General features: G+C 42.2%; 1 protein-coding gene and 1 long non-coding RNA gene across 4 annotated transcripts; one reads left to right on the top strand and one right to left on the bottom strand.

Annotated features, from left to right (window-relative positions):
* Positions 1-11,375: 11,375 nt before the first annotated feature.
* On the bottom strand, positions 11,376-11,961 carry LOC149450049 (uncharacterized). The gene is made up of 2 exons (XR_016315319.1): positions 11,900-11,961; positions 11,376-11,728 (listed from the first exon to the last, which is right to left on the bottom strand). It is a non-coding gene; the product is annotated as an uncharacterized LOC149450049 (long non-coding RNA).
* A 40,573-nt stretch (positions 11,962-52,534) lies between these two features.
* ENTPD4 (ectonucleoside triphosphate diphosphohydrolase 4) lies at positions 52,535-143,882 on the top strand. 3 transcript variants are annotated; one of them, XM_089692482.1, is made up of 14 exons: positions 52,536-52,726; positions 59,703-59,747; positions 62,405-62,526; positions 67,502-67,699; positions 70,509-70,714; positions 99,251-99,401; positions 102,958-103,061; positions 103,451-103,510; positions 106,102-106,256; positions 127,449-127,615; positions 128,928-129,252; positions 129,334-129,419; positions 138,061-138,222; positions 139,353-143,882. In XM_089692482.1, the coding sequence occupies exons 3-14, from the start codon at positions 62,519-62,521 to the stop codon at positions 139,579-139,581; spliced, it is 1,851 nt and encodes a 616-aa protein (XP_089548608.1). In that variant the 5' UTR covers positions 52,536-52,726; positions 59,703-59,747; positions 62,405-62,518; the 3' UTR covers positions 139,582-143,882. The 3 variants fall into 3 exon arrangements, with proteins under 3 accessions (XP_089548609.1, XP_089548608.1, XP_089548607.1); XM_089692483.1 differs by lacking the exon at positions 59,703-59,747 and having other exon boundaries at positions 52,535-52,726; positions 106,102-106,232; XM_089692481.1 differs by lacking the exon at positions 59,703-59,747.
* The last annotated feature ends 297 nt before the right edge of the window (positions 143,883-144,179 follow it).

The following is a 144,179-nucleotide window of genomic DNA, read 5'->3' as shown; positions in this document are numbered from 1 at the left end:
AGTGCATTTTTGTAGTTTGAACTGGCCCTTAAAGAGTGATTTTAGTTATTACTATGGTACTATGTTTTGGTTATTTTTATTTACCCCACCTTTCCATTTTTAGATTATATAACCCAGGGTTTCATAGATGGGGTTATGTGACAGATCATGATTGAAAAAAAATAAACCTAATTTTTTACATTTTGCAAAACACCCCATGCTAATTGGTATTGGTCAGTGACCAACCAGTCCTACACAGCAGGGCACAGTAGAAGAGATGTTAACCTGGGAAAAACATTCATAGGGTAATCCCACTCGCTTTGGGAATATCTCATAGACACATGTGGGCCACCTTTCTCCTGGAGCTCATTGCATGTTCATTGTGAGGCTGGTGGTAAATCATTCGTAGACAACTTAATTCAAGGTCAGGGTTTCATGCATAGCAGAGCAGTGACCTCACTGCCATCTATTGAGCTGAAAATGATTTAACCACTTGCTGACAGCATTCAATAATTTTGATGCGTTAGCAGCGTCATCTGGATTCAGGACATCCACGCACTTCCCCACCCCCACTCCCAGCCGACTCCCACTGTGATTAGGCACAGCAAAATTTTGTCAACAAGTTTTAGTCAACGATTCATGGCTGAGACCTGTTGATAGGCTGTGTCCAATCACAGCCCAAAGCCTTCTGTTTCAGGGGATGATGTGGGGATGGTATTCTTGTCACTATAGATCTTGTTGACCCCTTTCCAAACATAACTCTAATGGTTATGACCAGGACTCAAAATTTCCACTCGCCTGCTTGCGTTGGCGAGTGAAAATATGGTGGGGGCGAGTGTGTCCAGACTGCAGCAGGTGAAATTGACTGTCAGGGGTGATTGGTGCAGCAGTGGGGACAATTACAAGCACTGATCTCCATGTATGGCTTTTAGTGAAGTAGCTGAAAACTGCAGGAGGCAGAGGAGGAGATGCGGCTTCCAGCTGCTTCACTGAAAGCCATACAAGGAGATCAGTGCTTGTAACTGTCCCCACCACTGCATTGATCACCCCCAACTGGAGGAAATTCAATCAGATTTTACTTTCTGGGCCCCCCTGTGTGCTCCTCAGTGCCCAGCCCCTCCCCCCATCCTCCGCATCAATAGGAGAGAGAGAGGCTGGATCTGCTCTACCTCCCCCTGTGCCCACCCACCCTCCAGTCGCTGCAGCTTCTAAGGGGATGTGTGGGTGGGAAACTGTATAAAAAGCAGCCAACAGCTCTGTAATGCTTCTGACTGAGCCAGGGGCCATCCATGTGAGTCCAACCTTTCACCCTTCCTTCCTTCCTCCCTCTCATCCTTCCTTCCTCCCTCCCATCCTTCCTTCCATTCCTCCCTCCCATTCTTCCTTCCTTCCTTCCTTCTTTCCTCCCTTCCTTCCCTCCCTTCCTTTCCTTCCACCCTCCCATCCTTCTTTCCATCCCTCCCTTCCTCCAGCCACTCCCTCCCCTTCCTTCCCTCCTTCATTCCCTCCCTTCCTTTCTTGCTTCCTCCATCCATTCTCTCCTTCTTTCCTTCCAAATCTCTCTCCCTCCCCTGCCCCCTCTTTCCTATTTTGTCCTCCAGCAATAGCTTTCATGAGTGCAGCCAAAAGAGTTTAGTCTTGTGTGGTAGTAGTTGGTCCCATGTGGGGACATCTGATGTAAAGGGAACTGTGATAAAGACACCTAATTGTAAAGGGTGACTATGAAGGGACACCTGATGTAAAGGACACCTGATGTGTGTTTATTTAATATTTATTTTTGTAACTTTATTCTGCATAAAACATTTAATAGTGTCAATTCATGAGATAGTTTAGGGGTGGAATTAGGGGCAGGGCAGGGTAGGGGTTGGGTGGGGCAACTGGTGGCGAGTAACTCTTAAGGCCTGGCTAGTAAGCTCAGCACTTGAAATTTTGAGCCCTGGTTGTGACCCTAAAGCTCTATTTTGGTCTTGTCACTCCAGATTGCAGTGTTCCAGAAGCTGTGAGGCTTGTTAAGGTGTTGTCAGGCATATTGTAACCAGGCTTTTTTGTGGCACTGGCACAGTAAAGGCTTCTTTCTGGCAACATTTTGTTCAAGTATCCTCGTATTGTGCTCCTTGAAACAACCACACCATCTTTTTCCAGACCAGCCTGTATTTATCCTGAGGTCACCTGTGGGGGTTTCTTTGTATCCTGAACAATTCTTCTGGCATTTGCGGCTGCAATCTTTCTTGGTCTACTTGACCTTGGCTTGGTATCAAGAGATCCCTGAATTTTCCACTTCTTAATAAGTGTTTGAACACTATTGACTGGCATATTCAAAGCATTGGATATCTTTTTATATCCTTTTCCATCTTTATAAAGCTCCATTACCTGGTTACGCAGGTCTTTTGACAGTTCTTTTCTGCTTCCCATGGCTCAGTATCTAGCCTGTACAGTGCATACATGTGAGAGCTAGCAAACTCATTGACTATTTATACACAGACACTAATTGCAATTTTAGTTTCATACAAGCAAAGCTGGTCACCCACAAACATGAAACTCTGTAGCATGCTTAATCCACATTAGATTCTCAATTATTGCAAATAAAATTTTTATTCCAGAAAAGGAATTTTTATTGCAAAAAAGTTCACTAAAGCAGTTCCAAAGTTCAATTGCTACACATATCATTAGTAATCCAATGGTAATGAAAACCTACACCAGATGAAGGTAAGTCAGACATAAAGACACGACATACATCTACTTTAACAGCTTCCCATCCACCCACAGCCTATAAAGGGGGATGAGAACAGCACCAATGTGGGTGTCCAATCACAGCAATCACATAATACCCAATGGGAACCAGATGTTAACATCAGTTCTCCTTGCTCTCACACAAATCAGCTGTGAAAGTAGAGAGAACCGATGTAGCAGTCTGTGAGTCTACAGCAGCCTCTCAGGTTGCATGTTCATTCACAGACTGCATTGCCAGCCTGCCCTAGTGTTCCTGATTACTGCCCCTAGTAAAAGAGTAATACAAAGTGCAGCCAGCCCCTGTCACCTGTCCCAGTGTCACCACTGATCAAAGTAACACCGCTATACACCATACCAGTGCCCTGATCACCTCCATACACCATACCAGCATGTTGATTACCACAAGATGCCATACAAGCATCATGATCACCGACATTTGCCATATCAGTGCCCTGATCACCACCATACACCACACTAGCGCCCTGATCACCTCCATGCACCATACCAGCATCCTGATTACCACCAAGTCATACTAGCATCCTGAGCACCACCGTATGCCATACCAACCTCCTGACCATCACCATATGCCATACCAGCATACTGATTACCATCATATGCCATACCAGTGTCCTGACCACCACCATACCCCATACCAGCATCCTGATCACCGCCATACACCTTACCAGCGTCCTGATAACCACTATTTGCCATACCAACATCCTGATCACCGCCATACCCCATAACAGCATCCTGATCAACACCATACCAGCATCCTGATCACCGTCATACACCATACCAGCATCCTGATTGCCGCCAATTCCATACCTGCATCCTAATCACAGCCATACCTCATATCAGCATCCTGATCACTGCCATACCCCAAACCAGCATCCTGATCATTGCCATACCAGTGTCCTGTTCACCGCCATATCAGTACCAGTGTCAGCAGAGTCAGTGTCCCCAATTGTTTTCACTGTCCTGGTTCTTCAGGGCCTCAAAAATGTGATAGATAGTCATGAAATTAGGTGCCTAATTTATGCCCCTAGAACAGCTTAACCGCATCCTGCCCAGCAAATACTGGTATTATGTAAAAGTAATCCGAGCAGCTAAAGAGCCATTTGGATTTCTTTTATAGGCAGTGAAGGGGGCCCCCCTTTCCACCATCAACTTTACTGGGCTCTCCTGAGCGATTGGGGAGCCCCATAAGGAAACAACTGTCGGCATCTGGCTCTGGGCACACAGTGAGAGGAACTGCTGTTGCTGCTCCCACTGTGTGATGTCAGAAATTGACCTAGTGCCTCTGCTTAAAAACAATTTAATGTTTGGGGGTTCTAAGTAGTTTTCTAGCAAAATATTATGTTTTATACATGTAGGAAAGGAATATAAGAATTGTATAAGAATATAAGAATTGGCCCGGACTGGAAGTGGTTAAGGTGCTTCTTGAATATCGGGCCCCTCTGTTGTGGTTAGGCTGTGAAAAAATCTCACACATGTGGTACATAGGAGGAGAAGCAGAATGTGTTTTGAGGATGTAATTCTAAGTATACCCACGCTATGTGTGAGAAACATCTTATTAAATTGACAACTTTGTGTAAAAAAAAAAACCTTTTTATTTTCTTTCCGCATTTTCCAAAAACTTGTGGCAAAAAAATACATTTTCAAAATACTCAGTATGCCAATCAGAAAATACCTAGATGTGTTTGCTTTGCAAAATGGGCTCATTTTGAGGGTGTTTCAGGGATTCCAAAAGTGTGATAGGTATTCAGGCATATAGATGCCTAATTTACGCCCCTGGAATGCCTGAAGGTGCTCCTTGGATTTCGGACCCTGCTATGCATCTAGGCTGTGAAAAAGTCTCACACATGTGATATCCCCTAACTTGGGAGGAGAAGCAGAATGTGTTTTGGGGATGTAATTCTAAGTATACCCACGCTATGTGTGAGAAATATCTTATTAAACTGACAACTTTGTGTAAAGAAAAATATTTTCATTTTCTTTCCGCATTTTCCAAAATCTTGTGGTAAAAAAAGAAGTCTTCAAAAGATTCAGAATGCCTCTTAAAAATACTTTGCGGTGTTGACTCTCCAAAATGGGGTCATTTTGTGGGTGTTTCTTCTGTCCTGGTGCTCCAAGAGCAACAAAAATGCGATAGGTAGCCAGGAAATTAAATGTGTAATTTATATCCCTAGAAAGCCTGAAGGTACTCCTTGGATTTTGAGGCCCTCTCTGTGCACAGGCTGTGAAAAAGTCTCACACATGTGGTATTGCCACACAGGTGAAGTTCAGAATGTGTTTTGGGGTCTATTTCCAAGTATGTTCATGCTTTTTGTTAAAAATATCTTTGTATAAAATAATTGCTTATCATTTTCTTTCTACATTTTACAAAAACTTGTGGCAAAAAAATTAATTTTCAAAATATTCATTAAGCCATTCAGAAAATACCTTGGAGTGTTCTCTTTGCAAAGTTGGCTCATTTTGTGGGTGTTTCAGGGCTTCCAAAATGTGATAGGTAGTCAGGAAAATAGATCTATGCCCCTGGAATGCCTGAAGGTGCACCTTGGATTTCAGACCCTGCTATGCATCTAGGCTGTGAAAAAGTCTCACACGTGGTATCTCCATATTCAGGTGGCATAGCAGAATGTGTGTTTGGGTGTTTTTGCAAGTATGCCTATGCTGTATTTGAGAATAGCTTGTTAAAATCACAACTTTATGAAAAATGTATTTAACTTAAAAAAAACCTCACTTTTCCTTATATATGCCTAAATATCTTGGACTGTCTACTTTCCAAAAAGAGGTAATTTTAGGGGTATTTGTACTGTCTGGGCATTATAGGGTCTCAAGAAATGAGATAGGCAGTCAGTACAGGACTGATCAATTTTCAAATATACTGTATGTATCATAGTTTGTAGACTCTATAACTTTCACACAGACTAAATAATGTATACCGTTTGGGGGTATTTGTTACTAAAAACAAAATGTAGCAGAATACATTTTGGCCTAATTTTACTATGAAAGATTTTTTACAGTTGATGCACAAAAAAAAGTGGGGTTTTTTTTCAGAATTTGCAGTATTTTTTTATTTTATATATCAAAAAATAAAAATCCAGTGGTGATTAAATAAAATAAATAAATAAAGCACTATCTGTCTCAAAAAATAAGATAAAAATGTATTTTGGGTGCAGTATTTCTTGCCCGAATTATGTCAAAGTGTGAGAGCTCTGAAAGCTGAAAATTGGCCTGGACTGGAAGGGGGTAAAAGTGTCCAGACTTAAAAGTGGTTAAAAAGAGAAGTATGGAGTTTTGAGGGAAAACAAAAACATCGATCTACCTCTGCGCCCCCTCCCTCCACTGCTTCCATCTTCTCCACCCCCCACCTCAACCCCCTTAAGTCTCCACTATCTTCCACGTCTTACTTTTATTGCTGTATTAAGCTAAAGCATCTAGCTGGCTTTAGTACCTCACCGCATTCTGTAGTTGACTCCTCCTCTCTCACTTGCAGGGAGATCATCCAGTGGGGGTGTCGACATCCACACCGTACCCCAGACACCTGCATCTCTCTTGTCTCCACTCAGTGGGAGCTGCTCAGGAGATCAGATGTGACTATTGTATGTATATGATTGACGGTGACTCCCTTACTCTATCTGATGGCAAAACTGTGAAATGTAGAAGATATGCCAGCTGCAACACATCGGGTGTTACTTATGCTCTAACATGCGTATGTGGGGCATACTACATAGGGAAGACAATTTGCGGAGGAGACTTTAGAATCATACATTTTTACCTACCATTTAAAAACACATATAGCAAGACATGTGTGCCTTAATAATGATAGGGACAGTAAATCATTGAATAGTTGGGTGTTGGAGGATGTAAAACCCAGCCCCAGAGGAGATAACCTGGATCAAATCATCCTACAAAGGGAAACAAAATAGATCTGTGAGTTAGGGGCAACTAGCCCTCTGGGCTTGAATGGTAGCCTGCCCTTTGTACCCTTCCTCAGTTAACACTAGATCAAGTTTTGGTTGGGGTTGTCTAAATCTTTCTCTTTCCTGTGTGCCTATGTGTTGGATTATACTGTATATTAACTTTTTTCTGTTTGGGTTTCCAGGAAACTGCTTGACATATTGTATGATATTATTTATACAATATATAACAATTTGTATGTATACATAGTAATTTTCTGCTTTATTGTTAAGTTTGATTTCCAATATGTTCAATTATGGAATTTGCGGACACCCATTGCTATTATACTCTACAATTTCCACTGGGGACTATCATTACCACTGTATACACTGTGCATGTGCGGTTATGTCACTGCGTGCGTTGTGACGTTCATTTACATGATGACATATATTTACAGTCATGGCCGAAATTGTTGGCACCCTTGATATTTTTCCTGAAAATCAAGTATTTCACACAAAAAAGGTATTGCATTAACACATGTTTTGCTATACACATGTTTATTCCCTTTGTATGTATTGGAACAAATATAAAACAGAGGCAGAAAAGCAAATATGACATAATGTCACACAAAACCCCAAAAATGGGCTGGACAAAAGTATTGGCACCCTTAACTTAATATTTGGTTGCACACCCTTTGGAAAACATAACTGAAATCAGTCGCTTCCTATAACCATCAATAAGCTTCTGACACCTCTCACCCGGAATTTTGGACCACTCTTCCTTTGCAAACAGCTCCAGGTCTCTCTTATTGGAAGGACACCTTTTCCCAACAGCAATTTTAAGATCTCTCCACAGGTGTTCAATGGGATTTAGATCTGGGCTCATTGCTGGCCACTTCAGAACTCTCCAGCGCTTCTTTGCCATCCATTTCTGAGTGCTTTTTGACGTATGTTTGGGGTCATTGTCCTGCTGGAAGACCCAGGATCTTGGACGCAAACCCAGCTTTCTGACACTGGGCCCTACAGTGCGACCCAAAATCCTTTGGTAATCCTCAGATTTCATGATGCCTTGCACACAGTCAAGGCACCCAGTGCCAGAGGCAGCAAAACAACCCCAAAACATCATTGAACCTCCACCATATTTTACCGTAGGTACTGTGTTTTGTTCTTTGTAGGCCTCATTCCGTTTTCGGTAAACAGTAGAATGATGTGCTTTACCGAAAAGCTCTATCTTGGTCTCATCTGTCCACAAGACGTTTTCCCAGAAGGCTTTTGGCTTACTCAAGTACATTTTGGCAAACTGTAGTCTTGCTTTTTTATGTCTCTGTGTCAGCAGTGGGGTCCTCCTGGGTCTCCTGCCATAGCGTTTCATTTCATTTAAATGTCGACGGATAGTTCGCGCTGACACTGATGCTCCCTGAGCCTGCAGGACAGCTTGAATGTCTTTGGAACATGTTTGGGGCTGCTTATCCACCATCCGGACTATTCTGCGTTGCAATCTTTCATCAATTTTCCTCATCCGTCCACGACCAGGGAGATTAGCTACAGTGCCATGGGTTGCAAACTTCTTGATAATGTTGCGCACTGTGGACAAAGGCAAATCTAGTTCTCTGGAGATGGACTTGTAACCTTGAGATTGTTGATATTTTGCCACAATTTTGGTTCTCAGGTCCTCAGACAGTTCTCGTCTCCTCTTTCTGTTGTCCATGCTTAGTGTGGCACAGACAGACACACAATGCAAAGGTTAAGTGAACGTCTCTCCTTTTTATCTGCTTTCAGGTGTGATTTCTATATTGCCCACACCTGTTACTTGCCCCAGGTGAGTTTACAGGAGCATCACATGCTTGTAACATTCTTATTTATCCGCAGTTGTGAAAGGGTGCCAATACTTTTGTCCAGCCCATTTTTGGAGGTTTGTGTGACATTATGTCGAATTTGCTTTCTTTCCTCCCTTTTTTTGTTTTGTCCCAATACACACAAAGGGAATAAACATGTGTATAGCAAAACATGTGTTAATGCAATACGTTTCGTGAGAAATACATGATTTCCTGGAGAAATATCAAGGGTGCCAACAATTTCGGCCATGACTGTATGTCACGTATGTGACGCTACAACACATGTTGGTGTCATGATGTTTTACCAATTTAGCGCTAATGGTGGCCATTTTAAGGACTTGGACAAACATTTGCCTCTAAAGGAGCCGGTGTGACTGGCAAAACTGGTCAGGTTTCCAGCCTCCCTCCCATAGTGCCAGCTTCCGGGATTCTTCTCCCCTTATCTCCTCCACTCCCAGAAGAGATCAAGGCCTCTCTGGATACACACTTATAGACCACAATACCTTTGGAAACCACAGGGATTTCTCAAGACCCACATGGATGGCCAAGTATCTCTTCATTATTTGAGCATTATATGGCTTGGAACATTCATTGATATAGCTGGTGGCTCCCTTAGTATGGAAATAACAAGCCATGCATTATACAGTTTGAAAATCCTTCATATGAAGGTGAATTGCCAATAGGGAAATACTCAATGTGCTACATTATCAACCATATATAGTATAAGGATACATGTTCGGATATGGACATTCTTTCCCTTGAAGTCTTCCATTGATCTTTTAAATAACTGCCATAAGTTAGTCTGTCTTCATATTGCCTATGTGCGGTCTGACTTTACAACATAATAACTTCCATAAGTTGCTCTGGCTGTATATTGCCTTTGCGTGGTCTGGCATTACAATATATTCCATCTTATGAATCCCGATGGACTCCAAGCAGCCATTTGATTATATGGAGAGGTCTAATTGTGGATAGTACCCACTTGCCCTCCAGAGGATTTACCCCCCTCTTGACCAGACCATTTTTAGTGGTATGGCACTGCGTTACTTTAACTGACAATTGTGCGGTTATGCAACGCTGCACCAGTGATCAGTGCTAATAAAAAGCACTGACACTGTACTAATGACACTGGGCAGGAAGGGGTTAACATCTGGGGTGATCAATGAGTTAACTGTGTGCTGTTTTATTATTTTGTCTGTGTGTGCTTTACAGTGTAAGCATGCTGCTCTGTATTGCTCTGCTATGTAGAGCAATACAAAGCAGCATGCTGGTGCTGACAGGGGAGAGATGTGTATTGTTTACATACAGAACTCTGACACCAGGTGCCAGCAGGGAATCTCTGGCTGAGACCCGGTGATCATCAGCTGTAGCCACCAATGGCGGGTGGGTAAGGCGGCGCGCACCCCCTACGCGGAAATACAAATCCACGTATATATACGTGATTTTGTGCAGCCCTGCCGCCCTGTAGCAGTAGTGCTGCTATAGGGTGGTCAGGAAGTGGTTAATATGGAGGAGAGGTCCGTTTACCTTATATAAACACACAGTACAAGTGTACGATGCCCCTCATTGGGGTATAATTATCTGCTTATTTATATATGTTTTATTTTTTCTTCTTGGGGATGAAATTTACAATATTTTTCCCTCAGCTGCTTGGTTGGGATTTTTAATAATCAGCCAATTATGGTTTTACAAGTTAGACAGTAGGTTTTTGTATGTTCTAGGTTTTCAATAAAGGATATATATTTTATCTATGCATGTGTAAAGTAGCTTGTTGGGTTTCCTATATGCATAATTATCTTAGGGATATAATATAGACTTTATATATTGAGGTTGAGCATCAGTCTGTTTTTTATTTTCCTTTTTCTTCCTTCAAGCATATATACCGACGGTTCCCTTATGTCAATAACAATAATTTTCTTTTTCTTTTTCTCTAGGTCTTGAGGGCAAATGTTATCTTAATTTACATTTTATATCACATTATGATTAGTCTACATGACAAATCCAGTCCAGTAGGCGCAGTTTGTACAAGTAGGCAAAATGGTAAAAACAGAACAAGCGAGCGCACGGTTGGACTTAAAGCAGCTAGCATAAAAGGATGAACCCCTATATCCTCAAACATATAAAAAAAACATGAATTGCAGCTCTATAAAATATGATAAAAACAAGGCACTAAAGCATAAATGAATTTATACATATATTAATAAAATGACAATAGTGGCAGGTGCAAAGTGAGGCGCTTAAATTAAGCGCTAACATGAATGGTATTCAATGGTATTCAATCAGTGTCTCACAATTTAGCAGCGAGAAAGTGATATTAATAAATATAAAGTGACAATGGTGAACAGTCCAGTATAAAATATGATCATTTAGGAAAAAATGGCAAGAAGCAGTAAAAACTGTCCAAATAATCTCTGTGATGAATAGGTGAAAGTGACTCGGTGAGGGTAGGGGTGTTGTTGGTCAATATCAGCAATGTCAGGCTTTCTCTGTGGGAGGAGAAAGGGGGGGATGTTAGTTGGTGTCCGTGGGGGCAGATGATTTTTGTGTTGCCTAGGGCAGCACAAAACCTAAATACACCACTGCCTACAGGGCAAAGCTGAATCCTGAACCAGATAAGAGGAATTTTTGTCCCTAACTCAAAGTGCTAGGAAATGCTGTATGAATGCACTCACCAGAAGTGCATATTAAATGCGCATAATAATATATCCAGCTCTTCCACAGGTAGGGAAAACTTCTATCAGTAGGATCATGGTATGGAGACAGGAAAGAACCCCACTGGCTTCTCACAGTATTACAGGGAAGACTTCAAACACCACCACTGGCCTCGAGCTGCATTACAGGGATGGCTCAGGGTCCCTCTCCACCATGGAAAGAGCCAGCAGAAACGGTATATTCCACCTTAGGGAAAATAGCTCACACACAACAGAAGTGCTGATAGTGTAGTAGTTTTATTATTCCATAAGATAAAAGAACATCTACGTGGGTACAGAGTAAAACACAAGCTGGCAGCAAACACTCACAAAAATGGCCGCCGGACCTCTGTGAGGACGCGGCAACGTGACGTCAGTACGGAGGCTTTAACCCAGTTGATGTAACATTCCTTGACAGGTCTTCATTGTAAAACAAGGCATCACCCTGTGGTTTTTTATCCTTTTATAGTAAGTAATATGCATATATGCTGTCCTATTAACGGTTAGCCGACAGCTAGCTAACAAAACTGACAGAAGCAGCATTGTGTTTCATTCCAAAACTGAGTTTACTTCTGTGAATAGTTCTGTAAAACTGCAATGCAATCACATAAACTGAAGTTACAATATGTTTGTACACATGTCTCTTACAAATGCAAACAATGAACACATTTTTTACAAACAGCTACTTACAAATCACCTTAAATATATTGAACTTCAATCTAGCTATGTATGTGACTTGAACAAACACAATGAATAAACTTACAGGCATATGTGTATCAAAAGGAGGAAGGAGGCCTTTACTGGTGTGTTCTTCTGGAAGCTAAACAAGAACTGCAGTGGTAGATAGAAAATCTTTATTTTTAATGAACACTTCCTCTTCCTGTTCTTTATTGATAAGAATAAAAAAGGATGCAATTGCAGTGAATGCCCATTAGATGGCCCCCCATTCAACACAATGATGTGATACAGAACAGCATATTTTTTTTACAAAAAAGGTATCTCTATTAGTTCTATATACTAATTGTTACAAATAATCTCCTGCTGTATCTATCCATCTATCAAAAAATAAAATTAGTAGATACCATGCTTTTCCTTACATTTCATGTCATATGGCTCCTTAGCTTGCTCCAGATCTCTAAGACAGCAAGGCAACTATTATGTCAAGAATTAAATCACCAAATAGCCAAATTAAATCACCAATAGCTGCTTTTATATGTCTCTCAAAACAGTCCACAAAATCAGTTTCTTTGGTGTGTGACAAGTTTCATTTCAAGCTGTCTATGATCTTGTAAAGATAAAGAGGACATGACAAAGTGGCATTAGCTTGTGGTTTATTGAATCATTTCTGATGATAATGAAACAATTGCTAACATCACATCTTCTTTCATGGATGTTACAAGGCAGGAAGTCAGAGAAAGTCTCACCAACAGTAATGATCCTTTCACACGGGACAGACCTATTTAGCAAATCTGCTTGCTGGGCAGGGGATCTCTCCGCTGATCCCCAATGAGCAAGCAGATGACAGCTCTTTGTCTGCTATTCTGCTGCAGAGCACACACAGACCTGCTCGCTCTCCTCAATGGGCGGTCCGATGAAAACGGACCGCCTGTCTGTTTTCATCTGACCCGATCTGACAGACGGAAGGGGAATTGGATCCCCATCAGTCCCTTTTTGGCGGATCAGATGGGATCGGATGTCGACGGGTGTAAACGAACAAACGTCCGTTTACACCTGCCGCTCCATAGAGGAGAATGGAGGTTCTGATCGGGTCCACCTGAAAAACGGGTAGGCAGACCAAATCGGAACATCCGTGTGAAAGAGCCCTATCACGTACAGTACAGAAAAAAGAAACCGAAGAGGGCTTTAACTGTTTCCCACTCCACCCAAAACAAAAGGTTACAATCACACGGGTGGCCAAGGGAGGATATTTTGCTGCGATCAAAGGTCGCTAAACACCTTATTTGGACACAGCAACACTCTGCGCTATGGCAAATAAAAAAAGTTTGATTGGTTGCGGCCAAAACTCCACAGAAATGCTTAACTTGAACTCACACTGGCTGCATCCAGGGTCATTCAAACATTCTATTCGCTTGTAACCACTTAGGTGAGCAGCTGCATGCAAACTTGATATTTATAGAGTACAAATCTGACAGCTGCGGCTATTTACACACATTGGAGTAGATTTATTAAAACTGAATCTGGTGCAGCTGTACATGATAGCCAATCAGCTTCTAACCTCAGCTTGTTCAATAGAGCTTTGACAATAAAACCTGGAGGCTGATTGGTTTCTATGCAGAGTTGCACCAGATTTCGCACTCTCCACTTTTAATAAATAAACTGGGCAGGCAGACTGTACAACTGGAACAAATCTACTGTCCAGTGCCTGACTAAACTCTGTGGAGGCCCCTAGGCTGTGGAAACCTTGGGGCTCCCCCTCGCAAGTTTCTGGAGGTTTCTTGTGCATGCGTTCTGGTGGGATAACATTGAAAGAAATAGTGTTCACGTCGCCTGTTAGGTGGAGATGACCATCACCACTTTACGTTACACATGCACCAACATTGTTTACAACTGACAGCTGAAAGAAAATGGGTTTTTAACCACTTGCCCTCCAGAGGATTTACCTCCCTTCCTGACCAGGCCATTTTTTGCGATACGGCGCTGCCTTACTTTAACCGTTTCTATACCGTGCAATTTTACACCTTCCTGCCCAGGCCATTTTTCAGGTTTCAACGCTCTCACACTTTGAATGACAATTGCGCGGTCATACAACATTGTACCCAAACTAAAATTTTATCATTTTCTTCACACAACTAGAGCTTTCTTTTGGTGGTATTTAATCACCGCTGGGGTTTTTATTTTTTGCTAAATTAACAAAAAAAGACCAAAAATTTTGAAAAAAAAACACATTTTTCTTTGTTTCTGTTATAAAAGTTTACAAATAAATAATTGTTCTTCATAAATTTAGGCCGAGATGTATTCTGAAGTACTGACAGCCAATCTAATTTCTTGAGGTCCAAGAATGTCAGAATAGTACAGATATCCCCAAATGACCCCTTTTTGCAGAGTAGACAGTCCGACGTACTTCATAAGAGGCATGGCGAGTTTTTTGAAGTTGTATTTTTTTTGTCATAATTTTTCGGAAAATTAAAAAATTAAAAAAATTATTTTCACTATTTTTTTTTTTTACATACTGTCACCAGTGCAGTACAGCGTCATCATATAACTGGCATGGCGGTGAACAGGGACACTGACTGGTGACAGTATGAAAAAAAAAAATATATATTTTTTTAATTTTTTTTATTTTTTTATTATTTTTAAATTTTTATTACTTTTTTTATTTTTTTTAAGATTTTTTTTTTCATATTTTACTATGACCAAAGTAGTACAATGTTACCATAGTAACATTGTACTACTTTGGGGAAGTGATCAGTATTTTTTTTTTTTTTTTACACAATTTGCTTATAGCAAAGAATTACTTTGCTATAAGCAAGCATTTACCTGAATGAAATCGATTCATTCAGCTTTTTTTTTTTTTTTTTGTGCTTAGCTGTGATTTAGTCACAGCTAATCACATGACATGTGCATGTGATTAGCTGTGACCATTCACAGCTAGGCACTAGTATACAATGGATGGCATGAATGAAGCCATCCATTGTATACAACTGTCATGTGACCTGCTGTGATTGGTCACAGCAGGTCACATGGTACCAGCAACGGGAGCCGGTACTCGGATCTGTCAACGGCCGTGTCCGAGGTGCACGGCCGGTGACAGATCGCGCTGCTGCGCCGCTCTGCATTAGCGCAAACTGCGCATGTGCGGGAGCACGCCAAATGGCGTGCACCCGGAATGCAGCAACACATTTGAAGCCGCCAAACGGCCATTGGCCGGGTGGCTAATGGTTAAGAATTGTGCGGTAATGCAACGCTCTACATAAATTATATTTATGTCCTTTTTTCCCACAAATAGAGCTTTCTTTTGGTGGTATTTGGTCACCTGTGCGTTTTTTCTTTTTTTGCACTATAAACAAAAGAAGACCAACAATGTTGAAAAAAAAACAATATTTTTGACTTTTTGCTACAAAACATGTCCAGTAAAAATTTAAAAAAATCTAATTTAGGCCAAAACATATTCTGCTACTTGTCTTTGCTAAAAAAATTCCAATACGTGTAAATTAATTGGTTTATGTGAAAGTTATAGTGTCTACAAATGGCGGTATATCTACTAGTATTTTTTTTTACATTTTATACAGGTAATGGCGGTGATTAGCGACTTATAGCGGGACTGCAGCGGGCATTTTGACACCTGGGGGGAACTGACTTGGTGTCACTGACATCCCAATGACACTACTACAGTGATCAGTGCTAATAAAAAGCAGTGACACTGTACTAATGACACTGAGCAGGAAGGGGTTAACATCTGGGGCGATCAAAGGGTTAACTGTGTGCTATTTTACTTGGGAAACATGCTGCTGTGTATTTCTCTGCTGTGCAGAGAAATACACAGCAGCATGTTCCTGTTGGCAGGAGAGAGACCTGTGTTGTTTACACACAGGTCTCTCCCCTGTCACTGTTTCATGTCAATCACCGGGTGCCGGCAGGAAATCTCCGGCCGGGATCCGGTGATCGACATCTGTAGCTGCCAATGGTGGCGTGGGCAGGGCAGGGCGGAGCTCGTGCACGTGATTTTGCGAAGCCCTGCTGCCCTGTAGCAGTATTTCTGCTATAGGGCAGCAGGGAAGCGGTTAAGAGTTAAACCGTAAATGTGAAACTGATTGTAGGCAGGTGTAGTCTGTACTCACTGTAGGTGGCGCTCAACTGAAGGTGCAATGCAGTAAGGGAAGGAAGTTGCAAGTCACTAGGGACATAGCTGTCCAATTGGACGCTGGCACCGCACATGACCCCAGCAGCCATCTTGAGTCAGAGCAGAGTCTATTTAAGACTCTGGTTCCCGAGTTTGGCACACTTTTGTACAAGTGGCTAGTGTAAGGACAGGTTCCTCCTCTGGCAGGAACAGTGCATGGTGATAGGGAGAAGTACTAGAGGAGTGGGGAAAGTGCAGAGACCACACTATCTGCACTCAGGAAGCCTCTCATTTGGGTGCGGATCAGCCAGGCAGCATTCCCGCTCCTTGTACTGTTGGCATCACCTCAGGATCCACTCCGTAAGTGGCTCCAGTTAGTCGTGCCTACCCCCTGGACTAGGTTGCGCATTGTTGGAACTGTTTTAATACATTGATCAATCTCATCCCGGCCTCTGCATGTTATCTGCTTGCCGACACAGCACGCTGCATTTAGCCCACATGAGGTCTATTGTTTATGTACTGTAAGTTGTTATTGGGTACATTACATCAATACAGTATTTTCTCTATAGAGTCTTTAAAGTAAAGTTTTTGTTTCTTTATTATTAATATTATACAGGATTTATATAGCGCCAACAGTTTGCTCAGCGCTTTACAATATAACGGGAGACAATACAGCAGAGTAGAAGATTCCATTATTAGCTGAGTGCAGAATAGGCTTCCCTGAAGAGATAGGTTTTCAGGGATCACCTAAAAGTGAGCAGAGTAGGCGATAGTCTGATAAATTGGGGTAGAGAGTTCCAGAGGATGGGATAACCTCTGGAGAAGTCCTGGAGATGAGTATGGGAGGAGGAGACAAGGGAGCTAGAGAGCAGGAGGTCATGCGAGGAGTGGAGAGTACAGTTTGGGGGATATTTGGAGACAAGATTGGTGATGTAATTTGGGGCAGATTTATAAATGGCTTTATACGTTATTGTTAATGTTTTGAATGTTATCTGTTGGGCAATTGAAAGCCAGTGGAGGGATTGGCAGAGAGGGATGGCAGATATGGAACGGTTAGTAAGGTGGATGAGTCTGGCAGCAGCATTCATGATAGACTGAAGAGGGGATAGCCTGTGACAAGGTAGGCCAATGAGGAGGGATTTCTTTGGGTTGATTAATTTTTTTCTATCTTTTGCAACCAATTTATGATAGCTTCAATGTAATTTATTTTCTTTCAAGATCAAATCAATATTATTTTTATCCATTGTGGTGGGACCCTTAAATGGCGTGGGGCCCATAGGCTGATCTCTACACTGTCTATTTGGTAATCCGGCACTGTAGCTACCCCTGACTGCTGATATTGGGCCATGTCAATGTAGCCTAAATGTTTTGCATGAAATTCTACTTTAGCATACAACGTTTTTTCCCTATGTTCAGGCTCCATGCACATGGGGCGTTTTGATAACGCTGGTAATGTTAGCTGTGTAAATTCACGTTAAAAACAGGAGTTTTTCAGCTTTTATTAGTTTTTTTGCATTAGTGGTTAGCGGTGTCTTACCATGTTTTTCAGCTAAAAAACTCCTCTAGAAACCCACTAGTCCTGGTTTTTTTTTCCAGCCAAAAAACGTCCCAGTCAAAAAACATTGATTACAGTCTATGTGTGCATGGACACATAGGATAACATGCTGGGGGGTTTACTGGCTGTAGAAAAAAACGTCAAAAGCCAAAAACAGCAGCTATAAAAACGTCAAGTGTGCATGAGGACTAAGTGTGGTTTTTCAAACATGACACATCTACCTGCATGATGTAATATTTGGATGAAATGTATAAACATACAATATTCAGGGACATATACTGGTTTCTAAGTGGCCGCTGTAGATGTCTCCCTCCAGCAGGTTTTTCCGGGCTTGAGGTGCATGAGTTTATCTTTGTGTACTGTAAATTATTATTTACTTTTCTTAAGCTATTTTGTTCTGTGGATCATTTTTCTGGTCGATAACAAGGTGCGGCCTTCTGTACTATGCAACGTCACATGCCACCATGACCAACATCTCATAGTATTTCTGAGCTTTAACTGTCCTCCACATTTTCTAAAAATGGCCAAGTGTTCCCATGAGGGTATGTGACATTGCATGTGCTCTCAATTAGGCACATATGTTCTAATAGGAGGGTAACAGTAGATCGTATTGCACATGTCACATTGTTCGTTCATGAAAAGCGAATATGGCTGCAGCTGCTCTGAGCAAGTTCTATATTTTGCTTCACATTTGCAGGCCTGGACTGACAATCTGGAATCCCTAAAAAATATCAAAAGGGCCAGCATATCTGACAATAACTGCGGACCTATATAAGCTTGTACACCTCTCCATAAATCTTGATCAAATAAAATATAAACCAACACTGTGGTTTGGGAATGTGAATATTCCTATCTACTAGGCAGTGCATGGTAAGCCTACCTTCTATACTTAGTACAGCAATGCATGTTGGGCCATTTTGCCACCAGCAGTCTGAAACTTTTGCACCACATAGATATAAAAGTAACATACATTAACCTGCCCTTGTGCCCTCCCTCAATTATATCTTCATCATGTTATTATTTTATTTATTAACCTCCCTGGAGGTATTCCCGAGTGTAGCTCGAGGTAAAGTTTCAGCACCACAAGCAGTAACCCCAAGCTACACTCGGGAATAGTAAAGAGGTAATATGCAAGCGCTATCTAAAACTATATAAAAGATAGCTGCTAGAACACCGAAAAAGGTAACCAAGAATGAGCCTTCCAACAGAATACATATACATATAAAGGTGCAGCGCTAAAATAACATAAATACGGACAGCATATTATAGCATAAAATTAAGTGCAGAGTATCGGATCACACTGAGGTGAACTTGAGTGAATAAAAAGTCCCAAGATAAATGAGGGCCCACGTGGGGATCCGGTGGATCCTAATGAGTGCGTGGGGCAGGGTTCCAGTGTACCACACGGTGAATCTAGGGTAAAAGAGTGCGCACTCACCAGAAGTGCTTCAAAAATACGCATGTGAAGTTATCCTGTTTCATCAGGTAGTGGTCATCTACTGCCAAGGTAAGGTCAGGGTCATGCACCTTCCAATCGCAACTCAGGGTGGGTACTCCAAGAGTCTCAAACGTGTCTCAAACATGTCACCATCTGGGGTCCCTTTGAACAGGTTCTGCAAGTGGGGACTCTCAATGAAGAGAGCCCAATAAGGGACACCACATAGCGTGATACCGTTGACACTGAGTTTATTGTATCAAAGGGTAACACAACAATGAATGGTGGAGATAAAAAATGATGGTAAACACTGACCAGATACCATTCAGGATGGCCACCAGCAGTGGTCAGACGTCCGGATACTGTAGCCCCGCTGACACGTTTCGTGCGATGCACATTATCAAAGGGTGCTGGCCGCTGGTGGCCATCCTGAACGGTATCTGGTCAGTGTTTACCTTCATTTTTTATTTCCACCATTCATTGTTGTGTTACCCTTTGATACAATAAACTCAGTGTCAACGGTATCACGCTATGTGGTGTCCCTTATTGGGCTCTCTTCTTTGAGAGTCCCCACTTGCAGAACCTGTTCAAAGGGACCCCTGATGGTGACACGTTTGAGACTCTTGGAGTACCCACCCTGAGTTGCGATTGGAAGGTGTATGACCCTGACCTTACCTTGGCAGTAGATGACCACTACCTGATGAAACAGGATAAATTCACATGCGTATTTTTGACGCACTTCTGGTGAGTGCGCACTCTTTTACCCTAGATTCACCGTGTGGTACACTGGAACCCTGTCCCACGCACTCATTAGGATCCACCGGATCCCCACGTGGGCCCTCCTTTATCTTGGGACTTTTTATTCACTCAAGTTCACCTCAGTGTGATCCGATACTCTGCACTTAATTTTATGCTATAATATGCTGTCCGTATTTATGTTATTTTAGCGCTGCACCTTTATATGTATATGTACACTCGGGAATACCTTGCAGCGTTGCTTCGGGATCTCTTCTTCACTTACCTTGTATTGCGCTCCCACGATGTCCCCTCTGCAGCGTCCCCGGCAATGTCCTCCGGCTGATGCCAGCATCTGTCTTCTAGGTTCCGTTCCCTGCGACGTCAGGACGTACGTGGACGGAATGGCAGGAAATTTAAAAATGTGAAAAAGTGACATTCACTAAATTCTCTAAAATCACATAATAAAACATTACTGTATCAAAGCATTTCACATACATTTTATCCCTAGTGCTTTGCCCTGTGCCCTGCCTGCATTTTTACTGTTCTTTCTGCCTGGAAACTGAGAAATGTCCATGGCATCCATAAAGTGTCCCTTTAGGTCAAAAGCGGGTTTAGATCAGCTAGAGAACAGCGATAGTAAATTAGAACCACTTGCAGAATTGAGTGATAATGATTTGTGGGGAAATTTGTCATCAGACACTGAAAACGATCTTGCGACTTTGCTCAGTGATGTGCGAACTTGGCGCTCTATTTCAAATTTCAGTGTTTTTGGTTTGATTATATTATTGAATTACATTTTTTATTATTATATTATTATTTTTTATGATTATTTATTAAATTATAATTTATGATTTTGTGTTTCAAATTTTATCCTACCCGGGATGTTTAATAGACTCTTGTTCAGACAGATTTCAGTGAGTTATTCCTAAAAATTACAGGCCTACGATAAAAAAAATGCATATTTCCATGCAAAAAAAGTACCACTTTGAGCACAGAAATACTGACATAATCAGACCGCTAGGGAGGCTACAAAACAAATCAGTACTGAATAGCACATTTTCGTGCATAGAGATGCCTACAACTGCCTAAAAGTCTCATTTATTTATCTGAGGATAAGTGCACTGCCAAAGTGCAACTATCCTTTTTGCCCCTGACCGAAAGTACCCCAATCATCCCCTCGCCAGATGCATCTGATGAATGGGAAGGTGGGATAATTCAGGGTCAAAAAGGATAAGTGCCTGGATGTATGTTCTTTTTCTGTGCAACTTGTTTATATTGTCGCCAAAAATAAAGAAGTTGTAAAAAAAACAGATACTGTACATTCACATCAGTGCATGCCCCCAAGAAGCCTAAAGTGTTATTAAACCCACAACAGCAAAATCAGTCTGTATATGCAGTAAAGCATGCTTGCTATACTGACTGTGGAACCTAAGGGGTTAATCCTCCGCATTAAGTAAAGAGACTGTTTGAACCTGTCCTTTCTGATCCTCCCCTTCTTCTACAGCCCCCGATCTATCTGCTGATAGTACTGTACAGAGCTCTGCACATGCTCAGTTTAGTGTGTATTGCTAGAAAGTTTTTTTCTTCTTTGAGAGGGTGCATGTGATCAACACAGGGCCAATCAGCACTGCCCAGACAGATGGTCAGGGGTTATGCATCCTCATAGGATAATCAGAGCAGAATGAAAACTCCTACAAGCTTTAACCAGTGCTCAGCTGGACACTGATAGAAGTCACAAGACATTTATTTACTGCTGATGAGAAAAGGTATTTGGCAGTTTATAATGTATACAGTTATTGCATTTCCATGTTCTGTGTACTGTGGGAGACCAGATATAGTGAATGCAGGGTCCTGGATTTAGTAACACTTTAAACCAGGGGTGTCAAACACAATATCATCATGGGCCACATCAGCATTATGGTTGCCCTCAAAGGGCCAGTTGTATCTGTAAGACTAGATGTTCAGAGTCAAGAGTACCCCCCCCCCCTTACATCACAATGCAACCCCCTCACCATGTGCTGCTGCCAGGAAGAAGCTGGGGTAGAGCTGGGAAAAAGAAAGTGCAGGGTCTGGAGGAGGACTTGAGCCAGCTGCCAGAGTCTGCTGAATGCTGAGACCAGGGGAGTTGGACACGAGGGGGTGCTGCAACTTCACAGAGAGGTGCAGTTCTGTAGTTCTGTCCTTCTCTCTTCTGCTGACTGCTGAGACTGAAGGGCAGAGACAAGCCTCTCCTTGGCTACACAGAGAAGTGCAGGATCTGGTGGAGGAGTTCTGTCCTCCTTTCTGCTGCTGACTGCTGAAACAAGGTGGGTGGGAAGGGGGTGCTGCAGCTGCAGGACAGGTGTGAGGGCCACATGGTGGGCCGGATGCGTCCCACGGGCCTTGTGTTTGACACATGCTTTATACCCTAGAGTCTCTATCTCACATATATACTAGGGCCAATTTAGAAAGAAGACAATTAACTTACCAGTGTGTCTTTAGAGTGTAGGAGGAAGCCAGAAGAACCCCACATCAACACAGGGAGAGCATGCAAACTCTATACAGATAGTGCCCTTCCTTGATTCATACTGAGGACTCCAGTGCTGTAAGGCAGAAGTGCAAAGTGTTATTAGGCCTAAAGGAGACAAAGCAATACAATCTTACAGATACTTTAACCCCACTCTGTGAAGAACAAAAAAATTCTGACATTTGCTTTCTGCTTCAAAGAACAGGAAATTAGGGTAAATCACCATTGCAGGAACACTGACAGCAATAGGAACTAAAGTTTCTAACTATTACCAAATCAAAAAAGAAATTTAAAAAAATGTCTGTAGTTCCTAGGAGTACCTTGGAGCCAAACTAGTATTTGAAATGAAGTAGCACAGCCATTTACAGTGTTATGCTAACATAAAGGCTGAATAATTTATACCAGTGGAAAATAAAGCGAGCGCTAAAGATAGGATGAAAAATGGCTTGCAGGGTCTCCTTCTTAATGCGTTTCAAACTCAGCGTTCATTCTCAAAAGGGGTACAGGCATACACCACAGGATTATCCCTAATTTTGCTCTGTATCGAGCACCTTAATCCCCTAGCAAAATCTCCAGTGAATGTCCCAGCGTCCGGAAGAGGCTGAACTATTTCTATTGGCCACCATATCCTGGCACTTAAGGGAGACCATCCACCCCCAGGCTACATCCTGGATTACCCCTAAGGGACCGTTGAAAGACCAGGATTATATGATACAACGCGCTTTTTATTAGCGCATCTGGTGAGTCTATTGGTACACCCACCTAAGGAGAATAAGCACACTGGGATTTTACTGAAATCACTTGGAGACCATATCTGATTTTAAGAATTTATGGACTTTTTATGATTTTCATGCATGTCATGATTATGCGTTTTTTGTGGACACTTGCACTTTTATTTATCTACATATTTTTCAGAGCATAATTACTGTTTTGATATATTTTATGAACAAAATGCATTTATCACCCATGTGCGTTTATGTCACTGAGATTGGTTATTTCTATACATTTTCTTAGCTCTGCACCAATATATATTTTATGAATAATTTATATCGTTTGGGTACAATTAATTATAAAGATTTATATATGAGACCTAAAATTAAATAATTATAGAAGGACACAGGAAAGAAGGAATTCAGCTGGAAACTAATTGTGAAAGAGACATTTGAACTATGAGAGTGACATCTATCACCCCAAACTATACAGGAAAGCACAGCTAGGGACACATCATAGGAGGTGTTCTCGTAGGGATGAACTACAATGACATCTTCTGGTTAGAATTGGGAACTGCATGATAAGCAAATATTAAAAAACAGCAAAACGCTTATATAATTGTATATTGCTTTATGTTCAACACAGCTTAGAGCACCTTATACAAAAACCTTATAGAGAATAATAATGAAAATAATGCAGTTATAAGCCATGTTTTGAAACTGCACATAAGCCATGATAAAGAGACACATTGCTATGTTTATTCAGTATCCTTCTGAGACTGTAATTTCCTGGTGACGAGCCAGAGTAAATAGGCTGTTTATAGACATACCTTCCCAGGCTTCTCCATAACAACATTAAATAAATAAATTCTGATTTAATGTGGTAAATACACTACTGTTTTACCAAGTACAATTAGTATGGACTTTTGTGGGGAAATTTCTGAATAGATCACATGAAGAAAGAAATATTTCCTTCTCAGTCCACAAAACACCTTTTTAACCTCCCTGGCAGTCTATCAATATTTTTGAATGTCAAAGCGGTACATTGTTTTGCATGGCAATTTTTTGTTTTATATTGAAGGCCTGTAATCCTTAGGAATAACTCATTTAAATCTGTCCAAACAAGAGTCTAGTAAACATCCTGAGTATGATAAAGTTTGAAATCATAAATTATTATATAATAAATAATTATAAAAAATATTAATATAATAATAATAAATTTAATTCAGTAATGTAATCAAACCAAAAACACTGAAATTTCAAATTCAGCACCAAGTTTGCACATCATTGAGCTCAGTCGCAGAATCGTTTTCAGTGTCTGATGATGAATTTCCCCACAAATCATTATCACTCAATTCTGCAAGTGTGCTAATGTACTTTTGCTGTTCTCTAGCTGATCTAAAACTGCTTTTGACCTAAAGGGACGCTTTTTGGACGCCATGGACGTTCTCAAGTTTCCAGGCAGAAAGAATGGTAAAAGTGCAGGCAGGGCACAGGACAAAGCAGTAGGGACAAAATGTATGTGACATGGTTTGATACAGTAATGTAATCCTAACAGATTACAATGTATTGTGTGAATGTCATATTTTTACTTTTTTGAATCTCCCACCGGTTCCGCCCCCCTGTGTACCAATGCTCGCAGGGAACGGAACCTGGAATACAGATGCCAGCATCGGCCAGAGGACACGGCTATAGGACACAGCAGGAGAAGATCACGGGATCGCAGGACAAGGTAAGGATCAGGGGATTGCAGGAGAAGCACTATAGAGTAATCCCGAGTGTGGCTCGGGGTTACCGCTTTTGGTACTGTAAATTAACCTGGAGCCACACTCGGTATTACCGTTAGGAAGGTTAAAGGAAACCCAGACTTACAGCAGTAGTAAACATAGCAGAACAAAAGTGTAATATTGCAGCTTGTCATCCCTTAGATGTGGCGATCACCTGGTGATCGAGCCAGTCTTTTGACAGACCAAGCTGTCCAGCAAAATTGTCAGTTAGAGGGTTGAAACAAACCATTTAGACACTGACATGGGTGTTTACAATTATTAGATTTTTTTCATTTATGTAAAACCTGTATTCCAAAAGAAAAAAAAATGGTTGCTATAACTCTGTTAATATTTTAGCTGGCTTTCACCTTTAATTTGTTAGTCAAGTCCATCAAGTGAATCTAACACTACCACCTCCACAGACTGACAATGCTGCTGAGGTGGCTCATTTTCTCCTCCATCCAGAACAGAGACACCCTAAGACAGGAAGTGTGTTACTGACCAGATCACCAGGTGAAAATAATGGGAAAAAAAATGTCTAAATGTAGAGATGTGCTGGTTGCTTTAAATCTTAAACAGCAGTTGCAAAGCATTTTTTTTTCTTTTCCCTCTTTGTGAGTGACAGACAGGCAAAGCAGGACTGTGCTCTGATTGGTTGTTGCTATGGCTGAGAAGGATCCATCCATAGCAGCACTGTTGCAGCTGAACTTATGATTGGCTGTGGAGTAAAGGCAAGAGGAAAAAGGAAGAAGAAGCACATGTGGGGAAGGAGACATTTTCAGGGGACCGCATGGAGCAAGGGTTCCTGGTGTAAAGTCACAGAGTACCACTCTCTGTGCTGCTAGAGCCCATGAGCTGGGCTGGGAGTTTGTAGCAGAGGAATTGTTGCAGGAGGAGAGTGTGCAAATCAAGGATTGTCCTGCCTGACACTCAGGATTACAGCCACTTAAGTGCTTGTGTCTCTCAAAGTTTGGAGCTGCTGAAAGAGAGAGGATTTCTACTACTGTCTAATGCTATCTAGAGGACAATCCAGAAACAGTGAGTACTCTGTGATGAAAGGGGATTTTGATATTGCTGCATTTGCTGTTCATCTCTGGAGAATGGTCATGAGAAAGCCTGCTCTCTAATTCTCAGAGTGACACAGATCTTGGAAAGCCCAAGCTGCTCAGAATTAGCTATTCCTGTTGCTGATTGATGAGAGAACTCTGTCTCTGTATATTACTGGTTTGTCTCCTCAAGACTTGTGCTGTGGCTGAAGAGTGTGTTTAGTTCCAAGTCCCCACAGAAGCTTGCTGCTCTGAATATACTGAGCAAGTGTCAGTATATCAAGATTTCACCTGTATGGTAAAGATTTTGTTGAAGTGTTGTTCTCTTCCATTGTAATGTTCACTGGAAGATTCTGCTTAAAGGAGACTGTGCTATCCTGCTACCCCTGGATTACAAATACTCTAACATGCAGAGAGTGAGCGCTCTTCCATTGATTAAAGTGCCCCAACGTTGAGAAACTTTAAGTTTCATCCCACTGGCCAGTGGTTAGGTAGGACATTTCTACTCTAGAAAGTACTGCTATAGCAAATGTCAATAAGCTGCTAAACCTCATTAACAGTCATTGTTTCATGTGTCAATGTCACTCTCATATGTCACCCTAGTCAGTGTGATAATGTATATTGTATAGAGTGCGCTTGTTGGAGCCCAACCTCTGTAGCTGTAAGAAAAATGTGCCAGATGGATATCAGGGATGGATGGATGGATGGGAGCAGTAACACTTAGGCAGCTCTTCTTAGAGTGGAAGCAAGGCTCTAATGCAGTAACAAGAAAAAGAGAGGAAGGTGCCTCTAAGTGCAGTATTGACAATTTATTCAGTATACAATGGAAAATTTGCACTTACAAGATAAACAGTTAAAAAGGCTCATCATGTGGTAATTAGATCCAGGGGGGACATCCAGCCGTCTAGCAGCATACTATGTCTATAGGATCAGGAAGTAGAGTCCAGGATGTGCCTGTGCATCAAAAATGAAGCTTGGAGAGCAGAGTCAGATGTAGCAGGTGAAGGGGGCGGTAATGAAGAAGGAGCCTATTGAGCATGCTCCGAAATTACCATCCCCTTCACCTGCTACATCTGACTCTGCTCTCCAAGCTTCATTTTTGATGCACAGGCACAGCCTGGACTCTACTTCCTGATCCTATAGGCATAGTTTGCTGCTGGACGGCTGGATGTCCCACCTGGATCTAATTAGCACACGATGAGCCTTTTTAACCGTTTATCCTGTAAGTGCAAATTTTCCATTGTATACTGAATAAATTGTCAATACTGCACTTAGAGGCGCCTTCCTCTCTTTTTCTAGTCAGTGTGATACTAGTCAGTTTTTGGAGTCATTGGCGAGTGAATTGTGACTTCTTACTAACTGTGTTATGCAAAGTGGTATCTGTGTTTTATGTACATTACCTGTGTTAAATCAGCTGGTTCTTTTTCAGGGTTTGTCTTCTTCAATAAAACCCATAAAAAATATTCTCAGAGTGTCGAAGTGTTCTGGGTATAATTGGAGGTGTAACCAGATTCAGGTGGGAGCTAAACCTATATATCTAGCCAAGCATCACCCAAGGGTATGCTACATAAAAAAAAAGAAAACGAATGCAGCCACCATATTTAAGAATTGTTAAGCTGCAATATAATAAATTTGTATTTGTTTTGGGGTTTAATACCACTTTAAAATAGTTTGTAGGCTGCAGCTGCTGACATCCTTTTAAGTAATGATGGCTGCCTGGCTGTCTTGAATCTTAAAATGTTACATAGTTACATAGTTAATCTGGCTGAAAAAAAGGCAAAAGTCCTTCCAGTTCAACCATAAAAAAAGAAAAAAAAGTTATAATCCTACACCCACAATTGATCCAGAGGAAGGCAAAAAATCCAGCAAAGCATGATCCAATTTTCTCCTGCAGGGGAAAAAATTCCTTCCTGATCCCACAAGAGGCAATCAGATATTCCCTGGATCAATTTTACCTATAAATGTTAGCGTCCAGTTATATTCTGCATGTATCTAGCAAAGAAATCAGGCCTTTTTCTTATTCTTTGACACAGAAAAAGCATTTAGCTAGTTAATGCAGGCCATACATGGGTCGAATTCCAAACGATTTTTCGTCCGAAAATCAAAAACGTTGTTAGCTCGGTAATCCGATCATGCCATCAATGATGTAAAAAATCAGCCGACCAAGTCATAAAGTTCACCCCATATAACAGGCGAAACTTCTGTTCCTTCCAGGTCACGGCTCTTGCGCATATTCTTTTTGGAAAAACGATTGTATGATTTGACCATCATTGAGTCGAAAATCGGTTGTTTTTCACAAATTTTCCAACATGCCCGATCACCGAAAAGGGGAGGAACCACAAAAATCGGCCAGTGCCTTTGACCCACTAACAGAGCGAAAATCGGCCGATTATTCTTAGGTCCGATTTTCGGACGAAAAATCGGTTGAATTTCAACCCATGTATGGCCCGCCTAAGTCAAGACTCCTGAACTTCATACTTGTGGGTCACTAAATATTGAATCCTTTGGACAAGTACAATAGCTAAAATTGCATTTTTAAAATGAAAATTTTAAAAGCAACATTCAACAATGGCAGCATATTTTCCCAGAGCAGTTTTTTTTAACAGATCCTGGTTTCCTGGTCCCTGAAGGCAGCATTCTAGTTGGCTGTGCTGCATTCAGGTGACCCCTGGAAACTATATTTGGTCAACAAAGTCTTTATAAGTCCCTGCCCTCGGGTTTTGGTGAGCATTTTGCAAAATGGTAGGTGTAGGGAAAGAGCAACCATCTGTCAGGGAAAGTGATTGTCAGGGAGCGAGGAGCCAGACACACAAGGAGGAGCAATTAAAGGTAGGTTTATTTACACAGAAACAAGGCAAGAGTCTATGCAAGTCCGACAGCAACAGCGGATGACTTGGTAGGACAGAAGTTCTCCTGCCGAGGTCGTCTTCCAGGATAATCAAGTCGATGAACTAGCGGGAATCGTAGCCAAAGCCGGGGTCAGAAGCCAGGAAGAATGGTCGCCAGAGCCGGGGTCAGAAGCCAGGAAGAATGGTCGCCAGAGCTGGGGTCAGAAGCCAGGAAGAATGGTCGCCAGAGCTGGGGTCAGAAGCCAGGAAGAATGGTCGCCAGAGCCAAAGTCAGAAGCCAGGAAGAATGGTCGCCAGAGCTGGGGTCAGAAGCCAGGAAGAATGGTCGCCAGAGCCGGGGTCAAAAGCCAGGAGGAGTCTTAGCCAAAGCCGAGTCGGTATCCAGGAGAGCAAAGAGTTAACTGAACAGGAGCTTGCTGCTGTGCAACAGACAGGACACGAATGCAATGGACAGCTGCAAACAGCAGACTTAAATGTGATAAACCGCCACCTCCTGGGAGGAGCCGCAGAGGGCTGAAAGCATAAAGGATCCCACAATGCTTTGCAGACCTAAGATGGATGCCAGCACATGGAGCAGCACAAGCCCTGAGGAAAGGTAGGACCTTGATAGTGATTAGCAGCAGGGAAAGATTCCTGACGAGTAGGGACAAGCTAAGGACAAGCCACCCTTGTTAGAAGAGCCTCCCCATTGGGACCGAACCAGTAGGGCCACAGTCTGCACTCTGAGGACAGATGCTGTCTGTGCATCTTTACCCACTGAATCTCTGCATTACACCAAACTGTGAGTGTTTTCCCGGAGCGGCACTCTTCTGACGGGGTTGTTTGTAAGTGAGCATTCGCTACAGTACAAGTATGAGTTATCTGCACCTGGATACTATGTCATTACTGCTGCCGCACCACATGTTTAGCAGTCTAACTAGGAGGGTGCTACATCAGTGATTAATAACCAAATGTACCTTGCGATGTACAGCATATTTGCTATAGTCATTGGCAGATTTTCCCAGCTACAGGTCAAACTTTTGTAATATAAATACATTAGTATTCGCTGATCCAAGTCACTGTTATCTACTGTGGAAATGCTAGATTTGGGGCGACACGATTTACAACATGTTCTACCAAATGCTATATTACGATTTTGTGCAATCTGTAGTATGTTAAAACGCATTAAACGTTCCCCGCTTTTAAACATTTTATATGTAATTGTTCAATAATAAAAATATATATTTTTACTCTAATGGTGTGGTACCCTTAAAGTTCTATGTAGTCCTTTTATTTAAGACTTTTTTGTGATGTGTAATACTTATAGAGGATGTGGTACCAGTAAATCTATCAAAGAGTGGAGGTAGTTATCTTCCTGTGCTCCCTCCCTCCCAACCCCTTTATTTTATTTATTTATTACAGGTACTTATATAACGCCGTCAATTTACACAGTGCTTTACATGTATATATATTGTATTTTCACACCAGTCCCTATAACAGTGGTTCTCAACCTTTCTAATGCCGCGACCCCTTAATACAGTTCCTCATGTTGTGGTGACCCCCAACCATAAAATTATTTTCATTGCTACTTCATAACTGTAATTTTGCAGTGGGAGGAGTAGTGCCATGTCATTGGTGTCAGTGGAAGGAGTAGTGCCCCATCACTGATGTCAGTGGGATGAATAGTGCCCCATCGTTGGTATCAGTGGGAGGAATAGTGCCCCATCGTTGGTATCAGTGGGAGGAATAGTGCCCCATCACTGATGTCAGTGGGATGAATAGTGCCCCATCATTGGTATCAGTGGGGGGAGTAGTGCTCCATCACTGGTGTCAGTGGGGGGAGTAGTGCCCCATCACTGGTGTCAGTGGGAGGAGTAGTGCTCCATCACTGGTGTCAGTGGGAGGAATAGTGCCACATCATTGGTGTCAGTGGGAGGAGTAGTGCTCCATCACTGGTGTCAGTGGGAGGAATAGTGCCACATCATTGGTGTCAGTGGGAGGAATAGTGCCCCATCATTGGTGTCAGTGGGAGGAGTAGTGCCCCATCATTGGTGTCAGTGGGAGGAATAGTGCCCCATCATTGGTGTCAGTGGGGGGAGTAGTGCCCCATCATTGGTGTCAGTGGGGGGAGTAGTGCCCCATCATTGGTGTCAGTGGGGGGAGTAGTGCTCCATCACTGGTGTCAGTGGGGGGAGTAGTGCCCCATCACTGGTGTCAGTGGGAGGAGTAGTGCTCCATCACTGGTGTCAGTGGGAGGAATAGTGCCACATCATTGGTGTCAGTGGGAGGAATAGTGCCCCATCATTGGTGTCAGTGGGGGGAGTAGTGCCCCATCATTGGTGTCAGTGGGGGGAGTAGTGCCCCATCATTGGTGTCAGTGGGAGGAATAGTGCCCCATCACTGGTGTCAGTGGGGGGAGTAGTGCCCCATCACTGGTGTCAGTGGGGGGAGTAGTGCCCCATCACTGGTGTCAGTGGGAGGAATAGTGCCACATCATTGGTGTCAGTGGGAGGAATAGTGCCCCATCATTGGTGTCAGTGGGAGGAATAGTGCCCCATCATTGATGTCAGTGTGGTGGAGGGGAGAATAGTGCCCCATCATTGGGGTCAGGGGGGGGGGAAATAGTGCCCCATCGTTGGTGTCAGTGGGGGGAGGAATAGTGCCCCATCGTTGGTGTCAGTGGGGGGAGGAATAGTGCCCCATCGTTGGTGTCAGTGGGGGGAGGAATAGTGCCCCATCGTTGGTGTCAGTGGGGGGAGGAATAGTGCCCCATCGTTGGTGTCAGTGGGGGGAGGAATAGTGCCCCATCGTTGGTGTCAGTGGGGGGAGGAATAGTGCCCCATCGTTGGTGTCAGTGGGGGGAGGAATAGTGCCCCATCGTTGGTGTCAGTGGGGGGAGGAATAGTGCCCCATCGTTGGTGTCAGTGGGGGGAGGAATAGTGCCACATCGTTGGTGTCAGTGGGGGGAGGAATAGTGCCACATCGTTGGTGTCAGTGGGGGGAGGAATAGTGCCCCATCGTTGGTGTCAGTTGGGGGAGGAATAGTGCCCCATCGTTGGTGTCAGTGGGGGGAGGAATAGTGCCCCATCGTTGGTGTCAGTGGGGGGAGGAATAGTGCCCCATCGTTGGTATTAGTGACACAAATGATGGGGCACTATTCCTCCCACTGACACCAATGATACTTACTTTGCTGACCCCTGCTCCAGCCTGGGCTCGCTCTCTCACTTACCTGTCAGCTGTCTTCCTTCTCTGGTCGCTCTCCTCTTCACTCGCTCCGGCAGCTCCCTCGGTCTTCTTTGATGTACGCGCGCTGCCGCTCGGCTCCTCCTCTCCAAGCTCCACCTCCTCGCCGGTGATTGGCCGCCTGTGTGCCTCTCCTGAGCTACAGTTCCGGTGGCCAATCAGCGGCGAGGAGGCGGAGCTGCTGAGCGATCCCGGAGGTGTGGCCAGGTGACAGGAGCAGCGTTATCATCCCGCACACACATCGCCGGAGACAGCAGCGGTGTCTCGGTTCCTAAGACCATCGGAAATATGTGTTTTCCGATGGTCTTAGGCGACCCCTGGGAAATGGTCGTTCGACCCCCAAAGGGGTCGCGACCCCCAGGTTGAGAACCGCTGCCCTATAATCTTGTAATGCAGCAAAGGTGGAAGGATAACCTCCAGAAATAAAGGCATGAGGTGCGCAAATTTAGTGGTTCTAAAGAAGAGGTTAAAAGACAGGTAAAAAGGAAAAGGGGTCAGCAATCATCTGTGTTCTGATGGCATTAAACTGAAGGGAGAAATGTGATCACTTTGTAGCAGTTACTTTCCACATCAGATTTCCTTATTCCACTTTGTGTTATGGAATTAAATCAGATTGTTCATTTCCTCCTTAATTCTGATGTTAATGGCAGGAGCATTGCACCCACACTATGTCATGTGCTGTTTTACCCATCAGCCTGCAGTGAGCGTGTAATTATCTGGCAAAATGTCTTGTTTTCATTGTAACTAGAGGTGGAAGAGAACAAGCAGGACTAATTAATAACAGCCACTTGTTCTTTTCTCCAGAGGTCAGAGAGGCTAAACAGACCTCCTGCATGGCCCTTCTGGAACTAATGGATTGCAGTCTAAATACACTAACTGCCTACCTTTATGACACACTTTCTGTTACACATTAAAAGCTCCATAAAGGTAATTGTGGAACAGATTTAAGATATAATTAAAATTTATGTAGAAATGTAACCTGTAAATGGATATTGCATACAGTTGTAAACCAATTGTGTCTATAGTTTGACTACCACCACCTCTGTGAACCCACTAATGCTTTGCTGGGGAACCCTAAAGCTTGGGGTCACAATTACATCAGTGCATGTTTTTATGCAGTTAAATGCATGTACAACTTTAAAAAAAACTTCACGATTAGATTTTTATACCTCCCAACTGTTCTTCATTTAGAGGGACTGTTTCTCTTTTGGAAGCAAATCCCTCTGTTCCTCTTTCCCCCCTAGCTGTCCCTCTTTTTGGTCTGATGTACAGATATTTAGGAAAATGTATCAGAATTGTAATTCTGCACTAAAACCTTTATCTTATTGCTTAATTATCTTGTTTGCTCATTTAAAAAGCCTATATAAAAGTAAAATGTAAGTGCTACTAAACCCAGGATCCTGCATTCACTATGTCTGGTCTCCCACAGTACATAGAACATGGAAATGCAATCATTTTAGTAAATATAAACTGCTAAATACCTTTTCCTGACAGCTGCATGTCAGCACAGCTGGGTAAGGGCCCCCCCCATGCTTCCAGGACCTAACTCATAAATTTGAGCCCACCTGCAGCCTGAATGGTCCTCTTTTTTCCTCCCATGTGCAGGACCTAGGTGTGCTCCTCTACCTGGCTGTCCATTTCAGCTCGATGAGGTCCCTGGTGTACTGGCTAAGTGACCCATAATCCAGGGAGCCCCGCTGCTAACAGTTTTGTCTGGGGTCTGCTGGGTCCACGTGACATGGGCAGCAGTGTCAGCAGTCTCCTCTAGGCACGCACAGTGCCAGTGTTTACTGTCGGATGGTGGAGGTTGGGTGAGCTAAATGTAAAAATGCTTTGCATCCAAATGAATGCTGCACATTGTTCTGCATTGTTCCCTGCAGCTGCTGTGCATAACCTGAGCTTCTCCACAGATAGTACTCTGCATAACAGGTGTACAAAGTAGAACATTGTCCGTTCACACATGGCTTTACCTGTTGGTGGCTTCTCATATTTGCTTTACTATTTTGCCATTATGCCAACCCCCTCAAGAGACCGGCATTCCCACAGAAGGTAGAGGAGTTGCCTATAGATGACTACCATAGCCAGTATTGCCTGTTGGAGTATAGGACATCCCTTTAATATTTGTGGTCTCCAGTTTCTAAAAAAAAAAAAAGAGAGGTCTTTGTTGTCAACAATTAACTTGGATGACTTGTGTACATTGCAGAATATTATTGTAATTCTGATGCAGATTCCTACCTTTTTGTTTTCTTAACAAAACATTTTTGTCCTGTCCTCTGGCAGGGCAAGGTTTGGTTGATTAACCACCTGATGACTTCAGGGCTATGGTTGGAAGGTGAAGTATTGGCATGCCTCTGGCAGTGGTTAACCCTTTAGGGTTTGTTGCTAAGCAAGCTACTTCATTAAATTATTATTATTAGCTGCTTTAAGCAGCAGGCAAAACCCTGTGAAAGGATTATCTAGTCCGGCAATGAGCAGTCTCAGAGCTTTCCCAAACAAGACAACCCTCTTCAGACTTTTCAAAAAATACACAGATAAACATGAATGTAAATGTTTCACTCACCCTGTGAAGGGGTTATGTGTTCTAACAAGGAGCAGTCTCATAGCCTTTCTAGGCAGAATGGGCCTCTTCAGACTCTCCAAAGGGGAAAAGACAAATGGACATGACAATATGAATCTTGCACTGTTCAAGCAACCACAAATGAGGATAATGACACCCAACACGTTGTCACATTCATCAAGTGGCCAGTGCCAGTGGAGTTGTTTTCCACTCATAGCCATGCCAGACAAGACAGCCTCTTCAGATTCTATGAAAAGGAAGAGGCGAACGAGCATGACTATGTATCCTGCTGGTTTAAGCTGGCAGGGATAGAGATGACAGCGGTGGGGTCCGTGGTTGGTGTTTGGACAGGGAAGCGGGAGTCTAACGGAAATACCCTGGTGCATTCGGGGTCCGGTTCCGTTACAACATGACTTTACCATTAGAAGATTCGGTGACCTTCAAAGATGTACTCAATAACTACATTGTTCTTGATCTTGGACAGTGAAGTCTGAATTAATGGTGGTCAGTTTGACTTCCTGCCTTGAGATAAACATCTGTTGAGTTAGAGACTGAAGTTCAAGTGTCCGTGCTCACTCCAGAGAGGGTAGCTTCTGCATTTCTGGCTGGGAGTCAAAGAAAAAGCCAGTAGATAATCCAAGTAGTCAGCGAAGAGCTTTGTCAGGATGCTTTCTGGTATTTTAGATTTTTATACCTGGTATTTTGGGAATTGTGCCAACCATACATGTCTTATGGGCACTTGGTGGTTCCTCCTTGGACATAGGTACAGCTTTGGTGACAGACAGTCACTCAAGGCAGGCATTTCAGGTCATATTTGGGAGATTTTTCATCCTTCACATCTCCAATCCAGCAAGTCAGGTAGACTCTGTTAACTCTCACCCCCTATCAAGTTCAGTTTCTGGACTGGTAGCAATCAGAGGGCCTACGTCAGAAGATATGAATTATGCCCTGTATGGAAGCAAGCCAAAACTTGTAGTTGGAAAAGCAGATGTCATTCCCATCTGATGGCCTAGTAGCTGGTGGTGCAGTAAGACACCAGCAAAGTAGGAGTTAATAACTGAATTTCAGCCTCTCCTAGCCTTCAGTGACCTCATCCAAGGTGGACCTGCCCTGGAGAAGTTAGCACAACGACTGTGGCCTACATGTGGAAACAAGCACGTAATGTCTCCCTCCTGAAGGAGGTTTCTCTGATTCTAGAGTTGGCCCAAGTATATATACTTCTGCAGCTAACTGCTGCCTATATGCTCTGTCGGGGGGAATCTTTAGGCAAACAATGTGTCCAGGACAATCCTGGGCTACAATGAATAGACTTTAGAGGCAAGATGCCAATGCGAATCCCATCATGGAGGAAGCCACTCAGTACCACTGACGCGTTTCGAAGGACATGCCTTCTTCCTCAGAGCTGAAGGCGTGTCCTTCGAAACGCGTCAGCTGTACTGAGTGTCAGGAATGGATTCAGCACTGGTGGTGGGACTCTCCTGCCGTGTGGGCTGCAGTACCAGAGCTGACCAGCGGGTGCTCTCAGCACTGGTGGTGGGACTCTCCTGCCGTGTGGGCTGCAGTACCAGAGCTGACCAGCGGGTGCTCTCAGCACTGGTGGTGGGACTCTCCTGCCGTGTGGGCTGCAGTACCAGAGCTGACCAGCGGGTGCTCTTAGCAGCCAGAAGCTCACAATCAGCCAAACCTGGGGCTGATTACAGAAAGGTGTATATAAGGCATGACCAGGCCTGTGCTCTGGGCCTTGGTGTATGTTTTCCCATGAGCCCCTGTATCCTGTTCCTAGTTCCTGTGAGAAGATACCTTGTTGCCGACCCTGCCTGATCCTGATTCCTGTTGACCGTCTCCTGTTCTGACTACTGGCTCATCCCTGACCATCCTTCTGCCTGATCCTCTGTACTGCGCTGTCCGTGAGTTACTGAACCCGGCTTGTGACCTTGACCATTCTCTGCCTGCTCCTTTGATACCTTGCTGCCCGCACGTTGCTGACTTGGCCCGTCTGACCACGCTCACTACTCTGCCATCCATCCATCCTGCACGGATCCAGCCGTACCTGCACATACCTCTGGCGGATCCCTCTATCACTAGCAGGTGTACTCAGGGGCCGCGACCTGGTTCCTGTCTGCTCCAAGTCCATCCCCACCATCAGGGGCCCTGGTGAATAGCAGACTGGGACTTAGACTCCGCGCCCTGGGGAATCCTGCCCTGAGGACCGCTAGAGGTACCACCAGGCAGTCGTTACAGAACCCTACGGCCGGCCTGACCATTCCACCTCTCCAGCCCTGACTACGCCTGTGTTCCTGCACCTCCTAAGATTAGTGGAAGGTTAGTTTGCTCACTGTGCGTTTATATATATATCTGGGTGGCTAATAATAACCTGTATTATACTATACCTGAAACCTGCGTTTCCCTGTGTCAGTCCACACCTTTCTGGTCACTCCTTGATTCCTGACACTGAGTGGCTTCCTCCATGATGGGATTCGCATTGGCATCTTGCCTCTAAAGTCCCTTTTGAGGACTTACATGCTTGTTTTTATTCGCTGTTTGTGAGTACCATTCTTTTATTCAATAAATTTTTGGTTTCTGAGGTAATGCGCAAGGTTGGTGCGCTTCTCTTTTGTTGTTCTCCTTCACAGTTTTGTTTGGGCTTCCCCAGCCTTGATGTGGAGCTGCACGACCTTGTTTATTCCGGTGGTTCCTTTCTTTTTGGAGTTTGATTCCATCTACTCACCACCGGCCTGGGTCCCGGAGCGCAGGAGATATTACATTTGGTTCACTACAATGAATAGCCCAGACTGCTGCAAGTCTTTCGAGAACTAACGAGCTTGGTAATCACTTCCAGAGGTAGACCTGTTCATATCCTCAGTCAACATAAAGTTGTTTGTTTGGTTTTTTTTTTATCTTAATTTTTTCCAATACAAAAAGAGCATCCAATGCACACAACAATAAAAAGAACTTCACCAATACATAAATTCCATTTGCATCGTCTTATCCCCTTCCCCACCCTTCCTCTCACCCTCCTCCCCTCCAATTTCCCCAGTCCATGCCAAAATCCTAGTTTCTATCCTTTCTTGTGATTATCTATATCTGTAACCCTTCCCTCCCATCTCCTTCTCTCTGTTGGGTATTCCATTAAAACTGCATCTGATACTCTTCCACCTATATTCCCATCAGTTCCAGATATATTTTAGATGTTTTGAAAATTAACCAGCTACTCCACTTTTTCCTAAATTTTTCTATTATCTCCTCCTCAATATGGCACAGCTCCTCCATCCTGTAGATATTTTCCACTCTGTTAACCCAGTCATTTATTCTTTGTGGGTCTGGGACAAGACAAATTTTGGGAATAAAGCTCTTAGCCGCACTGATTAGATGATATAGTACCCTGTTCTTGTGTAGTTTTACTAAAGGTTCAAATTTATAAAATAAACATGTCCACGGGTCTTTTTGTACAGTAATCCCACATATTTCCTGAATATATTGTAATATTCCCTTCCAGTAATCCTGTATTTTTGGGAAATCCCACCACGTGTACCATTGTTCCCTTTTCCCCACATCCTCTCCAACATAAAGGTGAAACATCTACTTGTTGTTTATGTGCCTTACGTGGTGTAATATACCATCTAGCCAAACATTTGTAATTCATTTCAACTGTGCTCATATTCATCATCTCGTGTTAATTTGAATATTTTAGTCTTTTGTTGCTTGTTCAGTTTTGTTCCAATCTCCTGTTCCCATTTTTCCAAAAAATCAGGAGGATCAGAACCCTCCATATCCATTAGAATCTTATAAATCCTGGAGGTGCCTTGTTTAGGAACTATAGTTACATTCAACAGTTTTTCAAATGGGTACAGATCCTCCGACGTCCTCCAGTGGTGGTGGGAGCGTTGAAACAAAATGACCTATTTGGCCATACCGTAACTAGTCTAATGTGGAAAATAAGTTTTGTTTTTTTTTTTCTTTAAGTCAGAAAAAGTGTGCAATTTCCCCTTATTCAGTATATCTTTCAAACGTGAATTCTGATCTTTAATCCACTTCCCAGAAATATTATCCTTCCCTGGGAGGAAATGCTCTGTTTCCGCCAAGGGAATCCTAACTGCATAATATTTCCATCCCTTTTTACATACATTCTATCCCAAACACTTAAAACTTTCTTTGTCAGTGGACTAATATTCACATCTAATGTGTGGAATTTATGTGGTACCCAAACCATCTTCCCTAACTGTGCCTTACTCAGGATCCCTTCAATATTCACCCAACCTTTCCCTTGTGAATTAAATATCCAGTCTATTATTCATGATAATATCACCGCTTGATATTATTTCTTAACATTTGGCATACCCAAACCCCCATTCCCTTTTGCCCTTCACAATACCTCATACCTAATTCTCACTTTCATATTTGCCCAGATAAACTTAAGTATCATCCAGAAAGGTCCTGGTAGATGTAAAACCTATACAGGATTTTTGGTACTATCACCATCTTTTCCAGGTTTATACAACCTATCCAGGAAGCACCACCTTTTGACAATCTCCCCAGCTCCTCCTTTACTTCATTTACTAAAGGGATATAATTAGCCTGGTACAGGGCTTTTATTGAAGGCGTTGGTTTTATTCCCAAGTAGCTAATTTCCTTTTTCCTCCAAGTAAATGGAAAGTCTTTTTTTACACGCAGCTTCTCAACTTTTGGAATATTGATGTTTAAGATCTGACTTTGCAGGGTTTATTTTCAGGTTTGATAGCTCGCCATATTGTTTTAATAGTCTCATTAATATAGGCAACGTTATTCTGGGATTTACAATCTAGAACGACACGTCGTCTGCGTATGCTGCCACCTTATGCTCCACTTCCCCTATCTTTATTCCTGCTATGTCTACACACTTTCTTACCCTCGCCAGGACAGGTTCCAGGGATAAAATAAAGGAGAAAGTGGGCATCCTTGTCTGATTCCATTATACATTTGAAAGAACTGAGAGAGGGATCCGTTAACCTTAACTGCCGCTGACGGAGCGCTATAAAGCCCTTTTATCCACTTTCACATTTTAGGCCCTAATCCTAAGACCTCTAGCGTATCAATCATGAAACCCCAGTTAACCCTGTCTTTTACTCTACTTTACTTTGTAAGAGGAGCAATGATTTCAGACCATTGTCCCTAACTTCTCTTCCCGGAATGAATCTTACCTTCAGTCTACTTGCGAATACCTTAGCATACAATTTGGTGTCAATGTTTAGTAGGGATATGGGCCTGTAACTGGCACACTGTGTGCTATCTTTCCCTTCCTTAAGTATAATTATGTGCCTGCAATTACTTCTCCCTCATTTCCAGCCCCTTGTCTATTGCATTCATATAACCGCACATTTTAGTGACTAATAGATCTGTACATTTTTTATAATAACCCACAGTATATTCGCCTGGGCCAAGGCTCTTTCCTTTAGCCGTATTTTTTAGGGCCAAGGTGATTTCCTCCAGAGTAATAGGTCTGTCTAGGGCCTCTAATTTTTCTTCTACTATTCTTGGCAACTTCACTTCATTTAAATATTTCTGTCTATTTTTCTTCTTTTCCTCCTCCATTTCTTTTTGGTTTCTGGGGCTCACATCGTACAGTCGGCTATAATATTTTTGGAACCTATTAGCAATATCTGTGGTGGCGTACACCGTTCTCCTTTGTCATCTTTAATTTTTTCTATGACATTTTTGGATTTCTTTATTTTAGTTTCCTCATCAAGTATTTTCCAGGTCTATTCCCCCACTGATATCTTTCTTTTGAGACCCTGTTGAATATCCTTCTCGACTCCTGTTCCAAAAATCTTTTAATTCTTCACTTTTAATACTTATCTTCTGATATGTCTGTACCTATCTTCTTTATGTGTGACTGTTCTAACTTGTAGAGTACCTCCATCAGTCTTTATTTTTTTCCCCCGTTCTTTCTTTTTTTTCCTGCTCCCAGAAAGGTGTTTGGACACCGAGACCTCCTCTGTCTCATTGAGCTAAATAAATTGCTCAATTTCCTGTCTTAACCGTTTTTCTATTTCAGGATTCTGTATAAGCATCTCATTTAATCTCCACATAGTTATTTTATCAAGATCCCCTCCTACACATAGTCTCATTGTGACAGGAGCATGATCAGAAATAGACATAACCTCTATGTTGGCACTAACTAACAGCTCCAATTGTCTATGTTCGATCATTATATAATCTAGTCTTGAATATGATCTATGTACTGGGGAGAAGATGTAATCTTTCTCTTGGACGTTTTACTCTCCAAGTATCGTTCCGTTGACATTTGATATAATCTCTTCAATAATTTTGATTTCTTACCCCCTCTCTCCACGTACAAGATGATGCATCTAGCTGAGGGTCTCAACACAGAGTTAAATCTCCAGCCACAACCAGACTACCGTTTTTAAAATCAGAAAGTTTCCTTAACACACTCTCCAAGAATGTTACTGGATTTTTATAGGGACAATGGATAATTAACTAGTGTATATTCAGATCCTTGTGATTTTCCCCTCAGAAATAGAAATTGGCCTTCTGGGTCCTCCATTCTTCCCTCCAGGCTAACTCACATTTTTTTGAAAACCCAATTGCTACCCCTTTAGCCCTTTTCACTGGCGAGTCTGCGTAGTACCATGTTGCGTAGTACTCCGTATATAACTTAGCATTTGTATAGTGGGTTATATGTGTCTCTTGAAGAAATACTACATCTATGGAGTGTTGGTGTAAGGGATTTCCGGCAATAAGAATCGCGATCGGGAATGCGCATGCGCATAGGAATTCCCCCAGAATTGCCGGTTGTGCGCAGAAATGCACGATCACGCACTTGCACGCGCACGGCGAAGATTGGCGCTAAACAGCCTATTTAAGAAGTGCCTCTGCTCATGTTCAGTGCTGACTGGTCTTCAGCTCCCCCCGTGTCCTGCTTGTTCCTGTACGATTCCTCCGTTACCAACCCGGCTTGTTCCTGACCCGACTTCGATTACTCTCCTGATACTGGTTCCTGACTTCAGCTCTGCTCATGACTTTGGCTTTTCCTTCTGATTCTGTACCGCACTGCCCGACTGTTGATGACCCTGGCTATCCTATAACTCTTCTCCAGTCTCTTGTCCTCACTACCGACCTTGCTCTGCTGCAAGCCTGGCAATCCACAAAACCTGCTCTGCCTATTACTACGGTGTCCAAATCTGAGGATCATCCACCTTCCAAGGTCATCATCTGCAACAGCTGCAAACAACAACCACTGGCGCTCTTGTCCCCCTGGTCCCTAGACTCCCTCTGTTCCAACATCAGCTAGTGGCACAAGTGAGGTCGACCTAGTCAGGGCTAGTGACACAAGTGAGGCCGACCTCGTCAATTCAGTCTCCCATCAGGTACGTGACAGTTGGTAAATTTCTCTAAGTATCTTATGTCTTTGTTGGGCAGTTTAACCCTTTCACATTGTAAGTCATAAACTTAATCAAGCTCATTTCAACTGTTATTTCCCTACCCTACCCTCTCCATCCCTCCCTCCCATTATCTCAAGCCAGGAAAGAAGGGACTGGGGGCGAGGGAACCATGATGTGGGCACGGAGGGCTGGGGGGAAAGGAGAGAGAAGAGGGAAAAAAAAAGCTCTCTCCAACCCTCACCCCTGCCCCCACACCACACCCCCCTACTTCTTCTTAAATACCCGCTGCCATTTTCCAAATTCCTGCCTTCCACTCTCTCCAAGCCCCTCTGACAATCCTTCAAGGTCTATTTTCTGTAAGTCTAATTTTTCGCAGAAGTCATTGAGCTCTTCTGGGGACCTCAGCCTTGTTGATTTTCCATTTTTCCATCTGATTAAACATGCTGGAAAGCCCCAGTTATATCAAACTTTTTTCTCTCGTGTGCTCCAACAACGGTTCTAAAGTTTTTCTTCTAGCCAGTGTCTCTGGAGCAATGTCCGCAAAAATATGCAAGTTTGTTTCCTCATATTTTATTTTAGTAGAGTCACGTAAACCTTTCCATATTCTGTCTTTGAAATGATGAAATTGAACGATCGTGTCTCTGGGGCTTTCCACCGGTATTCCTTTTGACCGTCTAATCCCATGTACTTTCTCACTTTTTAACTTTTCTGGTCACTAATCTTCCCATTATTGGATTACACACTCTTTATTTTCTCCCGTAGATCCTTTCTGTTCCTTTTCGTCTGATAGACCCCTGATCCTTAAGTTATTTCTTCTATTGAGATTCTCCTGGTCTTCCACTTTGTGAGAGCTTTCTCTGTTATTTACGCACCACTTCCACTTGCGTTTCTAATTTATTGATTAATTGCGTGTATGCCTCCATTCTCCCCTCTACTTCAACTCGAGTTAGTATCTGACCCAAATCATCAAAGTCCCCATCTCACTTTCATGGACATCTCTATTTCGTAAACATTTCTGCCATCTGTTTTTGTAGGTATTTGTGACATGGCTCCTTGCTGTTTCATACTTCCTTGTTCTCTTACACTTTCCATATTTATAAATTCTTTAGTCTGATTTTCTTCAAGTATCTCAAATGACAATCCGGCTTGATCTCCATCATACTTTTTAATTCCTTCATGGTGTTCCTCCATGGTTTGGGTCTCTGGGCTTTTCTCCTGCAGATGCATGTATTTTCTTATTGTATTTGCATTTGATTTGGTTTTTTTTATTTCCCCCTTTAACAGATCTACTCCATTTCATTTAAGGATTTACCGTTAGAAGGAAAGACTTTTTTTTCCTTTCAATTGCTTTTACCACCTTTATTGAGTTACTTTGGAAGTAGTAATGCTTTATAAAACATTAAAAATAAGTGTCTATACTGTTTAAAATCCAGTAATACACTGTCTCACGATGCTCTGCACATGCTCAGTTGCTCTCCATTTTAAGGCATTTTTAGGCACTGCGCCAAATTTGTAGCGGTTGATCTGCTGAGAGCCTAAAGATTAAGGGCCCGTTCATACCATGATTTTTTTTTTCATTATTATTATACAGGATTTATATAGCGCCAACAGTTTGCTCAGCGCTTTACAAAATGAAGGTAAACATTACAGTTACAATACAATTTGGTACAAGAGGAAACAGAGGGCAGAGACGTCAGTTTTTTGTACACATTCTGCAAGGGCACAACAAAAGCAATTGTTCTCTGTGCCCTGTTTACACCACCACACTAGTAATACATGCAGATTTTTTTTTCCAGCACAGGAATCTGCAACGTGTATAAAAGTAATTGAGGCTCGCATGAAAACCGATATAAACTGTGTCTCTGCAAGTGAATCTGCACGTCAGTTTCCATCAGTTTTTCTGCACATATGGTATGATCGAGGTCACAATCAGAACTAAACCCATTGATTTAACAGTTAGATCCCCAGAATGCCAATAATGCTGTCACATATGATTGTGTCCTCAACCAAACTGTCAAACCATCAAATGAGTGGTGTTATAACTGATCATATGTGCAGCACCATGGCAGTTGCAGATCAGATGGCAGCTTCCATTTTTTAGTTTTGGAACGGAGAGGAATTAGAACACGTGTCAGGTTTTTCTTGCTGTCTGCCCCTGTTAGGGAGATTTTACCTCTCTATTTGTCATGTTTACCTTTATCATCAAAAGTTAACAACTTTCCCGCCTCCCTATAGCAGATATACTGCTATAGGGTGGCAGGGGTGCGCAAAATCACTTGTATATATACGTGATTTTGCATTTCCGGGTAGGGGGTGCAAGCAAGCCACGCAAGCGCATGCCCTACCCACACTGCTGTTGGCGGCCTCGGCTGTCAATCACTGGGTCCTGGCCGGTGATTACTCACCGGTACCCAATCGAGCAGGATTACTGACCGAGGGAGAGAACTGTAAGTAGACAAAACAGTTTTCTCCCCTGCCAGCTCCTGCACACTGCCATGCATAGCTTTGCATAGCAGTGTGCTTACAGTGAAGCACACACAGCACACTGTAAAACAGCACACAGTTAACCTTTTGATCGCTCCACATGTAACCCCTTCCTGTCCAGTGCCATTTGTACAGTGTCAGTGCTTGTTTTTAGCACTGATCACTGTATTGGTGTCACTGGGGATGTCAGTGACACCAAGTCAGTCCCCCCCCCCCAGTGTCAGAATGCCCACCACAGTCCTGCAGTCCCACTATAAGTCGTTGATCGCCGCCCTTACTAGTAAGAATTAAAGAAATCCCAGTATATATACCGCCATTTGTAAACGCTATAACTTTCACATAAACCAATTAATTTACACGTATTGGGATTTTTTGTAGCAAATACATGTAGCAGAATACATTTTGGCCTAAATTTATGATGAAATTTGATTTTTAAAATTTTTTTACTGGACATGTTTAATAGCAAAAAGTCAAAAGTATTTTTTCTCAAAATTGTTGGTCTTTTTTTTTATAGCGCGAAAAATAAAAAAAACACAGGCAATCAAATACCACCAAAAGAAAGCTCTATTCGTGAGAAAAAAAAATGGATGTCAAACTGTCAGTAACGCAGCGCCATAACTCAAAAGATGGCCTGGTCAGAAAGGGGGAAAAATTCTCAGGTGGGCAAGTGGTTAAAGAAAATCCCAAATTTAAGGTTGTCCCCAGACCAAGAGTAGAGGGGAAATCTTCCAATGGGGTCAATAGTTCTGGTAGCAACCAGGGATTCCCAGAGATTTTCACTCACTTCCTGTTGTGGCTATTGGACAGGAAGTAAAAGGAAGAGAAATTTCCTTAATGGGAAAAAGTTGGCAAAAAAACTAACTGGGGTCATAACCCTGCGTTACTATATCCAAGATGAAAAAATTGTTTTGCCTTTTAGATTTTTTTTAAACTGCTTGTCATCTGGCCACAATACATTTACTGTGGCAGGGCAGCACATGCAGACTAGATCACACACATGTACGTGATTCAGCCTCTTCTGGGTTACGGGAGCACAATTCCCTGTGTCCACCAGACACAATGGACTGCGAATCCTGGTACCCGGCTGCAGATCATGTGATTGCTATGTGATCACATTGTCAACAAAGCTGTTATGAATGAATGTATTATTTTTTGTATTTCAGGTACTTATATAGCCCAGAAAAACCAATGCAAGCAAAGGGAAAACATGCAAACTCCAGGCAGGTGGTGCCATAGATGGGATTTGAACCAATCACCCTTGAGCTGCCAGGCAGAACTGCTAACCATTTAGCCACTGTGCATTTCATTCATACTAGCTGTGGTTCCTACAGTGATGCTGTGATTGGCCCACGGTTACCACATGGTACCTGGGCCAATCACACCACCCTGTACCATGTGATGACCAGAGACTGCAGACAGTACAGGAGATGACCCAGAGACTGCGGACACAGTACAGGGGATGACCCAGAGACTGCGGACACAGTACAGGGGATGACCCAGAGACTGCGGACACAGTACAGGGGATGACCCAGAGACTGCGGACACAGTACAGGGGATGACCCAGAGACTGCGGACACAGTACAGGGGATGACCCAGAGACTGCGGACACAGTACAGGGGATGACCCAGAGACTGCGGACACAGTACAGGGGATGACCCAGAGACTGCGGACACAGTACAGGGGATGACCCAGAGACTGCGGACACAGTACAGGGGATGACCCAGAGACTGCGGACACAGTACAGGGGATGACCCAGAGACTGCGGACACAGTACAGGGGATGACCAGAGCCGGCAGACCTTTGGGGAGGGAGGGGGAGCGGGTACCTGAATTTGACAGGTACCCGCTCCCACTTCCGCAGAGATGTCCTCCCTTTAGTTTGGGCACCATGTGCCCATTGCGCACACACGTGAAGCGCTGTGCTTTGTGAATGGCTCAGCATCTTCTGGGATCTGTCATGTGTCCCAGAAGACGCTGGGCCATTCACAAACCGCAGTGGGCACCCGGCTGTCAGCCAGGTGCCCACACTAAAGATGCCAGTGTGGGAAGACTGTACAGCGCTGGACCGAGGAACAGGAAAGGTCCTGCTGCCGAGAAGAGCTAAGCGGCCGGCCTGGTATTCTGACACGGTGATGGCGGAAATACCGGACTGGCCGCTCAATATTCGCTCCATAAAATGCACTGACATTTTACCCCCCTTTTTTGGGAGGAAAAAAGTACGTCTTATGGAGGGGGAAAATACGTTATTTATTTTAACATGCTGTCAGTGTCCTTGATCACCACCACACCAGTTAATGATGATGCTGTACTGCACTGGTGATAGTATGTAAAAAAAAAAAAAAAAAAAAAGTGAAAAATAAAATGAATTTCTTCATCTTATACAAAAATGTGACAAAAAAATTACAGCTTCAAAAAAACTTGCCATGCCTTTTACTAAATGCCTCAGCCTGTCTACTTTCCAAAAAGGGGGTCATTTGGGGGTTCTTGTTCTGTCGTGGCATTTTAGAGCCACAAACAGGGAGATAGGCTGTCAGTACATCAGGATTGATTAGTTTTCAAATATATCTATAACATACAGTTAAGTCCATATACAGTATCTCAGAGAAATGAGTACACCCCTCACATTTTTGTAAATATTTTATATCTTTTCATGTGACAACTCTGAAGAAATGACACTTTGCTACAATGTAAAGTAGTGAGTGTACAGCTTGTGTAACAGTGTAAATTTGCTGTCCCCTCAAAATAACTCAACACACAGCCATTAATGTCTAAACCGCTGAAAACAAAAGAGAGTACACCCCTAAGTGAAAATGTCCAAATTGGGTCCAAAGTGTCGATATTTTGTGTGGCCACCATTATTTTCCAGCACTGCCTTAACCCTCTTGGGCATGGAGTTCACCAGAGCTTCACAAGTTAATTGACGTCCTCTTCCACTCCTCCATGACAACATCACGGAGCTGGTGGATGTTAGAGACGTTGCGCTCCTCCACCTTCCATTTCAGCATGCCACACAGATGCTCAATAGGGTTTAGGTCTGGAGACATGCTTGGCCAGTCCATCACCTTTACCCTCAGCTTCTTTAGCAAGGCAGTGGTCGTCTTGGAGGTGTTTGGGGTCGTTATGTTGGAATACTGCCCTGCAGTCCAATCTCTGAAAGGAGGGGGTCATGCTTTGCTTCAGTATGTCACAGTATATGTTGGCATTCATGGTTCCCTCAATGAACTGTAGCTCCCCAGTGTCGGTAGCACTCATGCAGCCCCAGACCATGACACTCCCACCACCATGCTTCACTGTAGGCAAAACACACTTTGTACTCCTCACCTGGTTTCCGCCACACACGCTTGACACCATCTGAACCAAATAAGTTTATCTTGGTCTCATCAGACCACGGAACATGGTTCCAGGAATCCATGTCCTTAGTCTGCTTGTCTTCAGCAAACTGTTTGTGGGCTTTCTTGTGCATCATCTTTAGAAGAAGCTTCCTCCTGGGATGACAGCCATGCAGACCAATGTGATGCAGTGTGCAGCGTATGGTCTGAGCACTGACAGGCTCCCCCCCACTCCTTCAACTCTGCAGCAATGCTGGTAGCACTCATGTCTATTTCCCAAAGACAATCTCTGGATATGAAGCTGAGCATGTGCACTCAACTTCTCTGGTCGACCATGGCGAGGCCTGTTCTGAGTGGAACCTGTCCTGTTAAACTGCTCTGTGGTCTTGGCCACCGTGCTGTAGCTCAGTTTCAGGGTCTTGGCAATCTTATTATAGCCTAGGCCATCTTTATGTGGAGCAACAATTCTTTTCAGATCCTCGGAGTTCTTTGCCATGAGGTGCCATGTTGAATTTTGAATGACCAGAATGAGAGAGATAACACAAAATTTAACACACCTGCTGCCCATTCACACCTGAGACCTTGTAATACCGATGAGTCACATGACATTGGGGAGGGAAAATGGCTAATTGGGCCCAATTTTGACATTTTCACTTAGGGGTGAACTCACTTTTGTTGCTAGCAGTTTAGACATTAATGGCTGTGTGTTGAGTTATTTTGAGGGCACAGCTAATTTACACTGTTATACAAGCTGTACACTCACTACTTTACATTGTAGCAAAGTGTCATTTCTTCAGTATTGTCACATGAAAAGATGTAATAAAATATTTACAAAAATGTAAGGGGTGTACTCCCTTCGGTGAGATACTGTATATTTGGACACAGGCACAATTTTAGTTTTTTTCAAGTATTGACCAAGATATTTTCAAGCTATAGTTATATAATGGATATGGGCTGAACGTTCACACTCTCAGGTTTAATTTGAGGGTATGTACATCCAAATTGGAGGAAGGGTTTAGGAACTACAGCTCTTAAGAGTAGCCATCCCCCTTTTTCAAGGGACCAAATGTAAATTGGACAATTGAATCAAAAGCAGTTTCATTATTACATCGAGTTTATATAGCGCCAAAGGGTTTGCTCAGCGCTGTACAATAGGGGGGACAATACATGGCACAGTACAAAAAAAACAGACAGCGTACGAGGGGTAAGAGGGCCCTACTCTTTCAAGCTTACAATCTAGTTTCATGGCCAGGTTTGGGCTACTCCATCATTTCTTCATCAGTTAAGCAGGTAAAAGGTCTGGAGTTGATTCTAAGTGTGGTATTTGCATTTGGAATCTATTGCTGTGAATCTACATCATGCATTCAAAGTAGCTGTCCATGCAAGTGAAACAGGTCAATGTAAGGCTTCAAAAATGAAACAAACCCATAAGAGAGATAGTAGCAACATTAGGAGTGGCCAAATAAACAGTTTGGTACATTTTGAGGAAAAAAGAATACACTGGTGAGCTCAGCAACATAAAAAGGCATGGATGTCCATGGAAGACAACAGTGGTGGATGATCGCAGGAGCCTCTCTCTGGTAAAGAAAAACCCATTCACAACATCCAGACAAGTGAAGGACACTCTCCAGGAGGTGGGTGTATCATTGGCAAAGTCTACAATCAAGAGAAGACTTCATGAGAGCAAATACAGAGAGTTCACCACAAGGTGCAAACCATTCATAAGCCTGAAGAATAGAAAAGCCAGATTAGACTTTGCCAAAAAAAAAAATCCAGACCAGTTCTGGAAAAGCATTCTTTGGACGGATGAAATTAAGATTAATCTGTACCAGATTGACAGGAAAAAAAGTGTGGAGAAGGCTTGAAACAGCTCATGATCCAAAGCACACAACGTCATCTGTAAAATATGGCAGAGGCAGTGTGATGGCATGGACTTATGGACCGAACTGTGGCACTGAGTCATTGGTGTTTATTGATGTGACAGAAGACAGAAGCAGCCGGATGAATTCTGCAGTGTTTACAGATATACTGTCAGCCCAGATTCAGCCAAATGCAGCAAAGTTGATTGGAGGGAGCTTCACAGTACAGATGGACAATGATCCAAAACACACTGCAAAAGAAACCCAGGAGCTTTTGAAGGAAAAGAAGTGGAATATTCTGCAATGGCCGAGTCAATCACCTGATCTCAACCTAATTGAGCATACAATTCAAACTAAAAAAGCATAAAGACCCACAAACAAAGAACAACTGAAGACAGCTGCAGTTAGAGCCTGGCAAAGCATCAGAAAGGAGGAAACACAGTCTTTGGTAATGTCCATGGGTTCCAGACTTCAGGCAGTCATTGCCAGTAAAGGATTCTCAACAAAATATTAAAAATGAGCATTTAATTTATGATTATATTAATTTGTTCAACATATGAGCCCCTGAAAATGAAGGGACTGTGTATAAAAATGACTGTAGTTCCTAAAATTTGTACTTGATATTTATGTTCAACCCCTTGAATTAAAGCTGAAAGTCTGCACTTCAAATTCATTTGGATTGTTTTGTTTTCATTTATTCCGGTGGCATGCAGAGCCAAAAGTATGAAAATTGTACCTGTGACCAAATACATAGGGACCTAACTGTAGCTTGTAGACTGAACTGTCATGAATGGGTTACATTCTATAACTTTTACACAAAGCAATCGATATACACTTATTGGGATTTTTTTTACTAAAGACGTAGCACAACACATTTTGGCCTAAATTTTATGAAGAAATGTATTTATTTATTTATTTTAGGTACTTATATAGCGCCATCAATTTACATATATATTGTACATTCACATCAGTACCTAACCCTCAAGGGGTGTACAATCTAAAGTCCCTAACTTACATTCATACATACACATACTAGGGACAATTTAGACAGGATCCAATTAACCTACCAGCATGTCTTTGGAGTGTGGGAGGAAACCGGAGTAACCGGAGGAAACCCACGCAGGCACAGGAAGAACATGCAAACTCCAGACAGGTGGTGCCATGGTTGAGATTCGATATTAGTTTTTATTAAATATATTTTCAGGGGCGGACTGACCATTTGGAAACTCGGGCACTGCCCGTGGGCCCGGGGTCAGTGGGGGGCCCCATGAGATGCCCCTGGTACCTTTTTCGTAGGCTTTTTTGAGTTTGGGCAAGGACACAGGGGCCCCATGATCCCCAATTGCTCGGGGGCCCCATGAGCTGTCAGTCCGCCCCTGTATATTTTATAACAGAAAGTAGAAAATATTGGGGTTTTTTTTTTTTGAAAGTTTCAGTCATGTTTCATTTATATTAACTAGTTGCCGACCGCAGATAACCGAATGACGGCTTCACTGCGGCCGGCCAGTTCTGGGTGGACGTCATATGACGTCCCCCCAGAACGCGCTCTCCTGCGCGCCCCAGGGGGCGCGCACCCGGCGATCTCCGTAATCGCTGTGTCCTACGGACACAGCTGATCACGAGATGTGGTAAAAGGCCGATCATACCGGCCTTTTACCACGTGATCAGCGGTGTCCAATGACACGCTGTTCACAGGGAAATGCAAGTTCCGGTTCTCGGCTGCACTTTCCTCACGCTATCAGATCGTGAGGAAAGTACTGCCGAGAACCGGCAGTTGTCAGAGCGAGGATCGGCACCGATCATCAGGGCCACTGATGATCAGTGCCCTGATGATCGGTGCCCAGCAGTGCCACCCACAAGTTCCGCCCACCTGTGCCCAGCAGTGCGCCCACTAGCTCCGCCCACCTGTGCCCAGCAGTGCACCCACCTGTGCCCAGCAGTGCACCCACCTGTGCCACTCTGCAGTGTCACACACCTGTGCCCAGAAGTGCCACCTACCTGTGCCCAGCAGTGCCACCCACCTGTACCCACCAGTGCCACCCACCTGTGCCCACCCACCAGTGCTGCCCACCAGTGCCACCCACCAGTGCAGCCCAGCAGTGCTGCCAGTCAGTGCCACCAGTCAGTGCCCAGCAGTTGTGCCAGTCAGTGCCGCCAGTCAGTGCCCAGCAGTGATGCCAGTCAGTGCCATCTATCAGTACCCATCATCAGTGTCACCTATCAGTGCCGCCTATCAGTGCTGCATATTAGTGCCGCCTATCCGTGACACCTCATTAGTACTGCCTATCAGTGCCGCCTATCCGTGCCACCTCATTAGTACTGCCTATCAGTGCCCTTTAGTGCTGCCTATCAGTGCCCATCAGTGCTGCCTCATCAACGCACATCAGTGAAGGAGAAAAAATACCTGTTTGAAAAATTTTATAATAGAAACAAAGAAACTTTTTTTTTTTTTTTCAAATTTTTTGCACTTTTTTAATTTATAGCGCAAAAAGTAAAGCGCCCAGTGGCGATTAAATACCACCAAAAGAAAGCTCTATTTGTGAGAAAAAAATGATCAAAATTTCATATGGGTACAATGTTGCATGACCGCGCAATTGTCAATCAAAGTGCGGCAGCGCTGAAAGCTGAAAATTGGCCTGGTAAATAAGGGGGTATAAGTGCCTGGTAGGCAAGTGGTTAAAAATACAAAACCCAGCGGTGATCAAATACTGCCATAAGCTCTATTTGTGTGAAAAAAATGGTATAGATTTCATTTGGGTACAGTGTTTCATGGCTGCCCAATCGCCAGTTTTTTTTTAAGTTTTAGTGCTGAATAGCAAAAAAATGGCCTGGTCATAAACGGGTTAAAAAACCTTCTGGGGGTCAAGTGGTTACATTAGCCAAGCACATCACTTCATGTACACTCCAAGCTTTCTGCCTTAACAGATGGCTAATGTAGTAAAACATTTTGCTTCTACTGGATAAATAAAAACAAGGTAGATAGGTGAGGTGGTACTTGAGATATACTGACCCTTCAAGGTAATTGGTAATTATGTGCTGTAATTACAGGGTACATACAATCTGGATATGTATTCCATTAGTAGAAGTCAACTTGCCCTTTTCTAAAATGGCCACATATTGCATACGGCGCCTACGTGATGACACTACGAAATCTGGCGCTCATCTCGCGAGATGTAGACAGGTGTCCGGTTGCTAAGGCCGCCTGGTTACCGGGCCTTAGGCTGGGAGGCCGGCTTCCGAACGATACAGTGTACACACCTCCCTCCAACCCCTCCCCGGGGAGAGCTGCCTGACTGAGCGCGGTGACGTGTCCTTCACCCGGGGAAGAGAGGACAGCCCCGGGGAGACCGGACAGGTACAGGACATGGAGGGCGAGGGACGGGGGCTGACTGGAGCTTTCATCTACACAGAGGGGATGTATAATGTGTGTTCCTTCTATATGAGCTGTCATCTCCAGTGTGTGTGACTTCCTCTTCCTCTGTCAGATCCCGTTCTACATGTACATCATATGTGTGTTCCACCCTGGGTGCCTTCCGGGGGGGTTACTGATATCACCATCATCCAGCTCACACCGAACTATATCTGATCACCCTGCCCCTCCTTCAGCTGTGCTCCCCTCTGTAGTATGTGCCCGGCTCCTCTCTGTACTTCGCCCTGTGTCACAAATCTCATACATTACTGGGATCGTTGTCTTCCTTTCTCTTCTTCTTCATGCCCGGCTCCTCTCTGTACCTCACCCCGTGTTATACATGTCTTAGATTACAGTTATCATCATCTTCCTCCCTATGTCCTCTCTTTCCTCTGTTTCTTCCTCTTTCCTCTCTCTCTCTGCTGTCCTCCTTCCACCATCTTCCTTCTCCTCTCTTCTTCATAATGCCCATCATCTCTCTGTACCTCACCCCGTGTTATACATGTCATAGATTACTGTTATAATTATCTTTCCTCTCCTTCCTCTCTCCCTTCCTCTTCCCCTCCCCCCCCCTGCGATTTGGTTGGTATTTTGAGACTAGGTTAGTGATGTAGCTGGGGGGCGAGTTGTGGATGGCTTTGTAAGTTGTTAGTATTGAAAGTTGTTGTTTGTATTGAACTTTAATGGCATCCCAGTCATAGTCCATAGGGTTCAATATTGAGTTGGCCCACCCTTTGCAGCTATAACAGCTTCAACTCTTCTGAGAAGGCTGTCCACGAGGTTTAGGAGGGTGTCTATGGGAATGTTTGACCATTCTTCTAGAAGTGCATTTGTGAGGTCAGGCATTGATGTCAGACGACAAGGCCTGGCTCGCAGTCTCTGCACTAATTCATCCCAAAGGTGTTCTATCAGGTTGAGGTCAGGACTCTGTACAGGCCAGTCAAGTTCCTTCACCCCAAACTTGCTCATCCTTGTCTTTATGGACCTTGCTTTGTGCACTGGTGTGCAGTCATGTTGGAACAGGAAGGGGCCATCTCCAAACTGTTCCCACAAAGTTGAGAGCATGAAATTGTCCAAAATGTTTTGGCATGCTGACGCCTTAAGAATTCCATTCACTGGAACTAGGGGGCCAAGCCCAACCCCTGAAAAACAACCCCACACCATAATCCCCCCTCCACCAAACTTTACACTTGGCACAATGCAGTCAGGCAAGTACCGTTCTGGGAACTGCCAGACCCAGACATGACCATCGGATTGCCAGACATGGCTGTAACATGGCTGTAACAGAACCGACCCAGACTGCGCTTGACTACTGTTAGAATACCACTTCCCCGTCTGAACACTGACAACAGACACCACATCCGACCATACAAGACTAGATGACACCAGTCTGTCTGAACATGGAACTCTTTATTTTAAACTCAGCTTTTTATACAATACACACTGAGACTGATCACATGATCATATGCAGCTATATACAGAAATAGACTTAACACTCTAAACAGTAAGTTAATTAGGTTAGCTAGCTAGGTGATCAAAACAAAAGGTGAATGGGAATTCACACCTAGACAATGGTTTGATGAATTAGCATCTCCCTACAGAGCAGATGGTCTGGCTCCTACACTGGAGTAGAGGAGAGGCCAGGGTGATCAGCTCTTTCAATTCACGTCTAGTTCAGAATCAACAACCAGGAATAGTCTTCATATAGCTGATAAATATTACTGTCCCATCTGAAGTAATTCCAACCGCATTCTCCGTGTCCATTAGTCACCCTGTGCCCCTAAGAGACACAGGGTGACTTGCAAATTATTTATTTATTTCAGGTACTTATATAGAGCCATCAATTTATTCAGCGCTTAACATATATATTGTACATTCACATCAGTCCCTAACCCTCAAGGGGTGTACAATCTAAGGTCCCTAACTCACATTCATACATACACATACTAGGGACATTTTCAACAGGATCCAATTCACCTACCAGCATGTCTTTGGAGTGTGGGAGGAAACCGGAGTACCCGGAGGAAACCCACGCAGGCACAGGGAGAACATTAAAACTCCAGGCAGGAGGTGCCGTAGCCGGGATTCGAACCAACGACCCAAGTACTGCACATAAGAGGGTTATGGGGAGCTGAGACAGGGGTCTCCCAACCTCTGCAAAGTAAACAGGGTTCCATGAGCTCCCCACCCAAAGTGACTCCTGTCACATTGGCCCTTGGATTGCCAGACAGAGAAGCATAATTCACCACTCCAGAGATTATTATTATACAGTATTTATATAGCGCCAACAGTTTGCTCAGCGCTGTACATTATAATGGGAGACAGTACACGAGACAGCACAGTAACAAAACAATAATACACGAGGGGTTCGAGGGCCCTGCTCTTTGGAGTTTACAATCTAGTAATCACGTCTCCACTTCTCTAGAGTCCAGTGGCGGTGGGCTTTACACCACTGCATCCAACGCTTTGCATTGTACTTGGTGATGAAAGGCTTTGGATGTAGCTTCTTGGCCATGAAAACCCATTCCATGAAGCTCTCTACGCACTATTGTTGTGCTAATCTAAAGGTCACACAAAGTTTGGAAGTCTTTAACTACAGCGGTCTGCAAAAAAAATTTTTTCAAGAACTGTTTTGGTTATTCCACGTAATCTTTATGTTTTTTGGTGCGCTGAATCCAAAAATGACCTCCATTTTGTCATAGGACATCACGTTTCCTGACAATATAGGTAACTATGTTAAATAAGGCAATACCTCAAAATAAATGGAAATAGACTTATAAAATTAAAGTTTTATTACAATTTTTTCATGAAAATCCTTTTTTTGAACTGAAATGAGCTCACCTACACACACTAAACTCGATTCTTCTTCCCTGTGAGGCTCCTCTTAATGCATTTACGCTTGTGAGTAGCATCTGGAATGTCTCTCTGAAGCATCCAACAGTAGTCTGCCATCATTGTAATGCTCCATTTTCCCTGGTATCTCCTTTCCATCTCTTTAATGTCTTGGTGGAATCGTTCACCTTGTTCCTCACTCACAGCTCCCAAATTTTCAGGACAGTAGTCAAGGTGGGACTGGAGGAAATGCACTTTCAGACTCATCAGGCAACGTAAAGATTGAAATGTTTTCACCATTCGTCCGACGATCTTTTTGTAGTGAGGATCTTTGTTATTGCCGAAAAATTTCTGTACGACTTCTTTAAATGCAATCCACCCTTATTTTTGAGGATCCGTCATGGTATTGACAAACTCTTGATCAGCTATAAGCCTTCTAATGTCTGGTCCGGCGAACACACCTTCCTTCAATTTTGCCTCCGACAGGCCTGGAAACTTGGTGACCAAGTATTTGAAGCATTCTCCATCTCTTGGAAGTGATTTTACGAATTGCTTCATCAATCCCAATTTTATGTAGAGAGGTGGTAGAAGAACTTTATGGGGAGGTACCAAAGTTTCTTGGAGGACATTTTTTTCACCGACTGTTAGCACCCTCGACTGCCAACTCTTCTTGGTCCAGTGATTTTGTGGTCTCGACTGTCCCATAGACACAGAAAACAAGGGTATTTGGTATCCCACCCACTGGATTCTTCAGGAAAGATTAACCCCTTCTACCATTAGAAGCACAGACTCAGGGCTGAGGCTTACACATACATGCTGAGTTGCTGAGTATCCCAGTAGTCAGACATGTCACTCAGAGCAGCACTTGTATTCACCCCCTTTGCAGGGGGGGGGGGGGCAGAGATTGTTTACCTGCAAATAACAACAAACGGCCAGAAGAGAACTAGGGAAATGAGGAAATATAATTTTTTTCCCCTAAAACTTGCTTAGCTTCTGTATATATTGCTGACCATCAGATTTACAGTGCTATGTTTTTTTTTACATAACTCGGACAACCCCTTTAAGGTTTTTTTGACATTTTATATCTTAAATGCACTTATATGAGTTAATTAATAGTAATTTGGACTTTAAATTTGGTTAAAAACCCATAATATAAAAAAAATACCAAAAATTAAAAAAATTTGATAAATTTGAAGATAATTTTGCATTTCGTGGCAAATCATGACGTCTAGGAGTTTTTTCAATATTTTATTTGTTTTCAGCACACCAAAATACATGGAAATTATATGGAAATAATCAAACAGCTTTTTAGTCGCAGACATGTGCTATTGATTCTGCAGACAGTTGACGACTTCTATGCACTGTGTGCTTCAGCATACACTGACCCCGCTCTGTCATTCTATGTGGCCTACCACTTCGTGGCTGAGTTTCTGTTGTTCCCAGTTGCTTCCACTTTGTTATAATAGACAAAATTAAAAATAAATCCTCCTGCGCTGCCAGTAACCACCCTCTGTGTATGAGTTGCAGCAAGCACCTAATACTGTTCCCACAAATAATTAATAAAAAAAAAAAATGATGCTGCGCTACTCAAAAAATTTAACCTTATACCAAAAATATATTTTAGTAAATACCCCACAGGGCACTACCCAAATAAGTATTAATAGTGACAGATAAAATATTCACATAAGCATAATGAACCTGCGGTGATATAAATTAATAAAACAAAAATCCCTGAAAATAAATATAAACATAAACACCCAGCTGCCAATAAAATGTGCAAAACGTGACTGAACAATAAAAATATCCAGAGTATTGCATATATAAATACAATAACCAGCAAATTAGCTTGTGAAATTATCAAAATGACTGAAAATAGTGCTTAATAGTGACAAATTCCTTAAATGTTCCATAAAAATCAACTGAACCCTCAAAGTGAAATCACATAATTTTCATAAAGTCCCAATATATGCAATAAAATAAAATCTTCAGTAATCTGTGAATTCACCAGTGAACACCGCTTGTGCTCCTCCACCAGCTAGCATGCACGTTCACCTCCAACTCTGACCCTTCAAGGGTCATGCATGCTTTAAATAAATACACTCAGAGGTATTCTCCTTGGATGTCCTCTCCATGATGCTTCAAAGGAATCCTCTCTTATGGACCATGCTTGAGAGAACAAATCACAAGGGACTTCCCATATGTCCTTAATTTATTAAAGATAATCCAAAGAAAACTACTCACATAATAATCCAGGTCCACAGACCCATTGAAGCATGTGTAAGTTCAAATGGTAGAGATGGGTGTATCAAGATGGCGGCTGCTGTCCAAAACCAGAAATGACGTCACCATGCTTCCGTCTGACACATTGCGTCACGAATCACATGACTTCCTCTGTGATTCCTCAGGGATAGCGCTGAGTGTATTTATTTATAGCGTGTATGACCCTTTATGGGTCAGAGTTGGAGGTGAGCGTGCATGCTAGCTGGTGGAGGAGCACAAGCAGTGTTCATTGGTGGATTCACAGATTACTGAACATTTTGTTTTATCGCATATATTGGGACTTTTTTATGAAAATTATGCGATTTCACTTTGAGGGTTCAGTTGATTTTTATGGCACATTCAAGGAATTTGTTACTATTAAGCACTATTTTCAGTAATTTTGATAATTTCACAGGCTAATTTGCTGTTTATTGTATTTATTTATATAATACTCTGAATATTTTTATTGCTCAGTCACTTTTTGAACATTTTATTGGCAGCCGGGTGTTTATGTTTATATTTTTATTTGTTTTCAGAGATTTTTCATTGTTTTATTCATTTACATCGCTGCAGGTTCAGTATGCTTATGTGAATATTTTATCTGTCACTATTAATACTTATTTGTTTAGTGCCCTGTGGGGTGTTTACTAAAATATATTTTTGGTATAAGGTTAAATTTTTTGAATAGCGTAGCATCAAGTTTTTTTAAATCACTTTGTTATAATACTAACAGTTGACCGTGGAATGTTTAGTATCAAGGAAATTTCATGGATGGACTTATTGCATAGGTGGCAACAATATCATGGTACCACGCTTGAATTCACTGAGCTCCTGAGAGCGACCCATTCTATCACAAATGTTTGCAGAAGGAGTCTGCATGCCTAGGTGCTTGAATTTATACACATGTGGTCATGGAGGTAATTGGAACACCTGAATCCAATGATTTTATTATTATTATACAGGATTTATATAGCGGCAACAGTTTGCTCAGCACTTTACAATATAATGGGAGACAATACAGTAACAATACAGTTCAATACAAGAGGGATAGGAGGGCCCTACTCCTTGGAGCTTACAATCTAGGAGGGAGGGGCTAGTGATACAAAATGTAGTAACTGTGGAGGTTGGACTGATAGGGGTAGAAGATTCCATTATTAGCTGAGGGCAGGATAGGCTTCCCTGAAGAGATAGGTTTTCAGAGATCGTTTAAAGTTGAACAGAGTAGGCAATAGTCTGAAAAATTGGGGTAGAGAGTTCCAGAGGATGGGAAAGCTCTGAAGAAGTCCTGGAGACGAGCATGGGAGGAGGAGACAAGGGAGCTAGAGAACAGAAGGTTATGTGAGGAGTGGAGAGTACGGTTTGGGTGATATTTGGAGACAAGATTGGTGATGTAATTAGGGTTTATAAATGGCTTTATTTGGAGGCATGTCCCAATACTTTTGGCAATATATTGTACCATAGATTTCTGGTATTATTCCTTTTCATACATGTGCTTCTTTTGCTGGACTTTCATCTGATCACCGTCTGAATGATTATTTCCTCTGTTTCCCCTCTGATTGTTGTATTTCTCTGTGTGACACTTAGAATATTTTTCTGTCATTCTGTAGTGCTTTCCTCTGTAGTATGGGCTGGTCTCCTCTGTGTGATAGTGTGCTGTTAGGGTGATTGCCATCATCATCATTCATGTGCTACTGCTGTCCAGATCAATGTGCTGATTATCCTGGATGAGATGTAAGGAGCATGTCACATTACAGATCCTCTCACTGGTGACAAGATTGCTGACATTGCAAAGAAATAACTTGCCTATTTCCTTGTAAAACTCTTTTACTAGGTGGATGAGCGTGGCTTCACTCCCTGGCTTTTGGAAACGCTGCATGTAAGTCATCATTGAAGGAACGATGCCTCACTCATCCAGCCAGAAGAGACATGTCAAAAGAGCTGAGTATTTCTCTGGCCTGTTTGGCTCTGCACAGCAATCTTGATGTTGGTGTGTTATCACCACAATCACTAGTGTAACTCATTTCCGTACTGTGTTCTGTTATTTTAGGCTAGGGCTACACAAGCTATCTCTTTGCTGCATAGACAATAAGGCTACGTTCACACTAGCCTTGTGTGCAGGCGGCAGAGAGGCGTTTGGGAAGCGTTTTTACCGCTTCCCAAACGCCTCTGCCAATTCTGCACATTACAGCACATGGTGCTGTTCTAACGGGAGCGTTTGCGTCGCGTTGCGTCGCGGCAAAACGGACGCCTCTGGTCGAGTCAGGAGGCTTTGAAGCCTCCTATTCTCGTCTATGGTGCCGCTCCGCAAACGCCCGGCCGGCGTTTGCGGTGCGGTTGCGACGCGTTTGCGGGGCGGTAACACCACTCAAACTGTATTATAGGCGTTTGTGGGGCGTTATTAACGCTCGGCAAATGCCTAGCAACCGCCACTAAACCGCGCATGCGCCGTTTGCGGAGCGTTTGCCGAGCGTTAATAACGCCCCACAAACGCCGGACCAACGCTTGCCAAACGCTATAAGGGCGTTTGGCAAGCGTTGGTAAAACAGCCAAGTGTGAACGAGCCCTAAGACCCATATGCACTTGTGCATTGTGGCAACACATGCTAAAACATCTGTGACAACCTTTGGCAGTGCTCTTGTGCTATGTGTGATGTGCTGCAGTGCTATTCTCCATGAATCCCAACACACTGTATGGTAGAACCTAACCCACCACAACACACCACAATGTATACATGTGCATTGTGGTGTGGAGGGTTATAAATAAACTGTCGTTTTTTCATCTGTTCTGGTGCTTTGGCAGCTCATTCATAATGAATGCGCTCCCCTGACACAACATAAAGAAGCGTTATCACACTGCAACAGATCGGTTTAGTGTGAATGGACCCTCAAAGTGTAAGTAAATTCATTGGTTGAGGGGGCTGGATGAGGACAAGAGCTGCCCAGTTTTTTTTATGTTAACAAGCGATTGGTTGTTAGGACTGCCCTACATCATGAAAAGTTGGGCAGCTTCCACCCTCCATTTAGAACGACATCAATTCCCACCCTCTGCCCTGCTGTAAGGGTGACAGTGGCAGTTGCAGGAGGGAAGGGAGACCTGGGAGAGGAATCTGGAGACTATAAGGCAGCCAGGTGAAGAAGCAGAGAGATAGAGACACCCAGGCGGCTGAGTGGTGTGGCCGCAGCGGTCCATATTAGAACAGTCAATCAGTCTGGGTCTGTATTGTGGTCTGCTGTTTGGTGCCTGCCCTATGTGATGTTTTACTTTTTAGAATTTACATCCTCTTTGTCTAAGCCAGCCTTTCTCAACCAGGGTGTCTTGAGGTTTCTTCAGGGGTGCCTTGGCAAAATGTCTAAAAATTGCCCAAGATAGTGGGTGGAATGAGCCTGCCTTTTAGTTACACAAAGTCGCAGGTTTTCATTGTGCACCATTACGACCATCTTACTGCCGGCATCCTGACAACCAAGGACATCATCCGTTGATAAGGAGGATGTCAGCTGCATGCACAGCATCCTAGTTTGACCATCCCCTGCCCCTCTCCATCAGTGCTGGGGTCACATTAGCTCGGTGATGGGGAAAAACTGAGGGAGAAGAGAAACACTGGAATACTAGTCAGTACCAGTGTGCAAAAGTGTATTTGCTTTGGAAGAATAAATCACCTCTAATGTTGGGTGTCCTACATGTGTGGATGTTGCTGTGTTATATAAAACTATTAGAATAGTTTTTCACATTTTAGAATGGGATGCCTCAAGACTGTCCATAATTTTAAAGGGTGCCTCAGGACTGTCCATAATTTTAAAGGGTTCCTTGACTGAAAAAAGGTTGAGAAACACTGGACTAAGCTTTGTAGAGTTCTTCATTATTGCTTCCATGCAATTGTTATTTTCTCTGATGCATTGCAGCTCTTGTGAAATTTTATTTTCAGAGTAATCAGTAATGCATAGTACATGTTCACTAAGCAGGTCTGCAATATAATGTTCAGTATGTGCAATTTTCTATGTATTCCTTTTATATGTGCAGCTAGTAAGGCTTTATTCACAGGAGCATACCTATCCATACACCCGTGTGAAGGGCTGTCTTCACCCACATGGGGTGCACAGGTATTCATGCAGACACCTGTACAGGCAGCCTATTCAGATCAATGGCATTTGGCTGGCTTCGCAGATCTGCATGGATCTCAAAGTACCTTCATGCTGGTCCGTTACATGGATCGTAAGCAGACAGACCGCATTCTGATCCTTGAATCGAACCCACACAGATGTACACTAGAGATACGCTTTGAGATCTGTGTAGCCTGCCACCTGCCATTGATTTGGACAGGCTGCCTGCCTTGGTGTCTGCTTGAATTCCTGTGTGGGTGAAGACGGCCCTTCACACGGGTGTACGGATAAGTACGCAAATGTAAATGAGGCCTTGTTGTCAAATTTGCTTTTATTTTACTAATGACAAGTAATATTTCTGCAAGTCAGTAACATTTTATATTTTAAGCAGCAACGTATGTTGTGAGATTTACATAAGCTGAATATTTTCACACAGGTAGAAGATATGGATGAGATTACTTTGGATAGAACACGGTAATATAACCACAGTTATGGGTTGAACGTCTCTTCCTCCTCTACTTGTGTACCCATCTTCTGATAAGTCTCCAAAATGGGGCGGTGAGTACTTTATTAATGAATGGGACCATGGTGGGTGCATGCCAGGAATAAGATATCATAATAAAAAATCAAATACAGTATGACTCTTTCTGTGTTAGTGCTCTGATACAAGAAAGCTTTGCTACTGTTAATACATTTTAATATTCCTATAGTTTTGAATTATAAGCACTTCAGGCACTAGGGACAATATGAAATATTGATACTTATTGCAGTCAGTGTCTGCATTCACCAGCCATTAGTAAAAAAAAAAAAAAAATGTATAACTCTGAAAGCCAAGACTAGTGTTACTACATTAGATGATTACTAGCTGACAGCTGTCCGTCAGGGACTCCTAAAGGCAACTCTTCGCCAGTTTTTACTTTTTAAAACAACAAAAAATCAATAAAAATAAACATTTAAAATAAAAATAAAATCAAGTAAAATAATATCATTGAATGCAGTTATACATTAATAAAAACAATATATACTTTTAAGACTTAACTCCAGCTTTTATCTCTTAATTTTTTTTTATGCATACTTGTAGCTAATCCTATCTTGCGTTGAAACACATTACTCTGTTACCTGAAAATTTACATCAATATAATCCATTAAAGATGTAGCAGCTCTCTTGTGCCTGCCTTCATTTCCTGTCTGAACAACTTCACTTGCCAGTCTCCTTTACTCCTGATCCCTACTGTCTTTGGCCTGCTTCTCACAGCTGTTAGCTTTTTCTGTCATCAATTATTTTTGGTCTTCGTCCTTGGTGTTATATGAAAAAGAACAATCCCTTTAGACATGCATGCTCCTTGGCCACTGAGTGATGCAGACCTTAGCTGTGCAATCTGCTGATCAGTTGCTTTATTACACTGTAAGTCTGCAGCACCTGGTAGCCAACAGACAGAAGCATGCACATATAAAGTGATTTCAGAGATGTGTTCTTGGAAAACAGTGGGTGAACAGTGGAATAAAAGACGACCAGAAATAGGGTGCTGTGGCATTAACAGAAGCCTTCTGGCCCCTCTTGCCAAACCAGCAGACAGACCCAGAAATGATCTCACTGGGCCTCAAAAGAAGCATTTCTGGAAAAATAAACGAATTAATTGAAAATGTTTAATTGCAGGGGGTAGTGCAGGAGCAAGGAAAGGTATTGTATGCATACATTGCACTTCACAGTGTAAGTACCTGAATAGGCCTTGATATCAGCCTCCTATAATCCTGTGTACAGCAGCACTCACCCTGGGAGAGGACTGGCCTTAGAATCTAGACATAAGTTGCTGCAAAACACCTGGGATGTCAGTGAACACACTAACAGGCAGAGAGAGCTGAATGACAACTCATTGCATTGCCACTAACCCTTCATTATCCAATCAGTCAAATTCCTTGATCAAAGGTAGAATTGTTCACATTTGTATTTAAAAGGTGTATATAACTGTTTGCCTACAGTGCAACCTTAAAGCGGAGTTCCACTCATCCTGTCAAAAAATAAAAGTCAGCATCTACAAAAACTGTAGCTGCTGACTTTTAAAAAAACAGCCACTTACCTGTCCCTTGGTCCCGTGGTGTGTCACCTGCAGCCCGTTTCACCTGCCGTCCTGGATTCCTGGAGGCCGGCATCTTCAGTGTGGGCACCCGGCTGTTACTGCTTCACAGCCAGGTACCCACTGCGCATGCGTGAGTAGCGCTGCACTTCATAACTGGTCCTGTAGTCTTCTGGGACCTGTCACGTGTCCCAGAAGACCACGGTGAGGGAAGGAGAGAGGACACCTTCCGTTTCCGATCGCCTAGGCGGCCTGACCGCAATTGGGAGCCGGTACTTGTCAAATTCGGGTACCCACTCCCCCCCCCCCCGCCCCCCAAAGGTGCCAATCCTTAATGGGGAGCGGGGGAGCTGTCCTTAAAGCGAAACCTCCCCTTTTGGGTGGAGCTCCGCTTTAAATTGGTTGTAAGCCTCAGATATGAAATTTGAACAAAGCATAGTTCAAATAGTGTGTACCTGTCTCAATCTAGAGTACTAAGTGTCATTTCTGTCTGCTGCTTGGTTCCTCTGCTATCAGCATGAATCACTTCTGACAAGCTTTCCTGACACCAAGAGAAAAATGGTGACAGGGAAGGGACCTCCAGCAGATTGACTGTTGCTGTTCCTGTGTGCTGTGTGAATGGGGTGTGTCTCTTCCCTCCAGTCAGCTCTCAGAGCTCTCCTCACTGAGCTCTGCAGAGTGTAGCTTCAGCTCTCCACCCCCTGTTCTTGACAGCTCAGACTAGCTCAGACAATTTATAAATTCAGCACTTTGAACAGCTGTAGAGAAGACTGCAGATAAACAGGTTACATTTTTGTAGGAGGATTTGTTTCATCTCTGTGTGTCACCTGAGGCCAGTCTCTTCACTGGGTATATGTAAGGGTTCAAAACCACTTTAAATTCCAGGCAAAAGGCCAAATACACAGTTGAAGTATATTTATGTTTCTTGTTTTACATGCATGTTTCTTGTTTTACATGCCAAAGTCATTTTTGTCAGCAGTTATCTCAAAACTCTACAAGTCATTAAAGCTGAAGTTTAGATAAAAACATTTTTTTTCTTCTACAGCTTCACTTACAGTATTTACCGGTAATGAAGTATGCCCCTTGATGTGCAGGCAGCTGGGTTCTGTAGAAATCTTCAGTGCATGGCTATTCTGTCCTCTTCCTGCTGCTGAACTTCCAGCATTGTGGAGGTTAACAGCTTTATGTCTCTGGGCTCATTTGCACTAAAGATAATCCAACAGGGACACAATTTTCCACTCTCCTTCTTTGAGAAAAGTTATCTCATTGATTACATTGCCTATTACAAGATCAGTGAATGGAGAGGAGTCTGATCAGTCACAGGATTCTCTCCCCCTTCACAGATTGTGCATACAGTAGTGAGCAATAGCATAACATAAAAGGGTAAGGGAGGGTTATTAGAACCCCTGTCAGTTGTTTATCTGTGTCCCATTGGTGAGATTTCCCTTCATTTCCTATCCTGTAGCCAAAGCAGGAAGTGAAGGAATCCCTGCTCATCACCAGAACTAGCGTCGCAATTTGAAGATTTTCACTCTATTCCTGTTCTCGTGACAACCCAAAATAGGGTGTTTTTACAATATAGGATATGCTGCATTTTTGTGCATTAAGCAGGTCCAGTGATACATACATCATGTCATTTAGTGCAATTATCAATACATCTGCACTGTGGAAAATTCAATTTCTGAATGTTTCTTCCTAACTTTGCGTATTGAATAAACCAGCAAAGCATGCATAAAATTCAAGAATACACACATTTCTATCTACACCAGGGGTCTCCAAACTTTCTAAACAAAGGGCCAATTTACTGTCCTTCAGACTTTAGGGAGGGGGGGGGCGGACTGTGGCCAGTGGGAGTAGAAAATGCAGAAGGCTTGGTGGTCGGTAGGAGTAAAAATATTTACATTGCATTGTACATTGTGGTTAGGAGGAGGAATATTGCCCAATCATTGGTATTAGTGGAAGGAGTAGTGCCCCATCGTTGGTGTCAGTAGAAGGAATAGTGCCCCATTGTTGGTGTCAGTGGAAGGAATAATGCCCCATTGTTGGTGTCAGTGGAAGGAATAATGCCCCATTGTTGGTGTCAGTGGAAGGAATAGTTCTCCATCTTTGGTGTCAAAGGAAGAATTTATGCTCCATCATTGGTCTCACTGAGAGGATATAAACTCCATTGTTGATGTCAGAGGGAGAACAGTGTCCCAAGGGCCAGATAAAGGCAAGCAAAGGGCCGCAGTTTGGAGACCACTGATCTTCGCATAGGTGTAGGAGGATCTTAATCCCTTGGTTCAGTGCCTCCCGGCCCTTTAACCCATTGAGGACCAGGGGACGTATTTGTCCAATGTTTTTAATTGCCTGTATCATCTGATTAAGAACTTAAAAACTCCTTTTTTTTTTTTTTTGGTTTGAGTCAAAATATTAGTTCTTATCAACAAATGGATCTAGCTTTTTGCCAATTATTTCATGAAATGGCTTAGTTACAGCAACTGAAGTGTACGAACTTTACAAACAAAAAATTGATTCTTTTGGCGTTCCCTAATCTTATGGTCCTCAAAGGGTTAAGGGGTTTGTGGTGTTGGGGGGCCGGGGGTTTATGATCACGTGACCAACATGATTGGCTCTCACAGTAATCACATGATCGGAAAGCTTTCCAATATGCTCTTGTAACTGTGTCGGGGGCATGCTTTTGGCACATTTCTGGTATGCAAATATGCGTCAAGGTCCACCTGCCGAGAGGCTGCATATTTGTGTATCACCGGTGCCAAGAGCTTAAAGTGGGCCTAGGTCTAGATATTTTTTCTTGCTAATACTAAGTAATGTGTAGGTGTAACATTCCAGGTAGGTATTATCTCCCATAGATATCACAGCACTCCCCCTGTCGATTACTTAATTGTTTTTTTCTAACAAAGAAGGAAGGTGCCATTTTTTGTTCAGACATCATCCAAGGTCAACATCTTCTTTCTGGACTGAGATTCTATCAGAGATGACAGTACTGCAAGTCCTGGTGGCTGTGCTAAAGAAATGTGTAACGCAGATCAGCCCTTTACTGCAACCTTTCACTGTGGCTTGTGACAAAGTTACAGTGTTGCAGTCCGATCACTGGGGAGGAGGCGACTGAGGAATTGCTTCCTCCTACAGCAAGCTGATAACCTCTCCGGTTTATATAATTTTATAATAGGTGGAGCTTGCTTGAAATGTCATACTTTTGCTGTGTTTTGCAACATGTCAGGAATTTATTCATGCAAAGTTGTCACTGACAGATCCACTTTTAAATGTGATCATTGTGTAGAAACCAGCTATTTTCACAGTAGATGGCGTGACAGCTATTTTCACAGGAAAATCCCCTGACAAAATGAATAATGTGAACTGAGCTTTTATATTTCTTCTCACACTGATGTAATCTTTTTCTGGTGTTTATTCAGTTTGTACCTGTTTTAACAGTGTAAATCTCCTTTGCACTCCAGGATCAGCATATCTTGTCTCCTTCCGGCTTCCTGGCACTTTAGCTTATCTCCCGGTGGGTGCCCGCGTGCTCTGAATACTACCTTACGCCAGTTGGTCATAATTGGTGTAGTGGCTGCCATCCTCTTCTTGCTGTTCTACTCTTTACTTCTAGTTCGTACTAAGTACAGCCGATCCCAACGGGACAGGAAATATCAAAGGTAAAACATATTTCTTATTAAAGCGTTTTGAGGTGATTGTCATAGTATTGGTGCATTTGCAACAAGAACAATTGTGTACAGTCCTTGATACTTTATTTGCACAAACATCCAAATTTTCAGGACAAAATTTTGGGGTGTACCGCCTTCTTCAAGGTCCAAACAGCACTAATACACAGAGTTTTAGCAGAACGTTAAGCAGGACAATCTCTGAGAAAACACAAACAAACATACACAGCTATGGTAATTAAACTTGGATAGTTGGTAAGGCAGGGAGAGGGTGAGCGGGGGAAAGGGGAAGGGGGGTAACAGTCACATAGGTGAGGGGTCGTAAACCTGTTGGATAACGATTTAGAAAACCAAGGTCCACATTAAGTCCATTTTCTTTTTTTTTTTTGCAAATAGAATTATCATCATATTGGTTCAAAAGTTTTCATTTCCTGATTAGTTTTGAACTTCCCTTTTAAAAACTAAAACATTCATGTATGATTGTGAGAAATGATGTCCCACAGGTGTGCAGAAACCATCTTCCTTATGTTCCTTGATGGTGTTTCTGTGTAAATTCATCATATTTACACATTTCATCTTAGTTTGCAATTTATCTCCTGTTTCAGAAACAGAAGATCGTTTGCTGGATTTTTTTATTTTTTTTGCATTGAATGCGGTGCACAACATTACTGGATGTAATTGACCTTGATTTTATAAATCAATATCCGACACTAATATGACCCCTCCACCTCCATCTCTGTAACTGTGACTGCCTCTGGCCCTGGTTTTGCCTTATCTTACTAACTATCCAAGTTTAACCACTTGACTACATGGACCTTCATGACCATGACCAGGGTATTTTTGCTGTTCAGCACTGTACTACTTTAACTGGCAATGGTGTGGTCATGCAACATTGTACCCAAATGAAATTTTTATATAATTTTATTTTTCATACAAATAAGGATTTCCTTTGGTGGTATTTGATCACCACTGGGTTTTTATTTTTTTTATTAACGAAAATAAAAACCATTTTTTACTTTCTGTTATAAAATGTATCTGATAAAAAAAAATAAACTTTCTTCATAAATTTTGGCCAAAATGTATTCTGCTACATCTGGTTAAAAAAAACCCAATAAGTGTACATTAATTGGTTTATGTGAAAATTATAGTGTCTAAAACTATGGTATATACACTAGAATTTTTGCAGTTGAAGATGCTATACTAGTAATGGCGTTGATCAGCAACTTATAGCGGGATTGTGATAGCTTGGCGGGCAATCTGGCACTAACAGACACTGGCTAGTGACACTAATACAGTAATCAGATATAATACTGTACACTGTACTAATGACACTGGCTGGGAAAGGGTTAACATCTAGAGGCAATCAAAGGGTTTTCTGTGTGCCTAACAAGTGTAATGTGTGCTGCTTTTACTCACAGATCTGGCTGTTTTTTCTCCCAGCCTTTCAGGAAGAAGAAACAGCCAGATCACTCTTCTACACAGAGTTCTACGTGTTTTGTAATCACAGAACTCTGTGCTGTGATTGGACACAGCCAATCACAGCAGGGGGAATTTGCACACGCACTCGAAACCCGGAAGCCTGGCGGTGACATACAGGTATGTCACCTAGTCTGGTTGTGCCACCCACCTTCAGTATATGTACAAGTGGTTACCCATGCTGTGTATGTTTGTGTTTTTCTTCTTTTTTTTGCCTTTTTTTTTTTCTCAGATTGTTCTACTTAACATCCTGCTAAGATTTTGTGTATTAGTAGTACTTGGACCTTGAAGAAAATTTGGATGTTGGTGCAAATAAAAAGTATCACGGACAGTACTCAATTGTTTTTATTAAAATGGCTAAATTTATTTTACATGCAAATGGAACTATGAACTCACAGCTCTCCACCTCTTCTGAAAGCCAAAATGAGTATAGAAGGAGCTGTAGGTGTGCCTTTCCAGACTGAGCAGTACCAGAGGTCCTAAATAATTACAGCGCATGTACACCTCATAAAGCACCCAGTGTGCCCAACTCTTTGTGTATGCATAAAGAAACCGCACAGGTTCCAAGTTCAACAGTGCTTTGGGGATCAGCCATTTGAATAGCATTGTTGACCCTTTCAAAAGAAATTAGCAGGAAATTGGCAGAACCACCAGGTAATGGATTTATAATCACGTAGCCTATGATAAAGACACATATTGTAAATGGTCATATATTATTTGAACCTTGCATAGGATAATTTTTCATTTTTGCCTGGAGCGACATTTTACTGTAACTGAACCTGCATTGAACATTTTCTTGACCTTTTTAAAAGTGAATAAACCGTATTAATCACCTCATGTAAATATTAACTTTTTGAGAACAAAGACATACTGGTTAATCTACTAAACCACCATCTGATGTCATAGCCCATGCTTATTATTTCCTTTAATGTTATCCTTTCTCAAACCTATTTGGTTGATTTTTGGCCTTTTGCCACTTCAAACATGGGTATCTTATTCTGTTTAATGCAGATTTTTTTCTGCTAAGTAGTGAGAGTGCGTCACTGCTATGCCTGCCCTATTTATTTTAGACAGACTTGACACATATCTAACCCCAGGTGTAAAAATGTTAATATGTTGCATCCTACCAGTCCTTAGATGTGATGGCTGTATTTTTTTCAGTTTGTTTATTTTGCTTTATTTTCACCCTATCCAACCATTAACACATTTCTGTCCAAGGGGGACAACGCACATTTACTGTACTGTATCTATGGAGGAGCATCATTGTAAGAGTTGTATGTATGAGCAGTAAGAACAACTTGTAATTTAAATGTCTGTTTCCCTGCAGATATCTGGCTCATGTTACCGACATGGAAGCCACAGACACCAACAACCCCAATCTTAATTATGGCGTAGTGGTGGATTGTGGAAGCAGCGGGTCACGTATATTTGTCTATTGTTGGCCTCGTCATAATGGAAATCCACATGACTTGCTGGATATCAAGCAAATGAGAGATCAGAACAGAAAGACTGTTGTCATGAAGATCAAACCAGGTAAAAGGCAGAGATGTGAGATGAGGATGTGGGGTATTGGTCAGCTCCAGTCTATAAAATCATTTAGAAAATAAAATTGTCTTGCTGCATAAGGATATGTCTTTATCCTATGCTATTGTGCATAATCTGTGTATATGTATTTGGAGACTTCAGTGCATTCAGTAATCTATACCAGTGTTTCTCAGTCGAGAGGGACCATAAACAGGTCATATTTCCAGGTAGTTTCAGGTGGGCCACAGTTGAAATGATTTAAAAGCGAAGTAGGGATTTTTATTTTTTTTTCTCCCATTTATATTTGCCTAGGTGGATGTAGCATCGGTCCGATGCTGCATCTGTCCCCTGCTGGCTTTAAGTGTGAGAACTCCGTGATCACATCATTGTAGAGTTTTTACAGCCGCTCTAAGCAGAGAGCGGTGACTGTCAGTCACCACTGTCTGCACTGCCCCCCAGCGCTCAGTGGAGAGTTGGGCTGTGGCGCAAGAGGGAGCAGCTGACTCAGGCTCTCAGTGCCTCACTGAGAGGCTGAGCCAGGTGCCGTTCCAGACTCTGGCGTAGATCCCGACTTTGAAATCAGGATCTTTACCCAGCCTGGACTGGCTGAGTGACGTCAGCCGACTGCAGATTTCTACCTGCTGTCAGCTGAGAACAGGTCACAGGAGTGTAGATCGAACTACACTCCTGTGATCCACAGGAGAAGTACAGCCAAAAGAGCTTTGGCTGTACTTCTTTTAAGTACTTCTCCTATATTGGGATTATTGAAATCATCTGTGCAAGTGTCTGGGAAAAATTGTTTGTAGTCTCTGAGGACCGATTTTAAAAAAATAAATAAAAAAAGCTCCATAGATACTAATTACTAATAGAGGCATTCCAAGGTCTGCAGTTTTACAGGTTATGACATTTATTGTATATGGGGGTAGGAATGACAAACGCACACATTTTGAGATCTGCCAGTGTTAAAAAAAAAAAAAAAAAAAAAAAAAAAAAAAACCCTTTGGCTTGGTTGGAATTTGATTTGGCTTGATTGAATTTTCATTTCTGTATTGAAAGCCACACATTCTATAGTTCTGTAGCTATGCATGCTGGGTATAAAAGTGGGCAATTGTATTTATATTTTAGGACAACCAATAGGTTATGGTGAGATAAGCCCAAAGGAATTAAACTATCTCTGTATAAGACATCATTGTGTCACCTAAGCTAAGGCTATTTTGTCTCCCCCTCAAATGACTGAGTTTTGCCCTCCTTCATGTAAAAATCCAGAGGCCTTATTCATGCCTGTGCTTTGCAAATTTGCTCTGTAAAACTGGTGGCAATGCACCTACTTTATGTGTGGTGCACTATGGTGCCAGTTGTTGTGAATTGCACCCCAACACACTGTACAGTAGAGGGCAACACACTGCAATATATCGGAACACACATACCATTTTTTGATTTGTTGTGGTCAGGCAGTGTTGGCTGCATTTCAGTTCAACATTTTGGGTTAGATACTGCAAGAAGAATTCAATCCTCTGCCCTTTTTTTTATAGCTGTCCCATTTGAATCGATATCTGTTCCCTTCCTGCACATGTGGCTTCCAGGGCATTGCTGTGGCCTGAACTTTTTTTATAAATTTTGTTTACCAGTCATAGTTTTTATTAAGGTATACAAAATGTGCAGACAAGTATAAAAAGTACTAAAAGGAAATACAATTGCTGTGGGGAAAAGAACCAAGTGAGGAGGAGTATGCGGGAAAAAATGGGGGGTGATGATGACAAGAGGGATAAGAAAGGATAGGATATGGGGAGGAGGAGGATGTGACAGTGAAAATCACCTACAACCTAGGTCCTTTGTATACAGCTGGACTAGAAATTTAACAGTAATACCTGTATCAACCCAACAAGGCCTGAACTTTCTTTAACATCATTGGAATGTATTCTGTATTTCTGCCTTTCTCAACACAATTTCCTTCAGAGTTTGCTAGGGGTTCCTTTTAAAGTATAGGTTCACCTTTGGGAACATGTTATATGTTCTACCTGTTTTTAGGGTGGAACATGTAACATGTTCCCACTGCTGCAGCCTCCAGTTGAGACTCAGAGGAAGCAATATGTAACCAAAGTTTTTTTGTTTTTTTTTACCTTTAAATGGTTAATCTTTAAATGTTTTTGGATTGAGGTCCACTATAAAGTGGAGTACCCCCCAGTGAAGTCTGTTATAGGCTGTACTCTGCTTTATTTGACATAAACTGAATTCATCATACCTAAATAGAGGGTAGCAGGGGATATATAATACTGGCAAGGCTCACATTAAGGGCAGCACAGTTAATCTGAACATCACTTGCTGCGGATAGGCAATATAAACATTTTAATGTAGAATGATGAAAGCACACACTCACTCATGAGGGGTCCCCAGGATCCACAGACTGCCCTTGTTTTCCATAAAAGATCTGCCCATCTTTCATTCAGTGTTGCATTATTAAGAATAGTTAAGTCAGCCATACATGGATCATAATTCGTCCGGTTCAGCAGGAACCAGACACATTTCAATCCATGTATGGGCACCCTAATTGTGCACAAGTCGATTTATCAATTGACTTGTATACAACTAGGCTGTTGGGTTTTCCCCCCAACAATTGGTGCCACCGGCTATAACTGGCAACACTAATCGTGTTCTGTTGGAAGAAAGCTCCCTGCGAGCAGAACACAGTAGAGCTGCGGGAGGGATTCCCCCATTAACGCTGTCTGTGTTGGTGGGGAAATCAAGCAATTTTCTTTCGGTGGAAGGATAAAAAATTGCATAATTTATGGCTTGCTTTAGAGTTACTTTTTCCTTTTATCTCTATAATTGCTACTTGAACAGTGACTGTTCTCTCAATTATTCAAATGTACTGGAAGCTTCAAGCCTTTATCCAAGTTCTGAAGTTTGCACAGTGTAAAACATGGTAGAGAACATGTTATCATTTAACAGATGGCTAATGTCAGCTTTAAAGTATTATAAAAATATAGGTTTCATCTTTTAAAATGTAATAAGGCCACAGATACAAAAAATAACCCTTGCTTGTGATTTTGTAACCTGCAACTAACATTTTGTAGCAGGTATACCAGGGGTCCTCAAACTTTTTAAACAGGGGGCCAGTTCACTGTCCCTCAGACCGTTGGAGGGCTGGACTATAGTTTTAAAAAAAAACTATGGTCATCTCCTGTACTGTGTCTGCATTTGTTCAGAGACTGTGGACATACAATGGCGGCGGGAATACTGGGCCGGCCGCTCAATAAGACGCACAGACATTTCCCCCCCAAGTGTGTCTTATGGAGCGAAATAGTGTCCCATCATTGGTGTCAGTGGGAGGAATAGTGTCCCATCATTGGTGTCAGTGGGAGGAATAGTGTCCCATCATTGGTGTCAGTGGGAGGAATAGTGTCCCATCATTGGTGTCAGTGGGGGGAATAGTGTCCCATCATTGGTGTCAGTTGGAGGAATAGTGCCCCATCATTGGTATCAGTGGGAGAAATAGTGCCCCATCATTGGTGTCAGTTGGAAGAATAGTGCCCCATCATTGGTGTCATTGGGAGGAATAGTGCCCCATCATTGGTGTCATTGGGAGGAATAGTGCCCCATCATTGGTGTCATTGGGAGGAATAGTGCCCCATCATTGGTGTCAGTGTGAGGAATAGTGCCCCATCAATGGTGTCAGTGTGAGGAATAGTGTCCCATCATTGGTGTCAGTGGGAGGAATAGTACCCCATCATTGGTGTCAGTGGGAGGAATAGTACGTCATTGGTGCCAGTGGGGGGGGGGGAGGTGGAATAGTGCCCCATCGTTGGTGTCAGTGGGGGGAGGAATAGTGCCCCATCATTGGTGTCAGTGGGAGGAATAGTGCCCCATCATTGGTGTCATTGGGAGGAATAGTGCCCCATCATTGGTGTCAGTGGGAGGAATAGTGTCCCATCATTGGTGTCAGTTGGAGGAATAGTACCCCATCATTGGTGTCAGTGGGAGGAATAGTACGTCATTGGTGCCAGTGGGGGGGTGGTGGAATAGTGCTCCACCGTTGGTGTCAGTGGGGGGAGGAATAGTGCCCCAACATTGGTCTCCCTTGATTTTCACGAGGGCCGCTCGGCTCCGCCTCCTCACCGGTGATTGGCCGCCTGTATGCCTTTCCTGAGCTACAGTACTGACGCCCAATCACCGGTGAGGAGGCGGAGCCGAGCGGCAGCGCGAACATCGAGTGAGAGAGCGGCCGGAGTGAAGGAGCTACGCATCCTGGACTGGATCGTCGTGGGACTGGGACCGGAACCAGGTAAGAGACAGCAGCCCCCTGCCCACCCCTGTACTTAGTGTCCCCTGCCGGTGGGCCAGATGAATGTGCTCGGCGGGCCGCATGTGGCCCGCGGGCCATAGTTTGCGGACCCCTGATGTATACAATGGAAGAAAGTATTAGGTAGCATAAGGCACCACCAGTGTATGTAGATCTTTACAAAATTAACAGTTTTTTTTGCTTTTAGTGAAAGTTGTGTTTTCTTGTGTTTAGAAGAGGCTCTCCTCCATTACATACATTTGACATCCCTTAAATGATATGATATATTATTTCCATATACACTCACCTGCCACTTTATTAGGTACACCTTTCTAGTGCCAAGAAAATATCCCCCCACACCATTACACCACCACCACCAGCCTGAACCCTTGATACAAAGCAGGATGGATCCATGCGTTCATGTTGTTTACACCAAATTCTGAGCCTACCATCTGAATGTCGCAGCAACCAGTCTGCCCATTCTCCTCTGACATCAACAAGGCATTTTCGTCCACACAACTGCCGCTAAATGGATATTTTTTCTTTTTGCAACCGTTCCCTATAAACCCTAGAGGTAGTTGTTTGTAAAAATCTCAGTAGATCAGCAGTTTTTTTTAAATACTCAGACCAGGCCGTCTGGCACCAACAACCATGCCAGGTTCAAAGTAACTTAAATCCCCTTTCTGATGCTCAGTTTGAACTTCAGGAAGTCGTCTTCACCACGTCTACATGCCTAAATGCATTGACTTGCTGTCATGTGATTGGCTGATTAGCAATTTGTGTTAACAAGCAATTGAACATTTGCAGGGGGCACATTTTGCTGCTGGGGTTATTTCCAGAAGTGGGGGTTATTTCTAAAAGTGGGAGCACTTCAGACTCTGCACTTCAGAAATTGCACGAAGCAAAAGTACACAGGAAACTACTGTGTAACATGCTACTCCTTCTGATATTTGTGTCCTCTCTCTTTAAACTTTCTTTCTTTCACTCCTCTTCTCCACCGCACAGCTTATATATAACGCCCTCACTTCTGTCCTCTCTCTATTACTGCGCTTGCCAACTCCTCCTGCTAATTCTAAATCCACATGCTAATACAACCTCCAGGACACTAAAGCATGTCCCTTCATATAAATCAGAGTCCCATGTTACTTCCCTCACCCTTCTGCTTCTCCTAACCTCTGGAGATATAACCCCAAACCCTGGGCCTCCATAATTTAACTGTACCCACTGTGCAGTTCTCATCACCCTGCACCCTTTGGGAGCAGCCACAATCCACACAAGTTAGTTTCCATTGCTCTTCTTTCCAAGACCAGACTCCCCTTCTGTTCTCTTTGGAATGCCTGCTCTGTCTGCAACAAACTCTACTCTCTCCATGACCTCTTTATCGCTAACTCATTTAGTCTACTCACCATTACCGAAACCTTGCTTCATGAATCATACACTGCTTCTGCTGCCCTCTCCCATGGTGGCCTTCTCTGGACTCACTCCCCCAGACCTAGTGGACGGAAGGGAGGGGGAATCCTTCTGGCCTCACATAGCACCTATCAGATATTTCACCCACCTCCCTCTGTCACTGTCCTCATTTGAGGCACATTGCATTCGTGTTTTCTCTTCAGTTTCTCTAAGCATAGCTGTGATCTACCATCCTCCTGGACCGTTATCAGCCTTCCTTGATGACCTCTCTGCCTGACTATCCTACTTTCTCTCTTCTGAAATCCCCACAATCATTGTTAGTGATATCAACATCCCTGTTAATATTAACACTCCTGCTACTTCCAAACTTCTCAGTCTAACCTCCTCCTTTGACCTGAAGCAATGGGCACATGCTTCTATCCACTTTGATCGTAACACCCTTAACCTTGTTTTTTCCTACCTATGCACTCTGTGCAATCTCTCCAACAATCTTTCCCTCTCTTTGATCACCACCTTATTAGTTTCACTAATACAATTATACTGAGCGACCACCTAACCGAGAATATTCTTCTTGATCCCCTTCTGTCTGGATTTTGCCCTCAACACTCCATACAAACTGCTGTCCTCAAACTCACAAACGATCTGTTAACGGCTAAATCCAATGGACACTATGCTGTACTCCTACTCCTGGACCTCTTTCTGGCCTCTGACACAGTCAACCACCCCTGCCTCGAAAAAAAAAAAACTCAGCGCCTTTGGTCTCCATGACTGTACTCTTTGCTGGTTCTCATCTTACTTATCCAACTGCACCTTTAGCGTTACTTACAATTCTGCTTCCTCCTCTCCTCTTCCTTTCTCTGTCAGGGTCCCCCAAGGTTCTGTTCTTGGACCTCGGACCTCTCCTATTCTCGATCCACACCACCTACCTGGGTGAGCTGATAACTTCCCATGACTTTCAATACCATCTCTATGCTGACCACACCCAAATTTACCTCTCTACCCCTCAGCTTACTCCTTCAGTCTTCTCACGTATCACTAATTTACTAACAGACTTATCAGCCTGGGTGTCACACCACTTTCTTAAACTCAGTCTATCCAAAACTGAGCTATTTTTTCCTCCCCCCACGTGCCTCTTCCCTGATTTCTCTGTCAAGATCGATAGCACAATTATCTGCCCGTCCCCACATGCCAAGATTCTAGGTGTAATTTGGACTCTGAAATATTCTTTCGGCCCCATGTCCAATTACTCTACAAATCTTGCTGCCTCAACCTCAAATATTTGCCGCTTCCTAACAAATCTACCACAAAGCTCTTCGTTCCCTCCCTGGTCATCTCTTGTCTCAACTACAGCAACTCTCTCCACATGGGATTACCTTTACATAAGCTAGCCTTCCTGTGCCTATGGACACACACAGCCCAGCTTGGGAGAGAACCTGTATGTGCTCCCCCATAGCAAGCAGCTTACTAAGATGGTGTACGCAGTAGAGGAGGAGCCAAGAGCTCCGGCATGGGACCCCAGAACAGGACACTTGAGACCATTCTATGGAATATCATTGCACAGAGCAGGCAAGTATAACATGTTTATTTCTCTTGGAAATAAAAAAGTCGACTTTATAACTAATTTTTAGGAACCAGTCATTCCACTGGGCAGTTTTAAAGGTCCATACACAAGGGCATTTGCCTGGCATTCGTTTCTCACTCCTTTTGCATTCTGCAGGATCCAGAAGCAAGAAGTTTTGAGCTAAGAGCACAGTTCACCCAATTGATTACAGGGCTGCAAAATAGCTTCGATAAAGTTGCAATAATTTTCCTTAATATAGAATAAACAAATAATTAAGGAGTCCAGCTACAAGAGAGTGATACCATCATAGCTTTGAGGAGGACGTAATGGCAAAATCAGTGTAGGGAGATTTTCTGCAGAGATATATAAAAAAGGGAATGAGTTTTAAAACTCACCAGTGCTCTGCTAAAGCAGAAATATCAGTTTTGAATAGAGTTAGTTGTTAAACCTGTTTGCATCTACCCAGAACTGAAATAAGTTTTAGGTGCTCTCATCCTGTGGCCAGCTCCATTTATGGCTTTATGGGCTTTATTCTTAGCCTAAGCCTGTAAACCTAAGGGCATATTCACACTTGTGCATTGTGGCTAAAGTGTGCTAAGTGTGCTAAAAGTACATGGCTTGATGTGCATTGCCACAATACATGGCAATGCACCTGCTTTGTGTATGGTGCGTTGTAGTGCCATTTGTTGTGAACAGCACCCTAACGCAGTGTACAGTGGAGTGCAATGCATGACACAGAACAGAACACAACCCACATATCACACATTGTGGTGTGCTGTGCTTTGAAAAAAAGGTAAATGTCTGGGTTTTGTTTTTCTTCCATTGTGGTGCATTGGTAGCTCATCCATAATGAGTGTGCTGCCTTACAGCAACACACGTTATTGCATTCTGTATCATATCACACCTGATTGTTTTAACAGTAAATGGACCCAAAAAAAAATAAAAAGAACCCTCCATTCAGTATTCTGTTGACGGCTATACTGGCAGAGCTCTATTGCCTTTTTTTCCTGAACATACACTCTCTGTATGACAATATGACATCTTTTCATTGGGTACTATATTGAAGTGTCAGCAATTTCATGCCTCTGAGGTGCACGCAGCACTTTTTTGTGCAGACCATCCACCAAGCCTCGTGTATGCGTTGGCAGATCCTACGGAATTCTAGGTTAAACAATAACAAGGCATCTTTCGTCAAGTCACTGCATTTAAAGGAAAGCTGTGCTAAGAGGCCATTCCTGACCCCCTTCTGAAAATATTAGTTCCTTGACTGTCCCTGGCTTCAATACTTTGGGTCACTGACCAGGAACAAATATTTAAATTAGAAAGTTATAGATCGTTCCAAACTCCTGATCTGTGTACTTGCCTCAAATAACATTAAAGCCATTGGATCAACATGACAGACTATAAAACTAGCAATTTCAAAAGATGGGGTCAGCAATGGCTTCTTCCTTACTAAGACTGAGAGGTGGCTTGTTTGGATCCATATATCTCACAGTAAGGCTGCACTGCTGATGTAGTCAGCAGTCAGGCTAGGGTAGAATATTGGTGAGTGAGATGGCAATAGGCTTGTATCAGGAATTTTACATGTTCTACCCATGAATTGGATATACTAGTGTTCTACAGGAAACCTTTACTAAAGCAAACATGGATTATGCCATTGCTGACCTCCTTCTGAAACTGTTGCCTATCAGGCTGTTGCTAACTACAACCCTTGTAGTCACTGACTCAGAACAAGCATGCACCAAGTAAAGTCAGAGAGAAGTTGGAACATTGGATCTGTATACTTGTGCTGGATCATTCACTCAGAAAGTGCTGAAACCAGTGGGTTGGGCAGAGAAAAGTGAGCAATGGCAGATTACTCTTACTACAGGTTTCATTTAAAGGCAAACTAAACACGTTTTAGTGAGTTAAGATTTTAACCAATTCAGCTTTTACCCCCTTCATGACCAGGCCATTTTTTTTGCTATTCAGCACTGCGCTACTTTAACTGGTAATTTGCGCAGTCATGCAGCGCTGTACCCAAATTAAATTTGGATCATTTTTTTCTTTACACAAATAGAGCTTTTTTTTTTGGGTGGTATTTGAACACCACTGAGTTTTTTCTTCATACATTTAGGACAAAATGTGTTCTGCTACATCTTTGGTGAAAAAAAATCCCAGTAAGCGTATATTGATTGGTATGTGTGAAAGTTATAGCTTCCATGAACTATGGTATATATACTGGAATTATTATTTATATTTCGTACTACTAATGGCGGTGATCAGCGATTTATAGTGGGACTGTGATAGTGCAGCTGGCAATCTGACACAAACTGCCACTGACCTCACCAGTGACAATAAATCAGTGATAATACTATACACTGAATCAGAATCAGAAAATGTATTGCCATTTTACAATAACAATCATAAAATGAAACACAGTTGTAACGCTCTCACATTAAAAAAAGGAATTCCATGCTCAACATAAAAACACTTAACCAAAAATAGCGTAAATACCGTAGTAAAAACATTACTCCCAATTCATTTATTCCACAAGGCCTCTAGCATTCAAGAGCCACATTGTCACTGTACTAATGACACTGGCTGGGAAGGGGTTAACATCTTGGGTAATCAAGGGATTAAATGTGTGCCTAACAATGTGTAATAAGTGTATTATGTGATACTTTTTACTAAATATCTGTTTTCTTCTCCGTTCTCTGCAGGGAGAAGCAGCAGATACATTGCTCTCTCTGTACAGAGCCCTGTGTTGATTGTCAACACAATGCTCTAGGCCAGGGGTGAGCAACTGTGGCCCTCCAGCTGTTGTAGAACTACAAGTCCCATGAGGCATTGCAAAACTGACAGTTACAAGCATAACTCCCAAAGGCAGAGGCATGATGGGACTTGTAGTTCACCAACAGCTGGAGGGCCACAGTTGCCCACCCCTGCTCTAGGCTGTGATTAGTTATAGCCAATCAGCAAATCCTGGCCATGAATCACTGGCTGAGACCTAATGACTAACTCCTGCAGTGTACCATCACAGATGGAGTTGGTAGATGGGGGCACGTGTGTGCCCTGTACCCGGAAGAGGCCAGTGACATACAGGTACAGTACATTGTGAGCGGGCAGACTGCAAGTGTTTAAAATATTATTTTCTCCGTGAAGCAGTTTTTCAAAACTTTTTTTTTTTTTACTTCTTGTTCAATACTTTAAAAAGGGGTATGTCATAATTCAGGTTTGTAGAATTTTCATCTAGTAGCTACATGCATGTCTGACCCATTTAGGACCCTGCTGAAATAACAGGATAAGACACCTCTTGTCATACTAAGCACTATAACTATATATGTACTGAGCAAGTATGTACATAGATAAGTAAAGCCAATGCAGAACCTGATCACATTTTTCACCTTGCAATATTTAAAACAGTGTTACTGTCAAAAGAAATAGACATGCCATCACAGCATGAGAGTGCATTAAAAGCTATAAAAAGGAGGTTTTGTCTGGTCACCAAAAAAAAAAGACAGCCACAGTATACTGTACCTACATACTGTACATGAGTGATAACTTTCAGAATTTTGCAGTACTGTCTACTTACCACAAGATGGCAGTAATACCTGGATTTTGTGAGTGCTTCTTCACTGATTAGAGATGCTAGGATGTGGTTTGTTTTCAGCTTCATGCTCATGTTCTGTGTGTTGTATTGACCAGCCTTTCTCAACCAGGGTGCCTTAAGGCTTCTTCAGGGGTGCCTTGGCAAAATGCACAAAAATTGTACACAAGCCAGCAGGTGGATCAATCCTGCTTTTTAGTGCACAAAGTTACAGGTTTTTATTGCGCACTTTTATGACTTTCTAGCTGCCAGCATCCTAACAACTAATGACATCATCAGTTGAGAAGGAGGACATCGGGTGCATGCACATCATCCTTGTTTGGCCCTCCCCTGCCCCTCTCCATCAGCACTGGGGTCACATTAGTAGAGTGTGGGAGAGAAAATGAGAGTCACACTGGAATACTAGTCAGTACCAGTGTGCAAAGGTATGCTTGCGTTGGAAAAATAAATCACCTCTAACGTTGGGTGTACTGGAAGTGTGGAGAATAGTTTTTTAAATTTTAGATTGGGGTGCCTTGAGATTGTGCAGAATTTTAAAGGGTGCCTTGAACGAAAAAGGTTGAGAAACACTGCTATAGACCATGCAGTAGGTTGTGCTTCAAGTGAAATAAGAAAGCATAAAAACAAATCTGTTGTGCTGCATATCACATGATCCTTGGCTATCTGCTTGCTGTGAATTCCATTAATGTCAAATTGAACAATATATGGAGATGAAACTTCTCTGCAAGTTTTCCATCGTTGTTACTGTGGTCTGCTGCTGTCACACTATGTAGATTGTGCTTGGCACCCAACCAGGGTTCACCTTATATATATTTTTCAGGACCGCAGCTAAGAGCTCATATAAAGTAACATGCAATTTAGAAAAACATACAGTATGGGCAGAATAAATAAAGTTTTATTTAATTAGAGTTAGTTCACACAGGCGTTGTAATTTAAAGTGGTTGTAAAGGCAGAAGTTTTTTTTATCTTCATGCATGAAGGTAAAAAACCATTGTGTGCAGCTCCACCTTGAGCCCCCATCCAGCTATGTGCATGAGAGTCTCTGCTCTCTCCGGGGGCTCTCCCTTTGCTGAAACATCCCTGCTAGTGAGCTAATGAGGAGAGAGAGGGGGTGGGGCCCAGCCCCGACTCTGTGTATGAATGGACATGCTCAGGTGCGAGCCTGCTTGGGTGCCCTCATAGCAAGCTGCTTGCTCTGAGGTCACTCAGCAGGAGAGAGGGACGAGGAGCAAGTAGAGGAGGATCCGGGTTAATCTGTGCAAAACCACTGAACAGAGCAGGTAAGTATATCATGTTTTGTTATTTAAAAAAAATGCCTTTTAATATCACTTTAAGGCTCCATGTACACGAGACGTTTGGAAAACACTTCTGAACGATGGAAACTGACTGCTGGAAAACGTAGGTTAAAAAACATCTGTTTAGCCGCGTTTGCATACCGCATTTATGCGCGTTTGCGTTTTAGAAGCGTTTTTTAAAGATAACCTCAGGAGACCTTCCAAAATGCCCAGAATGCACTGTAAAAAAACTGTAAAAATTAAGGATTTCAGACATTTTTAGAGAAATAGGGAGAGCAGAAGCAGAGAGAGCAGTATTTGTTGAGATTAGCTGTCTTTTTTTTTTTTTTTTTTGTGGTGTTTGAATGTGTTCCAGCTCATTTCTGTGCAGAAATTATTGCAGCAGTGTCTAACAACATATTTTCTTTCATGCGAAACCTCAAAGTATGGTGTACCAGGTTCATTTGAGTACCGAGAAAACGCTTTGCATGCATTTTTCCTAAGGAAAAAAGGCTCTGGGCAGCATCTGGAAATGGAAGAGTTAAAAAAAAATTTCCTAACGCAAATGCTTATAAACGTGTAAATGACATAGTGTATATGGACACATAGAAAAATATTAGGGAGAGTTCAGGGGCTGCTTAAAAAAAAAAAAAAAAAAAAACACGCAGAAAAGCTTCTAAACGTGAGTTTATCAGCCGCAGTGTACATGGAGCCTAAAGTGGTTGTAAACCTGAGATATGAAATATGAACAAAGCATAGCAAAGCATTGTCCAGTGTGTACTTGTCTTAATTAAGAGCACTAAGTGTCATTTCTCTCTGCTGCTTCTTTCTTCTCTTATCTGTATGAGTCAAATCTGACAAGTTTTCCTGATACCAAGAGAAAAAAGGTGAAAGGAAAAGGACCTCCAACCCTCCTAGATTGTAAGCTCCAAGGCGCAATCCCTCTTGTATTGAACTGTATCATTGCTGTATTGTCTCCCGTTAATTGTAAAGCGCTGAGCAAACTGTTGGTGCTATATAAATCCTGTATAATAATATTAATAACACACAGCCTGTGATTGACAGCTTCAGCTCTGTTCCAGTGTGCTGTGGAGGAGGGTTTGTCCATTCCCTTCATTCAGCTATTAGAGCTCCCTTCACTGAGTTCTGCAGCGTGTAATTTCAGCTCTCCACCCCGTTTGCTGAAAGCACAGATAAGCTGTATAAATTCCGGACGGTGAACAGATGTAGAGAAGAGAGGACTGTAGACAGACAACTTGTGTGGGAGGATTTGTTTCATCTCTGTGTATCCCAGTCACTTCACTGGGTGTATATAAGGGTTTAGAACCACTTTAAGGCACTCGTGCTGGCAGTTGCTCAATGATCTCATCCAGTCCAGTGCTTGAACTATAACGCTACATTGTACATGAGGACAGAGAGGGCCTGCCCACAACCCAGAGCATTGAAGAAAAGGAGAGAACTCTGAAATCTGCTGGATTGAGGAGTAAGGTTAACTATTACACCTTATTCTTGGGCAGCACAGTGACTAAATGGTTAGCACTTCCGCCTGGCAGTACTAGGGTCGTTGGTTCGAATCCCAACCACGGCACCACCTGCCTGGAGTTTGCATGTTCTCCCTGTGCTTGCGTGGGTTTGCTCTGGGTACTCCGGTTTTTTCCCACACTCCAAAGACATGCTGGTAGGTTAATTGGCTCCTGTCTAAATTGTCCCTAGTATGTGTATGTATGAATGTAAGTTAGGGACCTTAGATTGTACACCCCTTGAGGGTTAGGGACTGATGTGAATGTAATATATATATATATATATATATAGATAGATAGATAGATAGATAGATAGTACGTTCACATCAGTCCCTAACCCTCAAGGGGTGTACAATCTAAGGTCCCTAACTCACATTCGTGTGCGTGCGTGTGTGCGTGTGTGCGTGCGTGTGTGCGTGCGTGTGTGCGTGCGTGTGTGTGTGTGTGTGTGTGTGTGTGTGTAAAGCGCTGCGTAAATTGATGGCACTATATAAGTACCTGAAATAAATAAATTCTTCTGCCCCTAGACTTAACAAGCAAGGGTGTTTTTTTGTGAAATTCTAAGAGTTCAGTTTTTAAGAAAGCAGGGAATTTCTGAGAAGCGGAGAAGAACAATGGAATGAAGACTTCAGAGGACTCAGTATTAAACCCAGATGAATCTATATTTAGTCTAATTTAAACTCTCCTATAGGATTGAAAATATGCACCCGTCATCAGCAGTTAGCATCCAGTGCTCAAAGCCTTCATGATGGGGCTGAAACGCAATGGTTATTTTTTTATGATTGAATTGTGAACAATTAAAAACATTTTAGGCTCCCGCTTGGTTTGATATTCTATAAGTCCACATGTTGAGCCTCTCCTGGGTTCCCATCGAGGAAGGCCTGTTTGCTTTGGGAGTTGCTTTGTTAGAGCCAGTGAGCTTGTTTGAAAATCTCTGTGCATTCAAATTTTGAATGTACTTTGCAATCCCAGGCCTCTTACATATTATATTATACTCAAGTGAACAGGCTGCTTTCCTGGAAAACAAAGTCTTCCCGTGCAGAAGGGCAGCGCCTGCACTTTTCAGGGTTACCTGCTTGTTTTATGCCTAGGGGACTGGGTAAAGCAGTACTTCTTACCTGATCTTCCACTCTTGCAGGCTTCTTTGTGCTGCTAGACCAGTTTGTGCAACCTCTTCTCTCCTCACCAGTACATAAATTCCAATGGCATCATCTTATCCCCCCCCAAATCACCCCATTCCATATCCAAATTCCTAGTTTCTATCCGTTCTCATCATTATCTATCTATATCCCTTCTATATCCTTCTCTCTGTCGGGAACTCCATTAGAACTCCCTCTAATACTCTTACACCTATATTCCAGCCAAATACAGATATCTTTTAGATGTTTTGAAAATTAACAGTCTACTCCATGTTTTCCTAAATTTTTCTATTCTATCTTCCTCAGTATGACACAACATCCTGTAAATATTATCCACTTTGTTAACTCAGTCATTTATTCTTGGTGGATGTGGGCCTTGCCAAAATTTGGTAATCAAGCTCTTAGCCGCACTGATTAGATGATATAGTACCCTGTTCTTATGTAGTTTTACTAAAGGTTCAAATTTATAAAATAAACATGTCCATGGGTCTCTCTGTACAGTAATCCCACATATTTCCTGAATATATTGTAATATTCCCTTCTAGAAATCCTGTATTTTTGGGCAATCCCACCATATTTATTTATTTCAGGTACTTATATAGAGCTGTCAATTTACGCAGTGCTTTTACATATATATTGTACATTCACATCAGTCCCTAACCCTCAAGGGGTGTACAATCTAAGGTCCCTGACTCACATTCATACGTACACTATGGACAATTTAGACCAGATCCAATTAACCTACCTGCATGTCTTTGGAGTGTGGGAGGAAACTGGAGTACCCGGAGGAAAGCCACGCAGGCACAGGGAGAACATGCAAACTCCAGGCAGGTGGTGCCGTGGCTGGGATTCGAACCAACGACCCTAGTACTGCCAGGCGGAAATGCTAACCACTAAGCCACTAGTGGCGCCCATTGTGCCGCCACTAAGCCACTGTGCCTGCCACCATATGTGTACCGTTGTTCCCTTTTCCCCACATCCTATCCAACATAAATGTGAAACATCTACTTGTTTATGTGCCTTACTCGGTGTAATTTACCATCTAGCCAAACATTTGTAATTCATTTCAACTGTGCTCATGTTCGTCACCTCATGTGTTTAAATATTTTTTTCTTTTGTTGCTCATTCAATTTTGTTCCAAGCTCCTGTTCCCCTTTTTCCAAGAACTGGATAGGATCGGTACCCTCTATGTGCATAAGAATCTTATCAATCCTGGAGGTGCCTTGTTTAGGAACTTTAGTTACATTCAGCAGTTTTTGAAATGGATACAGATCCTCGACGTCCTCCATGGTTGTGGAAGCATTGAGACAAAATGACCTAATTACTGCCACTCATCTAATGTGAAAAAAAAATATATTTTTTTTTTTTGCTTTAAGTCTGAAAATGTGTGCAATTTCCCTGTATTCAGTATATCCTTCAAACGTGCATTCTTATCTTTAATTCATTTCCCAGAAATATTATCCTTCCCCAGGGAGAAATGCTCAGTTTCCGCCAAGGGAATCATAACTGAATTGTATTTCCATCCCTTTTGCTTATACATTCTATCCCAAACAAAAACTGTAGCTGCTGACTTTTAAAAAACAGCCACTTACCTGTCCCTCGGTCCAGCGGTGTGTCCCCTGCAGCCCGTTTCACCGGCCATCCTGTATTCCAGGAGGCCGGCATCTTCAGTGTGGGCACCCGGCTGTGATAGCTTGCAGCTTCACAGCCAAGTACCCACTGCGAAATTGCGAGTAGCGCTGCGCTTCATGAATGGTCCTGTAGTCTTCTGGGACCTATCACGTGCCCCAAAAGACTACAGCGAGGGAGGGAGGACCACTTCCGCTTCCGATCGCCTAGGCCAGGGGTAGGCAACCTGCGGCTCTCTAACTGTTATGTAACTACTTTTCCCATGAGGCATTGCACCATTACAAAACTGACAGTTACAGCTATGGCAGAGGCATGATGGAACTTGTAGTCCTGCAACAGCTGGAGAGCCACAGGTTGCCTATCCCTGGCGTAGGTGATCAGACTGGAAGTGGGAGCGGATACCTGTCAAGTTTGCATACCCCCCCCCCCCCAAAGGTGCCAATCCTTAATGGGGAGCGGGAGAGCAGTCCTTAAAGCGGAACCTCTCCTTTTGGGTGGAGCTCTGCTTTAAGACTTTCTTTGTCAGTGGTCTATTATCCACATCTAATGTGTGATTATTTATGTGGTACCCAAACCATCTTTCCTAACTGTGCCTTACTCAAAATCCTTTCCATATTCACCCAAATTTTCCCTTATGAATTAAATATCCAGTCTATTATTTGTGATAATATCACCGCTTGATAATATTTCTTAACATTAGTCATACCCAAGCCACCATTCCCTTTTGCCCTACGCAGTACCTCATACCTAATTTCTGCAACTTCTTCTCTCCTACACATTGGTGGTCTAAGTGCAAAACCAGTGCAGGTCCCATAACCCTGCATTGGATGTGGGGATGCTAAGGGATGGTCCATTGCTGTAACCGAGGAGGAGGCACCGCTTGCCTAGGAAGATGTTTAAATCTGAACTCCGGGAAATCTAAGCTTTGTTTCTAACAGCCATATCTTCTGTGTCCTTCTGTGACCCTGCCTGAACACTGAATGCTTTAGAACACCAGGCTTCTACTGTGTAAAAAAAAAAAAAAAAAATTATTTATATATATATATATATATATATATATATATATATATATATATATATATAATTTTTTTTTTTTTTTTTAAAGAAAAATTATTCGACCATTAATACAGAGAAAGAAGAGTTCTATTTGGCTCTTTAATTATTACAAACACAATTACATATATTTTAGTCATGGTCTGGTAAATTGCCAAACATCTGTATGGTTTACCACTAGCTCTGGCAGATGGCTACAATCTGGCTGGGATGCTGCTGGAAGGCTCGTTGATGATACCCCTCTCCCTGACGTCACCTCCTCTGGCTCTTTTTTCCAGAGCTGTGCCCTAAAGGTAGTTTTAGCAAGTCTCCCTGTATGATAACTTTCAGTAATTAGAGGATGATCCCCTGTGTCTGCTGTAGTCTCCTCAGTTGTCTAGGTTGCCCTTCCTAGTCCCCACAGGAAATGTGGAAAGTGTGAGTGGCCTGAGTGAAGAGGCCTGTGTATGAAATCTGCACGGAGAGTGATCTCTGAGGAGAGCGCTTTCATCTTCTTACATTCCACACACATGCCTGACTAGCCCTGAGGATTCCTAAACCCTTCACGTCCCTGACAGGTGACCCTGAAGGCCCATTACACACACCTCTCTAGATAGCTGAGCTTAACGTGTTCTCAATAATGTAAGTGACTCTTTCTTCTGGCATAACTGCAATGTCAGGAATCTGCACTCTGGAATGTTACTTAAAGCAATATGAAACCTGAAAGCAAACGTTTATTATATTTCAGCTTACCAATTCTTGGATATGATGGCTGCACTAGTTTTCTTTTTTAGGCTTTTGTTCTTTTTATTTTGATCTGGTGATTCAGCCAGTAAGTCTGTTGTTTTTCAGCAGTACAAACTCCCCATAGCAGTTTTTTTCCTTTTGGGATAAAGGTTTTAGAAAAATGAATAAAAGCTGACCATTGTAAGCACCCCTGTTAGTTGTAAATGTTTTGTCTCAACCCTCTAACTGCAACTTTTGTTGGAAAGCTTGGACTGTTAAAGGAAATTTGAAAAAAATGGACCCTCACCTCGTAAAACAAGTATATGTAAACCTTCACCTCGTAAAACAACCCATACAGTTTAAAAAAAAAAAGAAAGGTAAAACATTTGTGTGTGTATATATTTAAAAAACATTATAAATACCCTTTCCCCTTTTTATTATACATAATCGCATTCTGTCTGTTCTCAGCTGCATAACAGCTGGGGGAGGAGAAACAGCAGTAGACCGAACTTCCCAATGAAAGGCTGTGCAGGGGGGGGGGGGGGTGTCAGGACACGTCTGATCATTGGAGGAGAACACACTGAGTTCACAACACAGCTAGAGAACTGACCACGCTGCGCTTTGATACCTAGTGTGGAGAGCAAAGGGCTAGCAGGAACACCAGGGATTTCACACAAAGGAAGCAATACAAAGAGAACAGGATACTTTTTCATAAATGTACATGGTACAGCAGGCACATATCCGGGATATGAAATGTTGGGTTTACATATCCTCCAATAAGACTGTGTTACAGGGAGTCCAGGAGAACATACTTAGAGGTGCTGGTAACTTTCAAACTTGCACATAAAGGAAAGGAAAGCTGTGTGTGCCAAACCTTATGGGGATCTACAGACACTAGTTCTCCATTAGATGTGCTCTCCTTGTGATAGACAGCCTGCTGTTGCCTATATACACCCACTACCTGCTGTCAATCACAAAGATATATTGGATATGATGGGGAACTAGTGTCTCAGCTTACCCATGAGGCTCTGTCGACTGTCAGCATCACTGGTTGCTAAGAGCTTGTTGGCTGTAAAGCCAGCCAAGTTTATAAAAAACAGTGACAGGTGAAGGGGGGAGGAGCTAGTGGCAGCAAGTATGCAGCTTCCTACACAGCAAACAGAGACAGGAACTCTGCCTGTCTCTGCATGCCAAATTATAGTAGGTCTTAATTAGCTCCTGTTAAGTCATCTATGAAATGAAGGCAATTATTTTTGAATTGGTAATAGCACCACTTTTTAAACCTGGTGCTAATAACTATTTGAATTTGTCGTGGTGGTAAAACTACCAAAACTGTCGGCAGGGATTTCTTAATCTGGAGCAATCCTTTTTAAAGGGCCATACTGTAACCAGCGTACACACAGAGATGGACGCGGTTCAACCATTTTGGCTTCAACCTCCATCTTGGCAAAGGGGTTCCATCTTGGCAAACCATCCTGACAAACATATTTCCTCCTCATTCTCCCCCTCCCTCTCTGAGAGTCACAGCAACATTTGGCCAGTGTGTGTGTGTGTGTGTGTGTGTGTGTGTGTGTGTGTGTTAGGAGTGTCACAGGAGGCCAGGGCCCAGAAGGGGGCTAGGAGCTATCAAGTCCCCAAGGGAGCTGGGGCCTAGCTGTCCAAAGAACCTGTGCAATGTAACACCTCGTATAAGATAAGGCAAGCTTTCCCAGGAGTTCAAAGAACATTCCCAGGAAACACGACCAGATAACCTTTGTTAAAATCCATTTTTCCCCTATGTCTCCTATCTTGGAATATGAGAGACTTATATAAAAACCGGACATATCGTCATATGGCTAAGTGGAGACGAACATTTTGGTAGGTCACTCGCCTTGTCTCGAATACATAGGAAAGCCGAAAAGTAGATCTTGTGAACCATGCAGTGTATAATTTCATATTTAATATCTAATCATTCCTCAGACGTGTTTGCATAATAATCTACCCGTGGGTGGAGTGTCACTTACGCATATGAAAAGTTATGAGCCAAAGTATGAACTATAAGAGATTTTGGCTGTAGTTTAGGTCCACGCCCAGACGATCCCTCCCTACACGGGGTATTGGTCCTTGACTTCAGAGACACCCCCTGCTAGGGAACTACAAAAATGGGCTGTCAGGCCTAAGAAAGTTAAGTTGAAGAAGTCTGCCATTTTAACATCAGTACTACCTGGGGAGACCCGTGCCCTTTCCTTTCGCTCTGAAACTTGGATCTGCTAACCCAGGACTTTGGCAAGTACCTTAACCCTTTCACCTCTCTCTGATATCTCTTTGCTGTGCTGTTGGTCTCTGTATTTTTCTATATATATCTTAGTTACATCTTTTTCTGTAAATATTTTTTATTGCACCCGTTTGACCTTTTAGTAATAAATCTTTCCTTCTGAAAGTGTTGAACTGTTTCTATAGCTCTTAATTGCAATTTACGAATTCCTGCCTCTAAAAGAGACGCTACTGTGTTTGTTTAACCCTCTGTATAACCAGCCTGCGGTGACCGTTTTATACAGACAATTATCTCAACCATTATTGTGTTATAGCTAATATCGCTGATTTTCTTCTTTCTCTGTGCAAAAAGGAGGTGGTGGCAGTGTGAAGGGTTAATTGCGTAATTAACCTGACCCAGTAACAATCGCATTCAGGCTGCTGGTGCATCGATTGTGGTCCAATAAGCTGGAAAATCGTTGTGCAGGGTGCAGCTGAGTGTGGCATTGTTACACACGTCACAGCGCGGTTTTAGATTGGCTAGTCCTTCAGTCACGAGTTTAGTGAGAAGGGCTGGGGTCTTACGCTGTGTTCGTGACACATACCACCAAAACAGTTTTGTTAGGGCTTTATTTAACTCCCCTGCATTTGTCCTAATAAAGTGTAAACTGCAGTGATCTATGGCACCCTAATTTTAAAATACTACAGTCAGATTAGTGAAAGATTATGTTTTGATTTTTGGTTGCTACACATAACTTCAATTTTACACACCATTGCTTTTTCTGCTGCATTATTTATTGAATGAGCTAGCCAGTAAAAAAAATGCACTTCTGAGCACTGAGATGAAAATAAGGATGGGTCTGCTTTCTGAATGTATGCTGTGTGGCTACTTGTATCACTGCTAATGTACCACAAATCTGATTCTGACTTGGTATTGACACTTTCATCTGAGTGTTTGTATGTGAGGGACAGCAAGCCTACAGTGGGTATAAACCATAAACAATGCTGCGCTACATACAAACTAATTTATGTGAATGTGGAATCCAACATCTCAAATCAAAATTGTGACAATAATAATGACCATATAAATCTATACGTGCTTACTGATAATCAAAATATCAAATAAATCACCCAAAAAGATGAAAAACACAAAACTATATCTATATGTATGTGCATAAAGGAATACACATACATATAATTAAATCACACGTGCATATTGTGAAGTGAAAAAATATAAATAACCATAATAATGGTACACGCAAAAAACAAAAGTCCAAAAATAGAATGTTGTAGGTGAACAAAACAGTAAAAGGTGTTTCCAAATGATACTGTAAGTAACCACAGGTGAAACAAATCGTGCAGGTATCTGGGTGTATATAGATCTTATGAATCCAACCACCTTCTGGATTAGCCTCTCACCTCATCCCTTCGACCCTTGCGGGTCAAAGAGCAGTAATGGATCCCTCTCACAGATCCTCCAGGCACCAAAGCACTCCAAAACCGCTTTTCAGGATTTAATATTCCCACTCAGGCTCTTCTCCAGGAAAAGTTGAAATATCAATCTCTCAGAATGAGACAAAGGAATCCTCCCATAGTGTAGTATATTTATTATACCATAGGAACATATAATCTCTTATAAAAACGAACTTACGTAGCAGCCAGTCCACATTAGAACCTCATGCTTTCAGATGAGGATATATCTGTTGGGTGTACAGCTGGATACACAGGTGTACTAAGATGGCCGCCACGCCGGAAATACGTCACCGCGCTACGCCGACGCGTTACGTCACAATGTCACGTGACTTCATCAGGGCTCTGATGAAGTCACGTGACATTGTGACGTAACGCGTCGGCGTAGCGCGGTGACGTATTTCCGGCGTGGCGGCCATCTTAGTACACCTGTGTATCCAGCTGTACACCCAACAGATATATCCTCATCTGAAAGCATGAGGTTCTAATGTGGACTTGCTGCTACGTAAGTTCGTTTTTATAAGAGATTATATGTTCCTATGGTATAATAAATATACTACACTATGGGAGGATTCCTTTGTCTCATTCTGAGAGATTGATATTTCAACTTTTCCTGGAGAAGAGCCTGAGTGGGAATATTAAATCCTGAAAAGCGGTTTTGGAGTGCTTTGGTGCCTGGAGGATCTGTGAGAGGGATCCATTACTGCTCTTTGACCCGCAAGGGTCGAAGGGATGAGGTGAGAGGCTAATCCAGAAGGTGGTTGGATTCATAAGATCTATATACACCCAGATACCTGCACGATTTGTTTCACCTGTGGTTACTTACAGTATCATTTGGAAACACCTTTTACTGTTTTGTTCACCTACAACATTCTATTTTTGGACTTTTGTTTTTTGCGTGTACCATTATTATGGTTATTTATATTTTTTCACTTCACAATATGCACGTGTGATTTAATTATATGTATGTGTATTCCTTTATGCACATACATATAGATATAGTTTTGTGTTTTTCATCTTTTTGGGTGATTTATTTGATATTTTGATTATCAGTAAGCACGTATAGATTTATATGGTCATTATTATTGTCACAATTTTGATTTGAGATGTTGGATTCCACATTCACATAAATTAGTTTGTATGTAGCGCAGCATTGTTTATGGTTTATATTCACTTGATCACTGGTATATGATCTAATGCTAGCAGCTTCTTTGGGGTTTATACATTTATTTATTTTGGTTTAATTATTTTAAACACACATTTGGAGCGCAGGAGGGTCACACCACTATTGTTAAGCCTACAGTGGGTGTTTTTGTTAATAACTCCCAACTTGCCAACAAACTTGGGCTTGATGAGCTGGTGCACTACATCTTTGCCTGGAATAAAAACTGAAGACCTAAGCAGTAGACTAGGCTCCTAGTTTATATCGCAAGGCTTACACTCCAAACAAAAATGGAAATTAACATTAATCAGGCTAAATCAGTGTATATCAGTACATGTTAAGCCATGCATAGGTATATGTTTACATAATCTCGTCTTAGAATCCTATGAACAGCCATCATCCATGTACTCATTAAAGGTGCAATTACCTGGAGAGGTTTGACATTCATCCTAATTGCTATCTTAACTTAGATTCTTTGCTTTGGAGATGGATTGATGAATGGTGAAATATTCTTCCTGTTTATTATGTCTGCTATATACATGAAGGAAACCAGTAATTGCTTTGTCTTTTACAGACACGTATGACTGTTTTCTACATTGGCCTGCTCGCTCTTCTCCCTGGTGACATACACAGGAATCCAGATGTAATAGCTCGTGTAGGTTTACATGTCCTACATTGACTTCCCCACCAATGTATTCGTGGGCTCGGAGTCAGCCTGGGGGGGATGTTATGAGGCACTAGAGTACCACAACATATTTATGCTATTCCTGAGAAAAAATGGAAGCTGTATTAAATGGAAGCTATAGTGTGTTTTCAGTAGCTACAGATTATAAATAGTTATTTTGAAGTTTTCTTAAAATGAAATGGCGGGAGGGAAGGTTGCGGAGGAAGATTTTGAAATAATGTGTAAGCCTGAAAGAATTATGACAAACTTACCCTTGGGCTTTACATTGGTATGTGCAGTAGGTATTTGGTTCTTTTACAGATCTTTCACTCTATTTCCAGTTATCCTTCTCAATGTTTCTGACTGCTCTACAGAAGCGTCAATTTTACACATATGGTGGGACTGCACAAAGGGTAAAAGGTTCTGGACCTGGTTCTACCCGCTCTATACACAGTTACTGGCATTTTTCTGCAAGGACCCCTATGAGGCCCTCCTCAGTAAAAAACCTGAGGTCTGTAAAGTTACTCAATTTAAGTTCATAATCCATATCCTGTATAACTCAATCCACAGCTGCAAAAAAGTGTGATTATCTGAGCATGGAAGACCCCAACAACGCACTTTGCAGAGGTCAAAACCTGGTTTCATATGTTTTATGGAAAAGTGTATGCTGATACAGAACTATACTATGTCCACATTTTGAGGAAGAATATGGATGCCATGGATTGAGTTCTTAATGCCTTCTACCCAGGGCTGAATTAACATAGGGGCTACTGGAGCTGCAGCTCCAGGCCCCTAAATTAATTTAGGCCCATCGTAGCTGGGTCCCAGAGAGAAGCTGAGAGCCAGAACAGGCTTCGGCACTTGACTCCAGTAGCGGTGTGGTAGTGCAGCCACCAGTGACATCCGCATCTCTTGCGGAGTGCCAGCGATCGCACCTATGCCCAGCAGCCAGCATCTACCTGCCTGTCCCACTAACTCACAGTAGAGTGAACTGAAGCCACCTACTCTTCCTTGGCTCTGATGTTTACATGGATACAGAGGGAGGAGGCTGGACACCGCTGTGTCTGAGCTGTGCTGATCTGAGGTCTGTAGTAAGTACAGTGTAGATGAAAACTTGCTGGGAAGGGGGACCCAGTGACAGAGAAGGGGGAGGGGGGTTAAGGTAACACTTAATAGGGGTGATTTGGGGGGTTATGAGAGGACTTGTGCTAGAAGGGGGGGTTGGGTTTGAAATCCCCTCCCTCTTAGTCCTGACCCCCCCCCCCTCCCCAGCACAAGTCTGCTCCCAAAGCGCCCCCCCTCAGTACATATCCTCTCCCCAGTACATATCTGACCGCTCCTCCTCACCTAGCAGATGGCCCCTCCCCTCCCAAAACACCCCCAGTAGATATCTGACCCCCCTCCACCCCAACGTCTAGCACAAGTCCTCTATACTCCCAAAGGGACCCGCCCAGCACATATCCAAAATCTGGGTTTTGTTTAACTATGCCCTTTAAGCCCCTTTCACTATAAAGTTTGGCCGCACTCACTTTTGTTCCTCATTCTCAGATTGATTTGAAAGTTGGGAAGAATGCTTTCACCTCAGGGAGCACAGTGAAGCATTGCCCCTAAGGAAGTTTGGCAAATAAAATGCCAGACTTCCCAGGCATTACACCTGTCCAGCTGTGCCCTTTCAAGTATGGCGACCAGTAAGAGAAGAGTTGGGATATGTCATCATATTCTAAATCTGCTCCACTGCTGCCTCTTTCCATAAAAAGGCCCACCAAATCCTCAGCACCAGAACCTGCTTCTACCTTCAACCCGGACTCTCTAACAATAGAGTGCAAGAATGCCTTCCATTTATATGCAGGTTAGATGTGACCATAGTAATTGCCCTACTTTTGGGAACAAGACTACATAACCCACAGTGAATACTTTCCTAAACCCCTGCCTTGACACCACTACTTACTTTACCTCCCTTCCTCTTTCTCCTTTCCACTTCACACCTCCTTTTTCTTTTTATTCCCTTTTCTCCTAATCTTTGCAATTCCAAACACCCCATTTCCAAATATGCTTCTACTGTGTGCTCACCACAGTAAAGCAAGGATAGAAACCCTAATTGGAGCTGCCCCCATGCTTGCATATAGCTACAAACTATGCAAGATCAGTTAGCATGGTTGAACCAGGCATGCGAAGACTGGGGGCCAAGAGGGTAAAGGACACACAAAAGTAAAAGTAGCACTACATGAATATAAAATATGTTCTGCATCCACTTTCTGGGTGTACGTGTGTTGTTTAAGGGGACAACTGTTGCAAGTACCATGATAAATCGTAGATATTTTCAAAATTCTCAAGCTGGGCATACACATAGCAGTTTGGTGAAGTGATCAAAATCTCAATTCCATTTTTAGTCAAAATCTCTAAGCAGTCTAAGTATATATAATGGTGGGTTTGGAATGCCCTGATTTAGCCCAGCAATAAAAACCTTATCACCTACAAAATTTCTGTATTTTGGTTTTTTTTTGTATTTGATTTAGTCTTTCCATAAACTCTCAGAGTGGTCATACACATATCAGTTTGTGATTAATCTAGGAATGAACAAACTCCTGGGTATGGTATGACTTTCAAAAGTGATCTATTAAAAATGATCTTTTTATAGATCTATAGTATGATCGGTTGTGTGACACACACACAGGTATTCGTTCAATTGATCAGAAATGATCAATAAACATCCACCATGGCCAATTTGACTTGGTAGTGTCAATATTGATCAGAAGCTTATTAAACCAATCAAATGGAGAGTCTGTGACTTATTACAGTTATTTTATTAGTGTGTACAATCGCTTGTCTAACAAACACATATCCGTTTGATCAATCAGAAATGATCAATAAAATACCACCATACGTAATCACCAGCATTAGTATCCAAGGAAGCTCTCTATACCGATTGAATGAAGGGTGTGTGGTTTCCAGTTTTTATTCAATTTGATCCTTTTTAGTTGCATTCAATGATTGCTATTAATGATCATATCAATATGCATGTGGTAATCTTTTAAAGCTCTTTATTTATTGTTCAGTTTTACGCTACAATCAGCCAAATTCTTGTGGGCCATCAAATTCATTGATTAGATTTACTTAGGGATGCAATTATAAACCAGTGAATCTGGTTCTCCCAAAACACTTACTGCAGTTGAATCTTCCAGGTACATGTGGCTTGAATGACAATGATTGACCACCAGTGAATGTTTGATAAAAGTCACATTTACCGCTTTATAAATATGAACTCAAGTGTCTGTAGTTACATTCGTATGCGTGATTCCTGTTGAATGAAAAGTGGTTTAAATTGACTGAAAGATGTTACAGTTATGGTCGTTTTCATATTTGAATGTCCATTATTGCAGATGCAGGGTTTGCAGACATACAAAAAGGTTGCAGATCCCTAGTTCAGGTATATCCAAGAACTAAAATGTGATATCTTGTATTATAAATCCAGTGTCCTTGTAACCACCTGTGTTCTCAACTGAAATCTAAGCTTCTCCAGTTGCATTATATTGCATTTTTGTTTTTGGATTTAGATACAGGGATGGAGTCCGCTTGACTTACATTTGATGTGTATATTATTCTTTTTAGCAGAGGAGTAACTAGAAACTTCAGGGCCCCCTTGAACTCCCCCGTTCGATCCCGAGGCCCTTCCTTCTGAGCCCAGTGGCGGAATGCCAGGGTCCAGTCAAAGTGTTACCTTTGTGACCCTGGTAGTTCCGCCACTGGTGTCAGTAGTTTTTTATTTTTGTCGTTTTATTTTTTTTATTATTTTTGACCATTTTTTCAGGACCTCGTTGTGGGGCTTTCGTGAGATATCGGGGTCTAAACAGCCTCATTCTCCATCTCTGCAGTCTCAGCTGCATAGAATGAGTGAACAGGAATAGCTCTGTACAGAGCTTCCCGTCCATTCACAAACTGAAGCATAGTAGACACAGTTTACTATGATTCAATTATTAATAAACAGAGTCAGTGATCAATATCGATCACTGATTTTGTCTATTTAAACAAGGGAAGGGCCGTTAGATGGCATATATTTACTGGCCCCTTCTTCGTTCTTCATCCTGACAGAATCCCCCAGCTCTGCAGGGTTCCCTTCTGCCAGAGCTGCAGGGGATAAGGGGGGGCCAAGAGAGGGCACAAGGGCCCGGGGACTGCAGAAGGAAGCTGGATAGGAGGAGCATATAAACTGATACTTTCCATGTTCCTCCTGCAGGCGTTGAATGCCTGCAGAGGGGAGAGGAGGAGTCAAGGGCACTCACCGGGCTACAAGAGGAACATGGAGGGGATCAGTTCCTGTATGCCACCAACCCTCCTTTCCAGAAATACAGGGGAGCTGCATGAGGCAAGGTCGCAATTGAAACCCCTTTACTTACGCCCCTGCATTTTAGAACCTGTTTGCGAAGTCTCCTCTTTCTGCAGCTAATCCTTTTATCTCAACAGTTGTAAGTGCTTCAGTTGATATACAGATAACACTAGAAGGTAAACCTGAAAATCTGTATGTAACATAATCATGAAAATATGGTCCAGTAAGCATATGCAGTGTGAAAGTTGAATCTGAAATGACCGAGGGTAAAATAATAACTCCAAATGTATTCTACTCTATTATAAATGTTAATACTACATTTTAAAGATGTTTAATGTAGTAAATGTCAGCACTTAGAACATTTTGCACTGACAAAACCAGTCCTTAATTCTGTGAAGTGTCACTTGCCAAGTGGTTTTCTTCCAGTAAGCCATACATATCCAGAGTACATTGGCTGTCATACATTGCTGGAATAAATTGAAGAACCAGACTTCCCAGACAGACATACTTCACCTGCCAACTCTCTTCTTCTAGGTATTTCAGAGCTTGCCACCACCCCGGAGAAAGCCAGTGACTACATCTCTCCACTGCTCAATTTTGCTGCCAGCCATATACCGCGGGATAAGCACAAAGAGACCCCGCTTTATATCCTGTGCACAGCAGGGCTCCGAATCCTGACTGAGAGGTGAGAATAGCCATTCTTTCTGTAGACTTCATTATAAAGGTTTTCTGGTCCTATTGCGAATTAACAAATACCTATTGGTCAGAAGGCAGCTTATCTTGCTATATCCTCACAGTATGTGAAATAACATCCAAGACTTTACTTTCCTCCTGCATTTGAGTGAGCTGGCAGCAAAAGAGCAGTAAATCTTCTGCCAATATTACAGAGGATAACCAGGATATAGACCTTATTGCTTATCTATCAGCAATGAATTAGTATTGCTGATGTGAGTGCCATGCATTGCTCTTGCTGTCGAAGACGTCAGTAAATGGGTACCTGCTGTATAATTCATATTATATCACAGATTAATTTGCTGAGTAATACAGTTATTAGTGTCTAGTTCCACCAATAAACATACCTGGCAGATTCATAGAATTTACTGGTTCTAAAGGTGGCCATACACCAAACATTTGGATGCGAGCCCACCAGCTAGTTTCTAAATGTCAGTTCTCCTTAAGATAGTAATTAAACATGCATGCTCCTAATGCCAGAACATGCATGTTTATGCCCCAATCAGAAATACCCAATTCCATTTTCAGGGAATGATGGTGCAAGGAAATCCTGAACATCTCCATGAACCTTGATTAGACGTAACTATAATGCCGCGCTCCTACTATAAATACTTAATAATGTATTGTATATCACTCGTATATATCAATAAACTAAATAAATTAATAATATATAATAAATATTAATACAAATCAATAAATTAATTAATGTGATATAGTGAATGAAAATCAAATCATAAATATGCTAAATTGTGCCATTAGTGCTCAAACAATATTGTCCATGCCATATTCCAATTTCATGATTAAATAAAAAGTCTTTTATATCTTTGTGCAAAAGTGCATACAGAAATGAACAGTCTTATATATCTTTGTGCAAAATGTGCAATGTGCAGGTGAACTCCTTAATCCCTCTTTCCAGGTGCCGTGTAGTCTCAATATGTGCTCACCTTAATATTTGCCCAAATGAATTTAGGCAAATAGATTTGTAGTCCTTCTAGGACTGGTGGGATAGTGCTCCTTTATGCAGTATTCCAGATGGATGTGCAGACCTGCTCAGATCCTCCTCCTATAATCTCCTCTTAAATCATCCACGTGGCCACTCATAGATAGATTTTTGAAAAGGGGGTATCAGTATCTCCTATTTCCCCTCCTGGGAACACCTCCTTCTTAAGAAGGAGTACAAGTCTATTTGCCTAAATTCATTTGGGCAAATATTAAGGTGAGCACATATTGAGACTACACGGCACCTGGAAAGAGGGATTAAGGAGTTCACCTGCACATTGCACATTTTGCACAAAGATATATAAGACTGTTCATTTCTGTATGCACTTTTGCACAAAGATATAAAAGACTTTTTATTTAATCATGAAATTGGAATATGGCATGGACAATATTGTTTGAGCACTAATGGCACAATTTAGCATATTTATGATTTGATTTTCATTCACTATATCACATTAATTAATTTATTGATTTGTATTAATATTTATTATATATTATTAATTTATTTAGTTTATTGATATATACGAGTGATATACAGTACATTATTAAGTATTTATAGTAGGAGCGCGGCATTATAGTTACGTCTAATCAATTTACATATACACAATTAAGTGAGTTTGTGAAAGTGCCAGCGCACCTAACACAACAGGTAGTTCACTACCACCTATTGCACATATTATACTGAACATCTGAGACATAGTAGCTCATAAGTATTCACTTTTTAATTGTAGATTTTATTCTCCATGAACCTTGATTTGCAGTGGGTGTCTGCTCTGATCTGCCCATAAACTCATTGTTTGTAACCAGAATTGGCTTAATGTCACCAAATTGGGCAAGGACATCTATTATACAAGATACAGAAGGGTCTTGTCTTCTGACCAACTTACTGTGAGCTGCTGTTTGCAGCCAAGTGGATATTTTTGCTTTGTTGGATGTAATAATGAAAGCATCTATTTCAGCCTCTCAACCTTTTTGATCCAGAGGAACCATTGGAACAATGTTCAGGTCTCAGGGAACCCCTGCTAAATTGAATTTTTAAGGGGTAAATGAGAAGAATTCCGCCCTTACTTTGGTGGTCAGAATGTCACCTTTGCAGATAACTAAAAATTTCACTAGTGTCCTGCTAATGGCTTTTCCAAGTGGTAGTGCATAACAAAACTATGCAGGCACCATCAAATGGGAGATCAGTCAGCGGCAGCACAAGGAATACACTAGAGCAGTGGTTCTTAATATTTTTTGTGTCCCCTTGAACCCCATGATGATACAAATTTAAATGGTAAACATGGGCCAACAATGAGTTAGGAGATGCTTAGTGGTCAATGCTAAAAGCAGTATAAGCATTTTCTCTCAATTCTTTCAATGGGAAACCATTCATTGGGACAGGGGGAGGGTTATAAAGTGAATGTAAATGTTTTTATCTGGCCCTCATGGACTCCTGAAACCTATCCATGGACCATTCAGGGGTCCATGGAACCAGTTTAAGAACCCCGGCACTAGAGTAACCCTAGGGTTCCGCAGAACCTTAGTTGAGAATGGCTAATCTAATTGGTATTCTATATTAGGAGCCTCTGAACATTGTTCTTGCTATAAGTGGGCTGTCAGAAGCTACCAAAAGCACAGGTACAATGTAAAGAAAACCTAGTTTTATTTAAATAAACTAAACTTTAGTTAGCCATGCATAGCAGGCATCTAGATGTCCTTACACACACAAACACCATTTAGAGGTCCCATTTAGACCTGCTGTCTCCTGCTTCGTGTGCCTGATTATCAGTTCATTCTTTTGATGGACAGTCCCCAGTAGTAGGGGGTATGGTGGAAGAAGATATGACCAAATGCACCTTATGAACCAATGTTGCTGTTTGCATTTATGAGCTGTCCAAGCATTAAGCTCTTGACATGTATGTCTGCCTGGAATTTAGGGGAGTTAAAGCCCATCTCCAACCTGAAATGTTCCTTTTAGGTCCCTGGTTTAGTTCTTGTTCATCACCATGCTTTTACCATTTGTAAAAGCTCATTTAAATTTGGACCAGTGCTTGGGAAAGGGTCATACACACATCAGTGTTGGTGATGCAGTGCATTTGGCACCACACTGCCATACATTTGTACAAAGTAGTTTGGGATTTCTTTGAATAGATTACGGTGATGATCCTCCAAGACCCCTTCCACTGCATTTTGATCTGCAGTTTTCAACGTAGAAGTCTAAGCAAGCCCTTATGATTGATATGCTGGTAAAACCTAAAAAAAACTTTTAAAACTTTAAAAAATATTTTCACATCTGCAGAGATTTTCCTTTCTATTTCTGAAATGCTTGGAGATGCCCTGATACATTTACAGCTTCTCAGACGCTGGCCACATTTTGTACTGTGCTGCCTTTAGCTTCTGCTTTTGTGTGGCTTGAGGTTTACACTCCCAAAATTCAGCAATGTTTACATGTTTTGGTAAAGCTGAACCTGCCCCCTTCCTTCTCATCTTCACAGCCTGCATGTACTTACTGCATCTATTTGTTTCAGCCAGCAGGAGGCCATACTTGAAGATTTGCGGACTGATATCCCGGTACATTACGACTTTCTGTTCTCTGACTCCCACGCTGAGGTCATCTCTGGGAAGCAGGAAGGTATGTGAAGCAGACAACTGCACAGCAATCAATGGAAGTCTTATACACCCACACAATGCTACCATTTCATGATCCTGAAAGCTTCCCTTTATAATAAGGGAATTGATGTATGAACACTAGCCCCCTTTTGTATATCACTAGTATATCATCAGATGTGCTGTCTGCACATAATTCTTAGCAGCATTTAGCAAGCTTCTGGAAAGAGGAACTGATTTTGTTGTCTGTAGCAATCAGATTCCTCCTCTCATGATGCATTTGGAGAATTAGGAGAATTTGGTTGCTGTAGGCAAAAGTTCTTTCTTCACACTCTTGTATTAAAAAAAGGCACATTGATGTACAGTGAGTTACTCTAGATTTAAAGACTGACTTGTCTTTGTTGGATTTTGTAGGCGTTTACGCTTGGATCGGCATAAATTTTGTCTTGGGGCGTTTTGATCATTTAGACGATGGTAAGTTGGTTTCTTGAACACATACTGTTATATATTTCTGTCATTGTTTGACATACAGTATATGTAAATCCTAACACTAAACTTCTCCTATTTGCTTCCTTTTGATCTGCTAAATATGTTATGGAGAGGGGAATGTGTTCAATAGCAATAACACTTTTCTCCTCCATAGACACTGCAGGATGAGTGTTGTTGCTTTAGGACAAAAAGTGTGTTACTGGCAGGGACATCAGGGGAAAATAAAGAGGTTAAAAAACCCAGAAAACAATGCAGTCATCACATCTTAAGTCACCTTTTCATTAAAATCTGCTCTCATAAGACGTTAAGCCTAGATCACATGATCTCCGGTTACCAATTCATAGTTTGAGTGTTTCACAGAATACACATTAGAGACCAACTAGTTTTATATAATATAAAATTACGTTTTAAAAACAATAAGACACACTGTTCGGTCTCCAAATCAATTTTGGTTTGCTCGTGCAGTCCATTGGTTGCTTAGACACAGGCTGCATTTGGGCCCCCATGTCTGCCCACATTGAGATTAAGCCCTGCCTTCTGCTGGCACAAAACTCTTCAATCCTCCATTCACCTTTCAAATACCCAAATATCTACTGCCCACATAATTTTTTTTTATAATAAACTTTGGATAATGCGCTAGGTGTTTGCGCCACCTGTGTGCGTTCTTGCAGTTCGTTGATCTCCCCATCTGAGGAGGGCTGCATTTCCGGGACTTTATCCATAGGTCATTCACACACCTGATCCCCTGGCCTCTCCCTGGTATTGACTCCTTCGAGGCACTGGAGAGTTGGTACTTTTGTCCAATATGGAAGTTCTGGCATTTAAGAGTGGTATGAGGGGGGGTGCTTAAAGTGTTACTAAACCCAGTACCCTCCATTATTATTATTATACAGGATTTACATAGCGCCAACAGTTTACGGAGCGCTTTAAAACATAAGGGCAGACAGTACAATTACAGTACAAATGAATACAGGAGGATTCAGAGGACCTCGCTCATTAGAGCTTGCATTCACTATATCTGGTCTCCCACAGTACTCAGAACATGGAAGTGCAATTCTTTTAGTAAATATAAACTGCTAAATACCTTTTCTCATCAGCAGTTATAGCAGTCTTGTGACTTCTATCAGTGTCCAGCTGAGCACTGGTTAAAACTTGTAGGAGTAGTTTTCATTCTGCTGTAGGAGGATGCAGAACCCCTGACCTCTGTTTGGATAGTGCTGATTGGCCCTGTGCTGATCACATTTACCCTCCCAAGGAAAAAAATAAGCCTCTCTAGCTATACACACCAAACTGAGAATGTGCAGGGTGATTCCACACGATATGTCTTATCAGGAGATAAGAGGGGGAAATTGGAAGAAGGGGGGGATCAGGAGTCCGGATCAACCAGCATTTTTACACAGTGCAGAGGATTAACCCCTTAGGTTCCACAGCGAGTATAACAAGAATGCTTTAATGCATATACAGACGTATTTTACTGTTGTGGGTTTTGTAACACCTTAATCTTGACTTCAAGGACCCATGTACAGCCACGGCCTAAGATTCAAAGGGGTGAGAATCAAATTGAAGGCTTAAAGTAATATTAAAGGATGATTTTTTTCTTTGTTGTTTAAACAACAAACATGTCATACTTGCCGGCCCTGTGCAGTGGTTTTGCACAGACCAGCCCCGATCCTCCTATTCTTGGGTCCCCTACCAGCGCTCCTGGCTCTTCCCTCCTGCTTAGTGCCCCCATAGCAAGCAGCTTGCTGCTATTGGCACACCCAAGTAGGCTTGCTCCTGAGCCTCTGCTCTGTCTGTCCATACATACATGGCCCCGCCCCTGTTCTCTCCTCATTGGCTTACTGTAATTGACAGTAGCAGGAGTCAATGGCTCCTGCTGCTATCTCCTTCAATCAGGTGGGAGAGACCCTGGAGAGCCAGTCTCTCTCGCATACCACTGGATCAGGATTAGGTAAGTATAAGGGGGGCTGAGGGGGCTGCTGTACACAGAATGTTTTCTACCTTCATGCATAGACTTCATGTAGGTAAAAAAATATGAGCCTTTACAACCACTTTAACACCAGTACTTGCAGATACCACGTGTCATATTTGGTTATCTCAAAAACCTATCAGACCAAGTCAGGTTCACTTTACACAAACCTCTTTAGGACCTATATCTTAAAAAAACTACAGTTCCTGTTTTAAGGATCCTTTAGTGAAGTTGTCTGTTATTTATTTCCCACCTTCAGCCCAAATCCAGTGATCTTTCCTCTGACATGTCCTGCTCGACCCTTATTCTTACTGTACTCCGAGGGATTACCACAGGCTGCCATAAGTATGAATTACCCATATAAATAAATAGGGCTACACCACACAGAAGCCAGTCGGGACCCTGTCAGAGAACAGATCTCAGTTCATGGCTGAGATTAGGTATTATTCCAGATGGAATGAACTCAAGGATGTGGGGAATTTTCTAAAAGACAACTTTACTATGGGTTGAAGTCATTTAATATATTCGGAAACTCATGAGCATTATTTGTTTGTGTATTTATTATGTTTGTACTTATTATATTTGTGGAACTTCTTTACCCCCACAGAAGATGAAGCACTGGTGGAGGTCAATGTGCCTGGCAGTGATCACAAGGACGCCATCATACGTAAGCGTACAGTGGGCATCTTGGATATGGGCGGTGTCTCCACTCAGATTGCATATGAAGTACCTAAAAGTGTAAGCTTTGCCTCCTTCCAGCAGGTCATTATCCGTAATATTTTACTCCTTTTTTTATTTGCTCCTCTTCTGCTTCTTGCTTTTGTTGCCATTACCAGCCATAACAAAAGTAAATGAAAAATAAACCCAGTAGTTCGCAGATTTCTGCTCATACCATTATCACTGAGGTTTCAGAGATACCTCAGATGTTTTTTCTTATGAACTGCTTAGTAGGCTTAGCAGGACAACCTTTTTGGCATAGAAGTACAATATACGCAGCAACCGTTTAGCATATTACAGCAAGTTGCATCCCCAAAAACTCCCAGAAGACAAGTTTTAGGATCTAAAATATTGGGGAGGCCTTACAGAAGAAATAAATTATCCCACATCTTTACAAAACCGTAGTACCAAAGAAAACGACCAGAAGCAGTACAAGAAGTCCGCATCCTGGCCACAGCCTCTAAAACGGGTTGCCATAGGGCGTAACCCCATTTTATATAATCTAGTATATAAATTTTCTTTCAATAAACTGTTATTGGAACAAAATCTAGTAGGGGTAAGATGTGAGCGATGAAAGAGTTTCAGATGAATAATTCTATCTTTTGAGGAGATAACGGATGCTTTAAAAGTATCACTAAAATCAGATCAGTCTGAGATAGTAGGTTCTATAGCCAAGGAGAGCCATCTAGCTTGAACAGTGGCAAATCTAGGGTTGAAATCAGTCATAAGCACAGAGTAATACTCAGAGATAGGTTTAGTAGTATGTGGGTGACGTAACTGTTTTTCCAAGGGAGAGATTTGGAGAGGGTTGTCTAATTAACAAAATTGTGCTCGAATAGCGTGTTGAGGCTGATGGTAATAAAAAAACATAATATGAAGATAGGTCAAATTCCTCTCGTAGGAAAGAAATGGACTTTAAGGCCCTTTTGGAGCAAAAATATGACAAAGATATTTAACCCATCTCTGCAGATCAGGCAAGGGAGTATAGTTCACTGTAGGTGGGATTAAACCAGAGTGGGCCATTAGGTGATTTTGACCAGGGGGCCTTTGTTATATGGGTCACAAAAGTATGAAATATATAGAGAGTGTGCTATGCAGCATCATGGTCCCCAGACGAGGGGGAACCCAGTCCCTTTAGGCAATATTATGAAGCGTTTCCACTGAGGAGTAGATGGCCACCTCCATGGTAGTGCATGCATTATTTGAGGTGGGATGTAGCCAATCATGAACATGTACCAGTTTCGAATCCAGGTAATACAAATAAAAATTAGGAAAGGCAAGTTGCACCATATGAATGGGTAGGCGCAGGACCTCCAAAGCAATTTTAGGTACTTTGCAGCACCAAAAGAATGCAGTACAAATGGTGTCAATTTGTCTGAAAATGGATTTAGGTATCTTACAAGGAGCATTAGCCAAAATATACAACAATTTAGGTAATTAAATCATTTTTATAATATTGACCCTCCCATGAGATCCAACAGTAGATCCATCCACTGCTCCGTTTGGTGTTTCAAGTGGGAAAGTAAAGGGCACACATTATTTGCAATATAAGAGTGCATGGGCAACTGAATTATATCCCCCAGATACCTGAATGACGTAACCACCTGCAGTTTGGAATCCGGGTGAATTGCTGAAACAGCAGCTGGATCTTTGGGGAAATGACTGGATTTCTCCCAGTTCACCCGGAAGCCAGCGTAATTACCAAAAAGTACAATTACATGCAATAAAGAGACAAGAGAATCAGATGGGTCAGCGAGATAAACCATAGTGTCATCTGCATACAGAGATATACATTCTTCAATCATACCAACTGGGAGGCCTTTAATGGTGGAAGAAGTACAAATACGAACTGCAAGTGGCTCTATCGCCAATGTAAAGAGAAGGGGGGAAGGCAACAGAATTCACCCTAATCCTGGCCATAGGGGCAGTATAGAGAAAGAAAATCCAGGCAATTTTATGGGGGCCAAAACCATACCGTTGCAATAGTGAAAAAAGATAGAGCTTTTCAACACTATCAAAGGCTTTACATCTAAGGAGATAAGAACCCGAGCAGGGAGGCCTTCATGAGGGTATTGAAGATTCTGGAATAATCTGTGGATATTCACTCTAGTAGAACTACCAGAAATAAAGCCCCCTTAGTCTCCCTGTACCAGTCTTCCAACCACTGCACCCAAATGATTCGTCAGAACTTTGGACAAAATGGTAATATGCACATTTATTAAGGAAATTACACTATAGGAGTCACATTTAAGGGGATCCTTATGCGGTTTTAAAAGAAGGACAATTAACACTTCCCTCAAAGATGAAGGAAGCACTCCAGCATCTAATGCTTCTGTAAAGGTATGAGGAAGGAAAAGACTAATTAGAGGTACATTTAACATACCACTCAGATGGGCAGCCATCTAAGCCTGGAGTCTTATGAGCGGACAGCTGCGAGATGGCAAGTTCGATCTCTTCTACAGACAGTGGGGCATGGAGCTCTCCCCTTGTATAAGAGGACAAAAACGGGAGATATATCTGTGACCTACAGTCATGGCCGAAATTGTTGGCACCCTTGATATTTCTCCAGGAAATCATGTATTTCTCACGAAACGTATTGCATTAACACATGTTTTGCTATACACATGTTTATTCCCTTTGTGTGTATTGGGACAAAACAAAAAAAGGGAGGAAAGAAAGCAAATTCGACATAATGTCACACAAACCTCCAAAAATGGGCTGGACAAAAGTATTGGCACCCTTTCACAACTGCGGATAAATAAGAATGTTACAAGCATGTGATGCTCCTGTAAACTCACCTGGGGCAAGTAACAGGTGTGGGCAATATAGAAATCACACCTGAAAGCAGATAAAAAGGAGAGACGTTCACTTAACCTTTGCATTGTGTGTCTGTCTGTGCCACACTAAGCATGGACAACAGAAAGAGGAGACGAGAACTGTCTGAGGACCTGAGAACCAAAATTGTGGCAAAATATCAACAATCTCAAGGTTACAAGTCCATCTCCAGAGAACTAGATTTGCCTTTGTCCACAGTGCGCAACATTATCAAGAAGTTTGCAACCCATGGCACTGTAGCTAATCTCCCTGGTCGTGGACGGATGAGGAAAATTGATGAAAGATTGCAACGCAGAATAGTCCGGATGGTGGATAAGCAGCCCCAAACATGTTCCAAAGACATTCAAGCTGTCCTGCAGGCTCAGGGAGCATCAGTGTCAGCGCGAACTATCCGTCGACATTTAAATGAAATGAAACGCTATGGCAGGAGACCCAGGAGGACCCCACTGCTGACACAGAGACATAAAAAAGCAAGACTACAGTTTGCCAAAATGTACTTGAGTAAGCCAAAAGCCTTCTGGGAAAACGTCTTGTGGACAGATGAGACCAAGATAGAGCTTTTCGGTAAAGCACATCATTCTACTGTTTACCGAAAACGGAATGAGGCCTACAAAGAACAAAACACAGTACCTACGGTAAAATATGGTGGAGGTTCAATGATGTTTTGGGGTTGTTTTGCTGCCTCTGGCACTGGGTGCCTTGACTGTGTGCAAGGCATCATGAAATCTGAGGATTACCAAAGGATTTTGGGTCGCACTGTAGGGCCCAGTGTCAGAAAGCTGGGTTTGCGTCCAAGATCCTGGGTCTTCCAGCAGGACAATGACCCCAAACATACGTCAAAAAGCACTCAGAAATGGATGGCAAAGAAGCGCTGGAGAGTTCTGAAGTGGCCAGCAATGAGCCCAGATCTAAATCCCATTGAACACCTGTGGAGAGATCTTAAAATTGCTGTTGGGAAAAGGTGTCCTTCCAATAAGAGAGACCTGGAGCTGTTTGCAAAGGAAGAGTGGTCCAAAATTCCGGGTGAGAGGTGTCAGAAGCTTATTGATGGTTATAGGAAGCGACTGATTTCAGTTATGTTTTCCAAAGGGTGTGCAACCAAATATTAAGTTAAGGGTGCCAATACTTTTGTCCAGCCCATTTTTGGGGTTTTGTGTGACATTATGTCATATTTGCTTTTCTGCCTCTGTTTTATATTTGTTCCAATACATACAAAGGGAATAAACATGTGTATAGCAAAACATGTGTTAATGCAATACCTTTTTTGTGTGAAATACTTGATTTTCAGGAAAAATATCAAGGGTGCCAACAATTTCGGCCATGACTGTATATAGTCAAGTAGGTCTGTGTAATGGCTTGTGGATTTATATAGGGAAGAATAGAAAGACAGGAGGGCATCTAATACTTCGTGAGGAGCGATACCAATATGACCAGTAGGTAAGTAAATACAGGGAATGGAAGTGGGAGTCGTATCAGGTCTAGCAAGGTAAGAAATCAAATGACCAGCTTTGTTACCATGCTCAAAGATTTTTTTCTTAAGTGTAAATTATTTTTTTTAGTTAAATCCAATAAACAAAGCTTATATTCTCTCGTGCGTGCAACCATAATTCCCATGTGGATTGGGTACGGGTAGCTGTGTAGTTGCCCTTGGCCTGGAGTATAGCAGTTTCCATCTCCTCTGTGCGTAAGTGTTTTTGCGGAGAGCACCTGTTCCACAGAAGGGGTAGCAGAGTGCAGGTTTGTATTCCAATAATCGGCAATGCCTTGTTTACATTCTCCCTGTACTACTTTATCCTCCTGGTGAGAAAATTTACATGGGCTACCACAGCTGACCATTTTTCTGAAAGGGCTAGTTAATTGGTATTCTTGAAAATCCTATGGCTTCTATGTTGACCCTGAACAAAATTAAATTCCAAATCTACATACTTGCTCCAAGCCCATGTTTTAGAAAGCATTGAAGCCATTAGATCAGTATTACAACTGGGAAACTAACAGGAATGGCAGGTTTGAGGTTTCCTAGATGTTAAGTAGGGATGCTAAGTAGATCCCCTGCTGTATAGATAACTGCTAGGGGAGCATTTAAAGAGGTTGTAAATCTTCATGTGTTTTTTTTTTTTGTAAATTAAAATAAGAAACGTTATACTTACTTGCTCACTTGCCTATAGCTTCCGCTGCTGCCTCTCCGTCTTGTTAGAGAGGAGAGAGCTGCTGCAGACAGACACAGTGCTGGATAGAATTAAGACTTGGGTAAGTATTTAGGAGGGGAGGAGGTGATACAAATGTTGGGACACTTTACCTTAAAGGATAAGTTCATCTTTTCGGGCAGAATTTCACTTTTCATAATAAATAGAAGCGTTTTCCAATGCCATTTTTGGTCCAGCCATCCCAATGTGCTTTTCTCTCACTTGCCTCATCCACAAGACGCTTAATTTTTTGTCAGTTTCTGTGAGATTTTGAACGGATTTTCAGATTGCACAATTTCCTGTAGATGGTCTCTCAGCATTCACATCCTGTAAGCCACTTCCCAGAAGCCTTCACTTCCTGATTGCATCACAGAAGAGGGTGTGATAGGGTGTGTTCACCACTCTGGACTACATCTCCCTTATTACAATACCACCTTCCTCCCATCAGCTATGTAGTACAAGGAATAAATAATTTGCGCTAGTAAATGTGTATAAAAATAAATCATCAAATCATAAGTCCAGAAAAAAATATATATATGCCAATACCACAAAAAAATAAAAAAACTTTTAAGTGCAAAAACTTTTGTGCAAAAAAAGTGTCTAAATATGAAAAATTTCAACAAAAAACCTTGATAATAAAATGGCAGATCATCCATAAATATATCTTCAGAAACGGAAACTCTGCAACACACCGATCCTCATCGATCGAAATAACAGGATGAAAAACTTTGTAGTTAATCGAAAATCCACTTCTCCAATAGATAAAGGACCACCTTCAAACGTATCCATGGGGGGAAATGCCAAGCACTCGAGAGAAACAGAAAGACTTCATGGTGCAATATTATAAAAACCAATTCCTTTATTAGGTACTCATTGCACTTACTCAAGAGGTGTCCCAGCCGACACCAGCATCAACAGCATAACAGCAATCACATAAACGAGCCTGGCTACTCAGCACATGCGCAGTAGCTGGCAGCCAAAAACGTAATGACGTCCCATCAATCAAGCTCCGCCCTACGCGTTTCGTCATCGACGTCCTCACGGAGCTCCGTGAGGACGTCGATGACGAAACGCGTAGGGCGGAGCTTGATGTGACGTCATTACGTTTTTGGCTGCCAGTTACTGCGCATGTGCTGAGTAGCCAGGCTCGTTTATGTGATTGCTGTTATGCTGTTGATGCTGGTGTCGGCTGGGACACCTCTTGAGTAAGTGCAATGAGTACCTAATAAAGGAATTGGTTTTTATAATATTGCACCATGAAGTCTTTCTGTTTCTCTCGAGTGCTTGGCATTTCCCCCCATGGATACGTTTTGAAGGTGGTCCTTTATCTATTGGAGAAGTGGATTTTCGATTAACTACAAAGTTTTTCATCCTGTTATTTCGATCGATGAGGATCGGTGTGTTGCAGAGTTTCTGTTTCTGAAGATATATTTATGGATGATCTGCCATTTTATTATCAAGGTTTTTTGTTGAAATTTTTCATATTTAGACACTTTTTTTGCACAAAAGTTTTTTGCACTTAAAAGTTTTTTTATTTTTTTGTGGTATTGGCATATACAGTTGCAAGAAAAAGTATGTGAACCCCTTGGGATTACGTGGAGTTTTGCATGAATTGGGCATAAAATGTGCTCTGAACGTCATCTAAGTCACAACAATAGAAGAACACAGTCTGCTGAACATAATACTACAAAAACATTAGATGTTCCATGGTTTAATTGCACATAACATGTAAACATTCACAGTGCAGGGAGGAAAAAGTATGTGAGGCCCTAGCTTAATGACTTCTCCCAGAGCTAATTGGAGCCAGGAGTGAGCCAACCTTGACTCCAATCAGTGTGATGATATTGGATGTGTTGCTGACAGCTGTCCTGCCCTTAAAAAACACACACCTGTTTTAGGTTTACTGGTTTCAAGAAGCACTGTCTGATGTGAACCATGCCTCGCAGAAAAGAGCTCTCAGAAGACCTACCATCAAGAATTGTTGACTTGCATGAAGCTGGAAAGGGTTACAAAAGTATCTCCAAAAGCCTTGATGTTCATGTGTCCACGGTAAGACAGACTGTCTACAAATGGAGAAAGTTTAGCACTGTTGCTACTCTCCCTAGGCGTGGTCGTCCTGTAAAAATGACTGCAAGAGCACAGCGCAGAATGCTGCATGAGGTAAAGAAGAATCCCAGAGTGTCAGCTAAAGACCTACAGAAATCTCTGGCACATGCTAACATTTTTGTTGACACATCTACAATAAGGAAAACATTAAACAAGAATGGAGTACATGGGAGGACACCACGGAGGAAGCCATTGCTGTCCAAAAAGAATATTGCAGCACGTTTGAAGTTTGCAAAAGAGCACCTGGATGTTCCACAGCACTACTGGCAAAATATCCTGTGGACAGATGAAACCAAGATTGAGTTGTTTGGGAAGAACACACAACACTATGTGTGGAGAAAAAAAGGCACAGCACACCAACATCAAAACCTCATCCCCAATGTAAAACATGGCGGAGGGAGCATCATGGTTTGGGGCTGCTTTGCTGCCTCAGGGCCTGGACGGATTGTTGTCATTGATGGGAAAATGAATTCCAGAGTTTATCAAGACATTTTGCAGGAAAACGTACAACTGTCTGTCCGCCAACTGAAGCTCCGCAGAGGATGGGTGATGCAACAGGACAATGACCCAAAGCATACAAGAAATTCAACAAAACAATGGCTGCAACAGCACAGAATACGCCTTCTGGAGTGGCCCAGTCAGAGTCCTGACCTCAACCCCATTGAAATGCTGTGGCATGACCTTAAGAGCGATTCACACCAGACATCCCAAGAATATTGCTACACTGAAACAGTTTTGTGAAGAGGAGTGGTCCAAAATTACTCCAGATCGTTGTGCAGGTCTGATCTGCAACTTCAGGAAACGTTTGGTTGAGGTTATTGCTGCCAAAGGAGGGTCAACCAGGTATTAAGTCCAAAGGTTCACATACTTTTTCCTCCCTGCACTGTGAATGTTTACATGTTATGTGCAATTAAACCATGGCAACATCTAATGTTTGTGTAGTATTATGTTCAGCAGACTGTGTTCTTCTATTGTTGTGACTTAGATGACGTTCAGAGCACATTTTATGCCCAATTCATGGAAAACTCCACGTAATCCCAAGGGGTTCACATACTTTTTCTTGCAACTGTATATATTTTTTTCTGGACTTATGATTTGATGATTTCTTTTTATACACATTTACTAGCGCAAATTATTTATTTATTGGTACACTTTATATATGGTGATTTTTTGCAGCTGGTACACTATTAGTAAGTTATATAATTTTGACCATAGGCGCTATTATTAATTTTTCTTATGTAGTACAAGGGCCTTCCTGATTTGATACAAATGGAATTGATTGTTCAGGTGTGTCCTTCTATTCCATAGTTCTAAAGGATATTATATAGAAATTGTACAATCAGATTGCATAGTCTATGGCCATCTTTATACAAGTACATGGGAGGGAGTGGATCACATTCCCACATGCGTTTGTTTTGGGTGTTTTGGAGCATTTTCACTTGTTAAGCATAGGGCAGCCCATTCACTTCAATGGTCTGCCCTACATGCAACAATCACCCCAGAAAAGCTCAAGAAATTGTTTTGGAGCGGAGCACGGTGCGTTACTGAAGTTTTTGGTGCGTTTGCCGCACTTGAGGTGCCTTTAACATGTAATGACAACACAAATATGATGCACATTTGTAGCGTGTTTCTGAAACGCATGGTAAAGCGTGCATTTTCTGTGCAGGTTGCGATGCGTTCAGAAACACACAGATGTGAATGGAGCCTCTTTGTTGTGTGTAAATGCACCAATTTCAGTTTTAGGCCCCATTCACAGAGTAGAGGGAGCGCATGTTTTTTGGGTCATTTTTCCAGTGACACACATAGGGCAGCCCATTGGTTTCAATGGGCTGCGCTACATGTGGCAAAGGAGCTCATGTGAGATTTTGGCATGATACAAGTTGCACATTTTTTCCTGCGTGTTTTGCTGCATTTGTCACCCGTTTTTTCATGTGGCAAAATATGTGTTTTTTTCTGTGTTTGGTGTGCCGTTTAATGACACTAAAACTAGTTAATTTTAGGTGTATAAATGTGGCCATACACTATACAATCTGATTGTACACTCTCAAGCAGGCCCTTGCATTACATCAGGGGTGTCCAATGGGCTACGTGCGGCCTGAGCCTGTCTGAAGGGACGTTGGGGTAGCCAGGCAAATGCACACGGGAGAGATCCTGGGGATGCTGTGAAAAAATAGTTGATGTGTATACTAATGTGATCAGCTGGTAATCTGCTTCTGAGGTCCTACTGGCTCCTCTGTCTACATTCCAGGAATTGAAAAAGCTTTCTAAGCAATTTACCATAGGCTAAGGATAGGCCTTGCTCTTCAGATCAAAGAGAACTTGTATAATTTTGCAACTAAGGTACTTAATGGTATATTGGTGCATAGGGGAGCTGGTTTTAAAAACAAAACCTGAACTTAGCCTTTAATGCAAGAAATGCATTAAGGTAAAAAAATGTTTTCTGTTTAAAACCACTTTAACACAACTCTGTACAAAAAAAATCAAAGCATGGAAAAGCAAGAAAATTAAATTGGAATAAAATTATCTCAAATTACTTTTTGGGTAAATGTCACAATAATAAAGAATGTGTACTTAACGCTGAACTCCAAACGAACAGCTAAATATTCAATTAAATACCTAAAAGTATTTAAAAAAAAAAAGTAAAAATAATTTGTATTTCTGTCCATCCAATTTTGAGATTTACACAGCTATGGTCCACAGTACAGTGCTACCTGGCAAGATAGGGGATGTGTGATCTTTCTCTGCAGCAGTTTCACTTTTAGTTACAAGACCATTTCCATGTCCACCCAGAAACTAATTAGTGAAAGGACAGGCATGAGCTAATGAGCTCACCTCTGTGCCACTCTGCTCTCTCCTTCTTTCAGCATGCTTCTTGTACTGCAGCACAACTGACTAGCTCTTTGCATTGCTTCTCCAATACTCTCCCTGAGCTCTTACATGCAGATTGTACAGTAGATTGGAAGAGGCTGATACCAAGTTAAATTCAAGTACTTGCACTGCTTGCATTAAAAATACATTTAACTATGTATTATTAATTACAGAGCTGCATTAATTTGTGCCTTTTTTATTTGCCTGGAGTTCTGCTTTAAAAGGTTGCACTCTGATTTCCCTGTTAAAGAGAACCTGAAATGTGGAAGTCTTTGGACAGGGAAGGCAAAGGACTAATCATTAGTATTGCCTGTAGGAACCCTGATGACTGGTGCAGGGAAGGTGGAGGAAGCACTGCTCCACTGAATGAATGAAACATGTAGGGAGATCCGTGCACTGCAGGTCCTCAGGTACAGCTTCCTCTCCAGCAAGGTGAACAGTGAGCATCATAGTAGTGACATCATCAAATCCCACTTCAATCTCATGAGGACTGACAGTCAGAGGCAGCCGTGCCTTATATTTTGTACTGCACATATACAGCTATGAGGATGCAGAACAGGAGTTCCTATGCACATATATCAGGAAGTGCACTGCTATTTTTCAGCAGGCTTTCAAGGGAAAAGAAAACATACAAAAAGAAAGCGCCAATCAATAATATTAATCCTCTACAGCAGCAAACCTCCAACCCAAAATATTGGTGAAACACAAAAAAATCAATATTGATTATTGATTTTTCAAGGGAAAAGGTAGATTTTTTTTCAGAGAACAATTTGAGTTCAGGTCCACTTTAATTCTTACCTATGTCGTGGTTGATACTGATTTATAAAAGTTGGAAGAAGGAAAGTAGAAGGATGCTGTGTTTTCCTGCAGTTTTTATAAATCAGGCAAACTGTCACTTCTTCTCCAGTATTTGTGACAGGTGCACTTTTAATTTACTGTTGTTTTCGCTGGGTTTCTGGCAAGTCTTTTCTCATCTATGCTTTACTGCTGTTGCTTGTTTGTGTCTGCTTTGTTTTCATATATTGGGTTCCAGTTGTACAGTATTTATTGTGCTCACAGCAGCCATTATTTCCTGCATGTGCTTGTCCTCCAGTGCTTTTTTATGATTTGACCTCATGGCTGCACAGCCCCAGACATCAGGACCACTTACAGCCCGAACTGTCCACACATGCTATAATTTTGCTTCATTATCTTAACCTTGCATATTTTGTTACTGGCAAAAAAGGAGAATTGAACTGATAGAAATACATGGACTGTGATTTCCCATCTCCCCTTCTGCCTGGCTGTCTTTGTTTTCAAGACATTGAGTCACTAACCTGGGACAAGCTTGCAGCCACTGAAATTAGATTACAATCTAAATCTCCCTTCTTCATGGACGCAGACTATTGAAGCTCCTCGATCATGACAAATGGCAACTAGCATTTTTAGGGCTGCTTTTTCTCTTCTAGTACTCAGCAATTAGTTACCAAAATCCTGGCCCTCAAGTGCTGGAGCTGTTCTGGCCTATGATTTATTGTGGTATTTATTTTACTATTTGATGAAGCTCTGATACTTTTTGGCAGTGCTTTAATTGGAATATTGGAAAGTTCATATCCATCCCTGCCAGAAGCACTTTATATCTTCTTTCTGTGTTACACACATACAGATAGTAGGACCAGTCTGATCAGCAGTTAAAGCAAAAACAAAGGGCATTATCATAACAGCCTTTGCTTTTGTGTGTTCCCCTGTAAAATAAAAAATTCTTACAAGTTGATACTGCCAATTGTAATGTACTTGTTCCATTTCCTATAATAGGGTGATATTACTGTAGTATTCTGGAGTGAAGTTGCTCAGCACTATTGTCACCCTGTGAATAGGGTAGTCTTAATTGGACATCTTAGATTGTAAGCTCCAAGGAGCAGGGCCCTCCTAACCCTCTTGTATTAAACTGTTTCATTGCTGTATTGTCTCCCGCTATATTGTAAAGCGCTGAGCAAACTGTTGGCGCTATATAAATCCCGTATACGGATAATAATAATATGTAGTTTTAAATTGACTTTAAATCAATGACAAACAAATTTAAAAAATTATTCCGGCTAACACCCACTAAGCAGTTACAGCAACAGTTTGTTTTTGTTTTGTTTTTTTTTGCCTGTTTGGAGAAAAAGCTTTAAACATTATGAATAAATGCTGGCCACTAAAAGCACCCTGGTGCTTGTTACATTGTTTGTCCCAGACCCTGTAACTGCCACTTTTTCTGGGCAGATAGGCCTGTTAGGGTTTGTGCACACTATGTGCGGCGACCTGCATTCTTCTACACTGGATAAATGATTTTTTTTTGTGTGTCCCATTCACACAACAATGCCGGTGCAGTGCGGAAAAATGCAGCAAATAGTGACATGAATGAAGTGTCACTGAGCGACACTTCAAATAATGCTGACAAGCAACTCACACTGGTCCTGGACGAAGCCAACACTGCACCATTCTTCATGGTAAAACACTGCATTTTACCATGCAGGATAGTGTGAACATAAACGTAACCCCCTTGCAACTGTCTTAATAAATATATGTGGCAGCAGAATGGTCGGCTTTAACATCTACATGCTGCACATATGCGTCGCTGGGTGGCCATTGTTTTTGTGCTGAGAGCACACTCGCTGTAAACTCTACCGCACGTGTAAATGAGCCCTATCAGTGTTGAAATTAAACACAAGATATAACAAACATGTAATGGACCTATCTGATGTGTCTATGATGATTGATTGTAGTGAAGTTTTTGAGCCCATGCAGCTTCCCTCATATACTGATTGGCCATGCAGTGGCATTATTCCCTCTGGGTGCTCAAGTCTGCCAAGCCACATACCAGATTGTAATTCTCCAACAAGAGATAATACATCTACATGGGAAAATAGAATGTCCCACACATTTTTATATTAAGACCCTTCTACAGGAAGGAATTTCCAGATAATCTCCTGTGACAAGCTGTCAGCCATGTTCTCTGCAGGCACTTATTATTTTCTTTCCGCAAGCCTTGTGGGGTAATGTGTTTTATGACAGCTGGAATGAAGTAAATCAAATAGTGTACACAGTGCGAGCACATTGCTGAATACACCAGTTGCAGCACTGAGGCAATCCTTGTTCCTGTTATTAGCAGCATAGTAAAAAGAAAAAGCATCAGCTACTTACACTTAATGGGATAGAAAAGTCCTGTATTATTTATGGCTTTAGTGTAGCAGCAGATTGGTAACGGAAAAAGATTTGCAAAGTGTTGTCTACATTTATGTGAGTGTATAACTACAGTTTATCAGTAGGTTACAAAAGAACCAAAAAGCCTTACACTAATCCTCTGTGAAGCACAGTAAAGCTTCCTTAAATCAGATGTTTATAAGTAATCTGTTCACCACAAATCCAAAAAATAAGGGATTTAAATCTCATTTTAGGGTAGTGGGAAGGGCCATGCAGATTATTTCTTTATGCTCTTAGGGCTCATATACACTGCAGCTGCTAAACTGACATTCAGGAGCTGTTCAGCGTTTTTCCAGCAGCCCCTGAACGCTCCCTAATGTTTTCCTATGTGTCCATGTACATACAGTCATTTACAGGCAGTTGAGTTCACAGTCGTTTTTTTTAAACGCAGCAAACTTGCGTTCAGGAGTAGATTTTACCGGCGTTTCAAACACCAAATGCTTGTAAACGCGGTTAACCACGTTTAGAAGCGTTTTTTAACTGGTCCATATCCAGATGCTGTCCAGAGCCTTTTTTCATCGTCAGAAATGCATGCAAAGCGTTTTCCATGTATTCAAATGGACCCGGTACACCAGTGCAGTCAGTTGCAGGTTTCGCGTGAAGGAAAAAATGGTAGAACGTGCTGCATTATGCTCATGATGGGATCCATAGTGAATACAACCAGAAAAGACAGGTCATCTCAACACTTACTGCTCTCTCTGCTTCTGCTCTCTCTATTTCTCTAAAAATGTCTGAAATAGTTAATTATTTACTATTTTTCAGTGCATTCTGGGCATTTGGGAGGGTCTCCTGAGGTTATCTTTTAAAATGCTTCTGAACACAAACGCATTATGCAAACGTGGCTAAACTGATGTTTTTTGACCTACGTTTTCCAGCAGTCAGTTTCCATTGTTCAGAAGAGTTTTCCAAGCGCTCCGTGTACATGAGCCCTTATGGTTAACTTTGCATCTAGAATCGTAGTTTTCTAGCACTGGCAACCTAATTGTATGTAGCTATTTATTCCAGACTGCATATGGCTGTTTCGGATAAGATGATCATCATCAGTGCCTTACATGGAATACTTTACTTTTGTAGATTAGGGCTTGAGTTAGCAATACGAGCTCATAACCTAATATATAATAAGGTGGGCAAAAGGAACAAAAAAATCAATAAGAAATTCTACTCAGACAGGTCATGGCAATTGCTTCTTTAGCCTATCTCGCCAATACCTATCTGGTTACTTTATTGTTGATGCATGCCATTATGCTAAAGGCCATGAATGTGATACACTACATTGTTGATAGCTGACTACTCAACTGTTTGCCGTTTGAAATGACTTTATAATATCGAGCTATACCTGTGCTATACACATGTTCTGGATACACAGTTGGCAAGTTGGGCATAAAGTAGCGATTTGCATGGCTCCACTTATACATCTTAAGTGAGTAAAGCTGGCCATACACATGTAGATGTTTGGACGAGAATATTCGTACGAAAAGTCGTACGAAAATCCTTTGGACATTCTGTGAATGAACGAATGTTGTTCCAAAATTGTCATTTGCTTTAAAAATGAATGTAATTTCTGAACGATAACCACATATACCGGCCAAAAATTTGTTTGATCGAGAAAAGTTTTCCTTCCTGCCCCTTCCAGTTTTCCTGTCACTGCGGTCAAAAACAAACATCAATTTGACCCCACCATTGATTAGAAAATCAAACGAATATTCTTGAAATGAAAGTTCTCAAAAGAGCTTTAGATTGGACTTGTGATAGAAGGGATGACCTGTCAATAATCTTGGTTTAAAGCTGAAATCGGCCAATTAGCAATGAAAAAAGAAATATGTTGTGTAAATATTTTCTCTGCGTCTGCAGAAATGGGCAGATTATTCTCACTTCTTTGTGGTTCTTTTCTTTTATAAATTAAAAATGGACCCTTGCTTCAGACTTTTTTTGTAGTAACATAGAGCATCTTGATATTAGTGTATTGCTAGACAAAAATTAATAATATGAAGTACACTTCTGTATTACATGCCCAATTTTCCTATGTTTTGTGTTTTTAGAAATGCTTCAGACACAGACACATACTTGTTGATTTTGCCAGATATCCATGAGCTTTTAACTTGCTGTAGTGAGATAACAACCCTGCCTTTGCTGCCCCGAAATCCCAAGTAGTGAAGCAGTTTATAATTCAGTTACAGAGGTGTTCTAGACACCGCTCCTCTGACTAGGAGTGTTCAGAAATGGGAATCCCTTTGTTTCCTTATGGATCGCTCTCTAGCAAGGGAAGGGTCTGTTTATAATTAATATTGAAACCATTGGAAGAGCCAATTCATAATTATCAGCACAACTTCACCATATTCACTAAGCTAGGTGAATTTTATTTTTGCAAAGTGAATTTGAAGCTAAAGTATGGATTCTTGTAAGCAATGGGGTTGATTTACTAACCCTAGGTTCACATCTGTGCGGGTGGTGCTGCTGCGGATCCACGCGAAAATCCGACCCGCACAGAGAAATGCGGACCTGTGGGCGGGTGCCATTAGTTCTAATGGCACGCCGCCCGCACTGGGAAACGCAACCTTACTGGGAACCGAGGTTCCTGTGCGGGCTGCAATTTCCAAAGAAGTGCAGGGACTTCTTCCCTGCGTGGCACGGGAGTCCATTCAAATGAATGGGCTCTCGTGCCCGTGCAAAATGCGGTCCACATGGCTGCATAGATGTGAACCGGGGGTTAATCTGGAGAGTATAAAATCTGGTGCAGCTCTGCATAGAAACCAATCCCCTTCCAGGTTTTTTTGTCAAAGCTTGATTGAACAAGCTGACATTAGAAGCTGATTGGCTACCATGCACAACTGCACCAGATTTTGCACTCTTCAGTTTTAGTAAATTAACCCCAATGTGTCCATATTTGGTGTACTGTGCAGGCACACAAGATTGAGAAGGATTGGCTTAAAGCTCTTTGTGGTGTGTATCTTTATGTATTAGTGTTGGGTAACCTTTTGTGTATGATTGATACCCTTTAAATAAATATCCCAAGTTCATTTCTTCCTATCTGTAGACTGCACACTTCAGTCCAAATTGACAGTTGAAAAGGAGTTCCAAGCAATAAGTTGTGCTAAAATTGAATTCTGAGTGAGTGCTCTAAATTTGAGTGTAATACTTTCCTGATTAAAAGAGAAGTATGGGATTAAAAAAAATCATATCTTGTGGATGCAGCATAAGTCCAATGCTGCATCTGTCCACTGCCACCTCTAAGAACTGAGCGATCAAAGACTGTTGATCGCTTAGTTCTCAGTCTTCAGTGAGCAGAGAGCCAGTGACTGTCAGTTACTGCTCTTTGCTCTGCACCTCCAGAACTCATTGAAGCACCGTGCTGTGCAGGAGGTGCAAGTGGCTGACTTAGACTCCCATTGGCGCGCTGAGAGGCTGAGCCAGTTGCCAGTCACGCACCTGGGTGGATCCTGACATTAAAGTTGGGATCCCTCCAGCATATGGATCAGCTGAGTGACATCAGCTGAGAACAGACGTTAGCCCTTGACTAAATGTCGGCTGAATATAGGTCACAGGAGTGCACTCCTGTGACTTACTGGAGAAGTAGAGCTAAACAGGCTTTGGCCCTACTTCTCTTTAAATAACATTCATAGAGGGTCTGTAGAAGGGCATTAGGAATGTACCTCCAGGAATTTACATGTCAAACTCTCTGTGCATCTCAAGGCTCAATGTTCCGTTCTGACTAGAGTATGAAGTTCTGTGTATATCAATGACAAGGGATGTTAAAGTGTGTCCCTAGGCAAAACTTCTTTTAATTTTAGTTAGCGTAGGGAAGGGTTGGACCCTCTGTCAATTTGTTATTTCTGTGTCCCCACTAGGCAGATTCACCCCTCCATCTGTATTGGTAACCAATGTCACCAAGAGTGATGGGAAATCCAAAATTTTAAAGCTTTCCCCAAAATGAGAGTAAGCGAATATCTGTTCTGAAGACAACTGTTTAAGAAGGGAATTCCCCTCACTTTGAAAAACTTCCTCTAACTTTTTGTTGTGACTCATGGGCAGGAAGTGAGGGGAAATTTCCCCAGTGGACCACAGACAGGCAAAGATGCAATACACATGGATTGAATGTTGCCTAAACACTGCCAATCATTCAGGCTGGTTCAAATGTTGTAACAATGTATAGTAAGTGGAGGAAAGTAAAGAATGGTGTTACACATAACCAGCTATTTTGTGTTCTGCATTAGAAAATGACAGTCTATATCAAATGTGTTGCTATGGGCAACACAAACAATTACGTTTCCTGCCGTTTTAAAGAAAACCTACACTAGGAGAAATACTGAGGCTTCAATTGCTGACCTTCTGAACATGCTAGTTGCCTGGCTGTATCAGTTTGCTGTTCTTCAATGACAAGTGTGAAGTATTTGAAGTTAACGTGAAGTCCAAAAATCTGATTTAAATACTTTTTCATTGAAGTCATGGGTTCAGCATGACTGCCAGGCAAACTGTGCAAGTTCAGCTGTGACTGCCTCTATCATACTTTCATGATACTACAGTATGTGAGACCCTGCATGTGTTAGCGGATTTCAGGGTTGTGTAGCTGCATAGCCATAATCCTGAAAAGCCTGTACTGCACTGTAGTATCGTTACTTAATGTGAGGAGTGTATCGTTCATTAAATGACATAGCCTAAAGCAGAAAACAAGTACTTCACGCTGGCAAATAATCAAGAGTCAGGAAGAAATAAAGGTAATATTAACAGATTCTTTTGTGCTGAGCACATGGAATTACATCCCAAACATTGTCATTAAGTTCTTGGTTTACTGACCATTTATTATCTGTGGGATGGCCTTGAGCTTTATCCCAAACTTTGGACAGATAATCACTTTGCTCTTTATTTTAAAGCAAACTTGGCATGAGATAAAAATATGGCCTGTCATTAATGATCTCTCGTTTGCTATTTGCCTGGCTGTGTATTAATATTCCGGTTTCCAAAAGTGTGAAGCTAGCAATAGATGGATCATAATTCAGCCAGTTCAGCAGGGAGTGGCCAAATTTTGTTCCATATGTGGCTGTCCCTGTTTAACAGAATTCGATCGTTGGATTGACTTCTGTCAAATTGGTATGTGGGAAAACGTTTGTCGATCAGTGGCTGCAGCAGCTGCTAAGTGGTCTCTGACTGTAGCAAGTCCTGCTGTCAGAATACAATGTCTCAGCAGGGGATTTGGGGGGATGGAGGGTGTTGGGGTGGGTTTGGGAGCACACCTTTTTATATGTTGAATTTTCTTTTTTGTTTTGTATTTAGAAGTAGGGAGCCAGTGTTGTTGTGCCGCTTTTATGGGGTTATGTTTTATCCAAAGACTGATACTGTGTCATATCTCTAGACAACAAGAATACACACCTCCTGATAGTCTTCATGCTTGGTCAGAAAACACAAAAAGATCACAAAACAATATACTTACTGTAGTAAAATATGCAGGAAACCGTGTACAAGCCAATCATTTTTAAATTATGAGCTGGAAAACCATTCAGGTAAACATTTATCTGACCTGATACTTTTCACTTACATGCTGTAATGTGGAGAACCCGTTCTTAAAAGATGTCCAAGAAGAAGATTATATTTTACCTTTTGTCCGCTCTCCACTTTATAGTGAAAAAATAACCTGTTTTTATGAGTTGAAGGATTCATACAATGATTTTACTTACTCCTATATACAGTAGTGTTCTTACCAATGAGCCATTTCTCATGCAGAGAGAAAGATCCAGTAATTGCAAGTTAGGTGTGACTTTGTGAACTGGCCACACGGAGCTGAAAAAGGCAGGACCGCTGTGAACAGCTGAATTGATATCCCTTAATCCATTCAGTGAACAGTTTGCAGTGGCATCTGCAGCCCTGACATTATCATTTTTGTAGGCTGACTACTACTGTCACTAGGCCAACTACTTATGGAAAACTGTACAGCATGTATCCTCCACCTAGTATTTGGGGTTCTCTGGTACTGTAATGGCAAGCATGTCTGTGAAGGTTTTTATGTGTCCAGGTCATGGTATATTTTGTAGTAGTTAGTCAACTGGACTTGTTCTGTAATGTTGAAAAAATTTTGTAGCTTATCCAAGCCACATGGTCAGTTCCAACGAGTTTCAGGAAAATAATCCAACATATTTATATCCACACAGGTAGCAAGGACACTTTGATCCAGTTACCATCAAAAAGGCAGAAGTGAACCACCCTGTGCTAATTACATTATCCCATCCCTGGTGTCAGGCTTCATAGGTGTTAGGCATTCTATTTACATGCCTGAAGCTGTGAATGGTTTACCATGCTGGGGTAGAGATGTTAAACTGGCATTATATGTGGAAGACAGATGGTGTTGAAAGCCCCAGCCCTGTTTAGAGATGGTTGTAACAGTTTGACTTAAATGGCCTCTTTTATGTCTTTTGTGAACCACTTGTCCTCTCTGTCTAAAATGTACACTGTCCTTAAAGCAGAGTTCCACTCACTCTGTAAAAAAATAAGTCAGCAGCTACAAAAACTGTAGCTGCTGACTTTTAAAAAACAGCCACTCAACTGTCCCATAATCCTACATTACCCCCGCCACAGCCCGTTTCACCTGCCATCCTGTATTCCAGCAGGCCGGCATTTTCAGTGTGGGCACCCGGCTGTGACAGCTTGCGGCTTCACAGCCAGTTGCCTACTGCGCATGCGCGAGTAGCACTGCGCTTCCTTAAAATGGCCCCTTCATCTTCTAGGACCTGTCATGTGTCCCACAAGACTTCAGGGAGGGAGGGTAGGAGGACAACTTCCATTTCCGATCGCCTAGGCAATCGCAGTGGAAGAAGGGACGGGTACCTGTCAAATTCAGGTACATGTCCCCCCGCTCCCCAAAGGTGCCAATCCTTAATGGGGAGCGGGGGATCAATCTTTAAAGCAGAACTTCTCCTTTTGGGTGGAACTCCGCTTTAAAGCAAAATCCACAATTCCACACCTCCCTTCCTTTTCTTGTACAGTAATGGCTGCCTTTCATGGCTGATGCATAGTTTTTGGATCAAGTTGTCTGTGCTACCTGAGTCAATATAAATGCTGAGGTATATTCTTTACACTCATTAAAACTAAAAAAGTGGCTTGGAAAGCTAGCAAACATCTTTAACATTACAAAACATAACAAGTATATCATAGATATGCTGATATTCTCTTGCTGCAACTAATAAAGGTATTTAAAGCGGCTTATGTGAGGCACTGCCTTCTTCCTTTTATGACATGAGCGACTAGTCCTTTTACTGAAACCGGGCAAAACCACTACAGTTCCTGGCTTGTATAGGCCTATAGCTCTACTGCAAACAGGTTTTGGCCAAAAACATTACAGAACAGGTTCAGTCGAATGTGACTAGCTACTACTAGCAAGCAGTGGTCCTGCCTTCTGATCCCTGTGCCTGAGAATAAAGCCACAAGTCTTGGGCACATGTAATGATGCCCAAGAACCAACCTGCTAAAGTTCTTCCTACCCATGCTTGTAGAGCACATACGAAATTACATGGGTCACACCCAGGCAGTGCAGTATTGTTGAAAAATGCAAAAGGATATAGTTGCACATTACAGGCTATGCACATGAATGAATGTTTTTTTCATTTTAGGTGTTACGTTCTCAGTTTATACTTTGGATGAATACAGGCTGCCTTGTACAACAAAGTGCATTTATTATATGAGCATAAAAAGATCAGTGGGACTGTCTTCAAAATGTGGGTGTATGTGTTCTATGGGTAAAAACATGAACATAAAAGGAGGCCGGACACCAGTGAAGAGATGAACAGGAAAATCAATAAAGGATGTGCACTCCTTAATGACGGTGATTGGAAATTTATTGGTAGTGGGATTGTTTTCCACGGTGCAAGCAGTGCAAGTGAAGATGATAACTTAGTTTGTGTCAGTGTTGCTTAGAATTGCATCCTTATTTCCAAAGACTTTTATATATGCGCTGTGCCTTCCTTGCATGTGATTTGTGCATGAGCTGTTTTACTCTTTCCATTTGACAACTGTCCACCTTTCCATTCTTCTACAGGAAGAGATGGCTAAGAACCTGCTGGCAGAGTTCAACCTTGGCTGTGATGCCCATGAGACACAGCATGTGTACAGGGTGTACGTGGCCACCTTCTTGGGCTTTGGGGGCAATGCTGCTCGACAAAGATATGAGGAGCACATATTCCTCAGCACAATGGAAAAGAACAGGTTAGAAACATATCCACATTTTTAATGATTTATACATTTAAATGTCTTCATTTGGCAGTGCTTTCTGAAAGTTAGTGAAACTACCTATATTACATCTCAGTCACAAAAGTCAGAAGCTGCCCTATGCTCCTCAATACAAGAGAGAAAGCTGATTTCATTCTTACTTTCAGCTAGACTTTTTTTTTTTTCTTTATGTAGTAATAACTCCACAATGCAGCAAAAATTCAAGAGCAGTAGAAGCCTTCTATTTGTAAAGGTGTTCCCTGTTGACTGCCTAAAGAATCCCTAAATCTGTTTTTTTGTTTTGCATAGAGTAGGAAATGGTTAAATCCCTTGTCAATTTTTTTATTTCACTATCTGTGGGCCATTGGGGAAATTTCCCTTCGCTTTCTGTCTTATAAACACAACGTAGAGAGTGAGAGAGTAGATCTCTCCAAAGTAACGGACGTCTCCGCACGAAAATATATGTCCCCAATTGGAATGTTTTCCTCTATTCCTTTATGGGGACAACTCACGATTCTGGGTTTTCCCTTATTTTTACCCTGCTGGAAGAGGTCACCAGGACAAATAGAGACTAATTCTCTCTAACAAGGATACAAGCAGCATTATGAACTTGGCAGAGGTTCAAACCTTTCCACACTCTATTATGGGGCTTTAGATTCAATAGCAATTATTAATTCCAGCAGTGATGAATACAATAGAATTAAAAATGTTACCTTTAGAATTACTTTAAGTGAATATTATTTTTAAAAATTTAACCATTGCACAGAGCAGCCCTGATACTCCTCTTCTGGAGTCCTCTGCCAGTGTTCCTGGCCCCTCCCCACTGCCAACCCACTTTCTATGGAGACACTTGTGGGTGCTCGCTCCCAAGCCAAGTCTGTGTGTCCATTGACACACAGAGTGTGGCTAGACCTCACCCCCCTCTCTTTCCTCACTGGCTGTGATTGACAGCATCTGGAGCCAATGGCTCCCACTGCTGCTTCTCTGTACAATGAGGAGAGAGGGATTGTGCTCTCATGAACATTGCCGTATTGAAATCAGGCTCAGGTAACTCTTTAGGTTGGGCTGGAGGGTGGGGGTTGGAGGAAGCTGCATGCGGAAGGTTTTTTACCTTAATGCATTAAGGTAAAAACCCTTCTGCCTTTAGAACCACTTTATACCAACAAACACATAAAATGGGTTCTTGGCCACAGTGCTAAGCTTAACCATAGTGTACTGAAATATAAAAACCATAATCAAGTTGTCAGTGCAAAGATTAGCAGTTCAACAAATGTTGGGGTCAGTGACCGTTTTTTTTTTTTCCTTTAAGACTTCTAGGGAAGAAGTTGGGTCAGTCTTCAGACATGCCATACCTGGACCCATGCCTTCCTTTGGACATCCCGGATAAAATACAGCAGGGGGGACAAACTATGTTTGTACGTGGAACAGGTGACTTTCAGCTCTGCCGTCGGATCATCCAGCCTCTTATGAACTTATCCAATGAAACTCAGACTACTTTAAATGGCATCTACCAGCCACCTCTGCCATACCACAACAGTGAGTTCTATGGCTTCTCAGAGTTCTACTACTGCACCGAAGATGTGCTGCGTATGGGTGGGGACTACAACTCAGCGCGCTTTCTAAGGGCAGCACAGGTAAACTCATGTCACCTGCCATTCACAAAGCTATGAGGGTTAATAAATCCTATTTCTAACAGCTACTCTGTTTGCTCCTAGGATTACTGTGCCACTAAGTGGACTGTTTTAAAGGAGAGATTCGACCGTGGTCTGTATGCTTCTCATGCTGACATGCACCGACTTAAGTGAGTATGAAAAAGGCATGTAGTAGAAAAAAGTAGCAGCAGTTGACTCCTTATGTGTATAGCTAAAAATCTGATAAAAAAGTGAGCGCTCTCAATAAAAGCAGCTATAGCACTACAGGTAACCAAATAAAACCTCAGTCATAAATATAAATAAAAATTAGTGTTTGTGCTTTGAAACAGTGGGGTAAGAATACGCACTCACCAGATGCGTAATGGAAATACGCATATAAATCCATCTACAGAGGTTCCCTTTAAGGAAGTGGATTAAGCTAGGCAAAGGATTATCCTCCCTCTGAGTGCGTATTTTATTATTTTTTCCAATATATTTATACGGACATTATTATTATTAAGTTATTAGCACTGCACTTTTATTTATATTTTTGTGTGTAGCTACTGCAGCTCTCATACCTTTATACCCATTTGGACCAGAGCAATTTTTACATTTCCATTATGGGCATGTTTACTCGTAGATATCCTTGTCATTAATTGACATAACAAAGTAATACATATAGTCTTTTTTTTTTTTTTTTTATCGTACATCACGGGACACAGAGCAGGCGATTTATGACTATGTGGGTTATATGCTACCTATAGGTGAATGTACACTGGCTGACCAATCAGAGAGGAAGTACTCCCCTATATAACTCCTCCTATACAGGACGTACTTCAGTTTTTTCACCAGTGGCTGTAAGGTGGATGGTCACTGAAAAAGTTGCATTTGCTCTAAGAGCATACCTGAAGGTCCAGAATGGTTCCATTAGAGAATCGGGGACTTTATTTGGACCCATTCAGAAAGCTGTTAGTCAATATGGATGGTACCTGAGCCTCGCTGGATAAGGAGAAGAATCCTCAGGGTTTTGCCTGTAATGCAGCCTTACGGCGCTGGACCCTGCATAATGGAACCCTGTGCAGTATAATACTGACCAAGGTGCTTTCCAACTGAGTGCTGTACAGGTCCAAGGCAGTGGCCCCTCATTATGAATCCTTGAAGTTCTGCATGACAGCCCGTGGTGATGAGTGAAGGTTGGACTCCTGTTATGATTCAGGGTCCTGCGGCGGGATGGGTAAGTTTACTTTTGGAGTATTTCTTTAAAAATATGACTATTTGGTCATTCTCCTGGTGGCCACTGGGGGCAGTGTGCTGTTGGTCTGACCAGGCCGTGCTGTTTGTATCTCGAAGGAGTATTGGGCTTTAGTTTTCTCCTTCAACCACTAGAGGTCATGGGAATGCTCTCTATAGCACTGGTGCAGTGGAGGCAGGAAGTAGATGAGCGGCCATTTTGGCTTGTGTTCCCATGTGGCTGGCGGTTTGTGAGGCTCCTGAAAGGCTGAAAGGCTGAGACACAGAGCAGTCTATGGCTGGATGATGGTGTGTGGTCATGCAACTCCCCCAAAGGAAATACTCAGACAGGACTTGCTTATACACTGCATTAGCCTGCATAATCCTGGGGGCTTGTACAACTGTTTTTTGATACTCCCCTGCAGCGGTATCAGTGCACATAAAGGAGTTGAGTCTCCAGAGTAGCTTGCATTTGATCTGCAGGAGCTTACATTTTAGCTGCACTCAAGTAGCATGGAGACTGCATTCAGACTGTGTTTTGATATGTACAGTTAGGTCCATATACATTTGGACACAGGCACAATTTTAGATTTTTTCAGGTATTTACCAAAACATATTCAAGCTATAGTTATATAATGGATATGGGCTGCAAGTGCACACTCTCATGTTTAATTGAGGGTATGTACATCCAACGTGGAGGAAGGTTTTAGGAATTACAGCTCTTAAGAGTAGCCACCCCCCCTTTTTCAAGAGACCAAAAGTAATTGGACAATTGAATCAAAAGCTGTTTCATGGCCAGGTGTGGGCTATTACTTTGTTATTTCTTCATCAATTAAGCAGGTAAAAGGTCTGGAGTTGATTCTAAGTGTGGTATTTGCATCTGGAATCTATTGCTGTGAACCTACATCATGCGTTCAAAGGAGCTGTCCATACAAGTGAAGCAGGCTATTGTAAGGCTTCAAAAACAAAACAAATCCATCAGAGAGATAGCAACAACATTAGGAGTGGCCTAAATCAACAGTTTGGTACATTCTGAGGAAAGAAGAATGCACTGGTGAGCTCAGCAACATAAAAAGGCATGGGCGTCCACGGAAGACAACAGTGGTGGATGATTGCAGGATCCTCTCTATGGTAAAGAAAAACCCATTCACAACATCCAGACAAATGAAGGACACTCTCCAGGAGGTGGGCGTATCATTGGCAAAGTCTACAATCAACAGAAGACTTCACTAGAGCAAATACAGAGGGTTCACCACAAGGTGCAAACCATTCATAAGCCTGAAGAATAGAAAAGCCAGATTAGACTTTGACAAAAAAAATCTAAAAAAGCCAGACCAGTTCTGGAAAAACATTCTTTGGATGGATGAAACTAAGATTAATCTGTAGCAGAATGACGGGAAGAAAAAAGTGTGGAGAAGGCTTGGAACAGCTCATGATTCAAAGCACACAACGTCATCTGTAAAACATGGTGGAGGCAGTGTAATGGCATGGGCATGCATGGCTTCCAGTGGCACTGGGTCATTGGTGTTTATTGATGATGTGACAGAAGACAGAAGCAGCCGGATGAATTCTGCAGTGTTTAGAGATATACTGTCAGCCCAGATTCAGCCAAATGCAGCAAAGTTGATTGGACGGCGCTTCACAGTACAGATGGACAATGATCCAAACACACTGCAAAAGCAACCCAGGAGCTTTTGAAGTGAAAGAAGTGGAATATTCTGCAGTGCCCGAGTCAGTCACCTGATTTCAACCCAATTGAGCATGCAATTCACTTGGTGAAGGCAAAACTAAAAGCACAAATAAAGAACTGAAGGCAGCTTCAGTTAGAGCCTGACAAAGCATCAGAAAGGAGGAAACCCAGTCTTTGGTAATGTTCATGGGTTCCAGACTTCAGGCAGTCATTGCCAGTAAAGGATTCTCAACAAAATATTACAATGAACATTTTATTTATGATTATATTTATTTGTCCAATTACTTTTGGTCCCTTGAAAAGGGGGGGGTGGCTACTTTTAAGAGCTGTAATTTCCAAACCCTTCCTCCAATTTGGATGTACATACCCTCAAATTAAACCTGAGAGTGTGCACTCTCAGCCCATATCCATTATATAACTATAGCTTGAATATGTTTGGTAAATACCTGAAAAAAACTAAAACTGTGCCTGTGTCCAAATATATATGGACCTAACTGTATGTGTTTGCCTAGCATGGAACCAAGTGCATTTTAATTTTGACATAGTTCTTTGAAATCATACACTTCTAGAAAGCGGAACAGCATTGTGTTACATTATTGCATCCATACCTGCATAGTTTTGTGAAGTGTATATTGAATAAACTGCATTTGTATATGCATTTGTGCATGCATACCTGATGCCTGGACGGCATCCGTACATGCGTACCTGATGCCTGGGCGGCATCCGTACCTGATGCCTGGGCGACATCCGTACATGTGTACCTGATGCTTAGGTCAAATATGTGCCTGATGCTTGGGCTGCATTCCATACATGCATACCTGATGCTTAGGTCAAATACGTGCCTGATGCTTGGGCCGCATTACATATATGCATACCTGATGCTTAAACAGCATCAGTACATGCATACTTAAATGCATACTAACATAGACTGCATACCTACACTTGCATGAACTACATAAATTGCATACTTACATACATATTTGTGTGAACTGAGTACTGGTATAATGTGTATATATACATGCCTGTGTACCTGCATAGCTGCATGCTTGCTTGCCTGTACAGTTGCATAACTGTAGACCAACATGGCTATGGACATATATCCCTGCGGGACTGCATGTTTAGGTGACAATATAGTTGCCGCCTTTTTTTAATTAAAGGGTCCCAAAGGAGGTAGCCAGCAGAGAGACGGGTACACCGCCCGTGGATCCAGTGGACTCGGGGGGGGGGGGGGGGGGGTAATCTGGCGATGTTTGCATTTTACAATAAAGTAGTGGTATCTGGGCCACTGTGTTTGTCTGGCATTGCAGCTATTCCTGGTGGCGGAGCTGTGATGGACTACAGCCGCATTACCCTGTACGCACCTGATCTTGTCTGAACTCATAATCTAATCTTGGTCAAGCCCTGGCTACTACTTGGAGGGAGGAATGCCTGGGTATACCAGGTGTTGTAAGCTTTCGAATTTTATTGCTGCCTGGAGGGGTCTAATCCAAGACAAGTGGGTCATTTCCACTATTTCTCTTGGTTACAGACTAGAATTTCGGGTCTCCCCCCCCCCCCCCCCTTCGCCCGGTTTCTAAAATCAAATGTACGGATGAATCCAGAGAAGAAAATAGCCTTGTTACAGGAACTTGATCGCCCGTTGTCTCAGGGGGTGATCACGGAGGTTCCAGTGGACGAAGAGTTTTAGGGGATTTATTCAAACCTGTTCTAGTCCCAAAGCCAAATGGGGATTTAAGGCATGGGGTTGCACAGATGTATATCTATTGGCATCCAGGTTCAACAGCAAGGGGTAGATGCCTTAGTGATTCCCTGGAACCAGTTTTCACTGATTTCACTGGTGCCACATCTCTTACGCAGGATTCGGGAGGAGTCTATTCCGGTGATACTGATTGCCCGGCCCTGGTACGCGAACATAGTGAAGATGGCAGTAGATATGCCGTGGTCCCTGCCATGTTGGCCAGACTTTCTGTCTCAACATGCTATGTTGCACCCAGCTTTACGGCCACTAAATTTGATGGCACGGCTATTGAAAGGATAGAAGAGTATTGAATTCTGTCATCCCCATCATGTTGGGGGCTAGAAAGGTAGCCTCAAGGAACATTTATTACAGAACTTGGAAGGCTTAAATTTCTTGGTGTGAGGTCTGGAAATGGCAGCCACGAAAGTATGTGATTCGTAGGATTCTGTAGTTTCTACAAACAGGGTTGGAGAAGAAATTGGCTGTTGGTACCATTAAGGGCCAGGTTTCAGCATTCGCTTATTGCGTCTCACTCTTTGGTTCACGCTTTTTTACAGGGTGTAATGTGTATTACTCTTCCTGTCAGGTCACCTATGTGTCCTTTGGACCTGAATTGGGTTTGGGAGGTTAAAACCACCATTTGAACATTTTTGAGATATTCCACTGGTCCTGTTAACTCGTAAGGTTTTGTTTCTAGTGGCAATTGATTCTGCAAGAAGGGTGTCGGAGCTGGCAGCTGTTTCTTGTAGAGAACCATTTCTGGTTTTGCATCATGATAAGGTGGTCTTGCGACATCAACCGACTTTTTTTTTTTTTTTACTAAAGGTGGTTTCTAGTTTTCATCTCAATCAGGACATCATTCTACATTCATTCTTTCCTAGGCCTCAGTCAGCAAGAGAAAGATCTTTGCATACCTTGGATGTGGTACGCACTGTAAGGGTCTCCTTGAAGGTGTCAGCAAAAGTCAGGAGGTCAGATGCTCTGTTCGTGCTGCCAGAGGGGCCTACGAAGGGGCAGGCAACATCCAAGGTGACTACTTGACACTGGATCTGCCAACTGATCTCTCAAACCTATGGTTTGAAAGGTAAGGTCCCGTCCTTTCGGGTGAAGGCACACTCTACCAGGGCAATCCACCATTAGGCATCAGTGGCTCAGGTTTGCAAGGCCGCTACATGGTCTTCGGTTCACACATTCACAAGGTTCTACCAGGTGGATGTCAGAGCCACAGAGGATTCTGTCTTTAGCTGCAGTGTTTTACGGATGGCTGAGTAGGTCCTGAGGGATTACGGACGGTGGCTATCATGGTGTCGCTCTCCCCTCAAATTTCTTTATTGCTTTGGGACAGCCCACATAGTCATAAATAGCCTGCTCAATGTTCCATGAAGTACGATAAAGAAAACTGGATTTTTTCTACATACTTAGCTGCAAAATGAATTTCTTGGAGTATATCACAGGACACAGAGGTCCCTCCCATCTTTCTGGAATTTTTTTTTTTGGGGGGGGGGGGGGGAAGAGGGGCACACTAGGCTTTGTTTCAACAATATTGCCTTGCCAAAAATTTTTTATCTTCTATTTTAAAGAGTAGTATGGGTTTAAAAAAAAAGTCATACTTGCCTATGTGGCTGCAACATAGATCCAAACTGCTTCTGTCCCCTGCTGGCTCTAAGAACGAGAACTGAGCGATCATATGACCGCTGATTGCTCAATTCTTGGCCTTCAGTGAGCATAGAGCAGTGGCTGTCAGTCACCAGTCACCATATGGTGTGACCCACAGATGTATGACCATAGAGCTTTGGCCATACTTCTCCTTTAATCTGTAGTTGTGAAGACAAAAAAAACATATTTTTTTCTATTTTGACCAGTGTCAAAATAGAAAAAAAATATGTGGTTTAACAAGTAGTTTTTATTCTATATGTCCTGTTAACAATGATATTAAAATTATGTTTCTGGTACAAAGCCTGGACGTTTTTTAAAAAAAATTAAGATAAAAAACGTAAAAAAAAAAAAAGGTGAGGAATTACAGCTGATTAGGGTTAAATTATGCTGGTCACACACCCAACTGCTGAATGAGAGAAATCACTGAATTTCCCTGTCCATGCTTGCTAAATAGCATGGATGGATTAATCTTTCCTGACAAATATTGTGTTCTACAAGCTGTAACGGGCAGGGCTCTATGATCACTCTTGTATTCAGTTGTATTGTAACTGTATTGTCTGGCTCCTTTTTCTATAGTGCTGTGCAAACTATAAATCCTGTAAAATAATATCCAAACAGTGATTGCATCTGGTTGTATGCAGCCTCTTATTCAGATTTCCTTTGTGCTCTTTTCATTTTCAGATGAAAGGATATTGAGCTGCAGGATGCCTACAGGGCAACCCATGGCTCACATTTAGGTGGGAATTGGATGAAACTCAGTCCATGTATGGCAAGTTTAAGGGTTATTAAGGCTTAAATAGAAATAACTTTTTTAAACTTAAAAGGTTTCTTGAAAGCCCAACTCTGGACAGCTAAAAAAAATGTCTGCAAGTGTAATTTTGCACAGGAGCAGCTGTATTTTGACTGCTGCTCCTGTTCTGGAACGCAAAGCAATCCCTGGCTGTCATCAAGGCCAGTAATTGCGGGTGATAGTAGCAGAGGCAGAATTTAGGAGTTCCTAGAAACTTAGTTGTTTTTCAGGACATATCACCTACATCTTTGCCTAAAATGCTCAATTGGTTATATTATATTTCACTTTGTGTGAAGCCACCTGTCTGTACGTAAAGCAGAACTATAGACTCCATTAAAAAACATTTTGTGGCAGCACTTGATTATAAGTTCATGTGCATTTTCAGTTTTCTTTTAGCCCCCATGCAAAGTCCCATAAATTTCTGTTGGTCCAACTAATGCAGCTTCCTGCAATAGTGTGGCAACCATGCTTCAGTGCTCCTGAATTCAGAGCAGAGTTGACACTCTCATATAGTCTTTTCCTGCTTGCATTGCAATGGGATAAGAGGATGCTGCAGGGGAAGTTGCTGTCACCCCTGACAATTCACAAGTCTGTAGCTCATCAATCAGCACCTGCCTGTGCCTAGTCATCTCAACAGCTTTTTGGATTGGCAGAACTGCTTCTGTTACTGAAACTCTCGCACTGTGAGCTGTATTGTCTGGTAAGAGGGTTAGACTGTCATACAGGAGCCTTTAGCTCTTGTTTAGAAAACTACGTGCCATAACCTATAGCAACCAGTCATAAATAATGTTGCGAAAAACACCCACTATGCCATCCCCTATGCGTACCTTGTCGCTCATTAAATCAGATCTGAATTCGAACCCTCTATGGCTGGCTTTAGTCCTAAGGTGGTCGCTATATCAAGATTTTACATAACAGTGAGGAGTTGCCTTATGCCTGGATAAAATGAAAAACAAAAATGAACATAGTTCATGCACTACCTTGGCCTGATTTTCATGCAGCTTGAGGGCCATAGCCTTCAATGCTTACCCCCCCCAAAGGTGCATGAAATTCGTACCTGAAAGTTTTACATGTGACAGTGGGCCCAACTTTGCAGAGGGGACAAGTCACATCAAAAGTTGCACTCCAAAGTCACGCAACTTTGGAGTTGTACAAGTGTGAGTGGAGCCTAAGGCTAGGTTCACATCTCTGCGGGTGGTGCCGCTGCGGATCTGCACAGAGGAATGCGGACCCGCAGTTCTAATGGCATGCGGCCCGCACTGGTAGAGGCAACCATACTGGGAACCGAGGTTCCCGTGCAGGCTACGTTTTCAGAAGAAGTGCAGGGACTTCTTCTCTGCGTGTCACAGGGCACGGGAGTCTATTCAAATGAATGGGCTCTCGTGCCCGTGCAAAACGTGGCCCGCACGGCCGCATATATGTGAACCAGGGCTTAAGGTGGATTGTTCCGTGGTCCAGCAGAGCAGAGCTGACAGTGTTGCTCTGGATTTCAGTGCAGCAGAGACTTGGCAGCTCACTAGCAACCTACTTTTCTGTTAAAAACAGTCCTGACAATTTGTGGTTATGTCTGACACCCACTTGACAGGTTTGGTCCTCAGGAATGTCGCATGGGACTTCTGTGTATTGATTTAAATGTGTGATTATTTTCAGATTTAATGCTGGAGCCTCTTCCCAAAAAAAAAAATGCTTGTTCTGTTTTGTATACAGGTACCAGTGCTTCAAGTCAGCCTGGATGTATGAAGTCTTCCACAATGGTTTCTCATTTCCTGCTAATTACAGCAGTCTGAAGACTGTGCTGCAAGTGTATGACAAGGAGGTTCAGTGGACGCTGGGGGCCATCTTATATAGAACACGGTTTTTACCACTGAGGTATAAAATACAAAAAAAAAAAAAATTGTGTAGCAATAAAGATGATTACTACTTCCAGGAAAGAACATGATGGGAAATCTCTAACATGGACACGAAAAAAAAACGTGTCTTTAGCAGAGTGAGGAAGGGTTAGAGCCTCTGAGAATTTTTATTGCTGTGTCCTGTTTGCCATCCCAGTAACATTTACACCCCTCCTTCCTTGTACAGGTGTCACAGGGACAGCAAATGGGGATAGACCTCCTCAATACACAGGAAAAAAAGCACAAATGAAGTTTTATTTCTTTCTCTATCAATCCAAAACCAAAGAGAGGTTTTTCTTTATTGTCCTTTGAGGAACACCGGAAGTCTTAAACTTTTGGTTATACTGCTGCCTACAGGGGAATTCAACACTGGCAAACAGGAGAACCCCTCCTACTACCTGCATGCCTCATGTCTCAGACAGCATGGACTATTTTTAATCCTTCTGCTGCTAGTATTAGTAAATAGATAGGAAAGCATATCATATTTACTTGTGTTAAACTTTATTTATTTTTTACATTTCTTCAGTTACTTCCTGGTTTCCATGCCTAGGCAAATGATGTCACACATCCCAGGAGCCTTCAGGAAGGGAGGGAGGGTTCTCAGCTCAGACAATGCCTGAGCTAAGGGCAGATGGATTCCAGGAAGTAAATGCTACATGAATCATCTGCCCTTACTCAAGATGGCCACTGCCAGAAATCCCAGGGGTGTTTTTAAAATTAATTCTCAGCAAAATAAAGCATGGAAACATGGATGGATGGGAAGGTTTGCTTTGAATATTAACAATGACTTAAATAGCATTTTTGGTTTGTGGTGCTCAGATGCAGTGCAGTAAGGATTTCTTTTGATTGGATAACGTAAACCAAATCCATAAAAAATATGCAATTTAGGTGTATTGGTCACTTTAAAAAAAACGTAATTAAACTTCAAAAACGCTTAGAATGTTTTAACCAACAAATTACAGACTGTGTTCTGCTAATAGTAAATGAACAGAATGAATTACAAATCTGTAGCTGATCTTTACATAGGGGTTCCTTCGTGTATTCCTTCTATTTATACTTCCATCTTCCATGCAGTCTTTGTCATATTGTTTTCTTATTTCTCACTTACAGGGACATTCAGCAAGACCAGTTCCGTGGCAGTCACCCACACTGGCGTGGAGCATCTTTTGTGTACAACCACTACCTGTTCCTGGTGTGTTTCATGGTGGTCCTGCTATCTATTATGCTGTACCTTCTAAGGCTTAGACGTATCCACCGGCGCATGCAGCGGAACACATCTTCCTCTGCACTTTGGGTGGAGCAAGGACTGCAGCCATCTGGGCTCCCTGGCACCTTGTAAGGAACTGACAGCAATATGTTGCACATCCTCCCCACCCTGTTTGGTGGAATGCGTTCGCTAAGAAGGCCTTTGTGAACTGTCTAGTGGCTCTCTCTGCTGGAAAGAGAGGAACCTTGGTGAGGATGACCTTGACTCCTGCACTGCCATCCTGGATGGGAGGAGACAGATTAAAGCCATGTTTTATGCCTCAGGGTCCCCAACCTGTTAATAAAAAGGGGTGCAAGATGTGTTCCTGTGCCTCTATGGAGGACACAGCACATACATTTCCACTTTAGGGTTTCCCACAACAGGGAGAACACACTGTCTTCTGTAATAATGCTCTAACCTTGCACTTTCCTCCAAGTCAATAGACATTTGTTTTCTATGAGTTCTGCAAGGTTTAAATAGAAGTCGTGTTTCGAACTATGATCTCAGTACTGTAAATTGCACAGCTTATTGTTTGATAGAAAGAGATATGAACTATTATGTATTGTGATGTTTACTTGCATCTGTTTCCAGCTCCCAGAGACCTGCCATTTTGAGGGCTGAAAGAATGCTCAGTTTATTATTAAAGGGAATCCTTTTATTTAAAGAGCACCTGTCATAGGAGAAATATGGGAATGACTGGTGCCAGCCTCCTTAAAAAAAAAAAAATGCTGATTGCCTTGCTTCAGTTTTTCTGGACCACAAACCAGGAACCAGCACATGGTACATGAATGCCTTAAAAGTGTTAGAATTCCTTATCTCTGCCCTTTTTTTGGGGTTGTGAGTCACGATGGCATTAGCATTAAGCCAGGCAACTAGCATTTTCAGAAAGAGCAGTCCTTAATGGCCGCTTGCACATTTTTTCAATGAAAGATTTCTTTTACATGGAAAACTCCAAACTAACTATGCTCTCTCTATGTAGCATAACAAGGGAGCACCCACTACAGAAGTAAATTATTTCCACTATTTACCTGTATAATTGTGCTTGCCCGGCCATGTAAAACATCCAGACTGCTTCATGATTAGAACTGAGATGGGGAATAAAGTGCAATCAAAAACAGGTGCAGAAAAGAAGATCTAGGGATCATGCACATAGACGATATGCTGTGCTTAGATCTATCATTTATACAGGTTTGAACGCATCAGTATTGTATGCTATTAGCCCATGCGCACAGCTCCATTTTGGTGTGCAACGTTTAGCTGGGTAAACCAAAACAAGAAGATTCTGTGTCCACAATCCAGCTTTTGACTTTATACTATGCTGTACACGTGTAAAGGTATGTGCAAATATTTACATGCATACAGATTAAGAGGATCATATGCACCACCATGGCTGCCTAGTGAATTCAGGGACAAGATGTAAAAATGGGGTTCGATTTACTAAAGGCCTATAGACTGTGCACTGTGCTCCAGAGCTTAGCATATTAAAGTGTTACTAAACCCACAACAGTGAAATCGGTCTTTAAATGCAGCAAAGCATGCTTGTTATACTCAAAATGGAACACAAGAAGTTAATCCCCTGCATTGTGTAAAAAGGCTGGTGATCCTGACTTATCTGATCCTCCCCTTCTTCCAGTGCCCCCCTCTTATCTCCTGATAAGACATATGGTGTGGAGACACTGCACAAGCTCAGTTTGGTGTGTATTGCTAGAGAGGTGTTTTTTTTCCTTGGAAGAGTGCATGCGATCAGCACAGGGCCAATCAACACTGTTCAGACTGAGATCAGGGGTTCTGCATCCTAGAGCAGAATGAAAACTCCTCCTACAAGCTGTAACCAGTACTCTGCTGAACACTGATAGAAGTCAGAATACTGCTCTAACTGCTGATGAAAAAAGGTATTTAGCAGTTGGAGCAGTCTTGTGACTTCTATCAGTGTTCAGTGAAGCTTCACTTTGCAAAGAATACCCAATCACATGCAAGGAAAACAAAAAACAGCATTTTTGCTTGCATCTGATTGGATGATGAAAGTCAGCAGAGTTTCTCTTCATTTCCTCAGTTTTGGAGCAACTGCACTTGCAGAGTACACAGTCTATTTGCCTTTAGTGAATCAACCCCAATGTGTAGTCCGCAATGGTGATGCAGGTGCAGAATGACCTCAACATTCAATCATTCTGAATGACTAAAGACCGAGGTCCGTTTGCTCTACCACCATGTGGACTGACTCATTCAGGACAAGATGTAACTATAATAAAAAGTGTAGATGGCTTATGCACAGAATGACTTTACATAGCACACATCTCAACTCATGCAGACATAAACGAGTGTAGTCTGTATGAGTTGAAATACAGTACAGATCATTTTTTATGCAGGATCTTGCACGCAGCAAGCAATTATGTATATACAGTAGTTGTGTACATGGAGCCTTAGTGTGGTAAGGAACTGACCACAGCTAGCTAGATTTGTGACACAATTTTGCAGCCTCTGTTCACTAGACAGTATCAATTTAAGAAGAGGAATTATGGTTCTACCTATAAAAATGGCCACCTTTGGCATTTTCTTTTTCTGTAAGTCTTCTCCATGCTGGAGTGGATGCAACACAGCATCCAACACTTTGTTTCTTAGGCTGAATTCTGCCTGGAGAGGCCATAGAAAACATAACTCTACAGACGTACAAATAAGTCATTCAAGTTATTGCACATTGTTTGAACTGGTAAATTGCAGGGCAGTTGACTGGGGTCAAAACCACCTGCCAAGGATCTGCAATATCCCAGAGAAATGCAGTGTGAATGAGCCCTACTGTCTCTGGTTTCCATTAAATTTACTGAATTGGTTTTCAGCTCTCAAAATGGCCTCCTTTTCTATGTTCCATGCCTTGCTAATGTTGATAGCTCCAAGTAAATTGATACTATTGAACTACTGATTCACCCTACAAAATGGCTGACTTTTCTACATAGAAGACAGGTCCTCTTATAGCAGGGGTGCTCAATACATGGCCCTCGGAGCCCTCTGATGTGGCCCTTAAGCTCAAACTGTCAAACTGCAGGAGTTTTTGTGTGCTTTTAGAAAGTGCTGCACACCCGCTAGATATAATAGAAGTCTATGGCAAAGTGCAGCTCACCTGCAGGAAAATATAGGTGTTACGGGGTGCTGCACCCACAGTAGGGGTGGACCATAGCAATCAGTGTAAAAAGCAGCCTTATAGGGGGCTCAGGACAGTAAGGGCTTGTTTACATATGACGTTTGGGTATGGTAAAACCCCATAGTTGAGATGTGTTTTTACCCCTCCCAACCGCTGGTGTAGTGTCAGGGTTTGCAATGGCAACTCTGCCCCATGCTCCAGGGGGCCCATGAGGCCTCCCTGTTGCATTTTGTTTTACACTTGAGGGGTGGCATAGACCGGAACCAATCCTCTCCATTTTCCTCCTGCAACTACTGAAAGTCTGCTTCTCCTCTTCTCCCTCCCACCGGCATTCAGTGGCTGCAGGAGGAAAATGTTCATTAGGCTATTCAAAATGAAAAAAAAATTTAATTCTGAACTTTTTCATTTCATTGTGGTCCGTGACCGGTTACCAAATCACTTAATTGGCCCTCACTCTTCAAAACGTTGAGCACCCCTGTGTTAAAGGGTAAGTTCACCTTTTTCATAAAAAATGAAAAGGTGAACTAACTCTGAAAACCTTCCCACCCTTCCGGTCTCTGCTGCACTTAGCTGGTCCCACACCATTCTCCCGCTGCCCCTGCCAGTAAGTGGGGCATGCACTAAAAATCTTCACTACACATCCTTGCTGGCTGTGTAGTGGTGATTGATCAAGGCAGCCACATGACCACACTGACCAATAAAAACCTTCTTTTCTATGGTTCTGGAAGAAAGAAGACTCAATGGAGATTCTCATTGGTCATGTGGCCACTTTGATGAATCGCCATTCAATCATCGCCATTATGATTATAAGCCAATGCTAGGGCTGAGTGGTTAAGATTCTTGCTGTGCGTCATAGCGACTGGCAGGGGTGTCAGGAGCGCAGCATAGGAGCAGCTAAGTGCAACGGGGCCTTTTAGGGTTTTTAAAGTTAATCCATCTTTTCACTTTTTATGGAAAGGCAAAGTTACCCTTGAACTGTTTGCTCCTGCTTCTGTCCCTAGTCTTGCTGTACTATCCTTAGTGTTCTGAATCTCTCCTATGCTGCTCTATGATGAGAAGTCATAACATGTCATTTAAAGGAGTAGTTGCTGCTATCTTTGTGCTCTTCAGAGCTCTTAAGACTTAAACTGCAGGGGTTATATGAAGGTTGTCGTTCTAATAATTCAAATGTTTTCTGAATACACCTGTTCCCTAGGGAAGTAGTGATTTCAAATAAATGCTTACAGATGTCGTTTTCTTCTCCCACTAATGAAACCAGTTTCACACGTGTCAGTCTCCCGATATGTGACATGGCTTAAAGGGGAATGTCCCACGCTGGAGACATGATAAAACTTATAGGAATAGATACATTCCCTGCATATCTGCATGATCATGTTTTTAGGGCCTGGTGTGAATGTGTTATTGTGCACATTGTATATAGTTCGTGCACAGTGTATAAAAACTGATGAACAGAAAAAGTGGAGGTGTTGTCCCTTAAAACCAAACCTGTTTCAGCTGGCATTTTTTAAAGTGCGTATTTGGTTACATGCAGTGAGTGAAACCTCAACTTTCCTCA

This window comes from Staurois parvus, unplaced genomic scaffold, assembly GCF_062004578.1.
Source record: "Staurois parvus isolate SC_StPar_1 unplaced genomic scaffold, SC_StPar_1.0 ptg000586l, whole genome shotgun sequence".
In the NCBI taxonomy this organism is placed as follows: domain Eukaryota; kingdom Metazoa; phylum Chordata; class Amphibia; order Anura; family Ranidae; genus Staurois; species Staurois parvus.
This window is presented reverse-complemented; position numbering and strand designations above follow the sequence as displayed.

Bases quoted from the DNA above. Each gene is read 5' to 3' on its own strand.
- ENTPD4 (XM_089692481.1), top strand. The intron at 103,062-103,450 runs GTATGTGAAGCA...TGGATTTTGTAG, and splicing joins CATCTCTGGGAAGCAGGAAG to GCGTTTACGCTTGGATCGGC. The intron at 138,223-139,352 runs GTATAAAATACA...TCTCACTTACAG, and splicing joins ACACGGTTTTTACCACTGAG to GGACATTCAGCAAGACCAGT.